The sequence below is a fragment of the Lethenteron reissneri genome, chromosome 27 (genome assembly GCF_015708825.2).
Source record: "Lethenteron reissneri isolate LAM-NWPU_2019-01 chromosome 27, ASM1570882v1, whole genome shotgun sequence".
NCBI classification, from domain to species: Eukaryota; Metazoa; Chordata; class Hyperoartia; order Petromyzontiformes; family Petromyzontidae; genus Lethenteron; species Lethenteron reissneri.
Window position 1 is genome coordinate 3,711,144 of NC_083805.1, and position 104,857 is coordinate 3,816,000.

Consider the following 104,857-nt stretch of genomic DNA (forward strand, 5'->3'; position numbering starts at 1 on the left):
AGCAATTGGTAATTAAATATTTAATTTGTTTTCCCTAAACAGTGTAAAATTTTGGGGAAAAAATTTCACGAAAATTAATTGTCACACACAACGAGTCTGTGTGGAAAATGTCAGCTCGATTGGATCACGGGGAAGTGGGTTAAAAAACGAGCGAAAGATTTGCACGGTTTCTAAAGCAAGCAAGCAAACTTAATATAAAGGATTTAAAATATATTCGCCTGTGGAGGACGCGGGGATCGATCCCGCGACCTTTGGCATGGGAAGGCCAGGGCGCTACCAACTGCGCTACTCCGCCACGACCTGTGGAGGGGTTACGCTCTGGGCTCCTATACTGTGACGTTCAGCCAAAGCCATGAATGAGTTTCTATTTGAATAATGTAAAATAAATTTTTTTTGCCTAAAAAGTGTAACATTTTAGAATTTTTTTCACGAACATTAATTGTCACGCACAACGAGTCTGTGTGGAAAATGTCAGCTCGATTGGATCTCCGAAAAAACGACCGAAAGATTTGCACGGTCGTAAGCAAGCAAGCACACAAGCAAGCACGCAAGCAAGCAAGCGAACTTAATATAAAGGATTTAAAAAAATTACCCCGTAAAAACAAAGTTTTCACTATAAATCCTTCATATGCGTGGCGGCTAGAGTCCTCTCGTCATCTGGCTTGAGATGGCTTGCCACCTATGGGTCAGATGATTGTCTGCCACCATTAGCAATTGGTAATTAAAAATTTAATTGTTTCCCCTAAACAGTGGTAAAATTTTTGTAAAAAAAATTTCACGAACATTATTGTCACGCACAACGAGTCTATGTGGAAAATGTCAGCTCGATTGGATCACGGGAAGTGGGTTAAAAAACGAGCGAAAGATTTGCACGGTCGTAAGCAAGCACGCAAGCACGCAAGCAAGCAAGCAAGCGAACTTAATATAAAGGATTAAAAATGATCACGTTTCGACTTCACCGAAAGAACCAAGAATATGGACACATTCATACTTACGCTATCTACCCAAAAAAAAACCCCCGCTATTATGAATAAGATGTTTCCTGTTTAAACAGGGGTGGGGGGGGAGGTTCCCCCTTTTAAATACCCGTGTGTGTGGCGAGGTTTGTTAATTATTGATTTTAAAAACAATGTCCCAGTCAGATGAGAATTGCTGATGTGGAGAAACATGCCCAGGCATGTCCCCGGGACATCGCCACCATTGAGCTTTTCGGATGCGCGTGTTGTTGTGTTTCTGTGAAAGTGTCTCCAAAACGAAAACAACTTTGGAGTTGCCCGTACTATTTTTTCTACCACGGGGAAAACGAGAGAACTATTACACTAACTACTTGTTAATATTTCGATTTAAAGCTTTCGTGACTGCAGGGATTCATCTTCTTGGTTCTTTCGGTAAAGTCACGTAGAAGGAAAAGAATAAAATAATAAAAATAAAAACATAAGAATTTATTTTTTATTATTTTCCTTCTACGTGACTTTACCGAAAGAACCAAGAAGATACTTGTTTATATGGCTCTTATCAGAAGCGGCCTGGCCACAAATCAATGCTGAACGATGTGGTTCATGTGTCAGTGCACAGCACCTACATAATCTAAACATATCTATGAACATCTCCACTTTGCACCCAGATCGTGTTTTGTAATGTTTGTTGTTGAAACGTTCTTACCCACCCCTACTGGACATCTCATGAAGAGCTTTACAGCTCATCGGATTCCTCCAGTGTAAATATAATTCCGAACGGCTCAACCAGAGCTATTGAAGCGTTGATATTTGCATTCCCTTTGCGCCGTTCGCCCTTTGACCATCGTTCTCTGGTCTAACACTGGCGCAGAGACGAGGACAGATCCGTCTCTGGTGTAGGCCAATACGTTTTAAAGACAATGCATTACATTATCAAAGCACGTGTTATAGCATGTTTTTACCACGAGGATGATGTTAATGCACACTTGATGCCTTACAATAGGGGTGTCTCTGGTTTTTTAAACATCTTGACAGCTGTATTATTGCCGGAAAGGGTATAAAGCCTATTCTTGTTTTTACATTTTATTTGAAAATGGACAGCCTGAAAGGCATTTCCATGGGTAAATAAAAAAACAAATATCAACATTTGATATCTGTCCATGCACCCCAACACATGTTGATCAACGGAAGCTACAGGACTCAATCACACGAGGCGAGAATGTGTTATTGAACCTAACAGCTTTATTGAAAACACGAACCAGGCTCTTAATAAGCAAAGATGAAATTTCACAGTGTACGTCAAAAAAAAAAAAAATCACACGGTTTTTTTTTTCCATATTTTTTAAAACTTCTTTTCATTTTCTCTTAAACATTAACTCTACATAATAGGTACAAAAGTATAAACTTTTCGTTTGAACGATGTTAACACACACAAAAGCCCGTGATGCCACTACTGCTATAGCAAAAAGAGTCAGCGTGCAGCCACAGTAAACCCACACGGTACCTTTTTTCAAATCTTCTTCTTAACCGACGACGTTGAACTCAAAACAAATCAGCCACGTTTTTTTCCTCATATAAATCGTATTGCAAAATCCTCCCCCCTCAACGACGTCGTACTGCTCTCACTTCCCACACCTCATCCACCACCCCCCCCCCCCCCAATAAAAAACCACTTTCAGAATAGGTTTTACAACGTTTCAGTCGAGTCTTCACCGGCCAGCCGTCGCACTGAACGGACAAACGCCTCGAAGCAAACACCCCGCGTGTACGTGTGCCACGTGTGTTACAAACAATTGGCTTTGTGCCGCTTCGCAAAAAAAAATGAAACAAAGAACTTGGCTTCGTGTGGTTTTTTGTGCAACCAGACAGCGGGCTTGCAGGTTAAGGAAGGGGAAGTCTCCATCCACCTCTCCCTGCCAACTCCTCCCGCCGAACCAAACCAGGACTTGCGCCGCGCATCAAATATTTAGACGTTCCCAATGTGCCATGGAAACCGTGGCAACCCGCATGTAAAAAGGGAACACGAGTGTAACAATGCTTCGCTTGCCCCCCCCCCCCCCCGACACACACAGAAAAAAAAGTGTCGGTTCTGATGGCTCTGGCAATTGTCCCCGCACGGACGGAGTTGGGCTATGGGAACGTCCTAAAAAAAGAAATAGAACCATTGGCGTTCGCCAAAGACATCGCGTCCAGGATGCCGCGCGCAATTCCAGAGGGGCGGGAGGGGTTGCACAAAAGCCACGCGAGCGAGCGATTTTGTAACTGGGGCACTGGGCGAGGTGCAGCAAACGCCGCTGTGCGTGGATTGCCTGGCCAAAAACACAAAGTGGATGCAAAAGGGGGGGGGGGGGGGATAGGAAAAAAAGATGACAAATTTTGCCCCCCGTCCCCCAACTCTGAAACGCTTTTAATGTTTGGGTTCTAGGATGTACAGATGAGGGGATGGGGGGGAAGCTGTCATTTCGAGTCCGGATGGGGCAGTTCGAGGTCGTAACGAAAAACGGCACAAACGACGCGCGGTCACTCGGCCACAACCGTTTTGGAGGAGCTCCACAACACACAAACAAAACTAAATAGCACCAAAATCTAACGCCCCGTCCGGCTGGTTACACCCCGCGCACACCGTGGGCAAGTGTCCAGCCTCGTCGGCCTGGGGAAGCGCACGCACCGTGTTCGGCCGAGCAAACTGTGGCCGACACCGAAAAAGAATTTCTATTGCATCCCCAGAATTGTCTCTTTCCTCCCCCCCCCCCCCCCCCCCCCGTTTAATGCAAATTGATTTTTTAAGGGGGAAATTGCAACTGAAGCCAGTGTTTGTTTGTAGTGTACAGTACTTAGAGCACCCATCGAAGACAATTGTACTGAATAAGGGTGATACGCTAAAAAAATGTGTGGAAATGTGACCCCCAAAGTGAAATTCTCAAGGGACACAACAAAAATTAACGTGGCCAAATGAAAATAAAGCACACGTTTAAAAGTAGACGAAGGCGGTGCATGCGTTATTTGCGACTGGATGGAATAGTCGGAGTGCAACGCGGCCTTAATTGATCTCATCCCTCCATGAGTCAGACGACGGCAGGCGATCGTCGATTTAAATTAGTACGTGGAATTACTAATCGCGCGCGATCCAAAGGACTTTTGAATGGGAAAACCGGCGGCGAATCAAAAAGTCAGCGATGCTCACTCGCACAACATGAAATCAACAGGCATGCCGACTCCGACAAACGCAAAGCGTAGCTTGCCAAAAACGACAAATGGTGGGAATTCTGGATCGCTGGATTTTTTTTTATATCGCCTACGGAAAATGGCTCTCCTCGCAGCAGCGATTTTTTTTTTTAACCAACCATCGCTCGCCCCGTGGCCACCGATTCCCACCAAACAAGCCACCGTTGGATTTCGGCGACATTTTAGAATTACACGTCACCAGCGATGGCGGCTCACTTAACAGCTAAAGACAGAAACCCCACCAGGCTGCAAGCAGCAGTGGTGGGGAGGGAGATGGGTTGAGGTGGCACAGGTAGCCTCTGACCACTGGACTCTCCGAACAGAGTGCACCGCAAAGGAAACCAACAGTGCACGGTTACGTTGCCGAGAGCTAGTGGATGCGTAATTGGCCACGATCACGATATTTTCAACTCTTGAGGCTGCCGCCTTCCCACCCCCACCACTGCCCCCCTTTTTCTCCCTTTCCCGGCACCGATGATTTATGCCTAAAGCTGTGGGGGTTTAAAGAGAGCTCCGCTCGACAATTTTTTTTTAGAAACATCCAGGTTTCCCTTCTGCAAGGCCAAGTCAGGTTTTGTGTGCACAGTTCACGAGCCATAGGGCATCTTAACCCTGCCACAAGCAAACACAAAAAAACGCGACGTGAAACCAAAAGCAACGGTTATCAACATTTGGTCACACATCAGCCCGGTGAGAATTGGAAAGCCATGGGTCCAGCATCATAATTGTGGGTCTCGGTAAAAACTTACTCGATGACAAAAAAAAGTCGTGTTAGTGACACACGGAGGAGCGTGTGGTAATATAGCGGGCGTGCAAGGCTTCATGAACTTCACGTTCTCAGAAAGTCACCAAAACTTGGTCACAGAGATGCACGTATTATAGGCTGTGCTACTGTGCAAACCACAATTGCGGTAAGAATTTCGTGGGATTTTTTTTACATGATTATAGTTTTTACGAGAATAACAAAGAAAAACCCCTTGAAAAGCATCTTGTTATCAACGCGCTACGAAACGCTTTTATGCATGTCCTACAGACGCGATACTTAAATTTTTTACAAGGCAAAGTTATTATCCTACTTTTTAAGAAAAGCACAAAAATGTTTGCCCCGAAGCTGCCAAAATATGTTCCATGATGGTTCTAGTTAAATGTGCTTAAATATACATGTATTACATGTACACAAGCCTCGTGTGAATAACAATATATTGTTCATAGTGCAAAGTTAATGCTAAACTTTTACACACATTGATTATTTTTTTGTATGCATTACAGAAGCTAGTTCAGCACACAGACGCCATTTTTGGGGTGAGAAAACAGTGCACGAGGCAGATGTGGCCCAACGGTTCACGCGTTCATGCGAAACATTCCGGGTGGACTGATGACGTTACTACGTTGCTTTGCGACTTTGTCAAATCACATTGCCCTGCGTCGTGTCTTATAAAATTGCAAACGCAATTTCAACAAAGCCACCGCGCCTCTCTCTCTCGCTCGCTCTCATAAAGCACACCATAACGATGAGAAATCACACTACTACCAGCAATTTTCAGTTCTTTGGAAATTAAATAAACAGGGCGTTTAGACTCTAAACAAATAAAGCAACTATTTAGACAATAGTGTACCTTTACTGGTAATACATTCGGCTGAAAAAAGTCCAGATGGTTATCATCTGGATGAAACAGTGCAATTTTCTTCATAGTACAGTATCTTAAAGTTGTAATCGTTCGCCCCCCCCCCCCTGCACTCTCAGCCCCTGGTCTCAACCACTTGACACAACTTCCGCTGCCAAATCACACACACGATGGCTCAAACACCCAAATGTAACGACTACAACTACGCCTTACGAGAAAGTCGATCTAACCTGTATGGCACTTTCTTAACTCTAACTGTTCCTTAAAGAGTGGAACACATCATATACAGTATTATATAATCGCGCGCGCGCACACACACGTAAAACAAGCTATCAGTTTAAATGACATTAGGTGAGAAAGTCCAGTTGCTGGCCTTAGGCTTTGACGAGTAGCCATCACACACACACGAAACACATCTGCTACTTTTGTACTACGCACGGCAATAGCCGTTTTAAAAGGCCTGCACCGCCACAATTACACAGCCCATCAGCCACGACGTGGGGCTCCTCCCCGTTCCATCAACGCTCAACAACGGTCACTGTCATGTACGTTATGCATCTGGTGGCCAGCATAGCTCGAAAAATCATTGGGGAAAAACTAAAAAAGTGCAGCATCACTTTACCAAGAAGCTTACAATATTCCTACCCCCCCCCCCCCGTCCATTGAAAATGAAACGTACACATTATTGCCATGTAATACTTTAAATGTATGTTGCGTGTTGACCTTATATAATTCTAAACATTTCTACCTAAAACTGTCAATTTGATCACAGCAATAAGCAAAATGTACAGTGTGGCTTTTTTTTGATTTTTTCTTGTTTGTTGTTGTTGTCGTCGTCAAAATGAAAAAAAAAGTGTAAAACTAGCACGGTAAACGTAGCGGATCACTACCTGCCTGAATGGCTGTCTCACATCCGGAGATGAGATGCGGGGAAAAAAGCGCAGCCGAGAATCATCGCGTAAACCTCACGAAGCAACTGCTGCCCCACTTTGGTCACCTGCCCGCCCGCCTGCCCGCCCAGCCACCGCCCCCCCCCCCCCCCTTGGGGCTGCTCACATTTTGAAAAAAGGAGGAGAGAGTTCAAGCTCCATCATCATCATCATCATCTCCGATGACGGTGGCAGCAGCGCTCTCTTGTGCTTAGGGGACAACGGCAAGAGTAAAAAAAATTAAAAGACAGTTCGTGGGACTTTGCGTTAAATGCTCCAATCGAGCAGCGCCCCCCCCTCCTCTCTCTGCACTTTGTACCCTTCAATATTTTTTGCTTGCTTATACAAACTAAAAAGTGGAAAATAACATCTTCCCCAGCTTGTTGTCCAGACGTAAAGCTGCCTCACCAGCCCCCCCCTACCCCAGCTAGCTAATCAGAGTCTACAAAGATCCCCCCGCCTCCACCGCCCCCTTCCACCAACTGAAAAGAGCCCTCGGCAACATTTAGGCCAATTTTATTTGGAAGGCTGTCCCCCAAACAAAAAAAGCAACCGCCTAACCGTTCGTAGAGATTTAACAAAAAAATTATGATTCCACGACGGACGGGCGTACGGTGTTAAGATAGGATGGTTTAGTTTGCTGCTGTTGTTGTTGTCGTTGTCAGAATGACCGTATAAACCCAACTCGACGACGCGATAAGAGCAGCCCGCAAGCGCACTGGTGACAAGGAAGCGGTTCTAAATCTGTACGGAATCGACATTCAAGAGATATTATAACACCAAGGCCGCTGAAAAATTATAGCTAGTTAGCAGAGGTTGATATTTTTCCAAAGCGCCACCGCGCGGTACTGGATACGTTCATCAAATGCCCTCCATCCAATCCCGATGGAACTAAATAGATTAATGTGGCCACCGTATTGGGCTGACAGTTTTCACCATCCTGGAAATGTATTGAAGGTCTTCGTACAACGGACTGACGATATACTTACGCGTTCCCTTGATGAGGGAATAAGACGCCACGTGTTTCAGAGCACCTGTCTCATAAATAAACCTTCAATGCAGGCCATCAATGTCCTAGTAGCTTAGGTACTTCAAAACTTCTATATACGTTCCATACGGGACAATCACGTGTACGCGCAAATGCCCGTGGCGCACACACACGCACACACACACGCTACACACAATGGGTCAAACCCTCCCTACTCTCTCACCCCCCCCCCTCTTCAACCCGATCCCGCTCCCCCCTGCCGCTTGCCCTCAGCCCCTCGACGCTTCCCATTGACGAATAACACGGCACCAAAACCAGTCCTACGGGAGAATTATCGTGTTGGCACATTGGAAAGGAAAACATAATTTCCTACATTTCCTTTAGTGTCTCCATGAAGCCAATATGGCTTGGTTGACCTTTCCATTGCTTTTCTAACAACTCCTCTTTCTCCCCAGCCCCCCACCCCCACCTCTTTACCCCCCCCCCACCCACAGAAACACACATTGTCAGACATCCCACCCAAGGGCCCCCTCCCCCTCATAACTAAAGGGGGCTGCCCCACACCTCCCAAATGGATAACGACAGCTGTAACGCTATCTGTTGTCCCGCCGGCGTCAGCTGCAGCATGGATACCACGCTTTGGATATCCTCTTCTGGTACCTACACAGCACACACACACACACAGAAAGGGGACGAGGCATTGCATTAAAGAATGACAAAAAAATTACGTATAGAAATTTATAAATCTAATCATTCTGGTCGAAGGCCTCCCCCCCCCCCTCATGGATGCATCTGTCGTTGGGGTTGTTTGAACCATACTTCACCACGCCGGACAGAGCGGATTGGGGAAAGGGATCGTCGTGCTCAGGACTGGTTCAGATATCGCTCTGCGCTGAAGTTGGCCTTGGCCGGGAATCCATAACTGGTTGCCGGGTTGAAAGCGCATTGCACAATGCACGTTGAACTTCTTTCGCACGGTACATAGCCAACTGTGCTAATCGGAGGTGCGGTGGGGTTAGCTCTACTAACCACTGCGCCACCGACCTGCACTGACCGCTGTGGGGAAGTATGGCCAAATAACACTCATACTTCCAAATGGCACAGGGTGGTGGCCCTCATCCAGCAGTGGATTGACAAAAAAATGGCTGTGCATGTACTTTGCCCGACCAAACACGTTTACAACGTCGCGTAAGCTGACTTCGGCAATGATTTCCAATACGCAGCAAAAATTTTTTCAGATACCTCTTAAAGACACTCGAGACAATTTCACGCATTCGTAAGAACTTGTATAATTCTAAGGTTACCAAATGTCAACGTGAGCTGAAGTCGCCGTGCTATTGTTCGCTATCCTGAAGAGCTGTGCAAATATGAAAATGTGGAGAAAGTGATATGCCTCATAAATCATGCACTGTTCGTACTTGAGTTAACACTTAATGCCAAAGACAAATTTATATTACATCTATGGGCTCGCCAAGTAGTTATCCATCCACTGTGCTGAAAAAAGGTATTGCCTGCATTCTCAATATTTTTTTTTTTGTGTACAGGAAAGAAAGCCACTGGATATGAAGAAAAAAATAGATCTCTAACACAGAGTAGAACTACACACCACGAACATTTGCTATGTATTAAATACTCAAATTGTTGGCAATCCATAAGACTGCGTTAAACTGTTGGCAATCGCTTATGTAAAACAAACACCGCTCGCAAGCTAGTGACAGGGAGATTATCAAGCTGTAAATGTAAACGCGAAGACACAAAACTGCTGTTCATTGGCAGACTTTAAGTTACTTTCAGGTTCAAATTAACAAAACACGGCCTCTGACTTTTAACGAGCAGCCAATCCGTAATCAATCTTTGCGAGATCTGCAAAGCCACTCGGACAGATCGCCCCCCCCCCCCCTCAACCGCCTCGCCCCCCCCTCAACCGCCTCGCCCCCCCCTCAACCCCCTCGCCCCCCCCCTCAACCCCCTCGCCCCCCCCTCAACCCCCTCGCCCCCCCCCTCAACCCCCTCGCCCCCCCCTCAACCGCCTCAACCCTCGCCCCCCCCTCCCCCTCACCCCCCCCCCTCAACCCCTCGCCCCCCCTCAACCCCCTCGCCCCCCCTCAACCCCCCTCGCCCCCCCCCTCAACCCCCTCGCCCCCCCTCAACCGCCTCGCCCCCCCCTCAACCGCCTCGCCCCCCCCCTCAACCCCCTCGCCTCCCTCAACCCCCCCCTCAACTGCCTCGCCCCCCCCTCAACCGCCTCGCCCCCCACCCTCAACCGCCTCGCCCCCCACCCTCAACCGCCTCGCCCCCCACCCGCCCGCCTCGCCCCCCACCCGCCCCGCCTCGCCCCCCCACCCGCCCGCCTCGCCCCCACTGCTTGTTACAACAACAAAAAACTTGGTAGGCATCCAACGCCAACACACCACGATGGGCCCACGGCTGCTGCTGCTGCTGCGTTAACGCGACCCGGACATCTCCTCCGTGATTGGCTCACGTGTCGCGGGGCACAGGGCCCGGCCACAGTGCGGTACAGTGAGCAGCCGCGTGAAGCTGCACCACCACCACCACCAACAACGTGCTTTCTATTTGTATTGAGTTTAGGTTTTTTTTTTATACTTTTTACACAATTCTGGAAAAATTGCCAAATGCAGCTGGATGTTGTAATCACCAGCGTATACGTCGTACTCAAAATTTACTCTCCAACACACAACCTGAAGTTGTAACTAATTGGCACGCTTAGTTTACGTGACAAACCTTACTCATTTAGCTGCGTCGGGTTGGTGGCGGCGGGTTTAACGAGTTATATTTTACACGATACAGCCAAAAAAAAACTTTCTTATTAAAAGTTTTGCTGTCCATTTTAAACGGTGAAACATGGGTTTTAGTTGTGTTGATGACCTACGATCCAACTGAAAAAATCTAGTCACTGGTGCTTGTACATATTCTTAAAAAGCGGAAAATGCCAACTTTGTTCAACGGTGAGCTTGAACGCTAACCCAATAGAGCCACTTGCGATCGCAAACTTTTGGCTGTCAATTTTTGTAAAAGCAAACACTTTTAATTTCTAATAACCTCGAAAAGCCAACCGGGGAAAACTGGACAATGTCGCTTGCACCTATCCTCAAGATGTGGAAGACGCTTACAGTACTAAACACAGTGGATTTAACCCTATACGAGCCATCCGAGATAAAGAAGCAACAAATTTACTTTCACACAAGCTCAGCAAAAAAAACCTGAAATAAATAACCGAATGTGGATTTTTAAAAAAGTAAAAAAAAAGCCATTAGCTTTGTTCTAGCTGTTAACGTCATTATCATTTTTTTTTCTTCAGGAAAAACCGGAGTCACGCGATAGCCGCTGTGAACCGAGGAGGCAGGAACTCCCTAACGGCACGGCCAGGAAGTCCAAACCCTGAGCGCGAGAAGCACAAGCCACGGACGCGCACACACACGGAGTGGGTTGGGCTGCTGAAATGGCAAAAATCCCGGGCACGCACGGGACAAGCCCAGCCGACTTCATTATCACCATCACCGCGCGCTGTGTCACTATTACGGCGTTGTGTCACCACCACAAAACAAGCTGGCACCCCGTTTAAGCCCACAAGTATATGGACCGTGAAGCACTCTCCCGTTGTCTGGAACTGGAAACAGGTGTTGCTTTCATGATTTTCTATCCAAAATGGTAGAATCACTGGAGGTTGCATCATCATCATCTATGTGGGATACGAATCTACGTTTAAAGGGTGGGGATTGAGGGTGGGGGGGAGGGCAAAAAAAATTGTATACAGCAGGGAAAAGTGTTTTTTTCCTTTCAAAAATTGAACTAATTTGTTCTAAAGGTTATCGAAGCGTCACTGGAAAAATGAGACGGGGTCTCTGGCGCGCACGCACGCACTCGTGTGTGTGTGTGTACCCATCGTTAGCGAATGCACAGTGCACGCCCGACGGACCTGGCTTCAAAGGGCTGCCATGAAACTGCTGCACAGTGCTGACCATGCATAAGCCAGGAGCGGGGAGGAGGGGGGGGGAGCTTTAAACCATCAGAACGTAAAATTGACACAGTCAGCTTTCCACCTAATGGATCCTGCTTAATTAACCGCATGATGTACTTTAATTTGTAAAGGTTCAAATGGTAACGTGGTGCGCCTCCCCCCATCCCCCCACTACCCCCTCCCGACCCCCGTAATCGGCTACAGGTCTGGACGCAAGAAATGCAGAAGTCATGGTGTGAGCAACAAGCAGAAAAGCTCTACTTTGCGACGTTATACAACATTGCTGGAGATTAGGTTCGCACTCGGGCGTCGCCCACCCATTTGCTCACCTACGATTTACTTTTAAGATGCGCAATTGCCAAGGAAAGACTAAAACATCACGAAGTTTGTATTTTGAGGAGAGGCGTAGAGACATACACGGATAGGTTTGGAACCAATGGACGGCACTACGCAGCCCAGAAGAAGCACCCCCCCCCAAAAAGTTGAAAAAGGAATTGGTGCACAACATGCATCACGCTAAAGTTTCCTTGGGTAGGCGCGTACATGTTGTTTTTAAATGGGTTCCACTATATGAAGGACAGGTCATGCAAAGTAAAAAAAAAATCAGTTCCTCATCTTAAGTTTAAACCTAAACCGACCAAATGGTGCATCAAGGTTACATTCTACTTAAAGTTCATTTAGTGTCATGGGTAGGCCATAACACTTGTCCGTTATAATATTTTTGAGAAAACTTGATAAACAGGATTATATTTTTCCTCATTTGCAACTCTACACCCTTGCGGCAAAGAGTTTTTTTTACTCAAAGGTGGTAACGTTTTGAAAACAACCACTGTGCGCAAAAAGGCCCCTCTCTGTCCTTCCGAAATGCTCGTTTAAATCTGCACACTTTGAGCTTCGCAAAGCGTAAACAGCTAAAACCTGTTGGGTGCTTTTTTTCCTCCCCTACACAAACCTCCGTGTATATTTTTTGAAAATCGTTCAAAATTGTTTTTTCCCTCGTGCAAGCTGCGCCCGTTAACAAGCAAGGCTCGAAACTAAAGTTTCAGAAATTAAGTAGTTTATTTTTTTTTACGACTTTCCTGCCAAAGCCTGCCTTCGTCAGCCAACACCGAGTAATGCGGGGTTCTAGCCAGAAACAAATGCAGCCTTACAGCAGCATCTGCGCAACTGGGACAGCCCAAGTCAACGCCAGGTCAATTTCCCACACATCAATTGTCCCCCTCTCATAATGAAATAAATTAACCACCAAAACCTGCCGCTAAGAAACCTGAAAAATGAGGACAAAGGGAAAAAAACCCAACCTTTTTTGTGATATCCTGAAGGTTTATATTCTTTTAAACCTATAATGAGGAACCTTTGTTGTGTATTCTAACGTATAATAGCAGCCGAATTGTAATTTACACTCTCGTGCCAAAATCGCAAATGCAGCGGCAACATTATTTTTTTTGTGGAGTGGATTTCAAACTCACCAGAGCGTGATCAAACTTGAATGTGCTGATATAGTAGGCCGAGATGTCTGCGTTGGCGAGCGGTTCCGATATCTGGGCCACGATGCCACACTCGTCTGCAAAAGTTAAAAACAAAAAACGCACGAACATTCGTTTTTGCTGCCACATGTGAATGTATAAGCGGCAAACGTACATTTGGCACCATAAAAAAAAATAGTTGGCGGCGCATCCTGTACGCGTGCGTTTGCCCGCGACAACAAGGCACAAACGGTTACGCAGAATCCCAACAGAGTTTCAACTGGGTCACATCCTAACGCAAAAGCTTTTAATTGCCCAAGAGAGGCCCGGTAAATTTGCTCAAGGCCATTAAAAGAATGACGTAACTTGTTTCAGATTTTTTTTTTAATGGGGGGGAATTCAAAGTTCTGTTAAAAAATAACTAAAAAATCTCAACGACTGCTCAAGGATATAATGTTCAGACGTGACACACGCTGGTATGATAAAAAAAACAGTCATCTTCAACAGGACTAGCTGTCCATTTGAACTATGTCACAGTTGATAATCCGTTCAGATGTCATCATAAAAGCAATGAAAGATTTACCGGCACAACACGCGTGTAGAATTGTACAACACAGTTGGGAGACAACGGGGTAATTTCCTACAAAAGCTTTTACACGCCTACAAAATAAGCATTATCACCGCTAGCATGCAAATATGCCGACTCATCGTCCGTTTAGACAGACGGAACAGCGCACACACGAGCGCGCTGTTGGTTTGCAGAAAACGCTCCAGATACAACATTTCCACTGCCCCCAGATGCAAACGAGGGCAATTGCACCCAATTACACGTGACCGAGTCGGGTGGAAAGCAATTTGTTCACTTGCGAAGGTGGATACATTACACCCCCCCCACCCCCAACAGTCTCGGTGACCTGCCATTAAATGTTCGCAAAATAAAAACCAAAAACATGTTTTTTTTTGTTACCCGGCGCTTGCAAGCTTATAAGGAGAGCACAGTTACGGACTTGTTACACACCCTGTGATGTGCAAAAATCCTTTTGCCCAATGCTAAACCCGGTAATGCAACCTTAATAGCTTGTTGACAAGACCATTTAATGAAGTGTTTTAAGAAGGCGGAGAGAAAAAAAAATCTTTGCAGACATTGCAGCAACAACACTTGAATGCCCCCCCACACCCCCCGCTAGACATTTAACTCTTGCAAACACAGCAAGTTGCAAAATGTGCCCTTTGAGCACAAGCAAACTACAAGGGGAAGGGGAGGGGATAGCCAACTTAATTCCACAAGGAGAACTGGAGAGAGAGGTGTCACTCGTGAGGCAGGCCACGAAGTTTTTAAAATTAATCCATCTTCCGTTAACTGTACAAGGCTCAAAATTAAATAACAGCAACATTCATCAAGACACTAATGTTTGTAGCTAGCAGTCAATCACGTAATGAGGTGCACGAGTGTCACTTGCTCGGCAAAATTGTTTAATATACGATGGCGCTTCCATAATTAAATGTACAAGAGGCGGGTGCATGAATGTGGATTACAATGAAGGGATGTTCGTTGCACGTATGTGTGTTGAACTTCTTTCGCATCGTACGTAGCCAACCGTGCTAATCGGAGGTGCGGGAAAGTGCATGAGGTTTGGAGTTTGGCAGACGGCGCTCAAACTTACCGAAACCCAGAGGCTGCCCGCCTATTCTCACCATCTTCCACACTTCCCCCGAGGCACTTGTGAACAGCAGGTTGTTCGGAAACCTACAGATTTTTTTTCACCAAACACGCACGAATCAAATTAACGCGTCAAAACCGAGCTCGCAGCATAATTTTGTCGCCGCACATGGCATCAGGAGAAATTTCCTGGCAATAACAAAGGGCTTGCCATGACTTTTAAAATCAATATTTTTTAAATGCTTCAAACTACGGCAAGACCTTAAAAACACAAGCATTTCCGCGAAATAACTACATCAACATAGCGTCGTCGCTGGTACTAGCGTTCGCTACAAACACCGTCTAAATTAGAAAATCTAAATTAAAAATAATCTATCACCTTTGTAGTGTGCGGGTATCCATGACCAGGGAGATGTAGCCCTCGATCAAGGAGAAGGAAAAAAACTTGATGAGTTCTCGATCTGCGTTGTCAGCCGTGGAGTCCTTGCCGCTGCAAAAAGGAACACGACAACCCTGTAAACAGCTTACTCCCGATTGTCGTCAGGGGGAGGCAAGGGGTGGGAGCGTAGAAAAAGTTGGCCTTAAGAAGATGAGTGGGAATAAAAAAAAAACAAGTTCTGTAGCACACCCACTCTAGAGTCAACACAGACGCCGGGTTTTACACGGAATACGGGAACAAGAACAGCGCCAGTACAGCAGTCACAGTAGTGGCGAGATGTTAACCACCTTGCCTGGTATACAGGAGGTCGTGGTTTCAATCCCATCCCTGACGCCTGCTGTATATATTTGGAGTTTGCATGTTCTCCCCGTGGTCGCGTGGATTTTTCTCCGGGTCCTCCGGTTTTTCACTCCACATTTAGAATCGACGTGCGTTTATAGATTATTTGGCTGCTGCTATATATTTCCACGTGATGATGAGCCACTTCGTTGAGATATCATTTGTGGCCAGGTCGCTTCTGAAAAAGAGCCATATAGCTCTGTGGGCCTTCTTGGTAAAATAAAAAAAGTTTAGTTCGGAAAAATAGCTTCGTTTACAGGCGCTGAACACAATTTAACTAAATTCTTTTGCACATTTTATGTCACTTCGCACTCGCGACTCAAGATGTAAACTTGAGTTCATAATTTTTTTTTATCGCAGGTGGTGACACCAGGCAAAATAACCAGACCAAAAAGCATTTCTTAAAAAAATTCGATTTCAATTGAGAACTCATTTCTTTAGAACTGCTTTTTAGTTTGTTGTTCATCCCCCCGGTACCTCTGATGAGCATAGTTGGTTACGTGCAGTGCGAAAAAAGTTAAACGTACACACACACACATACCCAATGCGAAGCGAAAACAGCCGGGCCTCATTTGCGTCCTGCCACGTACCTTCCCGAGTAGAACATGATGTCCATGAGAAGAGTTGTGATGAGTGGCAGAGTGGTGGGGTCGAGGCTCGTCACGCAGAACTGGTTAACGGGGCACGTCAGTGGGTGGATGACCGGCCTGCTCACTGCATGTCGGACGCACGGCAGGGGGGGGAACAAAACGCGAGAGGCTCGTACGAATGGAAAACGTTGGGCGTCCGTAAAGGATTAACGAAAAAATGTTACTTGCAAATTATCGAGAAAAATACGGAGACAACCCACCACTTTTAGGTTTCACGAAGCCGTTGACAATGACGGTGTCATCCAAAGCCACCACCTCGCCGTCAATCTCACGGAAAATGGCGAATTCCGTGGAGAGGGCATGCATCACGACCGGGAGGTCTCGCTCACGCACCTGCGTTTCGTACAAAAAAATATACCGATTAACATCCATCGTAAACGCGTGCTGTGCATTACAATTATGACTCAGAGGGGGGTGGAAGGAGGAGAAAATGTTTTTCAGGACAAGGCCACGCTGCTATTGCAGCCACTCGCACAGATTAGAGTGTTGACTTAAAATTATTCATTAAGGAAGCAACATCATTTTACGGGTCTCCGTTTGACACTTAACGCTTATTTCTTTTAGCGTAAACAACCCGATTCCTTCGGTTGCTTGATTGTGATCGACTGTTATCGGGCAACACATTCCCAACGTCATTCTGACTTGGGAGTGTTGAAGAAAATCGGCAGTCCTTTTAGTTTTCCGAAGAAGATGCCAAAGCCAGAGAGCAAATTGGGACATTGCCCTGACATGTGCAAAACTTGAGCGAAAATGTAATTTGGCACAAACACAGCGGTGAAACTCACACTAACTTACCTTTTGACACAAGCGCACTAAACATAAAAGGGAGCGAGCTGTTTTTTTTAACTTGTTTTTACAAAAGTCATGCCTCATACGCAAGACCTTTAAAACATTTTTTATGTATATTTTACATTATTGACATAAATGCAAGGACAGTGAAATGTTAATTAACGAAACGTAAGAATTCTGAGTCGGCCTTTTTAAGGTTACAACACCTACCATAAAAATAAAGCCGACACGTATTAATAGTCCTTATAAAAAGGTCACCACACTAAATCGTTGTCATTCATACTTAAAAACCAAAGCATTTTTCAATTCATCTGCTAAGAATGTCTAAAAAATATATATAAAAAATTCATATTATGCAAGACAACATGACGAGTTGTCAGGGAGCTGGTCAAAATCCAAGGGTCGTTTCCAGAACGAGAAAATGTGGCCAACGCACATTTCCATTTCTTCAATTGCACACATTCGGGAATACACCAACGTGTGGACGAGACAATGACCCAGTTGCAGAGCCAGACGACCGCAAAAACCTCGACTAATCCACCGACCCCCGTTTAACTTCGCGCAAGCCCAAGCAGGCAGGTGAGACGACTCCGTGTGTACGTATGTTCAACTTGTCGCACCGTACGTAGCCAACCCTGCCAAATCGGAGGTGCGGTACAGGGGGAGGTCAACAAACTACAGGACAAAGACTCGGCACTCTCGCTCGCTCACGCACGCACGCACAGCAATCTCACCAAGATGAAGTCGGTCTGGTACGTGGAGTACATGAACACGGAGACGTTGTGGTCGGCAAGCGGAGCGATGACGGACTTTGCGATCTTGGTGACGCCCACGGCCGGCGAGTTGGGGCTGTGTCCTCCGCCCGACACCACGTTGAGCGCCAGCCACGTGGCGTCCTCCACGCTGAGCCGCTCTGACACCGGCAGCTCTGTGCGTTTCCACGAGAGAATAAAAAACGTTAAAACCTGCGTTAAACAAAAAGTATAACTATTTCGGATGAAGACGACGACGACGGTTTGCTTGGTTGTAACCTTTTGACGAGTTCTCGTATTACCTCCGATTAGCATGGTTGGCTACGCACGGTGCGAAAGAAGTTCAACATACGTACAGACATCAGACAGCTGGAGTTTATCGCGACAAAAATAGTAAACGCTCCAAACCGTTGGACTCTTAAAACTGGAAAGCATTCATCATTGGAAAAAAAATTACAAAATCAAGTCAAAATTGGAATAAACATGTTGTACAGATTTAGTTTATCACCGGGCTCAAAAATACCATTGAAAAGCTCAGCTGGCTTCACGCCACGTCCAGGTTCAAATATAAACTCCTGAATAAAAAAAAAGAATCACTCCAGTCCTTGGCCACTCAAACCTCCCCCCCCCCATCCCAATATCCAAACGTGAATAAACACGTAAGATTCTTGCCAAGACCAATATATATTTGTTCCCTTCTGAGATTAAATCTGCCATTTACAAGCAACAAAAGACATACAATGAAAACCATTCACCCGATTATGCTCTAGCAATTAACAAGTAAACATTGGGGTTCAATTGCACGGTTCAAGACACTGTAAAAACGGGTCAGAATTTTTTTTACCCCTACAATCTATTGACAAAAAACACATCACAAATACAAAAGAAGGCAGTTGTTTTTGTTCAAACACCAAAAAGGTTTTCAGAAAAAAAATAACAATCCCCGCCGCTACCATCTGCAGGGCATATTCGGCAACGACCTCTGAGGCAACCTCCGATGCGGCGGTGCCGGTGATGTGCGCAGAGGTCGCAAACGGGTTTTGATTCCTTACCCGTACCCGTACCCGGCCGCACCAGGGTCGCAAACGAGTACCCATACCCGTACCCGGCCGGGTACGGGTACCCGTTCCCTACCCGTACCCGTACCCTACCAGAAATGAGTGACAAACGGTTACTCACCAGTGACTCACGGCCTACCCGTACCCGGCTGCACCAGGGTCGCAAACGGGTACCCGTACCCGGCTGGGTACGGGTACCGGCTGGGTACGGGTAAGCCAGGTATCGGGTAGGGTACAGGTATCGGGTACCCGGTTGCGACCTCTGTGTGCGAGTGAGAAAAAGGCTGGCTGGGGGGGGGGGGGTGCAAAATAGCTGGGGGAAAGAAAAAAATCATCCCTCCCCACTTTCTTTCTGCGCAGTAAAGTGGAGATCCCCTGGGCGCGCATGTGGCCACCAAACAAAGTGTCTGCCCGGCAACAGCGGAGATGCCACCAATTGACGGGAGCGCAAAAACCTCCCCCAGCTCGTCCTGGCCGCAACAAACAATTTAACAGTTCTTGATGTCTCCGCTGGGACGTGATTACTTAATTTTAATTAGTGGTGGCCGCGTTATAGCTATGCCAAGGGTAGAAACGAGCTCGCCTGTTAACCCCCACGTGATGTATTGCCCGTGACTGTTATAGGGAGCGGATTCTGGAAACACGATTGTATGTTTTTCGCTCGAATGCTGAACAGTGCTTAACGGAATAAAACAAATATAGCATTACAAAATTCCAGAATAAATTAAAATGTGAGGCAAGCCATTAAAAAGTCAAGCAACTAGACAAAAGAACACGCCGTGACAGTGATAGCGATGTATGAAAAATGGGTAAAAATAACACCCAACGATTTCTTAACATTAGGGTAGAATACCAAAAGGACTAATAACTAAAGGTGGAATTAATTACTTGAGCAGAAATTTGTAACGGTGCTTAAATAATTAATGGGCTCAGAGAGTGACTGCAACTGCGGTAATTAACACATTTGCCGAAATGTTTTAAATGTAATAATGCTAAAAGAATAATTGCATTGCCAATCAAAACCTTCATTATTTTGCGCAAAATTACATTTCAGGTTTTTAAAAACGGCAACACCCATTAAATATTCAAAACGGTGAAATCGGGCCCCACTAATTTCACAAACCTTCCACTGCTTAACAATTCAATGTGGGTGGGGGGGGCACTCCCAAGGATCTAAGAAGACACTATATAACAGTTCTGCCAACTGCACAACAAGCTGGTATTTATCCGAGATTTAAAAAAAACATACTTATCGAGCTATTGCATAAGCACGCTACCACACAGCTAAGCCCAACGTAATGTTGACTGTTCCAAGGCCTGGGCTAGCTTTAATAAATAGGAGCCGGTGGAGGCTACAACATAATGAAGAAAATAAAACAGGGATTTTTATAGTTATGCAAAACAAACCAAACCAACAACAACAACCAGCCACTACCATCCAATCGAATCTGAGAGCCTAAAAAAAACTGCTGGCTCTGCAAATCCGACAGTGGAAAGCCCTTGGAAACAAACCCAGCAGCCCTCTCCTTGTCGACGCTCTATTGGTCCACGGCAGCCAATCGCAAAGCCCGCAACAGCGTGCCTCCACAGCCAATCAAATCAACGGGCTCGCATTACACGTTTTATCAAGGACTCGATTGGCTACAGTCAAGAACAAAAATTGCACAAAACAAAAAATATAATCACATTTTATTAAGCGTACGTCCTCCCCGAGGCAGCAAGCTTCATTGGGGATATTCCACAAGAGTCGTTCGTTCAGATCAATTGGCCGTAGTACCCCATGTCACAGATCAGACGATTTGCAACACAATCATAAAAAGCACACACTTAGCAAGTGTAATGCATGACAAGAGTGTTACTTGCAAGGTACGCTTCTGTAATTATAATTTATAGATCAAGGAAGTGCCGAACAGAACGTACTATGACACGAACACAACAGGGTTGCCCTTTGCAACCCAAAGTCATCAAGGTCAACACAACATTCTTGGCACCAAGATGGCAAGATGTTAACTACCTCGCCTGCAATACAGGAGGTCGTGGGTTCGATCCCGACCCCGACGCCTGCTGCGTATTTGGGAGTTTGCATGTCTCTCCTCGTGGTTGCGTGGATTTTTCTCCGGGGCGTCCAGTTTTAACCCTCCACATTTAGAATCAACATCACACGTTTAGACTATTTGGCTGCTGCTATAGATTTCCACACGATAAGCCGCCACTTCGTTGAGCTATCATTTGTGGCGGACAGGTCGCTTCTGAAACAAGAGCTAGACAGCTCAGAGGGCCTTACCTGGTAAAATAAAAACTTGTTTAGTTTTAGTCGAGTTAAATTATATTTGCTTGTATACAATTCACAAACCCAAGACGCTATGGAGTACAGTAACAGCATTCTGCAGCGCTTATGTGCAACATTTAGCATTTTTAAAACGTGCCCAACGTTATTTATGAAAACAGATGTTGATTCTGAAACACAAGGACTATGTAAGCCATTATCAAGACTCAAACGTTTTTTTTTCTTTCCCACATGGAGATGAACAACTTCCAATTCCATCTTCCAGTTGTTGAAAATAATTCATCAGAGCAAGACTCCTCGAGTGGGGGGGCGGGGGAAATGAAATGTTTTGCGTGTAGAAAAATAATACATCGTGCTACAACCGCTAAAGTTTCGCTCGCAAAAAATAACTTTGAGCAGTTCCGTAACAGAGCAACGCAGTGAAACCTTTACCGATACGAGGGACGGACAGCGATTACCGATTTTTAAGAAAACATTTGTGCTTCCCAAGAAACATATACACTCCATACATATGAAGACCTAAATAGCTGCCTGGGGTAAAGTCTATAAATGTTTGGGGAAATGTGAGCGAGCGACTGCAAGCCGTGCATAACTAGGACACAAATAAACAGCGGTCTCCCTAGCGAAGGCAGCCCGGGCGATGCAAAACATCTTGAGGGTGGCGCTGAGCGTTTACCAATACACACAACACATAAATGAACAAGACCAGAACACCACTGACGTTAAAATTATATTCTAACATGGCAACTGCTTTAACGTGAACCATCTTGAAGCTTGATCGATGTAACTTTATTAATAACTCGGTCACAGCCCAACGACGCCAGAATTCTTTCTCGAGAGACATCAAACTACACTATAACCACCGCCCCCTTTAGAAACACCAAGTAGCGAATGGCAAGGATACACACACACACCCACTGCAACTTCACTCTATGTTGGTAGTTGTTGGTATGTTTCATAAGCAGAAGGGGGTGTATATATATGTCAAGATGGGTTAAATATAGACTACATTCAAAACTGTTAAGACTACAATTCAAATTCTTTTACTTTTTTCAGCAGAGCGAGCGTAGCAAACGCCGTTGCACTGTACTCAGCTACAAAATCTACGCTCCCCCACCTTCACCTCCCCCCCCGTGCTGGCAAGCGTGAAGTATGGTTAAACAACACCACCCACGGTGAGGGAGTAGGGGGGGCCCTCACCTTCAACAGCGATGTAAATGTGCAACAGATTCTATCAAACGATATGTTTGTATATATTATTTGCATATACCCACCTCCTCCCACCTTTTACCCACATTGCAGTAATTTTTTTATCGTAAATAAACAAACTAACGCGACAATTGATGATGAAAGTGCTTAGGATTGATTAGCCGCCGTCGTGTAAATTAATCAATCGCCTTCGAAAAGTCGCACGTCAATATGAACGCGTGCTTCTCTCGAGCGGGCCAAACGTGCAAGAAAAGAGCGCGCTGCTCCTTGCCAAGAGGAATGCTGTCGCCCGAAGGGGAAAACAAGAATCCCCTTCCACCCTTGCCTGCTCGCTGTGCCACCCGTGTAATAATGTAGCAGTGGCGACGGGAGTGGGCCAGGGTCGGGTTGGGGAGAGAATTGATGGCACAAGCACATTCCGTGTAAAGCCCCGAAAACCCCCCTCTCGCTTGCACTCTCTAACCCCAACCCACCCCACCGACCCCCCCAAACCCATCCACCCCACCCCTCCGGTTGCAGAGCAAGAATCTTCCCTTCAATCCTGAGAAGTGGAGAGGGCGGCTGATGCAACCAGTTCTGTGTATGTCACCCGTGTTAAGATATTATCGTCGTAGTAGTGACATCAGTGGTCGTAACCTTTTTAGGGTTTGATAATCACGAAGGAGGAGGAGGAGTTCCCGTGTTGAATAAATTGGTCGCGACACCGGAGAGAAAAAAAGACGGGACGATTACCATTTGGTATCTTACGCTACGGTTATGATGGATACCCCGCAGTGGGGGAGCGGGAGTGTGGGTTTAACTTGCCAAAAAAACAATTACATTAAGACGATTCCAAGAATAAAGGTGAAATGCGGGCAGTAAAAGAAAAGGCAAACATTTAGTTCAAATAAATAGTGCTACAAGCTTGGCTTTGTTAAAAAAAAATGGTTACCTTTAAATCCTTCTTCATCCACAATCATGGTGAAGTCGTCCGGTGTTTCCGTCAAACTGAAAAACTTACACCTGAAAGACACACGCACACATACACACACATAAATGCCAACACCTCATTAACAAAAAATGTGCCACTTCAATTACTTAATGTGACAATAGCACCAACTTAAATTTCCGCAACGACCGTAATTGACGGTCTGGACGTGAAACTACACAATGCATCAACGCACAGAAAACGCGTTATAAAATCAGACGGAACACGAACCATTAGGCGCACATCTTTAGTAACGAACTTATCAAAAACAGCTCGCGATGCGAGTTCAAGAACACTCCGATGAGCACAGCAAACAGAATAACCTTTCCCCAACACCACCTTCAATAAAAGTAGGTTTAAAAAAATCAGGATTATTAGAGCATCGAGTGCAACATATTTAGTAACCGAATGAAACTACCTAAAAATTTTTTCTATAAAAGCACCATGCAGCTGCTTTGTGGAATTTTAGAAAAGAATGCTCCATGTACAAAGCCCTTCTTATAGTGAAAAATTGTAGGAATGTATTCCGAACCACAAAAAAACAAACACGTACTTTGTAACACTTGGGAAACACGTACAGGTTATTACATCAGTAGCATACAGCGAGAAATACTTTTCTCCAGATGGAAAAAATAGCCTGCATAGCAGCAACCCCCCCCCCCCCATCTAACATTACAGCTATATATAGCTGCTTATTAGACTTGCTTATTAAAAACAACAGCACCCACTCCACGTATCTACAATTTAAGCTTCTGTTGAATTTAAACCACCACCTCTAATTTCTAACCGACCTCGACATCAAACTTGTATTAGGCTGCCAATCAAACGAACGTATCCATAATATTCCCGATGTCATGTTCAACTTCCTTGGGCTCACGGCACACAAGCTATTGCCGGCGGATTTGACATACATAGAAAACGAAGCCAAAGTGCAAATATTTATCTCCACACTATAAAACTTTAAATGTGTTTATCACGTAACAACCACCCCCCACCGCCCATCCTTCACATCACTGCAAGAATAAGGCATGCATCTCTTATAGCTTCAACAACAACAAAAACCCAGGGCTCAACTGCTGAAAGATATCACAGCGACAATAAACCAACCTCTTCCAATTGAAACAATCGGCGTGTTAGAGGTGTACATTGTTAGAGCAAAAAAAAAGTCAAACAAAGCAAAGCCCTTTATTACCTGCGTTGGTCATTGTCAATGTTTTCTCATTAATTGGGTGAAGATTACGTTAACATTTCAAGTATTGTTCCCGATCACCTCTACAAGGCTGCACATTTAATGAACCAATGGATTTACCAAGTTGACCGACCGAATACTTTAGCATGCGAATGGGGTTTTAAACCGACAAATATTTCCACTCACGTTCGCCTTGCAACAAGAAAAAAAAACTAAATTCGTGAACGACAATGAAAAATCGAACCTAAGGTGGTGAGCAGTCCGCAACTGGTCGGGAAATCTGGCTGCCAACTCAAAAAACGGAAAATCGACATTTGAAAAGTTGGCCAATGCGTGGAGACTCCACCTTTCCGACTCGGCAGCGAGGATAGCAAGCGGGTGAGTCGTCACACAAACATGCTTCCCAGATGCAAGTTAATGGTGGGGAGGGGGAAATAAAACAGACCTTTAATTTTTCACTCAATTTGTTGGATTTTGTAAATGTGACGGATTAGCTTTTAACCAGAAAAAAGCTGAAATTAATCCACATCACATGACGCGCTCTCTTGCTTTAAGGGACATACAAATAATATATTTGAAAGTAAAGCACGAACAGGGAAGATGACGAATGTAAGGGAATGTCTCTTAACGTCTTTTAAAATGTCAGCTGAAAGGTTGACTTTAATTTCCTGCCGTGGAACAATACTTTCTAAACGTATTTACTGCATACAGTACATAAATTAATCTGCACTTTGCTGTTGGAAGGGGAAAAAATATCTAAATCAAACTCTTACTCGGTGCAACGAGTATTCGTACTGTCATTGTCTACGTTGAGCTGCCAGCACGTAGAAATAAGCACTTTTTTTTAACGCAGACATCTAAATTGAGATTAACTCGAAAAATATATATGGGCAGAAGTCACGCTACCCACAAACACGCCCACACGGCGCTCGATGCGGCTATTTATTTTTTATTACTAAACATTGCTCATCTCGTGTGGGTTGTTGCTGGGGGAGAATTTTTTTTATGGTTCTACTTGCATTCTGCCTCGTCCATTGGCAGTCTTACCATCAATACACACACTGACCTATAACTTGCAAAAATACATTAACCGCCCCCCCCCCACGCGGTTAAAAGCCAGGTAAAGACACTGGGGGGCTGGATATGGGCAAAGAAGGCAGCGAGGAAGAAGATTCGTCGCTTGGTGGCCGGTGGAATTGATGGGGTTGCCACACGTGTGCCCAGTGGACTCATGCCCTCTGACCAGTCACCGTACAGGTCAAAGTTGCACCCCACCGACACCACCACCTTACGTTCTAATGCACCCCTTCTCTGCAAGCAATGCTTGCCACTGCCGCCCACTGGCATGCTGGGTTCAAAAGGCCAAGGCAGTGGGGGATTTAAAGTTGTGCCACAATTTCATGAATACTCTACACAGTACCTAACAACACAACAACAACCGTAGGAAGGAATAACAGCAGTTCTCATAACATGATTCGCTGGCATGTGAAATCTAAGGACATGTGTTGGCAGGAGTACACAAGGACAAATAACAAAAAACACGTCATTAATATTACTCAATAATATGACGCTGGCATGTCATTGACGAATGTGGCATTTTTGTTTTACCAGATCATTCACATAGCATCTTGTTGCAGCAGTAGCTGTGCAAGGGCTTTTGGTGGGTTGTTATTGAAGACCCTGGGGCCCTGCTTGAGAGGGTAGCCAACACCTTAGCTTAAAGAATTCCCTCCAGCATAAATATATATTCCGATTCAATGGCGCAAGTCCGGCATGAATCAAATGGCCGCAATTAACACATTATGGTGTATACCATTGTGATGTTTGTCTTACGTAGAACATTTGCATTTCACGGTGTTCCAAAGTTAATGATAGAACTCAACGCAAATATGGTACAATAATAAGTTGGGTTCTATGTCCCGGTGGGGGGGGGGGTTAAGTTGATTTAAGACCATGGCTAACATCAATGGTAAGTGACATTAACTGATCCTCGAACCTACCCTTCAAACCCACATTGACCAGCTAGGTGAAGTATGGTCAGATAACCATTCAGTAGCGGACTGAAAAACACCCGTACGGATTATTTCTCTTTATTGTTACAAGGTATGGGAATTCTACATTACTATGCAACGCTTGCAGGGTTACTACAAAACCAAACGTGACGTAGTTAATACGACACGTAAACGCAGCCACGGAAATCAATTTCACTGGAACTAAATGAACGCGATTGTGACCGCATAAACCCAATGGGGGTCGCGGTGTAACATTGTTTGGAAGTTAACCACGCAGACCCAATGCGGTTATAACGCGAGCAGCAGTGTACGTGAATGCAACCGGCAACAGCCCTATGCGGCTGTGACTTTTGAGAATGCGAATGACCGGCCGCTAAACGATTCGAGGTCGGTGTTCAGAGTCAGCGCGAGGTCAGGGCGGGGTGTGTAGGTGAAGAGTTCAGCAACAGGCCCGACATTTGCTGGATATTTAAGAGTTCTGGGCATAGGAAACGGTGGCCAAGCGGAGTGGTCGGAGTCAAGGGACCGGGCAGGACTTGTGGGGCCATTTTCTGGGACTCTGAAAAGCCGCTCCGAGTTCGATTCGCTGCTACGGCGAACAAAAAAAATCCCGCATTGACGAGCGTGGGGCGAAGTATGGTCGAACAAACCTTCTGGCCGACAACCCTGTGGAAGATGCCTTCAAGCAGCAGGTAATACCGTTAAGCATTGACAATAGGTCGGATGCGAATTTTTATGAGCTTTTTTTATGTTATACTCATAAACGGGGCAGGAGTTAGGGGGTGCAATCATTAATTATGTGCAGAGGTCGAGGCTTTGCCAACAGCTGTGCAGGGGTTAGGTCCCAGTTAAGCTTCTGGATGGTTCGGTATTTGTTAATGCAGGGGAGGGGGGGGGTTCTAAGCTCCGATTAGCGCCGCGGTTTGAGATCGACACCGATAAACGTTGCGGGTTTTTATGTTTTAAGTCAATAGCAGTTTGCCCGGCCAGTAACAATGATTCGTGGTGTGTTTTTTCGTGTGCGCTTGTTTGTTGGGTGACTCGGTACTGAGAAACTGTACAACAAAAAAATAAAATGGGTAGAAAATCATGATTAACATTGGTCGCGGTTTTGCAACACGCGCCAACGATTGCACTACCAGATTACTGGACACCTGTGCAAAAAGAGCTTTATCGCTCATCGGATTCCTCCAGTATCGACACACGTAAAATCCGATTTTGAGATTCGAAGAAGGCACGAGATTATGTAGTTTTTATCGGCTGCCGCGTGCTAATAAGATCGCGAATCGAAGCTGCAGCAAGCGCAATATGTAAGTGACTGCACCGCATTGCAAAAGGGGGGCATTGCAAGTTCCAATTAAGGTTCGAAGGCCAGGCACTAAGAAGTTAACTCCAAGGTACTGGGGGTCGCAGGAGATGGGTGAACAACGCGTGATGAGATAGGCACTGTTCCTTTAATTAATTTTCACTGGGGCATTTAACAAGTTCCGTTAAGGTTTTTGCGGCCCGTATTCGGTGCAAGCGTTGCATCACGGTGCAAGTGACACGTCCAAGTTATCCTTTATCGAATTGACGGAGTTTGCGTCACAGGTTGAATACGGTAACCAAAATGCAGACCGTTAAATGCCCGGGATTTTAAAACAAGTTTTCCGGTATCCCCTTTGTCTCACCGGGGTCCCCATATTTCACTGGGGGCACGTGTACCCCCCCCAACCCCACCCTGTGTCCCACCCGAGGCACGTGTAACGCCACCATGTACCCGTGTCTCACCGTGTCGCCCCCACGTGTCTCACCGGGTACCCGTCTCAACGCCCCCCTGTGTTCTACCGGGAACCCGTGTCACCCCCCGTGTGCCCGTGTCCCACCGGGTCCCCGTGTCTCCCGGTGTCTCACCGTGTGTCTCCCCCCCACGTGTCTCCCTCCCCCCTTGTCTCACCGTGTCTCCCGGTGTCTCACCGTGTCTCCCCCCCCCACGTGTCTCCCCCTCCACGTGTCTCACCGTGTCTCCCCCCCCCCCACGTGTCTCCCCCTCCACGTGTCTCACCGTGTCTCCCCCCCACGTGTCTCCCGGTGTCTCACCGTGTCTCCACCCCCCCCCCCCCCCACGTGTCTCCCCCCCCCCCCCGTGTCTCACAGTGTCTCCCCGTGTCTCCCCGTGTCTCCCGGTGTCTCACCGTGTCTCCCCCCCCCCCCCCCGTGTCTCCCGGTGTCTCACGCACCGTCTCCCCCTCCCCCCCGCGTCTCCCGGTGTCTCACTCACCGTGTCTCCCCCCCCCCCCCGTGTCTCCCGGTGTCTCACTCACCGTGTCTCCCCCCCCCCCCGTGTCTCACTCACCGTGTCTCCCGGTGTCTCACCGTGTCTCCCCCCCCCCACGTGTCTCCCCCTCCACGTGTCTCACCGTGTCTCCCCCCCCCCACGTGTCTCCCGGTGTCTCACCGGGTCTCCACCCCCCCCCCCCCCACGTGTCTCCCCCCCCCCGTGTCTCACAGTGTCTCCCCGTGTCTCATCGTGTCTCCCGGTGTCTCCCAGTGTCTCACCGTGTCCCCCCCCCCCCCCGTGTCTCCCGGTGTCTCACTCACCGTGTCTCCCCCCCCCCGTGTCTCCCGGTGTCTCACTCACCGTGTCTCCCCCCCCTCGTGTCTCCCGGTGTCTCACTCACCGTGTCTCCCCCCCCCCCCCCGTGTCTCCCGGTGTCTCACTCACCGTGTCTCCCCCCCCGTGTCTCCCGGTGTCTCACTCACCGTGTCTCCCCCCCCCCCCCCATGTCTCCCGGTGTCTCACTCACCGTGTCTCCCCCCCCCCCGTGTCTCCCGGTGTCTCACTCACCGTGTCTCCCCCCCCCGTGTCTCCCGGTGTCTCACTCACCGTGTCTCCCCCCCGTGTCTCCCGGTGTCTCACTCACCGTGTCTCCCCCCCCGTGTCCTCCCGGTGTCTCACTCACCGTGTCTCCCCCCCCCCCCCCATGTCTCCCGGTGTCTCACTCACCGTGTCTCCCCCCCCCCGTGTCTCCCGGTGTCTCACTCACCGTGTCTCCCCCCCCGTGTCTCCCGGTGTCTCACTCACCGTGTCTCCCCCCCCCCCGTGTCTCCCGGTGTCTCACTCACCGAGTGCGATCGGTGAGGAAGGCGAGCTTGACGAGCCCGTGAGTGAACAGCGGAAGACTCTCCCGGGCGATGCTCGCGATCTTCAGACGATGTTCGAGAATGTGCAGCTCCATAACTAACGACGAGGAGGACGAGGACGACGATGATGACGAGTAGGAGGATGAAGATCTAATGCGTGCCGACTGCAAGCCCAACAACAAAACAAGAAAAACAACCCAGTGGGCATCACGAACCCGGCAGCTACCGCACAACAGCACGGGTTGGCATCACAAAAGAAACGCAATTCGTTAACAGCTTAAATCACAATGTGCAATGTTTAACAAAGTGCAGTCCATACCTCGCCGGGGAGGAGGAGGGGGGGGGTAGAGACGGTAGCAGCTCCACTAACAGCGCGATTCGGCGGCGTGAGATACTCACAAACAAGGTTCGTGAAATTTTAATATTTTAAACAAATTTCGCTTCGCAACGACTACTACAAAAAAAACAATTACTTCAATCGTCCTAACCTCGTCCTCGTCGTCAAGCACTTTGCTGGGTCCGCCGTTCGAATAGCTTTAGGGGGGGGGGGTTAGCAGGCTTTAGTCTTTGTTGGTTGTCTCTGCGTCGTTGTTGTTGATGAGCTGTTGATGAGATGCTGATGAGCTCTGCCAAGAGCGCCGCTCCACTCTGCTGGAGGCTGCGAGCGGAGCGCCGAGAAAAACAACTTGGGGCCGAGGGGCGGGGCCCGCGAGGGGGCGAGGGGGCGGAGCTTAGTGGTGAGGGGGAGGAGCTTGGTGGTGAGGGGGAGGAGCTTGGTGGTGAGGGGGCGGAGCTTGGTGGTGAAGGGGAGGAGCTTGGTGGTGAGGGGGCGGAGCTTGGTGGTGAGTGGGCGGGGCTTGGCGGTGAGGGGGCGGAGCTTGGTGGTGATGGGGCGGGGCTTGGTGGTGAGGGGGAGGAGATTGGTGGTGAGGGGGAGGAGCTTGGTGGTGAGGGGGCGGAGCTTGGTGGTGAGGGGGCGGGGCGTTCTTCATCAGGAGGTCTTCGCTAACAGCACTTGCCCCCCGAGTCTGTCGAGGCTATACTGTGGCTGGTGGGTGTGGGGGTATCCTTGGTCTTTGTAGTGTTCGCGGGTTAGAGGCGCTGTGGCCACGAAAGCGGCTTCCCGAGTTCGATTCCCCCCGCCCGCCCGCCCCGGACCGCTCACGGCCGCCCAACACCGGGGGTGGGCCTCCACCTAAGTTGGCTCAGACTCAAATGAGTAACATGGTGCGGTGTGTAAACATCACTCAATCAATGTGGGGGGATGGGAGACAAAGGCGGCCGGGAGTGGTGTTGGCCACCCACCCCCTCCCTCGTTGTTGTGCCGTTGCGGTCTTCATAGGTGCTTGCTAACAGCACTTGCCCCAACAGTTTGTCAAGGCTACACGGGGGATCTTTGTCTTTGGTTTGGGTGGGAGGAGGGTGGAGCGAGCCAGCTGCTGCGAGTGTCCGAAGGGGCGGAGCTTCACAAGAGGGGGGCGTGGTCTGCGTGGGGGCTAGTGGGGGGGTGCGAGGGAGGGGCTAGCGGGGGGGGGGGCAACAGCAGCAGCTGCTGCTGTTGCTCCACCGCTCCTGCCTTTTTGATTGGACCACACGGCGAGCTCGGCCGTACGTCATCATCGCGGTGACGTCACGTCCGCGGGTGTCGGAGGTGCGGTGGCGGTGAGGGGGTTGGGCTGGGGGGGTGGGGTGAGGGGGTTGGGCTGGGGGGGGTGAGGTGAGGGGGCGGTGTTAAAATGTTGTTTTTTTGGAGGGGAGGGGGGAATAGTTGGGGGGGGGACGAGGGGGGGGGCTAGTGGGGTAATACGAATGAGGGCGTGGTCACTGTGGAGGAGGCGTGGTCACCAGCGTTGTGGGCGTGGTCACGCGCGAGGTGGGGAGGGGTGGGGGCTGCAAGGGCGCGCGGTCATTCGAGGTGAGACGCCCACAATGTTTTTTGCTCTTCAGATTTTGCGCACTGTATTACTAAATGGGGGTTGCGAGTTTTAGCAGAAAGTTGATAGAGAGACACGTAGGTAAAAAAATTAAAATTAATAAAAGTAAAATAAAAAATAAAATAAAAATCACGACGTTTGGGAGGCAACACAAGCCTCCGTCTTCAGGTGGAACCGTCACAGCACGATAGCTGTATCAAAGTGACTTTACCGAAAAAACCTGAGAATATGAATCCTTGCAGTCACGAAAGCTTTAAATCTAGAATTGATAGAGAGAGTTAAAAAATGTACGACTGCAAGTGTGGCTTTAAAAAAAAAACATGCTGCAGGGATTGAGCGAAGAGGTTGTTTATTTTGAGGGTGAGTGGTGGTTGGTTGAAGGAGGGGTTTGGAATTCAGCTGTTTTTGGGATGGGAGATTTTTTGTTGTTGTCCTTTTAAGCCAAAAATATTCCTCCAACTTAGAATCGTAGCTTTTTTTTGTCACTTCATATACCAAGTGACGGCCCGCCGCAGTTCGGTTACCTAATGGTGGGTGTAGCAGTTGTTTTCTGTCAAGGGATGTGTCCGTGATCTCTATCTGATGTCTTGTTAGTTTGCTTTGCAGCATTAAACTTGTACCTTACCAACACCATACCCAGTGCTTGCGTGGTCAGCACGAGCAAGGAATAGAGGCTAACTCTCCAGCCACCACTGACTGAACCCGAGCAGATGCTAAGTCTGGCTCTATGAGCCTCTTGAATGAACACTTTATCCTTTAATTGCATTAGTCTGGCTCTGTGAGTCACATATATTAACACTGAATATAGTTGGGGCGCCACAACGGCGAGATGTTAACTACCTCGCTGATATACAGGAGGTCGTGGATTCGATCCCGACCCTGACGCCTGCTGCTGTATATTTGGAGTTTGCGTGTCTCTCTCACCATCATCATCACGGTGGCTAGGAGATGTTAACTGCCTCGCCTGGTATACAGGAGGTCGTGGGTTCGATCCCGACCCTGACGCCTGCTGTATATTTGGAGTTTGCGTGTCTCTCTATCATCATGATGGCTAGGAGATGTTAACTACCTCGCCTGGTATACAGATCGTGGGTTCGATCCCGACCCTGACGCCTGCTGCTGTATATTTGGAGTTTGCGTGTCTCTCCCCGTGGTGGCGTGAACATTTTCTCCGGGTCCTCCGGTTTTTCCCTGTACACCTAGAAACGTGCATTTAGACTTTAGAGTATATAATTTGTCTGCTCTCTATTTACACGCGACGATAAGCCACTTCATTGGGCTATCATTTGTGGCTAGAAAAAAGAGCTATCATAGCTCAGTGGGTCTTACCTGTCAAAAAAAAAGTATAGTTTTAGTATCGTAGTGTGGTTGGCATGGGCCCTGGTGCAAGGAATTCAATGCCCCCCCCCCCCCCCCCGCTAACCACTGACCCCACTCCCACCACCTATCCATCACCCCCCCCCCCCGCCCTCTTTGTAGTTCAGCGCTGACCCTATGAACTATATTCTGATTCTGACCACAAGTGGAAATCAACAAACAAGCGGAGGCCCGACGCAATGGCACCGCCTGCACTCTCGACAGATGTGTCCGCTCAATGACTAGACAGCAGATCCGGTGCCTTGCCGTTCCAAATTCAGTATACGCGACTCTTATCTTCCCACGAGCTCTCATCTGCTCCCAATATAAATGACAAGCAGCGGTATGATCGTTCATGCCGAGGAGGCTACAAAAATATCGTGAGAGAAAAAAACCTGGAGGCAGTTTAAACCAACTTCTTCCATGACGTGCGCTTTTGTCACTTATAATTGGACGCACAAATAAGTCAACCTTGTACATCGTTGCATTGTTTTTGGTTTAACTTAAAAGTGCGACAGCTAGCATAATCTGCTGCGTGTTTACGGACTTTAAAAGAGTACACGTTAGATAAAAAAAAAACGGCCAGCTTGTTTTTGAATGTTGTTTTTGAACCCTCTTCAAACCGTAAATACATATTTTATATTTGCCAAGAAAAACAAGACATTTTCAAGGTTAAGGGCATTGCTACCCCCCGAGCAATCGTGCAATGCCCCCTACACAAACATGAATGCCCTTTACCACCCCACCACTACTTTATAATAAATTAATCACTGCCCCCCTTTCCCAGTCTAATCAATAAACACATTCCTGCGGAGGGAGCTGGTAGGAACGTTGGGTTGCTCGGTCAATGGCCAGGGTCAACGGCGACGTGGTGTTTTCCGCAAATATACCCGACTGTGAGGGCGGGCACAAGCCGGCGTGAGTAGGTTAAACGTTGAGTTTTATAAGGGCACCACGGGGTGACCAGTCCCTCCCCACCCAGCCCCACCCCTCCCACCCCCCACCCAGCCCCTCCCCTCCCCACCCAGCCCCACCCCTCCCATTTTTGGATGCACGACGGACGGACGGACACAATAATCCCCTGTGGGCTGGTGTAACCAGGAGGTTCCTACCAGTATAACCCGGGCCTGCCGTCCTCCCGCACACCCTCCCTTCGGTGGGGTTAGGTCTACTAACCACTGCGCCACCGACCCGCACTGACAACCGTGGTGAAGTATGCTCAAAGTTGACCAAACATAGCGTGGGGGGCAGGACCTCGTCCATCGGTCGATCGAGAATGATTGCGTTGGTTTGTTTTTTTCCTTCAAAGTTCCGACCGCATTATTCCGACGTGAGGAATGCAACCACCAATTCAGCGGTGTACTCTTAAATCTGTCCAGGCCCTACACGGATCCTGCAGTGGCGTCTGTCAGCCCCGCATTCATCTCCACCCCCACCAAATCCAAATACTCGTCGAGCTTTGACCATGCCAAGGAATGATGACTGCTGCACCACCACCAATCTAAACATTTCCCCGGTAATAGACTGCCCTTTGCCAATCCTGCAATCATCATCCTCATCATCAGCCATGGTCAATCCACTGCTGGATGAAGGCTCCCCCCCCTCCCCAAGCCGTCACCATCTCTCATGATCCTGCCCTGTTGAAGCAGTAACAATAATATTATACACTGCCTGCAAATCTGTTGATTACACCCTGAAACGCCCGATAACAAGAATATTTAAGGCGATGAACCTTAACAATCCCCCCCCCCCATGACCCACTTATCCATACCCATTGCCGAACTTATCAAAACCAGCTTAAAAACACCCACCACGTCTTCTACATTGCCCCCGAATAGTAAAGCAAGTGCCAATCCACCCCTCCACCCGCTATGACGGGCACACAGCAGCCAGCCAACTCTGCCCCCCAAACACACGGCGACAGATCCACCACAATGCGCTAACCTCGCTCTCTCCAACCAACACAACAACACTGTACCACCACAACAACACTGCACCCCCACACAACAACACTGCACCACCACACAACAGCACTGCACAACAACACTGCACCCCCACACGCCACAAATCAGCACTACACCCCCACACGCCACACAACAACACTGCACCCCCACACAACAACACTGCACCCACACACAACAACACTGCACCCCCACACAACAACACTGCACCCCCACACAACAGCACTGCACCCCCACAGATCAACACTGCACCCCCACACGCCACACAACAACACTTCACCCCCCACAGCACAACACTGCACCACCACACAACAACACTGCACCCCCACACAACAACACTGCACCCACACACAACAACACTGCACCCCCACACAACAACACTGCACCCCCACACAACAACACTGCACCCCCCACACAACAACACTGCACCCCCACACAACAACACTGCACCCCCACACAACAACACTGCACCCACACACAACAACACTGCACCCCCACACAACAGCACTGCACCCCCACAGATCAACACTGCACCCCCACACGCCACACAACAACACTGCACCCCCCACACAACAACACTGCACCACCACACAACAACACTGCACCCCCATACAACAACACTGCACCCCCACACGCCACACAACAACACTGCACCCCCACACACCACACAACACTGCACCCTCGCACAACAACACTGCACCCTCACACAACAACACTGCACCCCCACACAACAACACTGCACCCCCACACAACAACACTGCACCCCCACACAACAACACTGCACCCCCACACAACAACACTGCACCCCCACACAACAACACTGCACCCCCACAGATCAACACTGCACCCCCACACACCACACAACAACACTGCACCCCCCACACAACAACACTGCACCCCCACACAACAACACTGCACCCACACACAACAACACTGCACCCCCACACAACAGCACTGCACCCCCACAGATCAACACTGCACCCCCACACGCCACACAACAACACTGCACCCCCCACACAACAACACTGCACCCCCACACGCCACACACACAACACTGCACCCCCCACACAACAACACTGCACCCCCACACGCCACACAACAACACTGCACCCCCACACAACAACACTGCACCCTCACACAACAACACTGCACCCCCACACACCACACAACAACACTGCACCCCCCACACAACAACACTGCACCCCCACACAACAACACTGCACCCTCACACAACAACACTGCACCCCCACACACCACACAACAACACTGCACCCCCACACAACAACACTGCACCCCCACACAACAACACTGCACCCCCACACAACAACACTGCACCCCACACAACAACACTGCACCCCCACACAACAACACTGCACCCCCCACACAACAACACTGCACCCCCACACAACAACACTGCACCCCCACAGATCAACACTGCACCCCCACACACCACACAACAACACTGCACCCCCCACACAACAACACTGCACCCCCACACAACACTGCACCCCCACACAACAACACTGCACCCTCACACAACAACACTGCACCCCCACACACCACACAACAACACTGCACCCCCACACAACAACACTGCACCCCCACACAACAACACTGCACCCCCACACAACAACACTGCACCCCCACACAACAACACTGCACCCCCACACGCCACACAGCACACCCTGCTTCCAGATATGGGGGGTAAGATACGTACCAGTAAGATTAATACCCCCCACCACCGACATAACCCCCCCATGAACATAATATCACCGCCCTCCCACCGCCCCCTCATATGTGGAGGTAGCAAACCCTCCCTCCATCTCCCTCTTCTACCCCCATCAACCCCCCCCCATCACCCGCTGCCCCCCCCTTCTCCCTGCGCGCCCCCCACCTCGGCGCTGCGGGAAAGCGAAGGGGAGGAGGAGGAGTTGGTGGTGGTGGAGGTGGTGGAGGTGACGTAATTGCTCAGAGGCGATTGGGCGAGTTGCCGAGGCGAGGGCTCCGCAATGGAATCTTCCAAGAGAGGCAACCGCTGCTGCTGCTGCTGCCGCTCGTAAACAACGGGGCCCTGGGTGCGCGGGGGGGAGGGAGAGGAGGAGGGGAGGGGGGAAGGGAGAGGAGGGGGGAAGGGAGAGGGGAGGGAGGGGAGGGGGGATGGAGAGATGAGAGAGAGGGGGCAGAATGTGAAAGGGAGAATGAGGTTGAAGAGGAAGCAGAGGAGCAGATGAGGGAGGAGAGGGAGGGGGGAGGTTGGAGACGACGAGGAGGTGAGAGAAAGGAGGAGGTGAGGAGGAGGAGACCGTGGGGAAGAGAGTTAAGGGGTGGGGGTGGGGGGAGAGTGGAAAAGCGGGTGGGTGGAGCGGACGGATAAATGAGGTGTGGAGGAAGATGAGGGGGAAGAGGTGGGGAGATGAGAGACGAGTGGAGGATGTCGCGGGATATGTGAGCGGAGACGACTTGCGGCAGGAACGAGGTGGTCGCGGCGATGAGAAGAGGTGTAAAGGGGTGGGGGTGGAGAAAGAGGAGGCGAGGTGGTGAAGAGGAGAGGTTAGGTCATGGGTAGTCGGGGGGAGATGAGGGGGGGGGAGGTGATGGAGATTGGACGAGTTGAGAGGGATGAGGAGGAGGAGAGGGGGGAGGGGAGGGGGAAGGGGGGGGACAGAGGGGAGGGGGAAGGGGCGGGCAGAGGGGAGGGGGAAGAGGGGGGATTGAGGGGAGGGGGAAGGGGGCAGAGGGGAGGGGGGCCAGATGGGAGGGGGAAGGGGGGGACAGAGGGGAGGAGGATGGACAGGGGGTAAGGGGGGGCAGAGGGGAGGGGGAAGGGGGGGCAGAGGGGAGGGGGAATGAGAGGGGGGAAGGGGGGGGACAGAGGGAAGGGGGGGAAGTGGTGGCGACAACAACAACAGCAGCAGAATCTGAAGCTGAAACAAAGAGAGAGACAGAACGGAGAGCGTAGCTTCTCTTTATCGGAACATGTATTTCTATGGAGGAATCCGAAGAGCCGTGAAGCTCTTCTCCGCGGATGTGCAGTCGCGACGGACGCAGCCGGCGACACGAACCCGCGGCGCCTACAAGAGCGGTGGCCGAAAGAACCACGAATATTGAATCCCTGCAGTCACGAAAGCTTTAAATCGGAACAACAACAACATCAATTTTGTTAACAATTCTGTGCAGCCACACGTGCAACCGACGTTTCGGATTATGCATCTTTATTTTGAGTGATTAAAATAATAATAAAATATATTTGTTTATTTAAATATGAAAAAAGCATCGTTTACAATTGGTTAAATGAGCATTTTTTTATTCGTATATTTATTTATATCCGTTTATTTTAATATAAAAATTGGTTAAATAGCTCTGACCAGCAGTGGATTGACAATTAAAGGGGCTGTACGTGTCCATTCTTCACCACGCATTTACGATGCAATCAATCTACAGCCCTTTGTCAATCCACTGCTGTGTCGGTTGTTTGACCATACTTCACCAGTGTGGGCTCGGGCTGGTAAGGAGTGGGGAGAATGCCAGGATCGGTTCAGTCACCACTGAAGTTAGCCGTGGCCGGGAATTACGACTCTGCACTGCGCTGCGCTAACCACTGCACCATCCATCCTCTCAACTCAAGCACAGATACAAAGACAAAAGGTCCACCCGTGTAGCCTTAACAGACTGTAGGGGCAAGTGCTGTTAGCGAGCACCTACGAAGGGCGGCGTGGCACACGAGGGGGGGTGGGTGGCCAACACCACGCCTGGCCGCCTTTGTCTCCCCAGTGGCGATATTTACACACCGCACCAGGCACTCATTTGAAGCTGAGTAGACCTAGGGGAGGCCCAGGAGCGGTTCAGATCATCGCCACCGGTGTTGGCCGTGAGCGGGAATAGAACCCGGGTCGCCGGGTTCGTAGCGCAGCGCGCTGACCACTACACCACCGCTCCCCACAAGCACAGACGCACACACGATCGTACAGCGTGTGTAGGGCACAGTCCTGTATGGTATATGCGTTCTTATTCCGCCCCCCTCCCTTGTAAACATTGAGTCATCACATTGTGAATTGAAGCACAAAATGTTCTCAACGCATATTTGGAGAGAGAGAGAGAAAGAGCAAAAAAAACTCAAAAAAGTTTAAGGTGCCGTTGTTAATTGCTCGCGACAACAGCGGCGCCTTCGCCGACTAGTCGGCACGCACTGACCGGCGTGGTGAAGTATGGTCAAACAACACCCAGTGCAAGGCTCGTGGGGAGGAGGTCATCAATAATCCAGCAGTGGATTGACAAAGGCACGCATATCCATCATATAATCCTATATGTTTGTTCACCCGACATGGTAACTGCCTCGCCTGGTATGCAGGGAGGTCGTGGGTTCGATCCAGACCCTGACGCCTGCTGCTGTATATTTGGATTTTGCGTGTCTCTCTGTCATCACCATCATCATCACGGTGGCTAGGAGATGTTAACTGCCTCGCCTGGTATACAGGAGTGCGTGGGTTCGAGCCCGACCCTGACGCCTGCTGCTGTATATTTGGAGCTTGCGTCCCTCTCTCCCCGTAATCGCGTGGAATTTTCTCCGGGTCCTCCGGTTTTTCCTACCACATTTCGAATCAACATCACGCGTTTAGAGGATTCGGCTATTTCCATGTCCACATGATGATGATAAGCCACTTCGTTGATCTATAATTGGTGGCCAGGTTGCTTCTAAAAAAATAGCTTATATCTCAGTAAGTCAAACCTGGTAAAATAAAATTTATAAATACTCTTTGGTTCTTTCGGTAAAGTCAGGTAGGTAAAAAATAAAACAATATGAAAATAATTCTAATAATTTTGTTTAATTTTTCTACCTACGTGACTTTACTGAAAGAAGCAAACAGTATGGATTTCTGCAGTCACGAAAGCTTCAAATCAATATTAAAATATACATAGCTTACTAACACAATCATATGGACAGCTTTATACCATATCATTCGGTGGGATTGGGATGTAGCAAGCCGAACATTATTCCCGGATAGTTCCGGCTGCAACTCAGCACAGGGATCCAACAATGGCTTTATGATGGTGATGATCATGTTTATGACTGTATTGTTTTGCAAAGCAGTCGGCTTCCACGCTGTGCGTTTAAAGCATAACAATGAAGATCCGTGACTTACCCCCCCCCCCAACCTCTCCCCACCAACCTCCCCTATCTAAATGCGAGTTTTGATTAACGCTCAAAGTCTGTGAATGGCCTTTGTGGCTTAAGAAGGTGAGGATGGGTTTTTGAATACGCAAATTTAAGGCGAAACGCTGCTCCCAGGGAATTATGGAAGCCACGAACACAGCCAACTCGCCTTGTTTTCTTCTAAACCTACAGGTCAGTGGGTCAAACCTGGTCACCATACTTCACCACGCCGGTAGATAGGTCACAACGATACGGGATTATTACGGATAGGCGGTACCTTTGCATCTCTCGTTAGTTGTAGTGGACTTATGTCGATAACTCTTTACTCCAAACTGGGCCCTAAGAGAGTTTCCGGAAAATATCGAGGGACAAAATTAAACTCCTGGAGGGCGGGGAGGGGCGGCAGGGTGGGGGCCGTGTGGGGGGGGGGCGTGTGTTATTTGACCATACTTCACCACGCCGGTCAGCGCGTGCTTATCATCCGGTAAGTGTGAGCGACTAGATTTGTAACCTTTTTGTTTTGACACCGGCTAAGAAGATGTATGGATTGCGTCTTATTTTTTCAGGGTGCGTCTTATAATCCGGAGAATAGCGTCAAGCCACCCTCTACCCCCCTTTGTTTCAACAGGATATGGGTCCGTCTGCAAAGGTCTGTGAGCTTATGCGTGCATCTCAGCGCAATGTTTACAGATAAACATCTGCTGTCGCGTAACGGATCAGACACGTGGATTGGGAACAAAGACAATGAAAACAACACCAACAACAAAACCTCTCTCAATTCGCACAGAGAGAGAGAGACACGCTGAGCTTTTCAGAAGCGACCTGGCCGCAAATGATAGGTCACGAAAGTGGCTCATCATGTTGATGTATAGCAGCCGAATACTCTAAAAGCACGTTGATTTTAAATGTGGCGGTGGGGCGCTGGGGGGGGGGGGGGGCACTGGGAGAGAGACACGCAAAATCCAAATATACAGCTGGCGTCAGGGTCGGGATCGAACCCACACCCTCCTGAATATCAATTGAGGGAGTCAACATCTCGCCTCCGCGTCATTAGAGGACATACTGAGGGTATGGGAGAGACGACAGACTCCTACGGAATATGCGCTCGGGCATAACGGCGTCGCTCGAAAGGATGATGCTGATGAAGATGATGGCCGGTGGTCGATACCAACGACGGCAGAAAGAAAAAGAAAAACGCGCCCAAGATGACGTCAAACCACGAAGATGGAGCGATTAATTGGGCCCGCTTGCAAGCCAGCGACGCCGTTTTAAATCTAGATTGAAAATAATTTCTTTAGAACCGCTCGCTGTCGTGTTTAGTTCGCTGCCCTCCCCCCGGAAACCTCCTATGAACGCGGTTGGCTACTTACGGAAGTGCGAAAGAAGTTCCACGCTGCATTCGTACAACACCCGATGCTCCCAGGTAGCGTGGCATGCAAAGTGATGGACAGATTCCAGCTTGCATAGTCCGACGAGATCTGGCCCATTGAGGGTGTTCGTTTAGTTACTCAAGCGAGAATCCTCCGTGCAAATGTCCCTCTCCCAATTAGCCCGAGGAACCGCACACAAGTCAGACAGTTCGCCGGCACCAACGGCAATTGCCCAAGACTCTGCAGTCCTCCGTATGTATTTGTACATGTTGTAAGCCCGCTAATGAGAGTGCATTTTCACGTGGGATAAAAACCGGGGCACGTGGTGCTACGAGGGGGCGCAACGCTCTATCCCATCCAGAAGGGACACGGTGATGTTTATCCGCACTTTGCAGTATCGCATTCCAGCGGCAAGCCAAGGGGTTGTGGCTCCTCGACACCGAAGGGGAAGGAAGTTTGTCAACATTCGCGCGATCCACCAACGCTCGCTGCCTCCACGGTGCTGGATTATTTGCCACGTGCGTCAGCCACCACCACCACCACCACAGCCCCGTTTGGTCAAAAGCAAAGAATCGGGTTCGGTTACGCACAATAAAATGTGAACCCTAGATGAAAAACACGATGACGTCACCGCATCGTACTGTGCACGTCGTGATTTAATTTAGTTGTTTTCCTTTTTGACCTACGTGACTTTACCGAAAAGACTGTGCACTCCTGTCGTGTTTTCGTATTGTTTGTTGTTGTAGCTTTCTGACGCTGGACCTTTGTAAAAAAAATAGCTTTGTAGCTCATCGGATTCCTCCAGTGCCAAGAAATATTCGGATGATCCCGATACTCATTTTTTTTTCAAAGATACAGTTCCATAACCCGAATTGGGACAAGGCGCTCGGTTGTCCATATGCGGCGTGCGTCGCCACGTGGCTTTAAAATACCGAGCCAGGCACACGGACATCTCATTCTCGCTCTGGCTCACGTCCGCGCGAGCCCATCTTTTTACGAGTCCATAACTTACATCAGCCAGCCCTGTAAAATAAAACCGCCACGGGTACAAAGCCAAAAAGTAATTACGAAGGGAAACATTATTCGGTTATTGAGAAAGCATATATGGGCGGATATTTTTCACGGTTCAAATTCCAGTGGCCACCCTGATTAATACTACGGTGTGTGTTGATAGCAACAACAAAAATACAACTACTGTACGCGCCATCTGGCTTCACAGTGGACGTGACGATCCCCTGGCTTCATGTGCCCGAGTCAGGGTTTAAATTTGACGCATTTGAAATAATGAGACTGCAAATTATTAAATTGGGATTGTGCACAGCAATCGTCGCTTACCGACTGCAAAAGCCTGGCAGGACCCTCCTGATACAGTAAAAAGAAGAAAAATAAAAAAAATACTCGAAACAAATAGGAAAATATATAATAGTTTGACGGTTCAGGCAATTGCCATTACTTCACAGCCAGCACATTTTCCGAAGCATCACCTTTTTAATCTTTTTTGGGTTTAAGGCCGCAGAGTGTTGTTATCTACGACACGTGTTGAGTTTTGTTGATGTTGTGTTGAATTTCCTCCTGAAAAAAAATTCACGATACTCAGTGAGGATTTCCTGGTTTAATAAGTGTTATATATAAGTGCTGTTTCCACAGACCGGCTTTGGCGAGTGGAAAACGTGGTGACACTCAGCCGTAAATATACATTTATATATATATACACACGTATCTATTTTATGTTATGAATAATAAGAGATGGTGACGTGCAGGTGTTAGGTGGATTATTCCGTCGCAGGGTTGTGAGTAGCGGCTGCGGTTTGGGGGTGGGCTATATCCAGCAGTGGATTGACCATGGCTGCTGCTGCTGATGATGATGATAATGCTGCTCCTGCTGCAGAAGGACTTCTGTTGTTTAAGGAAGCCATTGGCCAACTGGCGTCCAGCTGCTCCCAAGAATTTCTGGAAAAGGTCTCGCAGGACAGGTGCTAAAGTAGAGGAGGATGGATGATGTGAGCAGTGGGGTTGCCTTCATTCAGCAGCGGATTGACAAGGGGGCTTGTGGGGAGGGGGGGCTGTAAATGACGAATCGTATTCATTCGTTCGTGAAACGAAGTCGTGGCTTAAATTTTGATTTACAGCTTTCGTGACTCGAGGAATTCATAATCTTTGGTTTTTTCGGTAAAGTCACGTAGATAGAAATTTTAAGTATAAAAAAAACACTAGTGGGTTTTTTGAGGTTTTTTTGTTTTTAATTTTCTATCTACGTGACTTTACCGAAAGAAGCAAAGACTATGAAAGCCGTGGCATCTTCACAAAACCCACGCGCGCAGCTGTGCTGGTGTTCAGTGGAGTGGCCCTGAGGGTCGCGGTGGTTTATTCCCTGAAAACCGCCATGTCACACGTCACATGCACTTGGAGTGGCCGGCGGCGGGCAGATAGCCTGCCGTGAACCGCAGTCTGCCACCCCCCCCATCCCACCCCAGACACACGTGGTGTTTTTCCCGAGACCATGCTCCCATCATCCACAACACCGTCACCACCACCACCACCCCCATCATCGTCACAACCACCACCACCACTGACATCATCACCACCACCCACATTCATCACTCTTCCTCCGTCCACCAAAAGACAAATATCCCCCCGTGTAGCCTTAACAGACTGTAGGGGCAAGTGCTGTTAAACGAGTACCTATGCAGGCCGGCACGGCACACGAAGGGGTGGGTGGCCAGCACCACGCCCGGCCGCCTTTGTCTTATCAGTGGCGATGTTCACACACACGACGAGGTACTAATTTGAGGCTGAGTCGAACTAGGGGAGGCCCGGGACCGGTTTAGATATTCGTCACCTTTGATGGCCGTGAGCGGGAATCGAAGTCAGGTCGCCGGGTTCACGGCGCAGTCCGCGAACCGCTACACTACCCCTCGTCCACCACCACCACGACCACCACCACGACCACCACCACGACCACCACCACCACGACCACCACCACCCACACCCACACGAGACGTCACAAACAGCCACTGTGTTGTGTGAATTGAGCAATTTGCATCATGCGCAATTCGTGTAGGCAGTAATACATATTAAACATGGATCGCGTGTGGGTAAGATGCAAGTGGGAGACCCAGAGGCGGGTGAAGGGCGGAAGCACGGCCATGTGACGCAGGTCTAACCGCTGGCGACGAGGCAGGCATTATGAAATGAACAATGCGTCCATTTCAATAACAAAAATCATAATTGACACTTATACGGCTCAATTAATCCAGGGATATCCAGTGCGCCACGCAAGAAGTTGGGAAATGTAAATGCTGCACGGTCCGTGATACGTTTATTGCATTATGCGAGTAGCAGCAGTGTCATTAAATGAACCTGAGAAGGCCGATGAGACCCATGATAACGTTGCCTCTTCTGCAAGGGCCACCTGTTGAACTTCTTTTGCGCCGTACGTAGCCAACCGTGCTAATCGGAGGCGCGGGGAAAGGACAACAAACTGAACACAAAACAGCTGTTCTAAACACAAATTTGTTTTCAATCTAGATTTAAAAGTGCAATAGCTCAAGTGGCTTCCTAATATGACTTACATGCAAATATTACGAACGTTATATGTTGATACCAACTAAATACTGTTGCGGAAAGTATTTGTCGGCGAGCACCTATTAAGGCACACATGTGAACTAGGCGGTAGGGCTAAGAACCACACACTGCCTTTGCCTTCCAAATACCGCAATGTTCACGCGAGATACACTGGGCAGCCCTCTTTACCATCCCGCACTGACCGGCGTGGTGAAGTATGGTCAAGTTCCACGAGCTGCGGGGGAGGCCGTCAACCAGTAGTGGATTGACGAGGGACTGATGATAATCCTTGATTTACCCAGAACCCCCCATGAATGGGTTAAAAATGTAGGGCCCGATTTAAATAGCTGGACATTTCGCGACCACCTTGAAACGTTCTCGATGTGCCTCTGGTCGCAAGCCATGCAGTGGGCAGATGGACAGAGTGCCCCATTCCATTTCTTGCAGCATGCCAATCACGCCACGCCGTTGTTTGTAAAACTGTAGCGAAATAGCGACCTTAAGTTAAAATGAAGTTTTTTACATAATAATATATTTTATTTCTATTGGTATCGCTAGACCCATCTGTTCCCTATTGAGTACAGTATTCTGTATGTGGGAGGAAAACGGAGTGCACTGAGGTTATATACGTGTGTGTGTGTGTAGGTTATACGTGTGTGTGTGTGTGCGTTAAATATGTGGGGAGCGGTAGTGTAGCGGTTAGCGCGCTGCGCTACGAACCTGGGGACCCGGGTTCGATTCCTGCTGACGGCCGATACCGGTGACGATTATCTGAACCGGTTCTGGGCCTCCCCCCTAGGTCGACTCAGCCTCAAATGAGTACCTGTTGTGGTGTGTAAAAACATCGCCACTAGGGAGACAAAGGCGGCCGGGTGTGGTACTGGCCACCGATCCCCTCGTGTGCCGTTCTGGCCTTCATAGGTGCTCGCTAACAGCACTTTCCCCAACAGTATGCTAAGGCTATACGGGAGATCTTTATCTTTGTTTTCCGTGTGTTTGTGTGCAAGCCCGGTTCAGATAAGACTTGGGTTCTAATCCCAGCAGCATTCGCACACCCAAGCCCACTGCGTAAATCACGTATCGCCATGAACACAACCAGCACCTCAAAACTTACAAATTGGCGTCACGTTGTTATCTTTTGTTCACCCAGTGGTGAGCTAGCACACTGCTCGGCGAACCACCTTGGGTTAAATTCCCGGCAATCCCTGATATTTGGTGAGTGATACCTGAACCGTGCCTGGGCCACACACTCTCTATTCTAAATCTTTTTTTTCTCATTTTACCAGGTAAGGCCCACTGAGCTAGATTGTTCTTTCTCAGAAGCGTCCTGGCCACAAATGATAGCTCAACGAAGTGGCTTATCATCATCATCATGTGAAAATGCACAGCAGCCAAATACTCTCAACGCATGGAGGGAAAACCCTGGGAACCCGGAGAAAAATCATACGCGACCACGGGGAGAACATGCAAAGTCCAAATATACAGCAGGCGTCTGGGTCGGGATCAAACCCACGACCTCCTGTATGCCTGGTGAGGTAGTTAACTACTCGTCACCGTGGCACCCAGCACGGACTGACCAGTCTATTGAAGGGTAATCAAAAAACCCGTAACACCGGCATGGCTTGGGGAGACATCTTCCAGCAATAGTTTGACAAACGGCTCTCAATCATTATTCGCGTATTTTTGAAAATGGCTATTTTAGGGGCACCTGCTGGTATTAGGGATCCAGAAGTTGCCATGAGTTTTTGGAAAAGGAGTCAAAAGGGAGGTGCGTGTGGGGGGTGCCAATATTAATATTCGTCAAAAAATGATTTGGTTAAGCCCCTGTATGTCTGTTTGTTTAACTTCTTGTGCACCGTACGTAGCCAATCGTGCCAAGCGGATGTGCGGGGGGGGGGGGCAGCAAAACTAAACAAGGAGCAGTTCTAAATAAATTATCTGACAACATTTCTAAATACGCTTGGCATAGTATCTAAGCGTTGGTTGTGATAATTATTTTGCCCCTTGGCGGTAAGTGTGCTGCTGAAACAATACGAATCTGCGCGTCGTTAAACGCTTGTACGCCACGTGGCAAATGCAACGTGTTCGGCTGTGTCGGGCAGTGGTTGGGAGGGTTCTTGAGACAACGTAGATTGGGCCGGATCATTACATAGTGGTCCAATACTAAAAAAACGTCATCCATTATGAATGAAATGGCTGTAAGTTCAGGTTTAAGTACACCCATCAATTCGGGAAACTGAATCTCGTAGCCACGCGAGACTGTCGCCTGACCCGCGGAATTCTATATTCTGGCGAGGGAGTTGGAGGCTAATCGTGGGTCGGGAGGCGTAAATTTAGTAAGCCCTCTCTCCCCGCATCCAATCTAAACAATGGTAAACAGCTGCGATTGAACTCTCCAACGCAGGCTGGCGACTGAGATATGGGCGTCCCAGAGGCTGCCAGGGATTTTGGGGGAAGGAGTCAAAAGGACAACACGTGCAAACAGAGGGGCCGCGTTTGAATGTATCACCTCCCGAGCTCAGAGATTGGGTTGCCACTTCTGAGTTACAAAACAGCCGGAACATATCATGGGAACTAGAATATCTAACAATGCCGGAAGCAGGGAGAAATAACGCGTAAATGTGTACTGTCTTGAGCGGTGTACTGGTATGCAACTGACAAAAAAACCAGGGACTTTTAAAGTTCCGGGAAGATTTACAGATTTCCCTGGACAGATACTTAGAAAAAAAGAGGACGTTCTGGGAAAACCAGGACAGGTGGCAACCATAATCAGAGCTGGATGCCTGTGGTTGTTGTTGTTGATGATGATGATGAAGAAGAACTCCATGTGCCTGGGTTCGTGTTCTGTGTTCTAAACGTGCAGCAAACGCTCACCAGAACTTCAGTTGCCGCATCCAAATGAAGGAAATCAAAAAGACCTCCGGAGTAATTATAGTATACTGGACGCATAACACAAACGGTGGTGGGTTTTTTATTTTATTTTTGGTGCGGTGATATTTGTGTCGTTAGTTACAGGCAGCTCAGCTGTTCGCGGAATGTATACCCCCACCACAAGCAAGCAATCTGACGGCCACTTCGCTGGTAACCGTGCACCCTTCTGTAGCTGCGTTTTCGGCCTTTGTCCAGCTCCGCGCGTGTGTTGAACTTCTTTCGCGCCGTACGCAACCAACCGCGACAATCGGAGAGCCACGTGTCGTTTGGCTCAATGTCCCGACGTTTTGGTTTCGTCGGGAACCGAATTCAATTCGTTCAATTCATCACGAAGCTCCCATCATCTGGTGCGAAACGTCAAAACATCGTGGCCCAACGGCAGGCGGTCCAAGCGTAGGGAGTTGTGTGGTAAATCAGCGAAAACCTACGAATCAGTGGTGCACCTTCGTCTGAATATATATAACGGCGGTGTCGCATTCATTGGAGAGCTTGCCCTTACAAGAATGTTGTTATCATCAGGGATATGGGAAGAGCCTCGTAGCTGACACGACCGCTCACCCTCCCGGCGTCGCACTCCCACGGCAAAAAGAGGGATGACGATGTTGAATAACTGCACGAGAACATCGGGTGGATGCTGCGGACACCCTATGCATGCACAGAGAGACTCTCAAGGACACCCCACGGTACTGAATCCGTTGAAAAACTTGACAACTTTTGTGGAACGTCGGGTGAACGAACCCACCACTCGCATTCATCGCCCCGGAAATCTCTCTGATCTTCACTCCAGTCCAGTCAAGGGCTTCTATCAATTGTTCCTATTCCACAAAATGACACAGCCATCACGACCACTAAAGGATGGAAATTATTTTTACGCGGCCATATATTATTTTCCATGTTCTGTTATCGTTGCGCATGCAGACATCAGATTGGGGCGACTAAGGTATTATTATTTTAACAATCGAAAATTGTGCTCCAAACAAACCATTTGCGGTGACCGATTGTCGACAAAGATTGCCCGAATGCATCACGGCCTTCACATCCCGACGAAGGAATCATTACAGGCCATCCACAGTCATCGCGATAAACACCGCACGCTCCAAATTAGACGCGTTGAGTCACTGCGTAAAGAGGTGCCACCCCCCACCTGCACCACCCCCGTCCCCCCCCCCTGTAGCCCAGGCACGGAAAGTTCCACTATCGTCGTCGCGACTATTTTATTTGGAACTTGACCTTTCCAAACCGAAATCTAAAACAAACCAAAAAAGAAACGGTCCGGGTCGCGAGGCGCGTGCTGTACTGGTTGCTGCGTAATAACTCAACGATTAAAAAAAACCCACCGCGGTACGTGGTTTAACCGCACAGCACACGTGGCAGGAATTGTGATTACAGGTCTAAAACTTTATGAGCCCCCCCCCCCCCCCCCCCCCGGGGGGCAAAGGTTGCTCGTGACGACCCAACGGCGTAGCGCGGTTGGAATCGACCCCGATGCAAGAAATGAAATTGGAACGAAACAAAAAATGATCGTCCTCTGCCCCCTGTCTGCCCTCCCGTCACCCCCACCGTCTTTATGGTCTGGCACCTGGGGCCCTGAGACCCAGGGACCCCCCCCCCCTCCTCCTTTCGTCTCATGGGTCGCAGTGCAATTGCACTGTCTGCACACTCTAGATTTTGGCCTGTGCGGGGGTAGGTTTTTGGTAGACCCTGGTGGAAGGAATTCCGCCTTCTTCGTCGCCTGGATCCCTACAGCACGATGGGTACCGCAAGCAATATCGCCGCAATGCATACTCGGGACATTGAGCCATACTCGTGAGCAGTAGCACAAACTTTTTACTTGACATTTGATGACGTGTCCAAGGTGGCTCACATGTTTGTATTACTATCTTACAGCACTGAGCCAACACCACTGATAACCTTGGTTCGATTCCAGGCCACCACCATCCCGTTTCGTAAACTGGGTAATCAAGCGCAATAGGTTGATGGCCCCAAGTTCGATCACCAGAAAATGGATAAGCAGTCGCCGAATTTTCTTCATGTGTCTCTCCAAATAAATAAATAAATGCTTCTTACGCAACCAAACTGCCGTCTGGGAGTGCGAAATTCCTGCAACATTCAGGACAAGCCGACTTTGGATCGGTTTTAACGTGCAGTGTCTCATCAGCAGTAAGCCTTACTTGAATCAATGCCAGCTGTTATAGGTGACGACCCTCTCTTTAAGATGAGTCCTATTTCCATTCAAGATTATATAATGCATAACGCAAAGTACAGTATTAGCATCGCTGCTGTGCTAAAAATAAATGACAAAACAGATGTCTCATTCATGTACATCGTTCATAATATCCGGTTATCATAATTTTACATCAGTATTTTTTTTACTTCATATAAACCTATCCAAGGTTTAAAAATGTGGTTTTAAATGGGGGGAGCCCTTTGCAAGGCATTAACAAAAAGTTAACCCAGAGTGTGGATAGAAGCCTCAACGAGTTGGGAAGTCGTTCTTGTGACGTCTTCACAGACTGGTCCGACAAGGTGGTAGGGGACAACTGCATTCTGCGAGTTTCTAATTTTTCTTGATCTCATTACATGACTCCAATAGCATTAACTTGAAAATAATTTGGATCTAAGTAAACACAATATATCACTTATTTCCTAGATAAAGTAGCATAAGCCATCACGCGAACTCCGGTCATCCTATAGCAGCAGGTTTGTGGCTGGCCATTGACTAAAGACGCTTTCAAATACGCTTCTCAGGCCGTCTGGAACACTTCCTTCCGATGTTAGGAAGCCACTGGAGCTATGCACTTTAAATCTAGATTGAAAACTCACTAAATTACAATTGCTTTTTGTTTAGTTGTACTTCCCTGCATCTACGTACGGTGCGAAAGACGTTCAACATACATACTCTATTATTGACTTTTGGTGTTTGTGCAGCATGCCCAGATGTAACCCTGGTGGTAAGTTATTCTTTATTTGACCAGGATCGTATCGATACATAATACCACGATCATTCGCACGGCCACATATGTCCCCACATGACGCTGGCAGGAATTGTTGCACAATTGCAATGTGATTTGTCCCATTGAGAGGTGAGTGGGGTAAAGAAGGTGCAGTCGAAATATCTCCAAGGCGCCGCGGTGGCGAGATATTAACCTCACCTGGTATATAGGTCGTGAATCTGATCCCAATCCCGACCTTGACGCCTGTATTGTTTGCATCTCTTCCCGTAGTTGCTTGTATTTTTCTCCAGTTCCTCTCCACATTTGAAACGTGCTTGAGTATTGGGACTGCTCTAAATGTCCACATCAGCCACTTCGTTGAGCTATCATTTATGGCCAGGTTGCTTCTAAGAGCTATATAGTTCAGTGGGCCTTACCTGGTAATTATTTTAAGTGGCGTTTAGTTGATCTCGGTGCAGTAATAGCATGCGTCTTATCTACAACCCACACAAATGCGCTTCTCGATTCGCACTCTTTGGAGGATGTTTGCAAACCACTAGTCCAATTGTCAATGGGGGGAGGGAGAATACCTAAAAATTTACTTTGAACGAATCACTGGAGTTTTATTAAGTTTGTATGACCATGAGGGTGCATAACATATGCATGCGATGTTCACCAAGTGCAAAATTCCAGATTTTAATGTAAATTCACATCTGGAAAAACCTTTCCGTGTTAAAGCTGCAAATATAACCCTCCTGCTCCAATGGACCCAGCTTTCCAGAAAAAAAATAGGGTTGGACCCGACCAATTCAACCTCCACCTAAAAAAATTGTTCCAAACACCTTACAAATTGTACTTTAGAAAAACTCGACACCGTGCCTCGGGGCTGCTACTTAAGCATGTAAATCAATTTAAATTTTATCTTGAATTTCAAGCCTTACCTGTAATTTGCCAGTTTTTTCACGGTACAGTACTCGACAAAGACCAATGCTACATAGTTCCAGACCTTGCAGAAAGTCTCCCATTGTACCAGTCCATGGGGGTTTAATGAAACCTGATCATTTCAAATATTTAAAAGCAAAAACAGAATCCATTCACCATAAATCTTTATTATTTATAATGCACAAACATAAAGTACTTTCGGCATCTAGTGCGTATAGATTAGTGGAAATCCAATGTTAAGGAATCGTTTGCTATAACTCCATGCAACATGTAATATATACTAGAGTTGCACAATCTGTAAAAAATGTTAACCTTTTTAAAATTATGCTGGAATTAAGACATTTAGCCAGGAATGTCGAAGGTAATTTGCTAATTTTAAATGCCCCCACGGAGACGCAGGACCAGGTGGAGGGTGGATTCTTTCTGGATGTTGTAGTCGGACAGCGTGCGGCCATCTTCAAGCTGCTTGCCCGCGAAGATCAGTCGCTGCTGGTCAGGAGGAATGCCTTCCTTGTCCTGGATCTTGGCCTTCACGTTCTCAATGGTGTCACTTGGCTCCACCTCCAGGGTGATGGTCTTGCCCGTCAGGGTCTTCACGAAGATCTGCATGCCACCACGGAGACGCAGGACCAGGTGGAGCGTGGATTCTTTCTGGATGTTGTAGTCGGACAGCGTGCGCCCATCTTCCAGCTGCTTGCCTGCGAAGATCAGTCGCTGCTGGTCGGGAGGAATGCCTTCCTTGTCCTGGATCTTGGCCTTCACGTTCTCGATGGTGTCACTTGGCTCCACCTCCAGGGTGATGGTCTTGCCCGTCAGGGTCTTCACGAAGATCTGCATGCCACCACGGAGCCGGAGGACCAGGTGGAGGGTGGATTCTTTCTGGATGTTGTAGTCGGACAGCGTGCGCCCATCTTCCAGCTGCTTGCCTGCGAAGATCAGTCGCTGCTGGTCGGGAGGAATGCCTTCCTTGTCCTGGATCTTGGCCTTCACGTTCTCGATGGTGTCACTTGGCTCCACCTCCAGGGTGATGGTCTTGCCCGTCAGGGTCTTCACGAAGATCTGCATGCCACCACGGAGCCGGAGGACCAGGTGGAGGGTGGATTCTTTCTGGATGTTGTAGTCGGACAGCGTGCGGCCATCTTCCAGCTGCTTGCCCGCGAAGATCAGTCGCTGCTGGTCGGGAGGAATGCCTTCCTTGTCCTGGATCTTGGCCTTCACGTTCTCAATGGTGTCACTTGGCTCCACCTCCAGGGTGATGGTCTTGCCCGTCAGGGTCTTCACAAAGATCTGCATGCCACCACGGAGACGCAGGACCAGGTGGAGCGTGGATTCTTTCTGGATGTTGTAGTCGGACAGCGTGCGCCCATCTTCCAGCTGCTTGCCTGCGAAGATCAGTCGCTGCTGGTCGGGAGGAATGCCTTCCTTGTCCTGGATCTTGGCCTTCACGTTCTCGATGGTGTCACTTGGCTCCACCTCCAGGGTGATGGTCTTGCCCGTCAGGGTCTTCACGAAGATCTGCATGCCACCACGGAGCCGGAGGACCAGGTGGAGGGTGGATTCTTTCTGGATGTTGTAGTCGGACAGCGTGCGGCCATCTTCCAGCTGCTTGCCCGCGAAGATCAGTCGCTGCTGGTCGGGAGGAATGCCTTCCTTGTCCTGGATCTTGGCCTTCACGTTCTCGATGGTGTCACTTGGCTCCACCTCCAGGGTGATCGTCTTGCCCGTCAGGGTCTTCACGAAGATCTGCATGCCACCACGGAGACGCAGGACCAGGTGGAGGGTGGATTCTTTCTGGATGTTGTAGTCGGACAGCGTGCGGCCATCTTCCAGCTGCTTGCCCGCGAAGATCAGTCGCTGCTGGTCGGGAGGAATGCCTTCCTTGTCCTGGATCTTGGCCTTCACGTTCTCGATGGTGTCACTTGGCTCCACCTCCAGGGTGATCGTCTTGCCCGTCAGGGTCTTCACGAAGATCTGCATGCCACCACGGAGACGCAGGACCAGGTGGAGGGTGGATTCTTTCTGGATGTTGTAGTCGGACAGCGTGCGGCCATCTTCCAGCTGCTTGCCCGCGAAGATCAGTCGCTGCTGGTCGGGAGGAATGCCTTCCTTGTCCTGGATCTTGGCCTTCACGTTCTCGATGGTGTCACTTGGCTCCACCTCCAGGGTGATGGTCTTGCCCGTCAGGGTCTTCACGAAGATCTGCATGCCACCACGGAGACGCAGGACCAGGTGGAGGGTGGATTCTTTCTGGATGTTGTAGTCGGACAGCGTGCGGCCATCTTCCAGCTGCTTGCCCGCGAAGATCAGTCGCTGCTGGTCGGGAGGAATGCCTTCCTTGTCCTGGATCTTGGCCTTCACGTTCTCGATGGTGTCACTTGGCTCCACCTCCAGGGTGATGGTCTTGCCCGTCAGGGTCTTCACGAAGATCTGCATGCCACCACGGAGACGCAGGACCAGGTGGAGGGTGGATTCTTTCTGGATGTTGTAGTCGGACAGCGTGCGGCCATCTTCAAGCTGCTTGCCCGCGAAGATCAGTCGCTGCTGGTCGGGAGGAATGCCTTCCTTGTCCTGGATCTTGGCCTTCACGTTCTCGATAGTGTCACTTGGCTCCACCTCCAGGGTGATGGTCTTGCCCGTCAGGGTCTTCACGAAGATCTGCATGATTAAATCTGAAATAAAATAGAAAGACAACCCCTATCCGGTTATTCCCCTTGAAAACACTTCAACATTTTTCAAACCCTTTCATTTCCGCTTTCACAACACAGTACAACACTGCTCTGTATTGCCCAATAAAGATACAGCAACAGCGCTAAGTTCAAGGGTCAAGTTGAATGACGTTCAGCGTTCTTGTTAAACCAGTTGAGTCACTCCGGCATCCGCCGCCACTCCCAACCCCCAAATTAATTGCATCGTCAGCTTTCCCGTTTGTACAAAGTGTTCAAATGTAGAGGGGGGGGGGGGGATACACTTTTTTTATTCTACCAGGTTAGGCCCAATATGTTAACAATAACAAACAGTATTTTAGGATTTGTATAAAGAAAACATATTTTTTTATAAAATGGTGACAGCCAATAAATATGGCGTCTCATGTTCATCTTGTTTCAACTAAAAAAGGTTTTTATAGTTAACGTATTGTATACACGGTATTTTATAACTACGCAAAACCTATTATTTTTAACGGTGTAGTTTGTTACAAATTAATAACTACGCAAAACCTATTATTTTTAACGGTGTAGTTTGTTAAAAATTAAAAAGAAACAATTACAAACGATTACCTCTACATCGCATAACCGGGCGGCGAAAGAAAAAAAAAACCCATGACGCAGCAAACGGGCAGACGTTATTCAAAAAAGTCACGTTTCATAACGTTACAAACAGAACGCTCAACCCAAGACAAACATTAATACGCTTAACGACAACGTATAAAGCAGTAAAAACATCGTAAAAACCTTTCGTTTAATTAAAGGAACAATTTTAATTTCACCTCAGACGCGACGGCATTTCGACTTAAAATGGCGTCGCGGCCGAAGCTTCACAAGCGCCAAACTCTCTCCGCCCCAACCAACGCGTCAAACAACTTCCACCTCCCCCCACGGGCATCGCGATCTCCAACAAAATATCGTTAACATTCGAAATAATGTTTACCTCAGAACTGACCGTTTTGGGTGCACGAAGCGGCGAAAGAAACTCCTCGCGCAGACGCTGAGAGAACGGATCGGCGAAGGAGGAAAAAAGCAGTTCGGTTATGGAGGACGGCGGCACCGCGGTCGGTTTATATAGCGCCGCGTGTATCCATCCGCTTTTGTCTTGCGCGGCGGCGGAGGCGTCTGCGGCGGCGTCACCTGCCGAGGGCTACGCTCGCTCCCCATTGGCTGACGGTCGCGATCACGCGCCAATCACGCGCGCGTACGTGGGCGTCGGTGGGGATTCTTTTTTTTGGTGTCATTCTGTTTGTCAGCATTAATTAAAAGCCACCACAATTTCGCAGCGTCATCGTCGTTTGTTCTGCCGTCAAACCGGTTGTGACAAGAGCGGGCAGCCTGGTAGTTCACGTTAGGCGGTGTTAGCGCTACGAACCCCGGCAACACCGGTTGCGATTATCTGAACCGGTTCGGGGCCCCCGTTCCTCCAGCTTCAAACGAGTAACCTGGTGGCGGTGTGTCGTAAACATCGCCACTGGGGAGACAAAGGCGGCCGGGACGTGGTGCTCGCCAGCCACCCCCTCGTGTGTCGTGCCGGCCTTCATAGGTGCTCGCTCACAGCACTTGCCCCAAACAGTCTGTTAAGGCGACACGGGGTTATGTGTCTGGGTTGTGACATAAGGACACCGATACAGTCGATTATTATGTTTAGTTCAATGAAGGGACCTGGTTCAATGAGTCACCATTCAACAACAACAACACCCCCCACCCAGCAACCACCATCCATTCACGACGAAGTTGTTGAAGTGACAAAATCGCTCAAAAACGCGACACACTCGTCGTCAACACCTGTACAATATACCGTGGCCTTAAAAGGGCAAAACACGCATGATATGCGAAGTTCCGGGTAAATGGCAACTTCTTCAAAGTACATCGTTTACAGTGAAATGTGGTAACTAGGGTTTACTGAAAATGTGGAAAATAATACCCGCTCACAAGGGGTAGTTTTTTTATTTGTTACTAAATAGATGGCCAGTCCAAGGGGAAACCCCCTCATAATTTAAGGAACACTGCAAACAATCGTCTGTAAGTGATGTCCTTCTCAAATGCGTATTGAGGTGGTACTAGCACATTAACTGCCCTGTGCCAGTGGCGAAACTCCACAATTGTATGTCGGGTGCGAGTGTATTCATATGACAACCACAGTCTTCCCATGCACATAGTGGTACGTATTTCTTTTATCGACCACGGAGTGATGATGGGCCGAGCCAACAACCCTCAATCATGGGTCGCTCGCTCTACCGCTGAGCCACATGGCAGGACAATAGACAAAGATCCCCCATAAAGGCCACGCAGGCTGTTGGGGCAAGTGCTTTCAGCGAACACTTATGAAGACCGATGAGGAAGTGGTGTAGCCAGAACTACACGCGGCTGCCTTTACTCGTTTAAGGCCGAGTAGACCTAGGGGAGGACCAGGTCCGGTTGAGATGTTCGCCACTGGTGTTAGTCGTGGCCCGGGAGTCGAACTCTGACCCCCGAGTTCATCAGTGGGCAAACCACTGCGACAAAGCTCGACTGATACAGAATGTGAATTCCAGAATATTCCTGTACTCGACATATCCCTGTATACGGCATCATGCCACTCTTTATTGCTGTAATCATACCCACCACAATACTACGGTAGATTCTACAGCCATCACACAAGAGTTGATGATTGAAAGGTAGCGGGGGGAGGGTGTTGAATAGCTAAATCATATAACCAAGATTTGAAGTTTTCGTGACTGCAAGAATTCATACTCTCTGGGTTTTTCGGTAAAGTCACGTAGGTAAAAACTTCAAATATATTAAATCACGACGTTTCGGAGGCAACACAAGCTTCCGTCTTCAGGTGGAACCGTCACAACAAAATTATTTTTTTACCTACGTGACTTTACCGAAAAAACCAAAGAGTATCATATAACTTGTCACGAACCCACATGCTTGACATCGAATTACATTATGGGACCTCTAATTACAGCCACCAGCAGCAAACCTTTATAGCTTCGCCACCATCACGATTGGTTAATCTCTTCCGTGACCATTAACCGTGCGTTATAGTCGATGACTCAGTGGCGTGATGACTACAAATAGTGAATAATAACAATTGTCACCAACCACACCCGGAGGAGCAAAGAGAATGACGTAAATTATTTGCATTCACCGTACATTCTCAAATACCGCATTAAAGTGCCATGCAAGATGTGACATTGGTGACATCAGAAACTTGAGGTACTACTAGGTACTACAATATTAGAACTACTGCAAGTGACTTTACCGAAAGAACCAAAGAGTAATTCCTGCAGTCACGAAAGCTTCAAATAAAATATTAGAACTAGTTTTTACTAGTATACGGTATATGGTTGGATGCTTTTATTTTATTTTTCTTATCCAAAACCTATTATCCGTGACCCTATTATCCACAATTATCCGCGGATTTTTGTTTATACTTTGAGGAACGTAATGTAATGTAGAATAATGTAATATACATTACGTGCGACTGCAGATTGGAAAACAAGAATAGCTGGCTGGGTCATGTAGCAGTAGACGAAATGTAGCCGAATCTCGCCGGTGAAAGATACCGTAACGACGTATGATTTTTCCGTGGAAAGTCCCACCGAGACTCTCAATATTCTTCGTTCCGTGGGGGATTGTTGGCCAATTCCAATGAATTCGTGATTCGTGGGAGGAAACCAGAGGAGAGACTCACGCATTTGAGCGGTTATGCAACGGTGGTGGTGGTCGTACATTGAACAAACATGCAAACTGGTGGAGGGCTTAAACAATCTCAAACAAAGCTGGCTTTAGCTACCGTGTCCAGATCTGACGAAATCCGGCGTATTCAGGGTGATCTGGTCATCATGTGCACACGTGGGTTTTACGTGGCAACGGGAAGATGTTAAATCATGTGGTGTCGTGGCAGAATTTGACTTATCTAATCCATAAAAAATGTACTAGAATAGAAATAATGTACGTTGTCGGAAAGGGTGTTTCCGATGGGGTTTTAAATAAACGATGACGGTATATACGGTATTTAAAAAAACACGTGGTACGGTGTATATCTCAAACTAGATTCGAAGCTTTCGTGACTGCAGGAATTACACTTTGGTTCTTTCGGTAAAGTTACGTAGAAAATAAAATAAAATCATAATATAATACGACGTTTCGGTTGCAACACAAGCAGCCATCATCAGGTAAGAATTAATGATAAAACACAGACACGACAACATGTTGATGGTTGCTCGTTGCAACCGAAACGTATTCTATTATTTTATTTTCTACGTGACTTTACCGAAGAACCAAAAGGTGTAAATCTCTTTAAATGTTAAGTATCCTACACGCAGTGTAATACAATATTTTAAAATCACGTGTATCGATGTGCCCCGCGTTCTACTTGTAGTAATTATCGGTGGACAGAGACGAGGTTACACAAATAAACTCGCCCATTATTTTAACTACCGCACCAAAGGTGCATCTATTCGAACCTGCGATCTCGAATGTAGGGCTGCAAGTCCAGCACTGCATTGATAATTAAAACCATCAACACCGCCACATCATGGTATCATTTGGCACTGGTCGCCATGCCATCTCGTGACCCAGATAATGTTTGTTAGAACCGCAAACACAGCTGCAGGATAAGCCATGAATTGTGGCTATTCATCGAACTCTGGCGTCTTGCCATCGAACGCGCCCGAACGATGGTTTCTGATTAAGATATCTCGCCTAGATATAAATAAAGTTGATCGGGACCGTAGCTTCGTCTTATTTTCTATAGTTTTTGTTAAATAACACCCCCCTCCCTCCCTCCCAACTACTTTACCCGTACAGGAATAGAGATTTGTAACAAACATATACGTAATGCGTTTTTGCAATCCGTTCCAAATGTAGGTCATTCATTCGTGAGTCTGTGGGCGGCACTTGGAAGGTGGCGGAGCGGTGGCGCAGCGGTTAGCGCCACGAACCTGGGCCTCCTCCCCCTAAGTCGACTCAGCCTCAAATGAGTACCCGGTACGGTGTGTGAACATCGCCGGGGGGGGGGGGCGGGGGGAGACGAAGGCGGCCGGGGCGAGGTGCTGTCCACCCACCCCCTCGCGTGTCATTCCGGCCTTCGTAGGTGCTCGCTAACAGCACTTGCCCCAGCAGTCTGTTGAGCCTACACGGGATCCCTTTGCCTTTGGAGCTTGTACGGTGGACGTGGGGTGGGGGTTGTGGGGAGGGGCGAGTTGGAAGTCGGGGGGGCGGGGCGAGTTGGGAGTCGGGGGGCGGGGCCAACCCCAAATTGGGCGGCGCTCGCGCGGACGAGTGGGAATGTGGCCCCGAGGGGGGGAGGGAGGGGGTGGTAGAGAGTAGAGGGGGGCGGGGTTACTCGGAAGCCCATTTGAGTAGGCGGGGCCTATCTGGGCGGAGCCAAACGCCTCCGAGCAGCCAATCGACTCGCTTTGCGCAGTCCACACCGCCGCGCCCATTGGTCGAGCCTGTTGCTGGGCAGAGGCGTCCTCGAATTCTCCAGCGCGCTTTTGCCGTGGCCGCGAATCTGATTGGTGGGGCGCGCCTCGGTCGCCGGTGGGGAGCCGTCGCGCTATTGGCTGGCGACCGACAGTGCGCGCTACGTAATGCAAAAAGCGGGTTACTGCGGTATATTTTTTTGGTTGTTGTTGTTGCCGGCACTGGTACTACCCTGCATATTTAATGTTATTTACTTGCCTTAGAAGCAACGCACAAGCACACTCGCAATGAATAAAAACGGCACGCGAATGCATTCACGAAACAATGTGTTCCGCGCGTTTTCGCTCGAGCAAAAAGCTTAAGCTGGTTGCCAAGTGTCTATGCCCAATGGTCGAATAATAAGTCATGCCCCACTTGTATCTTGACTTAAAGCTTTCGTGACTGCAGGAATGCATATTCTTTGGGTCTTTCGGTAAAGTCACGTAGATATGTTCAAAGAAAATAAAACTTACGACGTTTCGATCGCAACAAGCGGTCGCCACTTGTTTTAGTGGCATTAAAGTTCCCGCAAAAATGTAAATGTACATTTACTATTGTACCTTGCTGCAAACTAATGTACGTGCAACATATATAATCTATCATTCCTGGTCGTAATTTCCCTCAAAATAGGGATGTAAACGTTATTTTGTTCTCCAATTTGTGTGGTTTAGCTTCAGATTTAACTAACAGATAAGCGCAAACCACATTCGTCAATCTATGTCGTCATTCTCTTCATATTTGTTTAAAGAAATAATAAAAACATGTTTGCCACAAGGGATTGGCTCTTTCGAATGCTTTGTCTCCACTACCGCCTGACAACAGCGTTGCTGAACGTTAATAGGTTAGCTGTGGTCGGCCTAATTAGTGCGGATTAACGCACTAATTAGACCAACCACATCTTTATACTTTAATACTGTCGTGATAAGTCGGTAATTCAATAAAACCAGCCTCTGTTGACAAGAAAAGTCAACATATTTTGAGAGTGGTGTGCACAGGACTCATGAACAAAGCCCTAAGGGGAGAATACATTGCAGTATGAGTCAATCGTGATTATTAAAACACGTTTTAATACTTCTCAATAACCCTAAAGTCAACCAAAATAGCGCTACTATGCCATATAAAGAGTAAATAACTGCACTGTAAAACTATACAAGATTTACAGCTCACACAACACTAATCTCAGATAATTATTTTGCTTGTGGTACAATTTGCTTGGTTGAGAACTCCCGGCCATTTATGTTCATGTGACATTCAACATTTGCCTCAATATGCTGTGCATGAAACATGAATGGCCAGATTTAAATAAAGATAACATGCAATATATATACTGGACTGGAAGCCAATGTTTCGTGGCGGACTGTCATATACTTTTTTTTAATGCAACTCCATTCCAGTTGTTTTGTATGACTAATGCTTTTTTCTATGTATAGAGGGTGTGTGTGGCTACATGGAGATCGATATTAATGAGGTTTATCAACCCACATTGTAGGTTTATTGGAATGTGTCCCACAAGTTGGATTCAAAAGTAAAGGAGACGGGAAAAAAATGTGCTGTCGGATGTTGGCCACGTGTTAGTGGTTTTCTTTTGCTGTTACAATTTTGTTCCAAAAGTGTGCGTATGGTTACGCTTAGGTTGTTTATTCATAAAGCAGAGGTGGCATTTGTTATTTGCCTATGTGACCAAATCTAAACTAAACCAACATTTTTTTAAATTTTACCAGATAAGGCTCACTAAGCAATATAGCTCTTTTTCAGAAGCGACCTGGCCACAAACGATAGGTTAACGAAGTGTCATCATGTGAACAATGATACTCTTAAGCGCATGTTTCTAAATGTGGGGAGAACATGCAAACTCCAAATATACAGCAGGCGTTAGGGTCAGGATCGAATCCATGACCTCCTGTATACCTTGCGAGGCAGGTAACATCTCCTAGCCACCGTGATGATGATGAGAGAGAGACACCTCCAACTCCGCATATACAGCAGGCGTCAGGGTCGAATCCACGATCTCCTGTATACCAGGCGAGGCAGGTAACATCTCCAAGCCACCGTAAAGGTGCCCAATCTCGTCAGATCTCAATAGCCAAGCAACGGTGAGCCTGGTTAGCACTTGGATGTGAGATGACCAAGGTCTTCCAGGTGATTTAGGGCAATCACCGTGGCGAGATGTTAACTACCTCGCCTGGTATACAGAAGTTGTGGGTTGGATCCCGACCCTGACTCCTGTTTATTTGGAGTTTGCATGGTCTTCCCCGTGGTCCCGTGGATTTTTCTCCAGATCCTCCGTTTTTCCCTCCACATTTAGAATTTAGAATCAACATGCGTGAATGGTATTTATCTGCTATAAATTTCCATCATAACCCACTTCGTTGAGCTATTGTTTGTGGTTAGGTCGATTCTGAAAACGAGCTATATAGCTCAGTGGGCCTTACCTGGTGAAATAAAAATGTGTTAAGTTTCGTCACCTTCTTGTTTGGGTGGTGAGGTTTTGTCTGGGATTTGGCCAAGCACCTCAACAATGGGACAGTTGCACTCTGCTCAAATAATCTGGTGACGAAGTGAGCCTTTCTTACGTAAATTATTGGCATTGTTAATTCATATCCCGGCAATACTCTCTTTAAGCCACGTGTCCTCAAATTCTCGCATTACCCACCTTTCCATGTTTACCAATAATCTTATGTAATGCACAATTTAATTGAAATCTCTCTTGGATTTAATGTAAGTAAATAAGTGAAAGTCACGTCGGAATGAATAGTAATAAAAAAAAATTGACTTCAATAGTCGAATAATAACTCATGCCCCACTTGTATCTTGACTTAAAGCTTTCGTGACTGCAGGTATTCATTTTCTTTGGTTCTTTCGGTAAAGTCACGTAGATAGAAAAAATAATAATACAAGTAAAATTATGAAATAAACTACGACGTTTTGATCACAGCACAAGCGATCTTCTTGTGTTGTGATCGAAACGTCGTAGTTAAAAAAAAAAATTCTACGTGACTTTACCGAAATAACCCAAAACATTAAACCTAGTACTAATAACGCAGCCTAAACTTAGATGAACCGCACACAACTGAAGGACAATGAACCAATGGGTGCAAACACATGAACCGCATTGGCCTCGAGCAATAACTGTGGTTAAAAACAAGCAGCATATGCTGGTGTTGAGTACCGTGGAAGGAGGGATACATTAACAAGAGTAATGGATGCCAGAGGAAAAATACTGTTGTAAAGAAAAACAAATCCATGATCGGTTCGGGAGGAATAAGTGGGTGCAGGAACTGAATACTATTTTAAAATAGCAAATGTAGGCGGTATCGTGGTTGACATCACCACTCGCTTCAAAAAAGGATGCGGATTGTTTTTTTTCAACGAGAAAAAATGATTTATGAATGGAGCGATGGCACCAAATGCCAAGTGTTTTGCGAGTGGCTCTTGGCTGCTGAGAAAGCGTGAGGTGGGGCACTGCGAGGGATTGTGACAGATTGGGGATGCCTTCATCTAGCAGTTGAATGACTGCTACTGCTGTTGGTGAAATACGATCAAACAACCCCCATGACTGACACAGTCTGATGGAGGCCCTCATCTCGCAATGCATTTTCAGAGGGATGTAAATGATTACTAATTATTGAAGATACAATTATGGACAATGAGACAAAGTTAGAAAAAAATCCATCCAAGTGAGTTCTTTTTAATTGGGTTTATGTTGCAAGTTTTGTAAAAACATGCAGAGTGAATTATACTGTTTATAGGTGAGTAGAAAAATGGCATTGGAGCAATGAAAGTTTTTTCACACGAGATATGACACGCGAAATGAATGTACTGTGGAGATGGAACGGGTTTGACGAGGCCGTGCTAGTCTGGGGATAATGAAATCTGCTAGCTCTGCTTTAAGAGCAACGATCACAGAAATAGTAATATCACAAGTATAGTGACGAGAGAGCGTATCGCCACCACTTATTCCATCACCTTGCGAGAGCTAACGTGAAAAATATGAGATAAAACACTAAACACTGCTCTCTCTAAAAACAATGTCATAATAGTCCTGGATTGTTTCAAGAGTGCGTCAGAATGCATTTTTGCTCTTGACTATATTCCCACATCAATGCACCTCGCCTTCACCAACCCACTCTGGTGAAGTATGGTCAAACAGTCCGCGCAGTGTGGGGAGGCCCACATCAGGCGGTGGATTGACAAAATTGCAGTAGGTGAATTGTTCTACCCTTAGTCTAAATATTTCTAAGATAATACTGATGAACAATACTTTGTTAATCCACTGGTTCCATCTCATTGTGGGTTGGTGGACCCACAATGAGATGGTTCCATCTCATTGTGATGGTTCCATCTCATTGTGAGATGGTTCCATCTCATTGTGGTCCACCAACCCTACCAGAAAATCACCAGGCTACAGATGTGTACTCTTTGCACTAAAATCCGCTGGTGGAACAAAATGCATTCCCTTCTGCCACAATTTGGAGGCTGTATTCACCGCAGGGCATCGGAGACTTCTCCGGTTACGCAGCCGTCGCTTTTTAAAATTCTAACAGCGTACGCTCGCACTGTGAATAACATGTTTTTTGGGCAAAGGTGGGCAGGGAGTGGAAATTTCCAAGTCGACATCAAAAAAAGAGGCGAGCTCTCAAAGAAACCCCGGGGGTCTCATTTTGTTTTTTGTTGTTGTTGTTTTGTGCAGAAAACACTTGCGAATTTAATGCCGAGCCAGTCGTCACGGTTCACATCAGAAGTTTGGCAGCTCGAGGTGGCGATCATGAACATGGACCAAGCAATGATGGATACGAGCCACGGAACCCACACTGCCCGAGCTTGTTTATTCGAATGATTTCATGGTGTGAGGGGACACACGCTAACACGGACAGGCTGACACATCTCACCGAAACGAGGCCCTCTGATATAACAGCAGCAGCTAAGCGAGAGGCCTAATTATCTGGCGAAAACTGATTCCGTGACGCAAATTTCCTAAATCACGAAACGCATTTACAACACGCTGATCCGCCGAGGTGCTTTTTTGCTTGCAGGGTTCAGTATTTTAACTCTTACTGTGGGGTAAATGACTTCCAAATCATTCGTCGAGGGGAATTTTCAAATGAAAAATGCTGCGGCAAATTTTGGACGGCGACGATCGATGAACGATGCCCCACTCTTGTGAATAGTGTCACAGGCTATTTAATTTCCAAAGTAATGTAGCAACACATTCATCAACAAGACTGCTCTAGAAGTAAAAATAAGTATAACCCGTAAAAACAAAGTTTTTCACTATAAATCCTTTATATGCGTGGCAGAGAACTTAATATAAAGGATTTAAAATATATATTCGCCTGTGGAGGACGCGGGGATCGATCCCGCGACCTTTGGCATGGGAAGCGAGGGCGCTACCAACTGCGCTACTCCGCCACGGCCTGTGGAGGGGTTACGCTCTGGGCTCTTACACTCTGACGTTCAGCCAAAGCCATGAATGCGTTCTATTTGAATATATGTAAAATAATTTTTTTTTGCCTAAAAAGTGTAAAATTTTGGGAATTTTTTTCACGAACAATAATTGTCTGGCACAACGGGTCTGTGTGGAAAATGTCAGCTCGATTGGATCACGGGAAGTGGGTTAAAAAACGACCGAAAGATTTGCACGGTCCTAAGCAAGCAAGCAAGCACGCAAGCAAGCAAGCAAGCACGCGAACTTAATATAAAGGATTTAAAAATAGGTGACGTTTCAAGCAATGACCCTTCATAACACATCTCAACATCGCCGAACATTTTTTTTCTTTTTAGGGCGGTCTTATTATTTCTGGTTATGCACCCCTGCCAATGTTGTATAGCACACGAAAAAAGCAAATATGTAATGTAATGTAGATTATTACACAGATTTATTTTCTAAAAACAAATTACAGCGTCATATGTATGCCGATGTCAGGGGAAGCTGTATGGAAATACAGTAATGTAATAAATGCGTGTTTACTTTTAATATCAATGTCTCCAACCTTCTAACCGCCTCTCATAAATATACAACGCAGTTCTGTATATTATCAACGTGCATTACCGCTTTATTTCTACACCTTATACATTTGATTGAACAATGACGTAAGCGCACGTTCTTCAAATCGAACAACCGTCAGTGGAAGATTAAAATCACGAAGGAACGATCGGCCAAACCATTCGATGGCTTTTCTCTTTTCAACAAAATACACAATTTTTTTTTTCAGAATCAATATATGTACTGTTTGTGAGCCAACTCAAGTTCAAGTTCATTTATTTGGTAAAGCCCTGTGAGCCATTCGGCTCTTGAATCGGGTGCAACCGCAACAAAGAAAAAAATGAACAAGAAAACATCTTACAGTGACTATGTGCAAACAGAAAATCCAAGAAAAGACAGCAAAATATTACAGAAAAAGCACCGTACACCAACAGTGTGCAAAAATCCCAGTGGGATGCAAGTCAAACAACAACCACAAGACAACTTAGATTAAGGCCATCAGTCTAACTCTGTACTACAACAAACAAACATGGCCAAACCAAAAAACGTTTCGAAAATCACCAAAATAAAGCCATAAAAGCAATGAAACAGTGATCATAGGAACTGTGACCGAATTTTCACAATAAACAACATGTACTACCAAACTCATGCAGCCATAGCTGGCTGCATGAGCCATAGCTGGCTGCATGAGTCACTTCACAACATCAGGAGCAACTCGTGGTAAAAGCCAACTGAGTCGTTGTCTATGCCAGTTATGTAGCAATTTTTTGGGTAATCTCGCAATTTTCAGGGCGCCAATAAGGAGGGATAAGTTTAATACATAGGCTTTCGTGACCAATATTCATAATAAAGGTTTTTGGGTTAGATCGCGTAAGTAGAAATGTGTTGTAACCCTCCACCACCCGACAGCTAGGAAGATTCTGGAAAATCGCCCGATGATGCTGGATGTAATTACCAGCGAAACGTCGTACTCAAATTGTAAATCATGTGGATTTACTCTACAACACACCGGTGAGCTGAAGTCATACCTAATTGCTGCGTTTTGTTTACGTTACAACCCTTACTGGCTGCGTCGGGTGGTGGAGTGTTACGACACATTTATACTTCACGCGATCTAACCCAAAAACCTTTATGGAAGGAAAAGTTGTACTGCCTGGGAACATGAAATACGGTACTCGATTGCGGAGTATGCCTTACTTTGCCATCGGTGCAAAGACGCATCTCATGTTTTCACCAAATCTTCATACCCCCTAAAAAACGATTTCTATGAAACTCACCACGCTGCGCTAACATTGCAAGTGCAAAAGATATGAAGAGTTTTGGGGCTGCTTTATGTAGTTGTCCTTCCCCCAGCACCTTCGATTAACATGGTTGGCCGTGCAGGGTGCGAAACAAGTTCTACGTACGTGCATGCACCATGAACATACCTTCCACAGAGCATGTTTTAACTTCAAAACAATTCACTCTATGCTGCATACCAGTGCGATCAGCGTGAGAATGCGTAAACCTGTGGTGCTCGTGTGTCCACATGAAGATTGCATCCATTCTGTGCGTCCGTGAGTGTTTATGTGCTCAGAATTCGTTGTGCTCAACTTAAATGGAGGCCCACTGTACTGCAGTGTAAGCTTGTTATATGTGGGCTTCAGACCATGACAAAAAATGGCCTGATTCCAGTAACTATGCCACTTTGGGCCAACTTTGGCATTTGGTGGGAAACGTTGGCCCAACGTTCCATGTTTACTGGAATCTTGAGGAGCGATGCCAAAAGGTCTATGACAGAGTGGAGGGGTACATAAAATTTAACTATAAACGATATACTTTTTACCACCAGGTAAAGGCCACTGAGCTTCATAGCTCTTTTCAGAAGCGACCTGGCCACGAACGATCGCCCAACGAAGTGGCTTATCGTGTGGAAATGTATAGCGACCAAATGCTCTAATTGCATGTTTCTAAATGTGGAGGCAAAAACCGGAGGGCTTGGAGAAAAATCCATGCCACCACGGGGAGAGACAGAAAGAGACACGCAAACTCCAAAAATACAGCAAGCATCAGGGCCGGGATCGAACCCACGACTTCCATGTATACCAGGCTAGGTAGTTAACATCTCGCCAATGTGACGAGATGGTCCAGAGGTAGGAATCAAACACTTGTGTTGATGAAAGCTGGCTTGGAGACCACAAGGCTATCAGCCGTGTAAAATTAATTATTAACGCAATTCTGTGCAGTTAAGTTGGGATAAGGTTTCCTAGAATGCTTTGTGCAATAACTGGGTTGTAAATGGATCATTACAAACCCCACGGGGCTCTCAGATGCCGAGAGTGGCCACTGTTCTTCAGAAAAAAAAATCTCCAGCAACACCCATGCACACATTCTTTATTTAAACCAGGTGAAAACCAGTTGAGAGTAAGTCTATTTTTTTCCAAGTGACCCCCGAGGCCACAAAGCAATACAGTGCAAAGTTTCCATGCAAACAAGTCTAATCACAATCAGAAATATAAAATCCAAACAATCAAGAAAAACGCAGTTTATGGATACAAAAATAAACGTAGCTTAATTTTGAAGAGGATAAAATTGGTGTAATGTGCTATGCAGAAGGGCCACTGCCCAAAACGTTACCGATCATATTTTTGTTTCTTTCTAAGGCCACAATGTGTTGAATTTTTTTTATTTGATAGCATAGGTTAAAGCTCAGACAACTTTAACCTATCTGTTCAGAATAACCAGACAATCGCTAGGGCCCTTTTGCAAAATGTTTCCAGTAGCGATGTGATCTTGAAATATAAAAAAACACGCTGGGATTCATGTTTGACTATTTAAAGACACATTGTTACATTCCCAGCACGGGTATATTAAGAATACACTTGCTCATTACGATACAGGCTGACTGGGAATGAGTATTTCCTTTACATAACAGATATGGGACGCTCCTCCCATGAATGAGGGCCATTTCGGTAAATAATAAGATTTCCAGAATTGGGGTCATTATTACATTTGGGAACTTCTTTCGCACCGTACGTAGCCAACCGCGCTAATCGGGAGGTACTGGGATAACACGCACATTTTGAGACTTCGTATAAATTGTGTGGATTTAAACGTAGCACATATTAACCGGATGGTAATTCGTTCAGCGGCTCCCTCCAAATATCTTGGGAGGATCGAAGATTGCTCTGCAGCCACTTCCACGCGGTTCGACATCCGTCGCTTCGGCTGGACATTTATGTTCCACAAGTCATCGTTGTTTTACGTCTTCTTTGGACAACCTCGACCAGCCCCCCCGTCGTCTAACCTTCGACAACAACCTTCGTTCATAATCGGTGATGTTGATACACCGGAGAAGCGTCCAAGTCAGGTGCACATGCACCGGGGGAGGTGAAAATCCCCATGTGTATTTTACGTACATCCTCCACAATGAGGATTGTGTTGTGATATCATATCGGTTTGTGTTCAACTGGGACCCAGATTGAATAGAGAGGGTCTCCTCGCCAAAACACATCTGGCAGCCCACCTGCACAGAATCTGCTGATGAGACCAACGCTTGTATTCATGCTTGTATTTAACCAATGCTGTTGAAATTATGCACTCCCAGAAGGCCTTGTGGCTGATGAGATTTAAATAAACCCACTTATTTTTTTTATTGTGGAGGGTCAGATGCATGTGAAGGAGACTTATTGTCAACTCATTTGTTTTTCATGATATTCATAATAAAGTTTTTGTTTTTGCTAATCCCTTCCAAAAAGCTGTCTTGGCACAAGTCTCCTGAAGGACGCCACTATCTGTTATTTTCTTTGCCATCCTTGGAATTCTCAATGGCCATATAGGCTTTGTAGTCACTTATTAGGAATTGTTATCAGCGGTGACCTTAGGTCTTCTTAGTGATAAACAGGTGGACTGATGATGATTATATTTACTTCACTGTATTATTTGTGTGTGGACAGTGATTACTGAAAGGCCAGTGGTGGGTGGAAGTGTTTAACCACCACTGAGTAGCCATTGGTGCTGCTCTGGCGTTACGATTAGCACACTGGACTTGATATCCACAGGTCTCCCAGAGCAACAGTTACAACAATGGTGCTATTCACGTGCTGTGAAAAAGGGCCGTCTCTCGAAACGTCGCCCATTACACGTTTGCTTTTAACGCCACGGTGTTATTGACGAACGTGTTGAGTCTGTGGTTGTTGGAATTATTGCTTTCGTCCAATTGCCAGTGCAGAGGTATCACCGAGTAATTTGTTTTCGTTGAAACAAACGTGCTCGTTACTTAAAATCCCCCCCCCCCCGTACCCGCCTGTGTCCACCCAGCAGTTCAAATGGGTTCACCCCGGTGTGTGGTTGGGAGAACAAGTGTGGGTCCTCTCCACCTCTTCAAAGACTTCTGGTCAACGTCGAACAGGAGATATGACCCGCCAGAGGGTCTCTCTGAAACTCCCTGCAGGCGGGGTGGCCACCAACCCCACCCCACACCAGCAAGTGGCGTGAGCAAGCAATTTCAGGGCTGCACCCGAAGCCTTTTGTGCAACCTTTACCTGGTCGTCTGCGACTGCACGCTAGGATTTCACGATGAGCTCAAAGGTGGCTTGGGTGCGGACACCGGCGGCTCCTCTCAGGTGTCACCGTGGCACCTTCTGCGTCGCAATCATCGTTAGCGTCGTCGGCAAAGCCCTCGCCTTTGCAGCGGAGTGCGCGTTTGGCTACGAAACTTCGGACTTTACACCTCAGATTGTGGTCTCAGCAAGAGCCAGACGCTGGGGCATTGGGTTTATTCCTGAGGGACGAATGTGGGGGCTGATACTTTGAGAGGCAGACAAGGGCGGGCTTTTATTTCTTATTCATAATCAGTGGGGTTTTTTTGCATCGAAAAGCGTAGCTTATGCAAAGTGCATCTCAGCACGTTGCACAATCCGCAACACAACCGTGCCATTGGGCCCTTCTTCGTAGCACATTTCAGTTTTCATAAGCCACAAGTGAGAGATTCCATCCGAAGGCAGTTAAAATCCGGACACTATTGCACAATGGACAAAACCAGCATTAGGAGCTGCACGGAAACAATTCAGTTTTGAAAGCAGAAAGTTACTCGGCTAACAAAAAAAAAACCGTGCAATTTTGGATCGAACCGGTTATTTTTCCCACTTCGTAGAAACCCAGCGATTGCAAAAATGTTTAAAAAAAAGTTAAACACAAAAACCTGATCACACATTGTACAGCACAGACGCTAACACGTTTAGCATGAGGAAACTGTTAGGGTTGCCACATTTTCCACTGTAGACCAAAGCTGGACATATTTCTAAGTCAGCCTATGTCTACAATCATATCTATGCAGTGCGCTGTCGTGATAGTGTTCAATACAATGGAAGATCTCGGTACAATCAACTGTTGCCACCTGAACACAGCGATCAATTGCTCGACCGTCCGGATTTTAATCCGGACAGCTGGTGACCCGAGAGACAAGTAGACACGAGTCATGGGTTCGATCCTAACCCTGACGCCTGTATGTTTGGTATACAGGTCGTGGGTTCGATCCTAACGCCTATATATTTGGTATCCAGGAGTTCGTGTGTTCGATCCTGACCCTAACGTCTGTATATTTGGCATACAGGAGGTCGTGGGTTCGATCCTGACCCTGACGCCTGTATGTTTGGTATACAGGAGGTCGTGGGTTCGATCCTGACCAGGATGCCTGTATATTTGGTATACAGGAGGTCGTGTGTTCGATCCTGACCCTGATGCCTGTATATTTGGTATACAGGAGGTCGTGGGTTCGATCCTGACCAGGATGCCTGTATATTTGGTATACAGGAGGTCATGGGATCGATGTTGACCCTGACGCCTGTAAATTTGGTAAACAGGTCGTGGGTTCGATCCTAACGCCTGTATATTTGGTATCCAGGAGTTCGTGTGTTCGATCCTGACCCTAACGTCTGTATATTTGGCATACAGGAGGTCGTGGGTTCGATCCTGACCCTGACGCCTGTATGTTTGGTATACAGGAGGTCGTGGGTTCGATCCTGACCCTGACGCCTGTATGTTTGGTATACAGGAGGTCGTGGGTTCGATCCTGACCCTGACGCTTGTATAATTGGCATACAGGAGGTCGTGAGTTCGATCCTGACTATGTGACGCCTGTTGTATATTTGGAGTTTGCATGTTCTCCCCCATATTTAGAAACATGCGCTTAAAATGAGAAAAGGTTTTTCCCCCTTTTTTCAGGCAACAAAAAACACCTTTTACAAGGAATCATGTCTGCATTAACCACAATACTTGTGGTCAGAATGCAAAAAAAAACATACTCTGATAATATATGCATTGTCTTTGAAACTGATTGGTCCAGACCAGAGACAGCTTTCTTTTGAGCCTCGTCTCAAACGGTATTAGACCAGAAAAAGGGGGGGAAAAAACCTCTTCTCATATCTTGGTACTGGCAAAGGAGGTCCCATGATGCGCTTAAGAGTATTTAGTTCTCTCCACCGGGTGGAACAGATGAGCCCCACCAGCTACTGCACTCGCTTTAGGCCGAGTCGGCCTCGGAGATGACATCACGCGAGACGACAGCGCCGCCAAGTGGAAGCAGATGCCATCAAAGCAGTCTTGTACTCGGGTGAGCATGAGCAAAATTAACACGCGTCTTTTCCCATATCTCTATGTCCCTCCAAGCATTTTCTATACATCCCATCAGGCACGCTGTCTTCTGGGTGTGCATTTCAGTGGCGTTGAATCAACGCCAGAAAACCTCTGGATATGTTTTGCACACAGCGCGTTTTTTTGTGTGGAAGATTTGCTGGTTTATCCAGGATGTTTCTGTTGCGCGTCGTCGCTTTAAGATGTTCTCCGTTCATATTTTGTTTGTTGCGGTTGCACCTGACTCAAGAGCCGCATGGCTCACAGGGCTATACCAAATAAATGAAATTTGAAAAAACTTGATTTCAAATAATGCGATGCACAAAGCATCTTTTTTTTTATATGGCTGGACAGATAAGGGAAGGAGGCGAATTGTTTGCTTGCTAAGTTACTTTATATCCTCCATAAAGACGCTCATGATTTTCTGCTGGGCAGAAATTCGTTCGTGGTTGATGAAATGTCATATCTGCATCCAACGATGGCTGTCACGGACAGAAACGCTTCAGGTAAAAGGGAGAAGCCACCGCAAAGTGATGAAGAAACTGAACTCATTTGGCAATTAAGAGATGTCGTTGGGAAACATATCAGTACCGGAACAAGGTGAAGAGGGTGCAACTGAGATCAGATGTGGAATAAAGGGAGCATGACCAATGGGCTACCCTTGTGGGAAGAGTATTCAAGAAGACTTCAGGTCACAAGAGTCAAAGTCTCCTGTTCCAATGTATCCCGTCTTCAATCCTCGTACTCTGCCTCGTACCGAGATCACTCCTGACTTGTTATTCCCCTCTTATTCCCTTTCCGCTGTCCTCACACTCCCGTAATCTGACTCCTCTCCCCCTCTCCTCTCGCAATCCGCGTATCCCCATGCCCCACTGTCGATCTCAATGTCTCCGGTCAATTCCGCCACCAATCCTCTTTGCTCTCTCTTCTCTGACGTCCTCTGTCCATCCCCGGCCTCCTCCTCCTCCTGCTGCTGCCTCGTACCCCGAGCCACCCTGGTCTGCGTTACCACCCCCCTCGTGCCCACCCCGCCCACCCCCCCACCACTCACCGTCCCACCCCCCACCACTCACCGTCCCACCCCCCACCACTCACCGTCCCACCCCCACCACTCACCGTCCCACCCCCCACCACTCACCGTCCCACCCCACCACCCCCACCACTCACCGTCCCCACCCACCACTCACCGTCCCCCCCCCACTCACCACCCCCCACCACTCACCGTCCCCCCCCACCACTCACCGTCCACCCCCCACCACTCACCGTCCCACCCCCCACCACTCACCGTCCACCCCCCAACACTCACCGTCCCCCCCTCCCCACCACTCACCGTCCCCCCCCCCCACCACTCACCGTCCCCCCCCACCACTCACCGTCCCCACCCCACCACTCACCGTCCCCACCCCACCACTCACCCCCCCCCACCACTCACCGTCCCCCCCCACCACTCACCCCCCCCCACCACTCACCGTCCCCCCCCACCACTCACCCCCCCCCACCACTCACTGTCCCCACCCCTCACCGTCCCCCACCACCACTCACCCCCCCCCCCCACCACTCACCGTCCCCCCCCCCACCACTCACCGTCCACCCCCCCCATCACTCACCGTCCCCCACCAATCACCGTCCCCCCCCCCACCACTCACCCCCCCCCCACCACTCACCGTCCCCCCCCCACCACTCACCGTCCCCCCCCCACCACTCACCGTCCCCCCCCCCACCACTCACCCCCCCCCCCCCACCACTCACCGTCCCCCCCCCCCCACCACTCACCGTCCCCCCCCCACCACTCACCGTCCCCCCCCCCACCGTCCCCCCCCCCACCACTCACCGTCCCCCCCCCCCACCACTCACCGTCCCCCCCCCACCACTCACCGTCCCCCCCCCCACCACTCACCGTCCCACCCCCCCCACCACTCACCCCCCCACCCCTCCCCACTCACCCCCCCACCCCTCCCCACTCACCCCCCCACCACTCACCGGCCACTCCCACTACTTCCTGACCGGAGCCGCTCTGCACGAGCCACGTGGACCCCCGGCACCCCCCTCCCCCACTCGTCTCCCGCCGATGACGTCATGACGCCGAGTGGCGGCCATCTTAGTAAGGGGACTCCCAGTCCACTACCAGCACTAAGACACAGCACCGACAATACTCATACTGTACTTATAACAATACTAATACTGTACTTAGAACAATATGTACTAATACTGTACTTATAACAATACTAATACTGTACTTATAACAATACTCATACTGTACTTATAACAATACTAATACTGTACTTATAACAATACTAATACTGTACTTAGAACAATATGTACTAATACTGTACTTATAACAATACTAATACTGTACTTATAACAATACTCATACTGTACTTATAACAATACTCATACTGTACTTATATAACAATACTCATACTGTACTTATAACAATACTAATACTGTACTTAGAACAATATGTACTAATACTGTACTTATAACAATACGAATACTGTACTTATAACAATACTCATACTGTACTTATAACAATACTCATACTGTACTTATATAACAATACTCATACTGTACTTATAACAATACTAATACTGTACTTATAACAATACTCATACTGTACTTATAACAATACTCATACTGTACTTATAACAATACTCATACTGTACTTATAACAATACTCATACTGTAAGAACAATACTCATACTGTACTTATAACAATACTCATACTGTACTTATAACAATACTCAGACTGTACTTATATAACAATACTCATACTGTACCAATAACAATACAAATATTGTACGAATAACAATACTAATACTGTACTTATACTAATGTACCGCAAACAATACTTTGACTGTATTGAAAATATTGAAAAAACAGTACTGAAAACGCTGCGCCCAAAAACAAAAACGGTACCGAAAACAAGACTGTACAATACTTTTTAATATTTTAGACGTGGAGGGAAGGGTACTGTCAGCTGATTAATTTTGTTACTTATATTCTCCGTTAAGGACGCTTTAAAACTGGCCTTTACCCCCCCTAAGTTCTGACTGTTTACCCTGGTTCTGTTTATTTCCTCGTATTTTTCATTACACGGGGCCTCATATTTGTATCTCTGGATGAGTAAAAATAATTGTTATTTTTCTGTCATCCCACGGCGAGTTAATCTGCCTTATCCGCCCCTACCCAACGTGGCCGAGGCGACTTCACACAGACACAGACCAGACACACACACGCACACACACATCACCCCCTGCCACCCGTCAACAACGACTCGCAGGCACGCCGGGCTCCTCCGGGTGGATTCACTCGCCACCAGATCATCAACCGCGGTGACCCACAACCCCGTAGCACCCAACCACCACCACTTACCAATCACCACCACCCATCAACTACCACCACTCCTAACCACTAGCTACCAACCAACCACCACCACCCATCAACTACCATCACCCATCAACTACCACCCACCAACTACCACACAACTACAATCCACCACAACCACCCACCAACTACCAACTACCACCCACCACCCACCACCACCACCCACCCACCAACACCAACCACCACCCACCAAGCACCACAACCAACACCCACCACCCACCTACCAAACACCACCACCCACCTACCAAACACCACCACCCACCCAACACCCACCACCACCACCGACCAACCACCCACCAACCACCACCACCCACCAACCACCACCACCCACCAACCACCACCACCCACCAACCACCACCACCACCGACCAACCACCCACCAACCACCACCACCCACCACCCACCACCACCCACCAACCACCACCACCCACCAACCACCACCACCACCAACCACCACCACCCACCAACCACCACCACAACCACCAACCACCACCACCCACCAACCACCACCAAATGTCTTCTCCTCGCCCGTCCTCGTCTCGCCCCCCACCACCCCGTGGTGGTGGTGGCTCTGGTGGTGGTGTTGGTGGCTCTGGTGGTAGTGGTGGCTCTGGTGGTGGTGGTGGCTCTGGTAGTGGTGGTGGTGGTGGCTCTGGTGGTGGTGGCTCAGGCTCTGGTGGTGGTGGTGGCTCTGGTGGTGGCTGTGGTGGCTCTGGTGGTGTCTGGGAGCTGCGTGTCCGCCTGGCGCTGTGCGCGCTCGGGGTGGCGCTGTCGCTACTCGCGCTCCACGTGGAGGCGGCCAAGGAGCGCGACTCGGCCTACGCGGCGTGGTGCGACTTCAGCGACAGCGTCAGCTGCTCAAAGGTCTTCTCCTCCAGGTTACTACGGCATTACATTGTTTTTATTGTTGTTTTGTTAGCGTTCGATTATGTGGGGATCGATTATTGGGTTTTTTTGTCATCCGTCGTTTATTGGGCGCACGCGGTGGCTATGAGATGTTGACTACCTCGTCTGGGATACAGGTGGTCGTGGTTTCGAGCCCGACCCTGACAATGCCTGCCGCTGTATATTTGGAGTTTGCGTGTCTCTCTCATCATCATCACGGTGGCTATGCGATGTTGACTACCTCGCCTGGGATACAGGTGGTCGTGGTTTCGAGCCCGACCCTGACAATGCCTGCCGCTGTATATTTGGAGTTTGCGTGTCTCTCTCATCATCACGGTGGCTATGAGATGTTGACTACCTCGCCTGGGATACAGGTGGTCGTGGTTTCGAGCCCGACCCTGACAATGCCTGCCGCTGTATATTTGGAGTTTGCGTGTCTCTATCTCATCATCACGGTGGCTATGAGATGTTGACTACCTGGCATGGTATGCAGGAGGTCGTGGGTTCGAGCCCGACCCTGACAATACCTGCCGCTGTAGATTTGGAGTTTGCATGTCTCTCTCTCTCCCCCTGGTCGCGTGGATTTTCTCCAGGTCCTCTCGGTTTTTCCCTCCACATTTATAACCTGCCGATAAGCCTTTTTGCTCGAGCTATCATTTGTGATAGCCAGGTCGGTGGACCATTACCTGGTAAATGAAAACTAAAATGTGTTTAGTTTCAGTCGTATAGTTTTTTTTGCGACTAAGGTGATCACTGTCGATGTGAAGCCAGCACCATCGCTAACGCTCATCGCTTCCCTCTGGCTCTGCAATCGCTGCTGCTACTACCACGGCTGCTGCACACGTGCTTACTACACCATATGGTAAACAAACAAGAACCTCAACGCACGTGTTCATATGCCATGGGTGGAAAAAAAAACAGATTTTTCCAGCGGCAGGCATCGGGTTTTTTCTTTAATACAATTAAACCCGATTTTGGGGATAATTAAAACCTGGTTTAATGAATACTAAACTCTGATCCAAGGCTTAGGCTGCTTCCTCGTCGGTGCTGCTGCTATCGTACTCGGGGGGGCCGTCGGGCACGGGGTAGTCGTAGAATGCGGCGGGCAGGTTGGTCTTGATGAACACGAGCTTCTCCTCCACAATCGTGGGCGCCAGTGAGTTCCTTAGCTTGGAATGGATGAAGCCCATCGTTGAGAAGTGCGGTTCTGCAATTATAACCAATTCAACCGGATTTCTCCCAATCTCAGATGATCGGGTTTAATATCAGTCCCTCCAGAAAAACGCGGAGTTTTTTGGTGACTGTTGCGGGCAAAAATCGTTGATTATGCGGCACGTTTTCTTAAAAAATGCGATGGAATATGCGGGATATTTATGCAATTTTATGCGATTAAATTGCGGGAACTTGCAAAAACTGCGGTTTGATGAAAAAGAGAAAAAAAAAGTGATTCCCCCAACACCCTATTCACTAGGCTACTACTTTAATGTAAAGAGTCATTTCTTATTACTTCCTATGATAAGCAAGCATACTACATCACAGAAAGTGCTGGGAATATTTAAGTTCTCATCTTGTTTTATTTCAGACCTTAACAAACAGATGGCTCAAACTTACAAAACATTGAGTCGAACAAGTTCTGTAGCTTTACAAAATGAATATGCTACAACTTCTGTAAAAATGAATAAATAAAATATTAAAAAATAAAATGTGTGCTTCCTGTTTTACAGAGGTAGCTATACAAAACAGACATCTTCTGTTAAAATAAGTGTTTTCAGTGCACAGTAACGTAAGCAATACAGTAACAGTACAGTCTTACAGTAATGTAAATGTACATACTACTAACAAAAAAGTGCAATCTTACAACTGTAAAGTTGCATAAACTCCTGAATAAAACTAACTACGTAGCCTCTAACACTTCATAACGTTCCCATGGCAACAGGGGAAACGGCTGCGCTTGTGTGAAGTAAACGCAACATTTTTCAACTTTCTGCTAAGATATATGTGACTTTTTGCAACGAAAATGCGGGGATTATGAAATCATGCAAGCCCGCATATTTTGCGCGCGGAAATCTGCAATTTATGCGGCAAAAGTGCGGCGTATTTGAAAAAACGCGCCCCCCGCATAAATATGCGGACTTTGGCTGATTTTGCGTGGAATCTTGCGATCGCATAATCGCGTTTTTCTGGAGGGACTGTAATATAAAAAAGACAATTAAACCCGATTGTAAAAAACCCGACTGTGCCACCCATGGCATATGCAGCACCAGCGCTAAGATTGTCTGTGTCGTCTCATCCACAACGCCAACCACCACCACCAACACTGCAGGTCACAACGACACTGACCCACTCATTCACTGAAATACACAGAAAAATATCTCTCCCCCTCCCTCCCATATATACCTGAGACTTTTGGGGCAAAGTGTCAGAGGGCACCTATGAAGGACGCCGGCACGGTACACAAGAGGGGGGGGGGGGGGTGGGTGGCACCACGCCCGACCGCCTTTGTCTCCCCGGTGGTGATGTTTACACACCGCACCAGGTACTCATTTGAGGCTGAGTCGACCTGGGGGAGGCTCAGGGCCGGTTAAGATAACACTGTAACAAAAACATATTTTTTTGTTCATGGGTAGTAAGTGTTATTTTGTAATTGCTTATGCCTCAAAAGTACAGGAAATGTCTATTATTCCCCACAAACTTTGCTTTTGTGACCAGGACAGTGATATTTTAAATGTGCCTATTGTCAATGAGAAACGTGGTGTGCATTTGTGTATTTCATTCACATAAAGTCCTGGTCACAAAAGCAAAGTTTGTGGGGAATAAAAGCCATTTTCTATACTTTTTGAGGCATAAGCAATTATAAAATAACACTACCCAGGAACAAAAATAATGTTACGTAGTGTAATCGTCACTGGCGTTTGGCCGTGAGCAGGAATCAAACTTGGGTTGCGGGGTTCGTAGCGGAGCACGCTAACTGCGAAACCACCGCTCTGCTTGATTCACTCACTAACAACTCACTCACTCACCATACGCCAGGTCCCAACAGCACACCGACTCGCGCACTCGCTTCACTGGCCACAACTGCAGGTCACCACCATTTCTAATTTCTGCTTCTTCGCTCCCAACTCCACCACTTTTGAAATTCCCTTCCATTCATCTCTTATTGCGACGATGAGTTAAGAGGGTAGAGAGTTTACAGGTCCCGCGCGCATGCCATTGCTGCCGGCAGGGCCACCACCAGAGGGAGCTCTAGAGACGATGTTTGTGGTCTTAACTTTTCCGAATTGGGCCAGACGTCTCTGAAGAGGTGGGGAATGCAGTTCCAACACTTTACCCCATCACAAGCGATCTGCCTGTCGACACAACTGTAGTTCGCTCAACGATACCGGCTGGGGGGCGGTTAAATTAAACTTGATAAAGGGAGCATGCCCTTGCCGTACCGGGAGATAGAATTAAACTAACGACCCCTGGATTGCATATTCAACCTAACCATTACACCGCGACAGTATTGGATGAGTGGTCGATTATTTGCATCGTCGGTTTGAGGCGGTGAATGTGCATCCATCCGTCAATTAATCTCCTGGTATCACCCATGGTCCCGGGCAATTATTACTCCAACTGGGACAGCACTATCATTGTCTGCCCCCCTGTCCTCTGGGCCCAAGCCGACTGCCTCCATGTCTTCATCCATAGGGGTGGTGTCATCATCTGTGACTGGTAGCCACAAGCCAGGGGTGCCGGTTGTAAAAAAACTATTGTCTGGGTAACTGGTAGACTGGAGTAGGTGGCACGTGGCAAGTAGTAATGCTGTTGTTTGATCGCTCCATCTTGTATGTGCTTGTCAAGGTGGGGACGTGGATTCGGTCTTGTGGCTCCGCTGTTCGGACAGAGCAGCCTGCTCAACCAGCCCAACAGTGTCTTCGGGGTCATCTTCTACTCCCTGCAAGTCCTGCTGGGTGTGTGCAACAACAAGCAACAACCAAACGGCTGTTCTCCATGGATTCATTTCACACCGAATATATATTTTTTGTTCGTATTGCTCGTAGACTTAAGCATAGGTGCCATGTGAATTGTAGCCACGGGCATTGCAAGAGGTATACTGGATGTGGTGTGCTTGGTGCAGAAATATTTTACGGGGCTGTTGACCTGGTGGCCACTCAGCTGAACTGAAGCCGTGGTTCGGGCACAACTTTCAGATGGTGGCTTAGCTATCAAGGGTGCAGGCAGCGCAACTGCACTGAGGGCCCAGGTGATAAGCTGTGAATATGGAGAGGTGGAAGGGGTGGGAGGGGTCATGGATTGTGGGGGGGGGCATTTTGTTATCTGCACAGAGGCCCATTACAAACCATGCTGTGTCATTGAAATTGAGAGTTCACATTGTAGATAATCTGAAATGGACTCTTAGCCGTTCCAACTTGTGTTTGCTCGCAACATTCCACACTGCCACGTTTGCGCGTTGTAGCTCAGCCGTTCCACTAAAAGTATACGAGTTAAACTTTTGGTTGGGGGTTAGCACATTCTATCGTCACACTGGTGATGATAAAATAAGTACAACGTTTTTGGATATTTTAGTTTTCTTTTCCATAGAATGGCCCTGACCATGATGATGTGGAATTGCAACCACTGGCTCTGCACCACCAACGTGCAGTGACACATTGCTAGGTGGAGAACACACTTTGACTATGCAGTCTGGTGATGTGAAGTGATGATCAACCAGTCACATTAATAAAACGTTGAACTTGATGATTCCGAATGTGTTCCACTTTTGTGTGGGTTTTATCTGGGTATTCCCCATTTACTCCCATTCAAAAATACAAAATGGTCAGATATCTCCATCAGCTGTGGTCTTCAGTCAAACTGTTCCTGCCACTGATTAACAGTCATGGAATGATGGATAGATTGATAGCATTGCGTGGTTGAATTCAGTATTTTGAAGGCATAATTTATCGCTGTTTTCCAGGTTGCTGGCATGTAAATAGTAAGCCACAGGCAGGGATACTGGTTGCTGACCCTTAAAAACTTGGCTGATATTAAGCTCCGTGTTTTTGTGATATGCTGTATGTGATAGGTTTGTATCAATCCCGCAGCCACTGCTGGTGCTACATTCACCAGTGATATAGAAACGATTCGCAATCGAATCGTGACCCAAAATTACAACATGTTATATTACATCGCAAGAGGAGTGAATCATTCCCTGCCAAAAAAAATAAACATTTTCCTCCAGACCCCTCTTGTTATCCTAGACGATCCAACACCTGGCGAACTTCACCGAGGTTCGTTTTTCCGCGTTGCAGGCATCTCGCATCCGAGCCGTGCGGGCAACCTCGTGCTGCTGGGGACCTCGCTGGTGTCGGTGGCCGGAAGCTTTTACCTCGCCTTCATCCTCTTCGGCGTGCTGCATGACTTCTGCATCATTTGCGTCTCCACGTACGCCATCAACTTCCTGCTGACGGCCGTCAACGTCGCGCGCATGCGGAGCGGCTCGTCGCGAAAAGCCGCGCACAAGCGCGACTGATCGCTCCGCAAAACGATCCCGCCGTCCAAAATGATTCCACGCGGGCCGCCGCACCGTAAACGCAGAGGTCGTCTTGTGATGTCACCACGTGCGACGGAGATGGTTTTGCGTCTGCTGGAGGCGGGGGTGTGTTGCACTTGTACCAGCGGCAGTCGTTCTCGACAGCCGCATGAAAGCAACTGGTGCTTTGGCTCGACCCCCCCCCCCCCGACGTGTTTACCAAGTCGTACCGCGCGTTTGTGTGGCACGATGTCCAACGTTTCGTTCCACGTGGTTGGGATCTTCGAGTTGTGGAGCGGAATGAACGTCGGACGTCACGTCGCATAACCCGAACACGAATCGGGGAGAGCTGTGCAGCAACAACCGTGAAAACCTTCGCGAAATGGAGCGATGTCAAATCTGATAGGAACTACTTGGCAATTGTTGTGTACGAATGGCAAAACTGTTAATTGTTATTTAATTGTTGTTGTTGCTATTACTTTAAGTTTATAAGAGAATCGCGGAGGGCGTCATACTTGACCGTTGATAAAAAATGAAGTCGCAGGTAAAAACATTTTGGCAGTAATGAGATGTTGTGGAAGCAAACCGAGAGATTGCAGGAGCGATTTTCAGTGAGGTTAATCCTCTCATGTTACATATCTGCCAAATTAATGTTACTATCTGCACCATCCATTCCTGGACCTATACAGCAAAAATCAGGTTACTTTGTCTTGAAGATTTTTTTTTTCCAGATGTGGGCATGGTCAGCTCAAGTGTGTGTGCCGTTTTTACACAGGTCAGTCAAAATATCTTTGGGAAATATTATTGGTCATTGGGGTACCAACACGTCACCTTTACAGGACAATTGTTACAGTCGCAGCCAACAAAAAAACCTGCCCGAGCTGTACGAGAGATAAAATGGTGTATGTGAAATGACACGAGGGCCAAAAGCAAAGATGATGTCATGAAAAATGTTTATTTTGTAGGTTAACAATGACTAAATGAACTTCCCATTTTGTTATACAATTGCACATTCTGTCTCTAAAATGTGATTGTTACGTATCAAGATGTCATGAAAAATGTTTATTTTGTAGGTTAACAATGACTAAATGAACTTCCCATTTTGTTATACAATTGCACATTCTGTCTCTAAAATGTGATTGTTACGTATCAAGATTGTTACAAGTTTTTGAACAAACGTCAAAAGCTGTTGAGAATAATTCCTAAGAAATTTTGTCAATGTTTCATAAATAAAAAAAATACAATTCTTTAACATTGCAGCATAATTTTTTCAACCGAAACATTTATAAATTCCATTTATTCCTAAGCGCTTGAGGTTGAAATAAATCATTTACAAAACAATGGTTGCTCACAACTGTGAAAGCAAAGGAATGTGCTCAGCAATTTTGGGAGTCCTGACACACACAAAAAACTTGTGCCAAGCCGCGCTGTGGACGGTGGGGGTCAATGGATCACTTTTTTGATCAATTATTCGACTCTACAAACACCAGGCCCAGCGTGACATGGATGTTGATGTCGCCAAGCCTCGCCCATCGCAGCGGTACGCGTGAAAAACAAGAGGCGAGACGTTTATTTCTCCCAACTGTTGTCGTGTTATCCGATTTTAGTCGAACAATCGTACTGATAATCGGTAGAGAAATCGATTGCTTAAATAATCCGATAGCCCAGCTCTGGTGTGAAGTCACTGCGAAGAAAACATGCCTCTTAAGTGGCGCTGGTCATATCTTGTAGATGATTAGAATTTGTTACAAAACAGCATATTTTTTGGATGTGATATTCACTGTCAAAGTTATTAAATATAAATCAGAATCCTCGAAGCTGTTCCAATAAAAATTAAGCTGTCGATTATATCGTTCTCAATAACTTCAAATCGTCAATGACAATTGGTTTTTAATCCTTAAAAATCACTGACAAAATATACCTTTGATAAGTGGAGAGTATTTTGACTAAGGCACTGGTAGTAGTTGTCGGTGATTTATTTTAATCAGTGGCTCTTAACAAAAATGACATCCATATAGTCCCATTCACCAACAATGAAAAAAGTGAATAAAAAACATCAGCTGCAAATACCTCTCCTACACCAACCAGACAGACTGCATGAATGGAGACTTTCAAATTATTTGTTCCACATTGAAGTCTGAGTGTTCGCAGAGTTGGGGTAGGGTTTGCCGGCGTCTTCAGCGGCCGCGCCTCATTACCCCTTGGGTGCCAGCAATAGCGTGAGAAGCGAGATAGCAAGATCGAGCACGTGTTAATTTCCACCAAGCCCCCAAGCCCCCCATCCTTCTCCCCACCCCCCTCCCGCTAGTGGTACGATGTGCTCAGAATGGACGACATTCCGTACCCGGTCACGTGCGGCACCGTCACGTTCGCTAGCTTCCAGTATCGCTCGCGGAGGAGGAAGGCCGCCGACTTGGGCTGTCGCTGGCGCGTGAAGATTCCCTTTCTGTTGCCGACGACGCGCGTGACGCCTGCTCGCCGCGGTCACGTGGGAGGTGCAACGATCAACTTGACGTCGTCGTACAGAGACAGAGATCCCCCGTGTAGCCAAGTGCTGTAAGCGGGCACGGCTCATGTGGGGGCTACGTAAACCTTAACTATTTTGTTTACCAGGTGAAGCCCAGAGGTATTAGCTCTTTTTCAGAGGCGATCTGGCAACACGTAGCTTATCGAAGTGACTTATCACTTGGGGAATTTATAGTAGCCAAATAAACTGAACGCACATTTCCAAATGTGGAGGGCAAAACCGGAGGACCTGAAGAAAAATCCACACACCCACAGGGATAACAACGCAAACTCCAAATATACAGGCTTCAGGGTCAGGATCGAACACGCGACCTCCTGCATACCAAGCGAGGGAGATAACATCTTGCTTTCGCAGTGCAGATGTTTACGAACCGTGCTAATAACCGGTTCAGATATTTACCACTAGTTTCGAAGCAGTGCCGCCATTCCACCACCAGTCATAAGTGACAAAATATTCACAGGCATGCATAAGGAGTGTCAAGATGTGCAAAACTCGCAAACGTGACTGAGGTATACAAGAACACACCTTGCTGCGTTGCGAAGTCTGCAAAGTTCCAGATCATCTCGCCGATGAAGTATGCGACACGTTTCTCGTCAAAAACTTCAAAGTAACTCTTCATGACGGCTTCCTGGTACTCCTCTGTAAACATCAAAGGGGGGTCCTGGGAAAGTGAATGGGTCAGAGATCAACGCTTTGAGTGGATGGTTTTTATAATGAAGCTCTCCTGTGTGAGTTTCAAGTAGGCCATGTAAAAATCCATCCCTGGTACAAATCAAAATGTCGAAGATTCGATTCCAGAATAAAATTTTGTTTTGGTCTCGATTATTATTGCTAATAGTTTTTTTACCCTTCTATCTGGCAACAAAACTGACACCTTTTTTACAAGGAGTCATGTTTGCATTGACCACAATACCTGCAGTTGGAATGCAAAAAAATACATAACTCTGATAATGTATGCACTGTCCTTGAAATTGATTGGTCCACACCCGAGACAGCTTTCCTTAGAGCCTAGTCTCTCATGGTGTTGGACCAGATGACGCCAAAAAGCGCAGGTGTCAGTTTTGTTGCCAGATAAAAGGGTAAAAAACCAATTATCATATTTTGCTACTGGCAAATGAGGTTCCAATGATGTCGATTGTTATTGTTTCTCGTTCTGTTTCGATTGCATCTCGTTTGCACTGGTCTCTCCGACCTATTCGTACAATTTGCTTGTCCGTTATCTTTTTCATTTAAGAATCGATTACGCGGCTGCAGGATTTACGCAAGCCACCAAATCACAAGCACGTGAATGAACGAACGCTCTTGTATGGCGTTCGAGAAGCGGCGTGGCATGGTGTGGCGGAGGGGAGCGGGAGGGGGCGCCGGCCTCACCGAGTGCAGGCCGGGGATGGTGTCGGCTCCGTACTCGGTCTGCAGCACGGGCTTGCCGTGCTTGGCGTGCCAGCCGTCCAGCGCGTAGCGCAGCTGCGGCACGATCACCTCCAGGTGGCCTGCGTCGTGGTACCACGAGTAGTACGCGTTGAGGCACACCACGTCCGTGTACTGCGCCTGCCGCCGTGAACGGTCGTGGTTGGCAACGCACGGCGAACGAGTTAAGGTGGCACTGGGCTGTGAAGCCGTCGGGACTCGAGTTTGATTCCCGGTCTTGGCAAACATCTGTGGCGAGGACGTCTGAACTGGTGAATCCCCCTCAAGGGCAGTATCGGTGATGAATATGTTCATCGGTCCAAGGCCTCTCATAAGTTGACTCATGCTTAAATGAGTACCTGGTGCGGTATATAAATATCGTCACTGGGGGGACAAAGGTGGCCAAGAATAATATCAGCTACACAAACCCCTTGTGTGCCGTGTTGGCCAAACTAGGTACATTCCACTCCAGGACTGCCCTTCCTTTGAATGGGTGTGTTTCTCTGTGTGTATATATGTAAATATGTCTTTATCCCAGGTCACTCTGTTGCAAATGAGACGAATACTCATCTCTTGGGGCCTCGCCTGGTTAAAAGCAAAATAAAATAACTTGAACTCTTACCGCCTTGTCAGTTTGGAAGCTCTGGTTAATGACGTAGGTGACTGGGCGAGTTGGGTCCAGATGCCGCGTATGTTCGATAACAGTCCTGAAAGACAACGTTTTTACAACGGGAGAACAGTAAACTACTCAAGTTTCAAGTTTATTTATTAGGTATAGCCCTGTGAGCCATTCGGCTCTTGAATCGGGTACAACCGCAACAAAAAAAAACAAAAACATGAACATGAAAACATCTTAAAGTGACTATGTGCAAACTGAAAATCCAGGAAAAAAAACAGCAAAAAAATTCCAGAAAAAAGCACCATACACCAATGCCCGCACCTTTACATTGTTCCATTTTCAAATACACCGTAGAACAGAACATACAATTGTCATTACAATCAAAACAAGCATGCCATCAGCCACTGCCAAGCATCCAAAAATTTATAAAATACCTAAATAATTGTTCTATCATTACCCTGGAGAACCTGGATCTCGACCATTTTCACGAGGGTTCTGCCGAGTAAGTTTGGAGCAAATTGATTACCATTTAACACGTGTTTTGCCATTTAAATTTCCAGAGAGATATGTTTGACTGTTAGATAAGCAAAGTGGGCTCGTGCAGGACGCGTCACTAGAAGACGTGACGACCAGTCATGACCAGCGATGGAGTGGCGGCCAAAGGGGGGAAAACACGCCCGACATGTCCACTGTGGAGTTGGAGAAATAAACTATTCACTATTTTTATGTTACCCGGTAAGGCCCACTGAGCTATATAGCTATTTTGTTTTTAAGCGACCTGGCCACAAATGATAGCGCAACGAAGTGACTTATCCTCATGCTAACATTTATAGGAACCAACGCTCTTAAGGCATGTGGATTCTAAATGTGGATGGAAAAACCGGAAGACCTGGAAAAAAATCCACGCGACCACAGGGGGGAGAACATGCAAACCCCAAATATACAGCAGGCGTCAGGGTCAGGATTGAACCCACACGCTCCTGTATACTAGGCGAGGTAGTTAACATCTTGCCACCCGGGGCCCCTGAGATCAGCCGAGATCAGATCATGAATACGTGCTAGACGGATTGTTGTATCGCGTGGTTAATGAAGGATATGAAGGATGGCAATGGCTCGGGTGAGGCCTTCAGCCGTGGACTGATAACAGCCAAGGCTTAGGATTTTGTAACAGAGCTCACAAAAGGAAACTGTGAATCAATTTAAGTCTATACAATTTTGGAAATGTTGTAGAAACGCATTAAGATGAGGTGCTTTCATTATTTCAAAAAACGGTACAGGGAACAGATGTATATTTTCCCATTGAAGCCTTGTTTTTCCCAGCACCTCAGTCGTGAATTTAATTAAAACCAAAATCATTGCCTTAATTATGGCTAACGGTAGCAATGATGACAATTCCGATGATGATGACAACGAGATATTTGCCCTAAATTAAATTTCTTGTCGAGATGTTTGGCAAATTCCTCACACGCCGAAACACAAACTGACGGAAAGGGAGAGCACACACTTGAAGTAGGGCTCTGCGACGGACAGCTGAGAGGCGGGCTCGTTGGCGACGGACCACATGACCACGGAGGGGCGGTTCTTGTCTCTCCTCACGAGCTCTCCCATTACCGCCAGGTGGTGCTCCAGCGACGCGTTCCCAAAGTTGGCGCTGTGTGTGGAAGGGTGGACACGTGACAGCTACGGCAAAAAAAAAACATTTTTTTCTGGCCTGGACTTTTGCAGATGTTTTAGACTAATTTCAGGGTGCCGATTCCAAATCTGATCTCAGATTTGCTCTATCATATCTCATGTTTATGCTATCGGCATACCCCATTTTCATTGATTTTACCCAAAATTAACTCTGTCACTTATGATTGCAAGTTGTTCCGAGTCAGTGACTGCTTTAGTGTTAAAATATGGTGCTGTATTTTTAGGATAGTGTGTTAATAATATCATTTTATGTAGATATCCACATTTATTTAATATTTTTCTTCTGCAGTTTTTATTGAAAATGCAATATTTTATATCTCAAAAACCTGATGTGATAGACAAAAACTGATGCCAGATTTGGAATCTGCACCCCAAAATTACCTTAAAACCGTTGGAATACCTTATGCCAGAAAAAGTGTGTTGACCAGTGTAATAGCAGTAGTAGTTATCAACTTAACACGTAGGATTTTGCAGCCAATGTTAGGATTCACAAATAGATTTTTGGGTTTTAAGCAGTTCTGACATGCTGGATTTTATTCTCACTTCCTGGATTTTCCTGCAGATACTTGGTGCAGTTTCAAGTGAAACGTATTTAATTGCAAAATTTTGTTGTGAGAATCGGTCAACTTACCGGTGAGCTGAAACAATAACTGGCACGTTAAACGCTTGTACAAGTGACAATTTAATTTGTTGGCTATGTCTGGTGGCGAAGGGTCCTGCGACAGAAATTTGACCAAAACAGTATATATAGGCACACCACACTTAGTCATGGTGGAGAGCTGTCAACTACCTCACCTGGTAAACAGGAACTTGTGGGTTCGATCCCGACCCAGACGCCTGTATATTTGGAGCTTGCATGTCTCTCCCTGTGGTCGAGCGGATTTTTCTCTGGGTGCTCCGGTCTGCTATAAAATTCCACGTGATAAGCCACTTCGTTGAGCTATCATTAATGGGCAGGTCACTTCTGAAAACAGCTATATAGATCAGTAGGTCTTACTTAGTAAAATCAAATAAAATGTTTTTAGTTTAGTAATTGATCGGCAGGTTGCGTGTGGTGGAGCAAAGCATGGGAATACTAACCTCTGGCCAAGACATCTGGCTAGCGTGGAAGAGTAGGCCAAATACCCTCAATAGCTCCATCTAGTGGAAGCCCTTGTGCCAGCCGTGACACGAGCAGATGATAGCATGGTTGCATCTCCGCCTTAAATACTCGTTGATGTACCCATTGAGCCATGTATCGATTGACGGACTACAATGATTTAATATCCCGATTGACTGATGCGCAGACTCACGGTTGGGTGATGCCCACGCCTGGACACTCATCGATGATGACGATGCCGAGACGGTCGCACGCGTCCATCAGCTCCTCGGCATACGGGTAGTGGCTCGTGCGGAATGAGTTGGCGCCCAGCCACCGGATCAGGTTCAGGTCCTTGGCCAGGATCGCCCAGTCGAAGCCTCGGCCGCGAATCTGCCGACAAAAAAAATCTAATTTAAAAACAACTTGCCACTCACGTTTCTTAACAGTTTGAATTATATACTTTTCCCCTGGGTATTACAAGCATGTATCCCTTTTTGCACATTTTTGGAAATAACCATTATTCTGAACTTTGTCAAAGCAAGTACACTTTTGAAAAATATTCTTGTTGAGATATGTTGGTATATTACTTTTCATATTAACATTTTTCAAGGAAGGTTGAACACGTTTGTGCAGTATCTCTGTCAGCAACAGGGGGGAGTGAGGAGGAGGAGGGCTGCTCACGTCGCTGTCCTCGTGCTTGCCAAATCCACGGAAGTAGAAGGGCTCTCCGTTGATGAGAAACTGCGTGGCGGTGACGCGCAAGGTGCGAATGCCCACGGGGAGGTTGTACCAGTCCTCGCGCCGCTCGCCTCTCACCAGCGACTTGGCGTGGACCTGCATCGCAAGCCCTCCGCAAAGTCAGCCGTGCGACCGTTCGTGTTTTAGCGCCTATGCCCTCCCGCTGTGTGTGTGTGTTTTCACCGAGTAATTCAGTTTGCCTAGCCTGCGTAGAATGAAAATGTAATAAATAGAATGAAGGGGTCAAACTTTGCCACGCAGGACCATATTGGAAACTAGTCTTGAGAATCGGTGACAAACAAATGGGGCAGGAAGAAAGCACCAATGCCAGCGGCTCCCAAATTATGATACATGTGCTACCGGAAAACGAGCAGTCTGTTTGCATTAGTGTGCACATCTGTATATGCATCGGTGTACGTACATTTCCATGTTTCTCATTGGTACCATACAACGTATAACGACGCAATGTCCAATCCACAAATAGGAAAGGAAACGTCACAGCGATACTCATCGCTACTCCTGACACGAATGTCTAGTTTGACCACCTGGATGTGAAATTGTAGTTGTGGCTCTGCATCTAAATCAGCCATACGAAAGAAGAATATTTATGTTACATATTGTAACTTAAATTGTAACCTCTGCCTTGTTGAATACTGACATCATTGACGTCGTTGAGTGCAGATTTTTTTCACGCGCCCCACAACAACACATGTGCCGTGCTGCCGTGCACACTCTCTCTTCTCTCCCTCACCTGCAGCGTGTACAGGTAGCCCGCCTCGGGGCGCATCGTGAGCGGCCACCACAGCTTGGGCCGTGCCACCTTGAGCGTGCCGACGCCGTCGCTGCAGTTCGCCTCCCCCTTCGCCACCTCGTGGCCCTCGCGGTCGCTCAGCGACACCACCAGCTGGCACTCGTCCGCGCCCACCACCGACACGTTGTAGTTCACCACGCCTTGGTCGAAACCAAGAGCAGCGCAAGGTGGCATCAATGCCGCAGCCCCGCAATTACATCCTCAGGTCGTCCCTGCTGGCGAAAAGGGCCACCACTCTAGGACACTCTAAAGCGCCCGGTCAGGAGGGTGTGTTTTGGCCTACTCTTCCACGCTGGCCAGACGTCTTGGAAGAAGTGGGGAGTACCTACACTTCACCCCACCACACGCGACCTGCCGAATGACTGTGGTGTACCCATTAATACTGTTGGAAGGACAGGAGGATTTTAAAAAAGAAATCCCATTATTTCAACTGCTGCACTGGGAGATTGAACCGGTGCTCTCTGAATAACAAAGTGCACGTAATAGTTAAATATTGCAATTTTCATGGAATAAGTGTCGCTTAAGATAAAATCACCTGGACCAATCTCGTCGGATCTCAGCAGCCAATCAGAGTTTAGCCTGGAGAGCGCTCGGATAGGTAACTACCCTTCACAAATAGGTCATCGTGGGGCTTGCCGGGTTATGTGGCCAGTTGTTAACTACCTCGCCTGGTATACAGGAGGTTGTGGGTTCGATCCCGACCCTCACGCCTCTATATTTGGAGTTTGCATGTTTCTCTCCCCGTGGTTGCGTAGATTTTTCCCCGGGTTCTCCAGTTTTTCTCGCTAAATTTCTAAACGTGCGTTTAGAGTATTTGGCTGCCACTTAAAATTTCCACGTGATAAGCCACTTCGTTGAGCGCTTCTGAAAAAGAGCTACATAGCTCAGTGGGCCTTACCTGGTAAAATAAAAATAATTGAGATTATAGAGTATGTAGTGGCCAGCCAAGTGCGATGCACAAACTCTAGCATATGCAGAGCCCACACCCAGGTCGTCGTAGGAAGTCGGTGAGTACGGTGACGTCGTCGATGAAGGCGTCCGGCGTGGAGTAGAGCAGCACTGGGCGGTGGATGCCAGCATAGTTGAAGAAGTCAAACTGGATGTTTTGAACAAAGTATCCTCGCGGGTACCTGTGTGCAATAGCAACGATCGAAATTGCGTCAAAAAAATCGAGCGGGGGAGTGGGGGGCCAGAGATGCTAAATTCTGAAAGGATGACATGTATGGTCCTTTTCTCAATCCACTGCTGGATGAGGGCCTCCCCACACCAAAATGATAACCAAACCCAAAACCCCAACCTATGACGCCTAATCCCTATCCCAAACCCTAACTCAAACCCTACACGAAAACTGAAGAATCCACATTTCTTCATATTTTATCAACTGAAAGATAAAGTGGGAATTGAAAATAAACGGCTGTTTAGTAAACGCAAATCAAACATTAGACACAATCCTGATGGATGTTTACAGAAAATTGTGCGGGGATGGGAGCATCAGAGATACGGTTTCTTTTCCTATGTCTACAGTGAACAGTCGTCACCCAGACGCTGCACTACAAAGTGGGTAAGGCAGACAAGGGGGCTCCCCCATTTTATTCCTTGCATTAGGACCTATGGCACCACGCTACACCAATGGAAACCTGGTGAGTGGTAAGCCAAATGAGTGGGTTGTTTCGACCTTGCAGATGATGCCACAGAGAAAACATGCTCAAGCGTGGACTCCAACGGGTGGTGGCACCTGAGCGTGTCCCGCATGTACTCGATGCTGCCGGGTGGCAGCGTGCTGGGCGTCAGGGTGTTGTTGACGGCCACGGTGATGCGGCATGGTGTGGAGGCCGGAGAGCGCACGATGGCCGTTATGTCGGCCTCGAATGGGAGGTGGCCGCCTTCGTGCCGTGTCACTTCCTTTCCATTTACCCACTGTCAAGAAAAAATAAAGGAATATACAAAATCATTGTTCAGCTGTCAAAGACCGCGAGGGACAAGTGACGTTTAGCGAGTGCCTATTAATGTTGGGATGGTGGGCGTACGAAGGAACGATGTGGCTCATTTAACTTAGAGTTGATCTAGGAAGCCCCAGAACAGGTTTACAAATGACTTGCCACTGATGTTAGCCGTGGCCAGAAACCAAACCCAGACTGCACAACATTTAAGAAAAAAAAACACGCACACATTTACATAAAGCAAATGTGCATATTAATTAATTCAAGACATTGCTTCTAAGAGCATACTTATAATAGTATCTCATTATTGACATACAGCGATCCAACAATCTAGAGGGAATGAAAGGGGCCATCCCACGGGTGGCTCTGTGGTGTCATCTCACCAGGACTGTTATCAACACAACTTAATCAAATATGCAGTGGACAGAATGTTCCTCCATCCCATTCTCCAGGAAGTGGCGCCAAGTGAAAGCAAATTAAGAAAAAGCTTAGGGGTCCAAACAGCTCATGGGCCCCGAGATTAAACTCAAAATGAAATCCGAACGTAACATGCTAATTAACAAAAAAGCAATTACTCGCTCATCTTCTGCATTTCTCTTCTCTCAGATCACTACAGTAGCATCTCTATAGACATCTATCTGTTGTCTTCACCCGCTCCTCCGTTTAGCATGGTTGGCTATGCACGGTGAAAAATAAGTTCAACATTCATACATGGATATTATGAATTGAAAGGGGGAGGGAGCCCACCCCAAGCACCCCCGACCCCCCAAAAACAAACTGCCTTAGGGACCCCAATTTGCTCGCACCACCACTACCGCCAAGGGGCAACCCACCACGATGGCGTTGTAGTGCACGCTGCCGAATCGCAGCATCACCCTGCGGTTGGCGTTCTCGGCGACCCACGACGAGGGCACCCACGCGTGCCGCTCGTACCACGCCCAGCCCACGAAGTCGCGCAGCGCCGCCTCCTGCGTCACGTCGTTGTAGCTCGAAGGCACGGGCATCTCCAGCACCGGGCCCGTCTTGTCGAGGGGGCAACAAGTGAAGGCGAGGGAGAGTAAGGAAACAAAGGGGGAGGGGGCAATGATACTCACGTCAGTTTAACATGTAGGCTTTCGCGACCGATATAATCCATGTTTCTTTTGGGTTAAATTGCGTAAACATGAAGGGCGTTAAACCCGCTACCACCCAACACTGCCAATTAGAAAAGTTTACATTTTGACTTAAAGCTTTCGTGACTGCAGGAATTAATATTCTTGGGTCTTATTGTCTTTGAACCTATCTACATGACTTTACCAAAAGACCCAAGAATCAGTAAGGGTTGTCACGTAAACAGAACATGCCAATTAGTTACTAGTACAGCACACCGGTGCGTTGGAGAGCAAATCCACAACATTTACAATCTAAGTACGATGTTTCGCGAGTAATTACAACTAGCTTCATCAGGCGGACTGCCGGATTTGTGGAGAAATCCTCCCGTTTCGTCATCCCTCACCGTTCTGCGATGCACATACCTCCTCTCCAAGCTTGTTCACGCACTTTACAACTTTTGTCAGCGTCAGCGTTACATTCCACATGTCGTAACAGGTAATACGCATTGATTTATTATTTTTTTGGCAAATTAGGAAGGTGCTTTTCCATCTCGCTCCATCTTCAGCAGCCCGCATTGATCAATGGGTAAAACTCAGGCCACTGGGTCCACAGCACTGTGGGCTCTTGCGTACGCTTACACACGTGTAACTCTCTTACACATATGTAATGCTCTTACACACACGTGACGCTCTTACACACACGTAACCCTCTTACACACACGTAACCCTCTTACACACACGTAACCCTCTTACACACACGTAACCCTCTTACACACGTGTAACTCTCTTACACACATATGTAACTCTCTTACACACACGTAACCCTCTTACACACACGTAACCCTCTTACACACGTGTAACTCTCTTACACACACATGTAACTCTCTTCCACACACATGTAACTCTCTTCCTTTCGATATTAGGAAGCCTCTGTAGCTACGCAAGCTTAAATCTAGACTGAAAACAGATTTCTTTAAAACTGCTTCTTGTGTTTAGTTTCTCGTTCTTCCGCCGCACCTCCGATTAGCACGGTTGACTACGTAGGGTGCGAAAGAAGTTCAACGTATTGGTGGTGCCTACAAGCGAGACCATCGTCCAGCGGTAAAACAATTGACAATAGCGAATGTTGCAATTGAACAAAGCACGAAGCAAAAAACTAAAATCTTCGCCTCACCTCCATCAGCCCTTTCTCGGCCCATCCCCGCGTGAACCCTTCGTCTCTGCCCGGCGAATCGTCCGCCCGGAAAGCCCAGAAGCCTCCCAGCTCCTTCAGCTCGCGGGACCGAGACTCACGGGGGTAGAGAACCCCGCTGCCCGGCCCGGTCTCTGCCGTCATCCCCGCAGCAAGCCCGGCCAGTCGGACTAGGAAAAGCGTAAGGCTTGGGGCCCGCGGTCGGCACATTTCTTCACTAAAACGGGGTTCTGTTCTTCCTCCTCCTCTATGGTTGAGCGCTTAGCTCAACTGCCGAGTGGTTGTTGTTGAAATCTTAGCAGGATATCGCGTGTTCAGTCGAGTAACCTTAGTTTGTTGCGCTGTTGTGAGGTGAAAAAAACGAGAGGGAAAATGTAATTTGAAAAGCCGGGTCGCGGTGGAGAGCAGGCGTGGCGACGTCACGTCCGGTCACGTGCCCTCCTAGACGCGTCACGTGTTAAAAACAACACGTGACGCGGCGGCGGCGGCCACGTGCAGCAATCAGAATGAGGAATGCCGTCCCCTACTTACGAACGAGTTAGGTTCCAGGGGTCTGTTCGTAAGTCGATTTGTTCGTAAGTCCCAACTTAAACTCCTGTCGATTCTAAACGTAATAATAGGGGTGTCCCCCCTTTTTCTGGTAACAAAACTTCAACCTTTTTACGAGGAATCATGTCTGCATTAACCGCAATACTTGTGGTCAAAATGCAAACAAAAACACTCTAATAATATATGCATTGTCCTTGAAACTGATTGCTCCACGCCAGAGGCGGCTTTCTTTTGAGCCTCGTCTCAATTGGTACTAGACCAGAGGACGCCAAAAGGCGTACAGCTCAAAGACAATGCACTATCAAAGTAATGAGGGCTCGGGGTAAGCATCTACATCATTAGACCTCCTTTGCCAGTACCAAAATATAATAATAGGGGGTTTCCCCTTTCTCTGGCAACAAAACTGAAACCTTTTACAAAGATTAATGTCTGCATTAACCACAATACTTGTGGTCAGAATGCAAACAAAAAACATACTCTGATAATATATGCATTGTCTTTGAAACTGTTTGGTCCACACCAGAGACAGCTTTCTTTCGAGCCTAGTCTCAAACGGTGTTAGACCTTTTGGCGTCCTCTGGTCTAACAAGGATACATTGTTGTACTGCCCGTCTATGGTCTCCCGTCCATGCTGCCTGCCTTCAAGTCGCACTGACCGGAGTGGTGAAGTATGGTCAAATCATTCCCACAACTCGTATCCTTGCAGTGGATAGACACATGGGCTGTCTGTCAGCTAGAATTCAGAGAAAAATCAACATTCAATCGACGTAAACAATCGAATTAAATCTCTAAACGCTATCTTGTCCGCAGCTCTCATCTCACGATATCTCTGTCTCATCCGTATCTCTCGTCCCGTTTACGCCTCCCACCTTTTGCCCATGCTTCTCTCATCGCGCCGCGTCTATAATTTCTCATCCTCATCTCCTCTGCCATCTCACCACAACTTTACACATCGAAAGGGGTAGTGACGGAAGGGTGGGTGGCCAACATCATGGCTGCTGTGGCACCACCACCACCACCGCGGCCAGCAGACGGTGCGCCGTGCATCATTGATGGTGGTGGCGGTGATGATGATGATGAAGGGGACACTGCGGTGAGTGGTACAGGACGGTGGGGAGAGATTGAGGACAAACAAAGCAATGCCGAGCGATCGTCGCGTCCCGCAGGGCAAGTGGAGACCACGGCAGTGACATTTAACGCCACTCCGTTAAATGTTAATGCGGTTGTTTTTTGCTCTGTCTCTTCCCCCCCGATCCCACCCCCCCATTCATGCCCTGATTCAATCGCTTGTCGAAAAGTAAAGCGGGCTGCACGGGCAGGACGCGTCGCAAGAACGGGATGATAATTGATGAAGGTTCGGGAATAATAAAACGGGAGTAAATTGTAAATGTTGTGGATTTACTCTCCAAACTCACCGGTGGGCTGAAGTAGTAACTAATTGATCTTGATTTGAAGCTTTCGTGACTGCAGGAATCCATACTCTTTGGTTCTTTCGGTAAAGTCACGTAGGTAGAAAAAATGATAAATCACGACGTTTCGATCACCACACAAGCAATCGTCTTCAGGTGACTTTACCGAAAGAGCCAAAGAGTATAGTAAATAATTGGCGCGTTTTGTTGACGTGACAAATCCATTACTAGTATTAATTGGCCGTGTCGGGTGGTGGAGGGTTACGACACATTTCTACTTACGCGATCTAACCCCAAAACCCTTTATTATGAATGATATCGGTCGCGAAAGCTTACGACGTGTTAAAAGTGGCAGCCGAGGAATGGAGCCAGCAGTGGCATAACTAGCGTGGGGGCAGGGAGTGCCTTGTCCTCCCCCTGCAACTGGTGGCCGAAGCTACGAGTTGGGACCCCCTTTGGAAAAACCACCATGAGATCTGTTTTATTCTTTAACAATTGTGTAAAAGAAGAAACACTTATTTAAAACACGGTTTACGTTTTTTTTTGTGTGAAAATGCTTTCACATAGAACTCCATTACTGGGGTGTTTATGTCGTGAGATTCGCGTCGATAAGAATTATGTTGCAGAGATGTAGCGACGGGGCTGTAGCGGTTGCATTTTGCGAAGACGGAGCGCCCCTACAGCGTTACATGTTCGAGACCGTGAGCCTAATGATGTGATTTTGGCAAGAGCAGCCGCGAAAAAAAATAACCCTAGGTACGACCGTGCGAGACAAATAAAATATTGGGGGCCCCACCTGACCGATTGCTCCACTCCACTCAGCCGCTCGATAGAACCCGTCTGCGACATTGTCCACCTGCGATATGGAGCGATGCAATCAGCTCGCGCGCAGGTGACGGGATGGATTCATACGTCGCAGGATCTCGTGAGAGATGGCATGGTTTTGGGAGGCCCTCGTCCAGCAGTGCATTAACCATGGCCGATACTGACGATGACCCAAATTCGTCCATGTGTAAGCCAAAACGAATCAACATTAGTTTGAGATGGGAGGGAGGGCACCTAAACAAGTATGGAAAAATATCACCCACTCTCACACTTCCACAAATGATGCTTGTGGGTAGCAACACAAGCACACTGACTCAGACATTTATTGTCCTACCGCCTCCCAGCACGCTTAACACTCCTATTCGTCTCTTTCTCACGTAAAGGAAAGATAAACAATTGATGTGGTCGGCTGACCTGGAGGCCACAACACTAAACCGGCTGTCCCCTAATCCTGGGTTCGAATCCTGGTTCTGAAATATGTTGTTCTTTCTCTATGTGTTTCTGTCTCACCGGGTGACTTGCTTCATGTAACTCCATGTCTGCCTCTCTCTGTGTCTTTCTCCTTGTCTCTGTGTCTTGGTCACATGTCTGTGTCTGGTCTGTCTCTGTGTCTTTTTCTTGGGTCTCTTCCCCCCTGTCTACCTTTCCTATACTTTGCACTCCGATCGTGTTTTTTATTATTATTTGGTGTTGCAACGCTCTGACCTGAATACTGGACGTCTGTGAAAAAAGAGCTTTATAGCTCATCGGATTCCTCCAGTATAAATACATATTCTAATTCTGTCTTATGTGACTGCGTCGCCGTGGTGATCGCCATGCCGCTATCAACACAGCGCCACTCGCTTCACCTTGAGCACCGCTCTGCACGTGCGCTTGCATTGATAAATTCACATCCACCTGCTGTCCCAACCCCGTACACATTCGAACTTACACGATGGCAGCAACCGTTGTCCGCACGCAAACGCCTCTCGTGTCATATCATATAGCAATCGTGTCTCGCTCACGCTAAAACAAAAACAGATATATTCCTGATTTTGATTTGTTATTTGAAGTACTCTGTGCTGCACCTTACGGATTGTAAGACGCACGCATCGTTTCACCGTGTGGTTGAAAGCGTAAGTTGAGGGTACGTGTTATAATCTGGTAGGTGTGTGTGCGTGTGCGTGCGTCACCAGATTAGTATAACTTTTTTTTACACCGGGCACAAGTTTGGGGGGTGCGTCTAACTTACCCTGGGCGTCTTATATGACACTCGGAATATGCGATGTGCTCGCATTCCATTGCTAAAACGTACCTTGAATTGTATTTTTTTCATTCATTTACCGGGCGTTGTGGCTCTGAATAATTTACACCTCGGTCATTAACGCAGCCTTGTAAGAAATATAAATATATCCATACAATATGCTAAGGTCACGCGAAACCATTTTCATTAAATTAGGCTTCCGAAGCGTGCACAACACACACATGCATAATGCATGCCTGCATCTGCAATTACCCGGATAACTTATTCATTAACCCGTGCCATGCCGGCGGTGATACCAAATGGCATTGCGGTGGGCTGCACGGTGGGGTGATTTGGGGGGGAGGGTCTCACTTTGCGCGGTGCCTTAGCATCGCCAGCGTGCCGACCCAAAGCCACGACCAGATTGACCAACTGATAGTCAGTGTCATTAATTGTGGGGTGGGAAGCCCAGGATCAGTTCAGATATCGCACTGGCCAATTATGATGACCGTGGCTGCGAGTCGCAGGGTTCATCGCGCACGTGAGCGAACCACTGCACCACCACACATGACCCCACAAGTTCAGCAAAATATTTGAACAATTACCCAGGTCACGCTGTCGGGACGATGTCGCTCGGCTGGCCTGGGAACGCCTGGGAATCCCCCAGGAAGAGCTCGAGTCTGTCGCCAGGAAAAGGGAGGTCTGGACCACCTTCACCGCGACCCTCACCAGGACAAGCGGACTGAGAAACGAAGGAAGGATTAAATAGTCATAATCGTCCTCGGCCATGTTTTGTCCACTGCTCTATTCAAGATCATCGTCATCATCATCATCATCTCTTGTGGTGCTGGGATCCCACAAGCCATCTCACTCCTGCACGCGAACTGAACATGATGGGGACCCGAGATGGTGTTCAGATATCACTCACCACTGATGTTAACCGTGGCCGGGAATCGAACTCAGGTCACCAGGTACATCGAACTACCGTGCCACCGCTACACCCGGAGCTGGAGGCATCTGCAACGCGCTTGCAATAACGGAATAAAGGTACAACCTTGGCACGCCTCGATTGTTGACACTGTGGGTGAACGTGGGCTCCGTTTAGAGAGAGCGATAGAGATAAATCTTTAAACGGGGGGGGGCACATAAAGCAATTCATTGAAAAAAAAAAGAAATGATGAACGAGGCAAAGTGCCGACTACACCGAGCATCTTCTTGTTTCCTCTGATTGTAAAAAAGAGAGAGAGAGAGCTCTGGCCGGAATTCTCTTTGTCATCCCTGGTTAGGACGTATTGGAGGGGGGTCACGTATACAGCGCGCTTGTAATTCGTGCCAGGGGTTGGTGGAGGAGGGGAGGGAGTGGCTCACACTGGCACCGCTTGAAACGGTGATCTTTGGACGATAGAAAAAAAAGCCCATCGTGACATCACCTTTGTGTGGACCCACGCACGCATGGCATGGTTAGGGGGGGCAGTGGGGAGCGGTGGTGCAAGTGGTTAGCGCGCACTGCACTAAGAACCCGACCAACTGTTGGATTCCCGTTCGCGACCAACAACAGCGGCGAATATTTTAACCGGTGCTGGGCCTCACTTAGGTCGACTCATTCTCAAGCCAGTGCCTGGTGTGGTGTGTGAATATCGGCACTGGGGAGACAAAGGCGGCCGAGCGTGGTGTTGGCCACCCGGCCCCGCTTGTGCCGTTCTGGCCTTCATAGGTAGGTGCTCGTTAACGGCAGTGCCAAATTATCTTAGTAGCAAAAGTAGCTACATATGCTACGGGCACCGCACTTTCAAGGACCCCACGCTAAATGCGTTTGAGCTATCAATTCCGGTTCAGTGATTCTGCACTTGCTCTATACTATAGTACTATACTGCCTTCAACTTTTATGAACGACTGGGTGTTTAAGGTTAGCGATTTGTCGTATTATCTGTCTGTATAGCAAATGAAAAAAAACAATTACTTTACTATGTAAGTTTAACATTTGTGTTTTTAGATTTATGTGTTTTTTTGTATTTAGGGTCGCTTTATAACATATGCTACAGGCCCCGCACTAACTTAATCCGGCACTGGTTAACGGCACTTGCCCCAACGGTCTGTTGAAGGCTACACGGGGGATCTTTGTCGGTGGTTGGGGGAGTGGTGATTGGGTGGCGGTGTCAGACATCAGGGGCGCAGGCACGGGGAGGGGACTGGCACGAAGTGGCATTGGCCCTTATACAAAACACACACAGTGCGTCAGAGGTAAAAGCGAATGTAAGCAGAAAAATGTGGACATAACACCTCCTTCCCATATTTGGCTTTGCACAAAAAAAGTTAAAGTTTTTTTTTACATCCCATCGTGCCGCACGGCCTTCAATGTATTCCGCAAAGAAAATGATTTAACATCAGCAAACTCGGGACCGCTTTTGACATTCATTTTCTTATCAGCAGTGTCAGACTTTGTTAAACATACGTTGTTGGATTACCAGATGTTTGTTATTGGCATTAGCACTCCGTATACGCTGTGGGACCCCGTTCAATGCAACAACAACAAAAAAGAGTTTGTGTCACGTGTCTGCGAGATCTGTCACCTGTTCACATATTGCAGCCTGGACTGAAATGGCACAAATGTACAAGAAATAGTTCAGCTCATTCGAATACTGTAAATCTTAAATCAGTTCGAGAATCGTGAGATTACGGCTTGGGGAGGGAGGCCTTCTTGCAGCAGTGGAACGACCACGTTTTGTTGGTGATGAATCCACATTTTTTATGGGAATAATTTTTATTGCATCGTCAGACGTTCATTTGCCCATTTCATACTGAAGCACACAGGGCGCGATTCGACATGGGCAGCTCAAACGCCAAAGCGCGCTACATCACGCCGAACAGATGAGCTCTTTGGCCTATGTTGCAAAAAGAACGTCCCAATTTCCCGTCTCAGGCATCTGCCCTTCCTTGATCCCTGTCAGTGTTGTCAGATTCATCGTCAACAGGGATTTCACTGCAGTTGCAGTTGTCCGGAAATTAGCTCCGGACATCTTCTTGGTTCTTTCGGTAAAGTCACGTAGAATGGAAATAATAAAATAATAAAACATAATTAAATAATTCTCACGACGTTTCGGCCACAACGCAAGCAGCCGTCCTCAGGTGAAGACCAGGTCTGTCGGGGAGAACGTCAGACCTGGTCTTCACCTGAGGACGGCTGCTTGCGTTGTGGCCGAAACGTCGTGAGAATTATTTTATTATGTTTTATTATTTTATTATTTCCATTCTACGTGACTTTACCGAAAGAACCAAGAAGATGAATCTCTTTAGTCACGAAAGCTTTAAATCGAAATTTAGCTCCGGACAATATTTCCGCTCTTAATGGGACCGCGACAGTGCGAGCACTCGACCGGAATGAAATATTGCGCAAGAAGGTTCGCCGCTATTTCAACTTCACCGATTCCCCGAATGTCTTCTCACTACCACCGAGGAATCCAACACGTTGTGTCTGCCAATCCCCGCTCACAGTTCCAAGCAGATTCGATTCCTGCATTGTTGGTCACATTTTGACGGTGTCTCCGTTTATATCCCGTGATCACTTGTTACCATCTTCTCCTTCACCATTCCAACCGACGCCTTGGCTGGTGGATTCAAAGGTCCTGTGGAACTAACCAGGGGACTAATGTTAGTTTTCGAGACATAATTTTAACACGTAGTAGAGATTTCGAGACCAGTATTATCCACAGTACAGGGTTTTTTGGGGGTTAGATCGCGTAAATATATACACGTGTCGTTAAACCCGCCACCACTCGACACAGCCAATTAGTAAGCGTTGTCGCCTGATGAAGCTGGTTGTAATTACTGGCGAAACGTCGTACTAAGATTGTAAATGTTGTGGCTTGGCTCTCCAACACACCGGTGTGCTGTACTAGTGACGAATTGGCCACGTTCTGTTTACGTGACAACCCTTACTAGTTGGCTGTATCGGGTGGTGGCTGGTTTAATGACACATTTATATATTTACGCGATCTAACAAAAAAAAAACCCTGCATTATCGAGACATCATATTGACTGTTAAAGAGAGGTACAGGTGGATGTGGTTTGTTGCATCGCAAGACCGTCAGAGATAATGACCCGTTGGTCGATACCTTCATCCAGATCATGACCGCTGATGATACAGTAAATACAAATGGTATTGTGCTGAAATAATTGTCCCAGAAAAATCAGTTGTTGTTGTGTTCGGAGCGCGTGAGCGGGTTAATCACACCACGTGTGAATATTGTGGTGTGGGAATGCGAGCCAGAGGCATTATTATTTTATTATTTTAAGAAGAATAACAACCAACCTTCAGTTGCAAAAAATATTTTTTTTTCCTAACTGTGAAAGCGCCCTTCTTTCGAGCAGCCAAGGGCACGCGTCGCTTTATATTCGGGTCACTTCTTACCCACGTGCAGAGGCTACATTTCTCACCAGATATGTATCAGAATCAGAATATTTAGTTATACTGGAGGAATCCTATGAGCTATAAAGCTCTTTTTTCACAGATGTCCACGATACAAAAACACAATGATAGTGCAAAATACGAGAAAAATAAACATATCACCCAAACACATACAAATTAAACTAAACAATCCTCATCCTACCAGGCAAAGCCCACTGAGGTATTAACTTGTTTTTCAAAAGCGACCTGGCCACAAATGATAACTCATTAAAGTCGCCCATCATTTGGACATTTGTAGCGCAAAAATAATCTAAATTATCTCAATGCACGTTTCTAAATGTGGAGCGAAAAACCAGAGGACCCGGAGAAAAAATCCACGCGGTCACGGCGAAAATATACAGGCGTCAGGATCGGGATCGAACCCTCGACCTCCTGCATACCAGGCGATGAAGATGACATCTCACCACCGTGGCACCCCTTAAATAAATAAAAGTTAAAATTGCGTCCTCAATTTGTGGGTTTTTTTCACCGTCGCTGAGCACAAATGCCAAAGCCCCCCCCCCCAAAAAACGTCAAGTGGCCAGCAACAGACAGCACGACTGAAGTGGAACATTAGATGAGAGTTGAACAGGTTTCTCGAGTTGAGCAAGGTTATCAGAACTTGGGGGAAATAGTGCGGAGGGCCACGTGAAGTGGCGATGGCTCGCTGACAGGAGGTCACGGGACAGACCCAGGTAATATGCACACAAAGATTTCCCGCATAACCTTAACAGACTGTTGGGGCGGGTGTTGTTAGTGAGCACCCATCAAGACCAGAACAGCTCACGTGGGGGTGGGGTTACCGGCAACACGCCCGGCCGCCTTTGTCTCCCCAGGGGCGATGCTTAGATAGGGGAGGCTCAGGACTGGCTCAGATCAAGGTCACTGGCCGTGAAAATCGTTACTCGGGTCGCCGGGTTTGTAGAGCAGCGCACAAACCGCTAGACTACCGCTCCCCAAATATGCATACGTATACAAAAACAATATCCAC

General features: G+C 47.6%; 4 protein-coding genes across 5 annotated transcripts; 1 reads left to right on the forward strand and 3 right to left on the reverse strand.

The window, feature by feature from the left end:
• Positions 1-8,266: 8,266 nt before the first annotated feature.
• On the reverse strand, positions 8,267-30,285 carry LOC133348263 (cytosolic arginine sensor for mTORC1 subunit 2-like). Its single transcript, XM_061560983.1, has 10 exons — positions 29,962-30,285; positions 29,625-29,806; positions 23,283-23,353; positions 17,780-17,973; positions 16,457-16,589; positions 16,197-16,320; positions 15,208-15,318; positions 14,833-14,915; positions 13,172-13,266; positions 8,267-8,383 (listed from the first exon to the last, which is right to left on the reverse strand). The coding sequence occupies exons 2-10, from the start codon at positions 29,735-29,737 to the stop codon at positions 8,267-8,269; spliced, it is 1,041 nt and encodes a 346-aa protein (XP_061416967.1). The 5' UTR covers positions 29,738-29,806; positions 29,962-30,285.
• A 21,647-nt stretch (positions 30,286-51,932) lies between these two features.
• Positions 51,933-55,593, reverse strand: UBC (ubiquitin C). The gene is made up of 2 exons (XM_061561141.1): positions 55,443-55,593; positions 51,933-54,454 (listed from the first exon to the last, which is right to left on the reverse strand). The coding sequence occupies exon 2, from the start codon at positions 54,444-54,446 to the stop codon at positions 52,161-52,163; it is 2,286 nt and encodes a 761-aa protein (XP_061417125.1). The 5' UTR covers positions 54,447-54,454; positions 55,443-55,593; the 3' UTR covers positions 51,933-52,160.
• A 19,687-nt stretch (positions 55,594-75,280) lies between these two features.
• On the forward strand, positions 75,281-83,571 carry LOC133348378 (uncharacterized). 2 transcript variants are annotated; one of them, XR_009755799.1, is made up of 4 exons: positions 75,281-76,803; positions 80,651-80,760; positions 82,099-83,284; positions 83,393-83,571. XR_009755799.1 is itself a non-coding variant. In XM_061561145.1 (3 exons), exons 1-3 carry the CDS (start codon positions 75,662-75,664, stop codon positions 82,317-82,319), a joined length of 1,473 nt encoding a protein of 490 aa, XP_061417129.1. In that variant the 5' UTR covers positions 75,281-75,661; the 3' UTR covers positions 82,320-83,571. The 2 variants fall into 2 exon arrangements, 1 of the variants encoding a protein (XP_061417129.1); XM_061561145.1 differs by having other exon boundaries at positions 82,099-83,571.
• GUSB (glucuronidase beta) lies at positions 83,365-95,845 on the reverse strand. The gene is given in 13 exon segments (XM_061561146.1): positions 83,365-84,790; positions 85,372-85,507; positions 86,218-86,394; positions 86,876-86,960; positions 88,377-88,523; positions 89,857-90,035; positions 90,327-90,479; positions 91,135-91,334; positions 92,181-92,193; positions 92,195-92,324; positions 92,930-93,111; positions 93,968-94,156; positions 95,400-95,845. Coding segments are annotated over 13 exon segments (1,986 nt in total). The 5' UTR covers positions 95,628-95,845; the 3' UTR covers positions 83,365-84,623.
• Positions 95,846-104,857: the final 9,012 nt, after the last annotated feature.

Excerpts from the sequence above, each read along its gene's own strand:
- LOC133348263 (XM_061560983.1), bottom strand. The coding sequence starts at position 29,737 with ATGGAGCTGCACATTCTCGAACATCGTCTGAAGATCGCGAGCATCGCC. Across the intron at positions 17,974-23,282 it reads GGATGAAGAAGGATTTAAAG|AGCTGCCGGTGTCAGAGCGG; the intron begins GTAACCATTTTT and ends GGAAACGCACAG. Across the intron at positions 13,267-14,832 it reads CGGGCAGCCTCTGGGTTTCG|ACGAGTGTGGCATCGTGGCC; the intron begins GTAAGTTTGAGC and ends TAACTTTTGCAG.
- UBC (XM_061561141.1), bottom strand. The coding sequence starts at position 54,446 with ATGCAGATCTTCGTGAAGACCCTGACGGGCAAGACCATCACCCTGGAG.
- LOC133348378 (XM_061561145.1), top strand. The coding sequence starts at position 75,662 with ATGAGTAAAAATAATTGTTATTTTTCTGTCATCCCACGGCGAGTTAAT. Across the intron at positions 76,804-80,650 it reads TCAAAGGTCTTCTCCTCCAG|GTGGGGACGTGGATTCGGTC; the intron begins GTTACTACGGCA and ends GTGCTTGTCAAG. Across the intron at positions 80,761-82,098 it reads CTCCCTGCAAGTCCTGCTGG|GCATCTCGCATCCGAGCCGT; the intron begins GTGTGTGCAACA and ends TCCGCGTTGCAG.